Genomic DNA, 110,034 nt, shown 5'->3' with positions numbered 1-110,034 from the left:
CCGCATTTTGTTGGCAAGCAGGTTTAATGATTAATTATGCAGACATCGGCTCAATGCAGAAAATGGAGCACCCACATGGGCGGCCAATTAAAAAGTAAAGTTTACCGCCTGTAAAATATGTTTCGTATCAAGGAGCAGTCAAGGCGATCCTGGACATGAATTTGGTAATTTACGAAAGCGTTAATTGCAAGTGGCTGGGACAAAAGACAAGACCTTCTCATTAACTGCGAAGGGGAACTGCGAAAGGGTGGAAGGACGGAATTAAGGCCCGGGCTTTTCCGTCGCCCACCTCCCTGTCAGCTCACTTCACATACAATTAAAAAGTCAACACCTTGAATTGAACTCGCACACATTTAATGGCCTGGGGCGAGCCGGGGGATGGCCCCACACTTCTTTACAGCTACCTTCGTGTGGAATCCCCGTGAAGAAACAAAAAAGTCGCACGCTGCGAAAATTTTCACAGTAATTAGCAAAGTTTTGCGCCTAAAAACAAAGGGCATCCGGCTTTTTCGCAGGCGCCTGTCAGTGGCCGGGGCGAGGGGTGGCTTCTAATGAAAAGCCCTCGACCCAAGTAAATGATAGCCAGAATATATAGTAGTGCGCCCGACCAACAGCAGGACCACGAGCATAATCCCATTTATTTCAAAGAACTTTGTGTAGCAAGGAAGGCTACGCGGCAGGAGGAGGATGGGTGGCTGGAATTTGCATAACTTTGATATGAGCAGCATGTGTGATAATCACATCCATTTCAGAGTTGAACAATATTTCCAAGAGCCACTCAGTCAAACTGATTGCCTTGGCTGAGGATGGATTCGGTTATTGCTCCGCACTCGAAAAGTATATATTTCCCATTCAGTGAGGCGACACCTCCGGCAATATTTCAATTATATAAGGCCGCCGACGACGACTCACTTTCACCTCGTTACGCTTCGGAGAGCCAACTTTTGGAATGAATAAATTGCTCGGCAACAAAGCGGACACCAAGTCAAAAAAATATATATTATATTATATATGTATGGCAGTTGTCGTTGCCCGCAAATGTATGCAATAAAATTCATTTATTTACGCCTACCAAGCAAACAAAAAATTCCACAATATAACAAATTAGCATTGAAATGGATACAAAAAGCGAAAATAGCAACGAATTTTTCATAAAATCGGCAGGTTTTCATCGTTCGGGCTTGAGTCTGTGGGATACGCATCATGTGGCAGTGGCAGTGGCAGGACCTGCTGCCACGAAGCTGGACCACCATCCGCCGGTAAACATCGCAAATCAGCGCGAATGTTTATGCATGAAGCCAGGAGCAAGGAATTTCATAAAAATTAAATTGTGCATTCGTGCAGATTTGTACGCTGGAATTATGACACAATATGCGACTGTAATAAATGTCGAGGCAGACAAAAAGGACCCTTTCGGGGGGCTAAGCGTTGGCACTGCCAATTGGAGTGCAAACCGGAGTGGGTGTTGGTTTTGGGCTGCGTTACCATGGCGAGCCAAAACCAACTCCGGCAAAACAATTTTCACACGTGCAACCTGCAGCTGCAAAAGGGCCAGACGATCTCATAAATTGCCACACCCATGCTGATGGTGACGACGCTGAAAAAGGACCTGCTTTACAAAAAAATACAGTTAAATTGAAAAAAAATACGATTAGTTAATTGGTATACGACCTTAAGAAAGTTCCCAAAACATATTTATTACCGCCTTGGTATCACCAGAATTATTAAATGGTTCTTCAAGTAAGTCCTGGTACTCACTTCCATAATAAATTTGTAGGGGAGGACTGCCAAAGCCTTTAAGAACTGGAGCCACAACAAAGTCGGTGTCCCTTTCAGAGTCTGCTTTGCGGGTAGACGCTGATGCAAATGATCAAAATAATTACATGAAGCTCTTTTTTTCGACACTGCTTTTTTGCACAAAAGACAAGCGCAGTTGCAACTTCAAAATGATGAAAATGAGTTTTCTTTACAAACAAAATTAAAAGTAAAAGGAATAGAAAGGAGGGAAGCTGCACACCGAATCCAACGATGTGCAAAGTTATTTTTCACAAGTGCTTTCCAGACCCGCCCACGGCCGCCTCTATCCATGGCACCCTGTCGCCTGCATGTGGAAAATGTGGATGTGGAAATGGCCATGTGGTTGTGTGGATTTCCGTTAACTTATGGTTAGCAGTCCGGGCGGGGGATGTGGCTGGAGCCGGAGTCGGTGTCGGAGATGGGGGATTGCATCCCGTTCTATCCGTGGCTCTCCCGGCATATTCCTATTTTTATGCTGTGCAAATGACAGCAATTTTTCATAGAGCAAAGCGCAAAGCTACCAAGGCCCCTTCCACAGAACCTCGCTCTTTGGAGTTGTTGTCTTTGCGAGGTGCCAAGTGACAATAATTTTGTCTTTCCCTGCCGAGTGGAGAGACGAGAGTCAGATCCGGAACCCTCGGTCGGGGCTTTTGTTTCGCTGTCAGTGCCTAATTGCCAAGATTTGGCGCTGCCTGGCAGACCGAAAGAAGAACCCCAGCTCAGAGCGAGAGCCCTCTGCACCGCACACATGACCAACCTTAAATTCTGAGGGCTTCCAAAATCCTTGAGCGCAGCCACCCAAGTTTATTGCACATATGTGCGCCCCGTGGCACAGCCAGCGCAAATATTTAAATGTCACTCTGGAACAAAGTTCAGCCAGCAGTTGAACTTTCTTCGCAACTAATCCATTTATAACCTTTTAAAAATATCATTGAGCCACTCTGGTTTATGGCCCCGATTAATTCGTGGGAAATCCATTATTTCCCATTTTGGAAGGAATCCGATTGCCGCTCTATCAGATCGTTCAACTCCGCCAGACAGGGTCGGAGGGTATTAAATTAAAGCCAAAAATAGTGCGATATTTTTATGGAATCATCAAAATCAGACTCTGAACAAGTCGAACGCTTATATCGGTTCGTCCGTAGCACTACAACTACGACTCATAACTGTTTGGCTTGCTGTGAAAATATCAATAAAGAAAACTAATGAAGTGCGCGCTGCCTTAAGTGGCTTATTGTCACTTTGACACTCGCACATGCAGAGAGTGCTTACGTGTGTGTGCGAGTGGGTGTGAGTGTGCGGCTAATGTCAAAGGGCAGACGCACGTCGAGAGCTCAAGAGGAAGGCAATCGAGCCAGCGTGTGTGCTATAGTGTGTCGCGTCGCATCATAAAATCCGCACTTATTACTCCTTTTATGCAACTAAATATGTACACAAAAGTAAATAGCCTCTGGGGAGTCTGCACTGCGAAAAACGTAATGATAACGAAGAAAAAATAAAAATAATACATTTCGTTGCAAAAATTTGTATCTTGAATAGTATTTAACACACCCTAAAATTAATGACAAAGTATTATTTTTGTTTTAGAAGAATAGTTGAAGTTTTTAATCAAAAATATACAATTAATATCATTTTATTATACCCTTGCAGAGGGTATTATAATTTTGGTCAAAAGTGTGCAACGCAGTGAAGGAGACATCTCCGACCCTATAAAGTATATATATTCTTGATCAGGATCACCTCCTGAGTTGATATGAGCATGTCCGTCTGTCCGTCTGTCCGTCTGTCTGTCTGTTTCTATGCGAACTAGTCTCTCAGTTTTAAAGCTATCGTCTTGAAACTTTGCACACACCCTTCTTTCCTTTGCACGCAGTATATAAGTCGGAACGGCCCGGATCGGCCGAGTATATCCTATAGCTGCCATATAACTGATTGATCGGAAAAGGTATAACTTTGGTGTTTTTAGAGTTAGAGAATTTAAATTTTACATGAGAGCTATTTTTGGCAAAATAAAATAATACTATATGCCAAATTTCGTAAGGATCGGCCGACTATATCCTATAGCTGCCATATAACTGAACGATCGGAAATGACCCAACTTTCGTATTTTTGAAGATAGAAAGCTGGAACTTAATACAGATTATATATTTGGTCAGTTGATCCGACCTACCAAATTTCATTAGGATCGGCTGACTATATCCTATAGCTGCCATATAACTGAACGATCGGAAATGGTATTTGGTAGAAATATCAACTTTCGTATTTTTGAAGATAGAAGTTTGGGACTTTTTTTAGATTTTGTATTGTAATAAATAGGATCGGCCCATAAGGATCGGCCAACTATATCCGATGTTTGCGATATATATCCGGTTTTAACTGCAAGGGTATATAAACTTCGGCTCCGCCCGAAGTTAGCTTTCCTTTCTTGTTCATTGAATACAACTAACAACTAATATCTACTTTAGTTTTACCTAATTCTAAAATTCTTCTTATTTTAAACTTAAATTTAGTATATTTATTGTAAACACAGTTGTAATATTTAACTCATAAATATATATATTATGAGTCATTATATATGAATATATTTATGAGTCAAATTTTGTTCAGAGTGTAATCGTTTACTTGTGTGTACATTTATTTACTTTTAGTTAACGCTTGCCTGAGTGGACACTGTCGTTGCCTTCATTCCTTGGAACTGGCTTGCTGTCTGGCTGCCCTTCTGCTCTTAAGTTTTGGCTATTAGCAGCCAGCAGCCACCCAACGAATATCCTTCGGGGTCAAGTGGCCGTCGTCCTGCGGCTCTTGTCTCCGTCTTGCCACAAAGACTCATATATTGGTTGGTCAAGTGCTGGCAAAATATTTACGCAGCGTCATTGAATGAGTAAATGCAATTCATTGGACTCATAAATTGCAAATCTTTGCGGGAAAATACAGCAAATAATTAAACAAGGCGGCAAAGGATATAAAGAGAAAAAAAATCGAAGGAACGAGTTGCAACGGTCATAGACGAAGTTATTAGGAAATATTTTTTTAAAGTTTATCCCGGTTGGGTTGAACATGCGTGTTTTACCGATCCACTCATAGGCTAAGGTTCAAATCCAATCAAATACATTACCAAATATTTTATTTTTGAATTTTGGGAAAAAAATAAAAAGTACAGCCTCGCAAAAATATATTATACATATATACCATATCAAAAATTGCATGGCTTAAGTTTTTTTAAGACAGAAGAATTTTTGAATTGAATTTCCCAAAGAAGTAGAAATTCTCAAAAGTACTGTTCATTTTTTTTAACACATTCTCAGGACCAAAAGTGAATCAATATTTAAATATCAACTATAAGAGAAAACAAAAGAAAATTGAAAATAAAATATAACTCATTTAACCTACCGAATTTCATAACGATCGGCCGACTATATCTTATAGCTGCCATATAACTGAACGATCGGAAATTGTATTTGGTATTAAAAATCCCAACTTTGGTATTTTTGAAGATAGAAGCCTGGGACTTTTTTTTTTAGATATTTTATTGTAATTAATTGGTTTTATTATGATATTCTCGTAAGGATCTGCCAACTATATCCGATGTTTCCGATATATATCTGGTTTTAGCTGCAAGGGTATATCAATATCGGCTCCGCCCGAAGTTAGCTTTCCTTTCTTGTTTTCCCCTATACAAGGAAGTGGCTAATAAAAATAAAAAAAACTGCCATCGCTCTGAAATAATACATAGCACAGTGGTCCAGCCCGTAGGCCCAAAATAAAAAAACTAAAGTCCAAATTTTGACTTTAAATGTACCAATTCATATTTATAATTGGTCTAGCTATTTGAATATATTCATCTTTTTGTTTTAATCTGTCTGTCCGCTTCAAGAATAGCATCGAAAGTGATAGCATGATATTCATTGTGTATTGCAGCGCAAGCAACGTGCAAGTGAAGCTCTCCGCAAAAAGCTTATTAAACATTTTTAAAACAAGTGTTTGTGCCATGGAAGTTATTAATTTAGTACATTTAGTATTAATTTTAGTACTTGTATTTAGTACATAATTGTGAACGTTCTTAGTTTGTCTTTTCTGTGTTTGGTTAGAGTTTTAGTTGTGATGGCACTCTTTGGCATTCACAAATCTTTTTATATAATATTCTTAAGCATTTTAAGAATATAAGAAAGTTTAGTTCAAGTGCCGTAAGGTGCCGTGCGGCTTACAAATTACAAAAAGGTAACCTAACCTCAATTTAAAAAAACCGCATATATATCGCAAGAATCAGATGTAGTTCGCCGATCCTTATGAAAATATCATAATTGAACCAATCTATTACAATCCAAAATCTAAAAAAAGTCCCAAACTTCTATCTTCAAGAACACCGAAGTTGGTATTTCTACCAAAACCATTTCCGATCATTCAGTTATATGACAGCTATAAGATATAGTCGGCCGATCCTTATGAAATTTGGTAGGTTGGATCAACTGACCAAAAATCTGTACGAAGTTTCAACTATCTATCTTAAAAAGCACAAAAGTTGGGTCATTTCCGATCAAACATTTATATGGCAGCTATAGGATATAGTCGGCTGATCCTTGCGAAATTTGGTAGGTCGTATTATTTTGTCAAATATAGCACTCGTTCAACAACTGAACTTTCTAACTGTAAAAACACCAAAGTTATAGCATTTTCGATCAATCAGTTATATGAATGATTCAGGCTACCATTGAAAGTATCTGAATTGCTTGATGGCGTAAGTTGTACTTCGGATACACATTTAGAGGACATTTCATATTTTAAATTTAATATTTCCTTTCATATGAAAGTACAATCCGTTGAACAAATATGTACAATGACAATAGAAATAAGGTACTCAAACATAATATTTTATTTATTCTACATGAATTTTAAAAAGAAATATGTACTGCTAATAAAGCCTCTTATTAATGCTAATAGATATTTTAAAGAGTACTCCTGACTTTTTTATGTTCAATAAATAAATATGGATAAATACAAGTATATTTTTATGATTTTTTTACAGAATTTTATGGTAAAATTCTTAAATAGGTAAATTTAAAAAAAGGATATACCCATCGCCCATTTTGAAATGTCTCGTTTTGTTTTCGAGATATTAATTTCGGCCAGAAAAAGTGGTCGTTGACCCCATAGTGCGCCGCCAGCAAGATTCTCTTCAATATTTGTTACAAGCGCCAAATAGACGGCCTGGAAATGCTGGTTATCTTAGGCAGTGGATCGGAATTATCCTATGGGTTGCTGGACGCTGAGTACGACTGGGAGATGAAGCACAAGGCGGCCCACGAGCTGGTGTAACAACCCCTGTACTACGCCGCGATGAAGGATGCCTACACAGGAAGCTCAATTTAAAATTTAAAAAATAAGAAGCAAATAAGAACTCATTTCCTAAAATATATAAAAAAAATAAAGAAAGCTGCTTAACTTAGGCAGTGGATCGGAATTAGCCTATGGGTTGCTGGACGCTGAGTACGACTGGGCGATGAAGGATGAGGATGAGGCGGAAGCGGCCCATGATCTGGTGCAACGAGCCCTGTTCTATGCCGCGATGAAGGATGCCTACACAGGAGGCTCGATTTAAAATTTAAAAAATAAGAAGTAAATAAGAACTCATTTCGTAAAAAATATAAAAAATAAAGAAAGCTGTTTAGCTTAGGCAGTGGATCGGAATTAGCCTATGGGTTGCTGGACGCTGAGTACGACTGGGCGATGAAGAAAGAGGATAAGGTTGAGGCGGCCCATGATCTGGTGCAACGAGCCCTGTACTATGCCGAGATGAAGGATGCCAACAAGCAAATAACAACTCATTTGGTAACAAAAAAAAATAATTGAAAATAGGAAAATAATTTAATAAATAAAAAAATCAAAATATAACTCATTTCGTAAAAAAAACAATAAAAAAAATAAGAGCTCATGTTTGAAAGTTGTTATGAGCCGCAGGGCCCTTAACCAACTGCCTTAACATAGTGTAGCCTGGTCTATTTATACACAAATCCCCATACATTTTTGACAGTCACGGTAATGGCAATGTTGTCGCAAAGTTTTTTTTGCGTTTGCCCAAAATTCCACTCAAAATGGACAATTTTTGGCCACAATTTTTTACGAATTGGTCACTTTAGAACCCCCCTAAAGCAACTGGTTTTATAGATTAAAATTTAAATTCCACACACTTTGAATTTCATCCATTTGGCACAACCTTTTTATTATTATCCTCAGAAACAGCTTGATTTGGTAATAAACAACTATCATTTTTGTGTAAGGGCTGATCAAAATGGGGTCAAATACAAATTTTTTAAAATATATTAATTTTTGTAATAACTTGAAAACAAAAAGTTTCATTTAGGAAGCAAAGATGTGACCATATGCCAAAAACAAAAGCTTGGACGGAATTTCATAGGATTTTCATACAAATAGACCAAATGATATATGCATTATACAATTATACAAGGTAGTCAATTCGGCTGACAAATCGTTCGGGTTTTGGTCCCTTAATTTCAAACTGTCAAACTGAAAGGTAATCACCTTTTTTTCATTTTTTTCAAAACTTTAACCTTTAAGTGGCCAAGCAAAAAAATGACTTTTTGCAGTTCTTGTCGAAAGCACTTGCTAGTCGTAAAGTTTGTTTTTGTAGTTTTTTTAATCTAAAAATTTAAAACAGACATTGTTCAACTATGTTAAAATTAAAACAAGAAAGGAAAGCTAACTTCGGGCGGAGCCGAAGTTTATATACCCTTGCAGTTAAAACCGGATATATATCGCAAACATCGGATATAGTTGGCCGATCCTTATGGGAATAGGAATATATAATCCAATTTATTACAATACAAAATCTAAAAAAAGTCCCAAACTTCTATCTTCAAAAATACGAAAGTTGATATTTCTACCAAATACCATTTCCGATCGTTCAGTTATATGGCAGCTATGGGATATAGTCGGCCGATCCTAATGAAATTTGGTAGGTTGGATCAACTGACCAAGAATTAAATCTGTACTAAGTTCCAGCATTCTATCTTCAAAAACACGAAAGTTGGGTCATTTCCGATCGTTCAGTTATATGGCAGCTATAGGATATAGTCGGCCGATCCTTATGAAATTTGGCATGACGTAATGTTTTGCCAAAAATAGCTCACATGTCAAATTTGAACTCTCTAACTCTAAAAACACCAAAGTTATACCATTTCCGATCAATCAGTTATATGGCAGCTATAGGATATAGTCGGCCGATCCGGGCCGTTCCGACTTATATACTGCGTGCAAAGGAAAGAAGGGTGTGTGCAAAGTTTCAAGACGATAGCTTTAAAACTGAGAGACTAGTTCGCGTAGAAACAGACAGACGGACAGACAGACGGACAGACGGACAGACGGACAGACGGACAGACGGACAGACGGACATGCTCATATCAACTCAGGAGGTGATCCTGATCAAGAATATATATACTTTATAGGGTCGGAGATGTCTCCTTCACTGCGTTGCACACTTTTGACCAAAATTATAATACCCTCTGCAAGGGTATAATAAGGGACTATAATTCTACGAATGGACTACCTTGTATAATTGTATCATGGAACTTATGATAGTCAGTTGGTTGGCTCCCAGAAAGAGCTGTTTTTTCTTGTTTTTACACCTTGCAGAGTATTATAATTATGGTCAAAGTGAAGTAGTGAAGGAGTCATCTTTAAACCTATAAAGTACATATATATTCTTATTCAGAGTGACTTCAACAGTTGATCAACACCAGCATGTCCGTCAACTTCAAACTTTGCACACACACTTCTTTCCTTTGCACGCATTATATAATTCGGAAAGGATTATAAAATTCGGAATTGGTTGAATATATCCGTATACATATATAGAATGTCATAACTTTAATGGTTTTAGAGCTTGATAGTTTGGATTTTCTATGAATACGACATATACGACATTTAAATTTTATTTATTTTTTTTCAACTCGATCCGATTTTTATGATATCCGTCCCTAACTGCAAGGGCATATCAACCTCGGCTCCGCCCTAAATGGTTATATAAATTTGATGGGTAAGCATGAACAAACACAGACAGAAAACAAATAAAAGCGAGGTAAAGGGATAAAGGGATATTTCTCTTAGGATTCTCGAGGATTCTTAAAGGGATATTAAAAAAATTGTTTTACTATCAATGGGTTATATGACAGCTATTTGGCACATAAAGTCAACCTATTCGATTAGTCGGCTAATTCTACTATGACAAAAGAAAGATGTGACCAATGTGTAGAGTCGGTACCTTTAAAACAGAGAGACTAGATCGAGTACCATGAATGCAAAGGATACAAATTTAAAAAAATACGAAATTTAAATAAAAGCTCCAGCCATAGGAGAATTTACAAAGTAGCCAAGTTCCATTACCAAGGTCGATGTCTCAGAAAATAATATCCAATAGTTCCAAAAGCCAACTGTAGATGGCGCCTTAACTAACTCAAAGGGGTCTTGGAAGACCTTCACATATATTGAACAAGAAGAATTATGTTCCAAATTACTTCCTCGCTAGCCATCATTAAATTTTCCGCATGACAATGCCACTTCCTGGGTTTAGCCCAAAACAAAATCCCACGCCAAAAAAAAAACTCTGCAGCAGTGATTCCGCTTAATTTGAAAACATTTAATTACCATTAATTATATTTTTGTATAATTACATTTTCTGTTTTATTGTTACATTTATATGCTCGTAGTGCATCATGTATTATGCTTAGTAAAATCACGCAAATGTTTCATTAAAAATTGATGCCTTCATTTTTGTAACTTTGTAAAGAGAACGACGTGATGTCTGGGGAAATTGTTTTTGCATTAACTGATGTTGCCGGCTGTATTTGTTGCTATTATATTGCCATTAAAGCGGGCAGTTGATGGCTCTTTTTTTCCAGCCAACTTCCCCATTATGTTTTTAATTAAAATTATGAACTCGCTTAGTTGGCATTAAATAACAAATTAAATAAGTTCTACATGCGATTTATAAAAAAGTATTTTTTTCTCCTTTTTCTGTTTTGTTTTTTTTTTGTTGTTTTTTCTTTTGGTGGTTACACTTAGCAAAAATATGCATTACAAACTATTAGCAGTGGTGCCCTCAGGCGGACGACGGGCGTGGCACGGGCGCGGGCGCTTGCGATGCCGAGGGGAGGTGGAGTCGGCGTGGTGTACACATTTAAAACCTAAGAATATCATTCGCACTCACATCGCGAGAGAGGGAGTAATTTCAATCGTTCATTGATCTCTTAGTACCTAAACTGGCCCTTCTTCCCCCTCTCGTTGTGGTAAACCCTAAGAGGCGAGTAGCTGCCGTTGCCGTTGCCGTTGAGGGACGCTCCGGCTCCGTTTCCGGCCCCGTTGCCATTGCCAGTTCCGTTTCCGGTTCCGGTATTGCCAAAGTTCTGCGAGGCCGAACCGGAGATGAGCTCCTCCGAGTGCTGCGGCTTGGCAGTGCAGCGGGGAGCCAGAATCAGGTTGTAGATCCCAAAGTAGACCAGAGCCACGATGCACGCCACAATGGCCAGCCATTGGTAGGTGCACTGCCAGGCCTCCAGGTGGGGGTTCTTTTCATCCCGGGCCAGTCCAATCAGAGCTCCAAAGCCTTTGCCTGGAGAAAGTGAACAAATATTAGTCTCGACTTGATTAAATTAATTTAACTTGTTGCACTAACCTAATCCGAAGAAGGCCAAGACAGCGAGGGCCTGTCCAGTGGCTGTCAGTTTGCGTGGCATGGCATGACGCATGTATAGGATGATCGTGATCCAAATCAGACCAATTACAGCCGGCTCGATGGTCTCCATGACGATAGTCAGCCACTGGCACTGGACATCACTCAAAGCCGTAAAGCGAATCACAAAAATGGCCAGACCACCGATGAAGATGTTTGAGTGGCCACAGTACTCAATGAACTTGTCCACGTTGAAGAAGAGCACCAGGATGAGGATGAGACCCGAGTAGCAAACGGCATTTGCATCGGTGAAGGTCCAGTGGAGGAAGCTGTGAATGCTACTCCAGAAGGTGCCAAACAAGATGGACACCAGGGTCAAGACCACGATCTCCGGACTATAGCGACGGATGGCGGACATGGGCACCACCAGCATTCCGGTCTTTGTATGCCACCACCACTCCGGCGGGCTCAGAGGCATCTGGGAGGCGCACAGAAGCACCACAGCGCCCAGAACGAAGCACACAATGAATATGATTAGGGCAGCCACTGCGGCATCTTGATTGGGCTCCTTCTGGAAGAAGAACAGATCCAGTGGCGAGAAGAGCACCACGTAGCCAATGGCGCCCCACACATACTGCCGGCAGACCTCGCCCCTTCCCTCTGAGGTTTCACGCACGGCAATCACAATGGCGGTGTTTAAAAGGGTCAGAGCAGCCATGGGGAAGATGTCGCCCAGCAGCCGGATGATTGTGTAGCTCACCAGAGTGTCCTCCACACTGCCAATGGTCTAGGAGTTGGAGAAAAAACTTTATTATGATTGATTGCTTGAAAAATTAATCGAAGAACAACTAACATTGACACACTCGCTGTCGGAGAGGACGCTTTTGTCATGGTAGGGATTCACCACCTGACACTCGATCATGGGCTTGCAGCTGGTTCCATTTTTCAGAGCCTTCATGTACTTCACCTGGTCATCGGGGATGTTGCACTGGAATCCGGCTGGAATGGAGGGCATTGATTTAAGTAATCTGTTAAATTAAAAAGCGTTAGGAAATTAGGAAGCTAACTTACCCAAAGGATACTGGCACCAGCCATCGTAATCATCATTCAGGTCTTCAGAGCTTATGGCAGCTCCCATCACCGCATCCATTACGACACTGGTTTTTTCCTCGGTGTAGGCGTGACAGTGTTTGACGATGTCCTGGCCCTGAGAATTCTTCTCGGTCAGGCAGACATGGGGTGGCTGGACATAGACCTTCTTGGGTGCGGTCTTCACTTGCCGAGTGGCTCGGTGGGCGGTGGCTTCGGCACTTATGGCCTCCACTCCCGCACTATCCGCTGGATCAGAGATATCCGCAGATCTTTGGGTGCGCAGACTCTCAGTTACCGCACTGGTAGCCTCGTCGTCGTAATCGAACTCTGAACTTTGCTCTGTCGAGGGAGCCAGAGTAGGCACCTCGGCCAGCCAGGCCACGTACAGAGGCTCATAGAGCTTGGGATTCTGGCAACTGTAGGTGCATCGGGTGAGGTTGATGCGGCCCTCCTTCTGCTCCCACCGACTGCAGCTGGCATTGGCGCCACAACGCTCTTGGAACAGGAAGCCGCCACTGTCATCGCATCCAAAACTGACCAGAGGCTCGTGGGCAGGCGCTCGGCTCACATCCGGTACCGCAAACAGGAAGGCGTAGATCAGGGCGGAAATCAGCAGGAAAACGGCTGTCAGCACTCGCAGAGTGCGTCCGAAAGTGTTGGGGTTCCTGGCAGCCAGGCGATCTGCCCAAGGACCAGCAATCAAAGGACCTAGAATGGAAACAAAAGGCGCTAGGATGGTAATGGTGCGATACTCGGAGAAGGTCAGTCCCAGCAGAAGGGGCTTTGTGGCATGCAGGATATGCAAAGCTGTGAGACCTGAAATTCAAAAAAAATGTATTAGTCTCAGGATTAATTGTACATATTTATTGAAAAATTAATACATTAAGACACCAAAAGCCATAGTAGCATTAAATGAGATTCTCACAATTTTTATACTTTTATTTCCTCGTTTTTCTATAGAAATTAAAACAAAACTAAAAAGTTACGCCCAAATAACATTAATTGGCGATTAGAAGACCGTTTAATCGTAAATTGTTTAAAGAGTCTCAAAAACAAAACTCTTATTAAATAAACCTTGTTTTTTGCTTAAATGTCATGGCTTGAATCACATCAACTTTACTCACCACTAATCACGAAAAATACCACAAACTTGAGCGAAATCAACGTCTTGTTGACTCGCGGCTTGCGTTCGGCAATGAAACCCATGTTCGCGGCTGCTGAATGCTACAAACTATCTAGTTTAATCTCTCTAATTAAGCCACCTCGGGGATGGATTCGTTCTTCTTCGTCGAATTCCTCTGCGTTCGTTGGGAATCAGATGCTCATGATAGACTCGATGGGTTCTGAAAAGAAAGAAACTTGATAAAATAGCTATTTCTAACTGGAGAAGACATTGAAACGTGAGCGTCACATGCAACCACAAAAGTCATAGACACTAGCAACCAACAGGCTGTCAACCACAGCAACTGTGCAGGCCCAAAACAATGGGGTGCCGTAGCAGCAGAAATTATTAGAGGCACTGAAAACTATTTGTGCACCCTATGTGTATATGCAGCAATTTGTGTGGACATCAAAAACCAATCAAACCATTTTATGTCACTCGTCAATGGTAATCGGTAGGCAAACAAAATATGCCTGGCATGATTCGAAAGACTGGATGTAAAAGATATAGACAGATATGTGTATATTTGTGACACAATGGGGTGTCAAAAATAAACAAGTGTCAATAGGCAATAGGCCACAGCCGACATTCATAACACACATACGCACCGTTGCCCAGCAGCTGGCACAGGAGCAACAACAACAACATTACACCAACATAACACAATAATTGAACACAATGGCAGACAACAAACAATAGTGAAATACATACTGTGTCTGCCCTAGACATAAATTTAAATTAACTGTCAACGAAATTGTCAATGGCACTCGCACACAAATTTTATGTAGCTTTAATCATCAGAAAACTATTTGCCGGCGATTATGATAAGAGCTGAGATAGGTTGGGGGTGTAATTCAGACTGGATTGCTTAATGCAACCACTAGACAGGTCACTAAACCCAGTCGACAAGTAAATTGCTTGAAAATAACTAAAATGCATTCAGTCCCCTTTCTGCTTTGTCTGAATTGATGATACTTGGAGTGTGCTCTTCTCGGCGTTGACAATGAAACTCAGAAAGGAAAAGGAAAGTGCCAGCCAGACTGTGATCATATTTAACTCGGCTGCGGCATTTTTCCAGCTGCTCAGCTCAGAGAACCCAGACAAGAAACAAGATTTTAAGTAGTTTTGTTGCCTTCGACCGCAGCTAAACCGGTTGTTTGGCTTGTCAGCTAGGCAAATTACATCACCCCGAGCAGAAAGCGAAACATTTGACTGACTCTGCGTGCGATCTACAAGCTACGCCCCCCCCAAACGCTGCCCAACCCAATCCCTTCGAGGCCAGGCAGATGGGCATCCATCAGCCATCTGCAGAACTTCAGAAAAGTCATCAGATAATTGAACGAACCTCTCCTTCCCACATAGCATGCAGCAGGGCAGAGCCAAGGTCCGATTTACATACGATTAACTATATAAAATTTGTAAACTGTTAAGCTTTTAAGCGCAGGGCCTCGGGGCCAATCAATAATCCCAGACGGCCTTGCCAAAGATCAACCTTCCATAAGTAAGCAATCCATAAGTAAACACAACACTTGGGCAGCTCCATGAATCATCTTCAAAATGATTAGAGAGTAATCTTTTAAACAAAACATCTGACCTAAATGGCTCTTCTTGAAATGAAGTGTTCAAGAGATTACATTTAAAATACTATTAGTCATTAGAACGATAAGTCTTACAATCTATTTCAAAGTTGGTTTATCAATTCTCTCCCCAAAATTTTATAATGTTATGAGGCTAATTATACCCGGTACCCTCATGTCATTAACACAAATTTGATTTCCTAATGTTCATAAATCTGTTATCAGATGATCACTACATCTAATTGCTGATACAGCAACAATAGTAATACAAAATATAGTAAACTTTATTGCTGCCGGCTTATCTCAGCATCAGCATTGAATTTAGTCGTAGGTATGGAAAAAGGTCAACCTGGCAAACAAAAGGCAACCATCCAGCAATGCATGACGTAAGCCGGCAACACAACAAATAAATACGAGAGCAACTATAAAAAGTCGCTGTTGGTTTGAGACCAAAAATTCAAATTAGTAAACAGCCAACGACCAGCAGCCAAAAACAACAATATGGAGCTTCAGTTTCAACTTAATGACAAAACGCCTAGCACGCACACACCCAAAAAAAAAACTACAACATCCAAAAAATAAAAGAGGAAAAACTAATCCAACGCTGGGATCCCCACACACCCAACCTGGACTGCCAGTGATTGCCCCACATGGGCACTATGTATGACACAGTGCGCTTATTTATGACCTAAGGTAAACTTTTGGCCGGCGCTAGAGCCCCAGAAAGCAAGCCAAATGGCTTTAGTTTTTCATTGCGTGAGCCCGGGATCGAGATCGGAGGAGGAAGTGGCAGAGGAGCCATCGGAGCCGTCCAACGGAACTAGTACCAGGCAAACATACCCATGGGGGCCACTGGCATTCGGCAATTAACCATCGTAGCCACCGTACGTACGAGTACATGGAAACATACAGGCGACAAAATAAAAAAAAACACGGGTGTTTTTCAAATATTTTGGCTTCCAAATGGCTATTCCATTTCGCCCATTATTCTCATACATGAGAGGAATTTATTAGTTGCATTTCTATACAATTTTTGAAGAATTCGTTAGGGAATAATAAAGCTAATCAAACAAAATTTTTAATGTTTTTTCCGAGTATTTGTTTGCCTTCTGTTTCTACGTAATTTTAGGAAATATAAGAAATAACACTTTAAATGGTGGACATTATTTAAAAACCTTTGTATAAATGTATTCCATTGCAATGGAACAAAAATTTTGAGCTTTAATAAAAACAAATTTTTTTTTAACAGGGTAAGAAAACAGGGTAAAATTACCCCCCAATAAAAAAATAATATGTTCTAGAAAAGTGAATTCAGTTAAAATCGAATATTTAATATTATTTAAAACCCCAGTATTTTAATATTATTATTATTAAAAATACATTTTTCATTGAGTATTTCCTAAACTTAGTTGTATTTTCTTTTGATTATATATTTGTTTATTTATCAAGCAAAATTAAGTTTCATTTTCTGTTCATGTTAACAATTTTAGAAAAAATCGGTGTTTTGGGTTTTAAAAATATATTTCTTAATCGACTTCTTTGCCGCCTGCACCAATATACCAGTGTTTGAATTTTCTTTTCGGTTTTCGCCACTTGCAACTTTTCCGGTTGGGTGGCAGTGGATCTGCCTTTTGTTGCTACTCCGAAAACAAAAAACAAAAAATAGTAAGAGCCAACTGTGAGAACCCTGTTTTTAGGGTAACTTGCCGTGCTGATGGAGGCGGTAATTATGTACGAATGTGTGCGTAAAGTTGGGCCGACCGACCGAAAATAGAAATTTAATTACAAGAAACGACAAATGCCCCGTGAACAGCGTGAGTTGTTTGCTCTGTGACCCCCTGTGTCTAATTATTTTCTGTGCGTCTGTATTTTTTATCAGCTGCACGGTAAATCACATTGTAAATGTCAATTAGTGATAAGGCCAAAGCCAGAGACCAAAACCAAAAAACAATGAGGTAATATATTTGCGCATGCGCAATGCAAATTCTATTTGCTGCCGCTGATTTGGTTTGGCAGTTGCTTGTTCGCATTGTTTGCACAAGATCCGTCAGACCGGTTGCCAAAGACTTTTTCACACCTTTCTTGGTAGCAAACAAGCAAGCCAGTTGAGTGGCTGCACAGGAAAACATTTATTTTTTCGACTGATGTTACAAAATAAATACAAATAATAAACTTGTCAAGATTTTAATTTGTGATTTTAATTTTTTCAAAAATATTTTTGCATAAAAATAGATAGGTGCATTTCTATTAATCTTTTTATTTTCCACTGCAATGTCTAGCTACAAAGTTGCGCTTGTGCATCGGACCCCGTATCCCCATTGTGGGTCAGTGGTGTTTTTGTTGTTGTTTTGCCCCAGATACTTTTTTGGGGGCTTGAGCCCAGACTGTGTGGCGCATGACAGGCCGCCGCTTAATTATGCGTAACACGACGACAGCAACAACAAATACAACAAATGCAATCAATAGGAAAGCCGCAACAAAGGCCCCTTGAATTTACTTAAATTTCTGAATGAACACCGCGCTCTGGCCACACTGTGCCAGTTTGAGCGGCAGTGAGCGGCTTTAATTAACATTTAAAATGCATAAATTGTGGGCCAGTTCGAACTGTGTCAGCAATTTGGCTCCGAACATGGGCGGCGAGAGTCAACGTGGGCCGCCCGCCCCGGCAAGTGCAACGTCATCCGAAGGTCTAGACTCTAGGCTCTCGAATAGATCCAATGAAAGTGAGGGAAATGCCAGGAAAGTGCACATTTTATTTCTACTCTGGATGTCTGCCAGGTTTTCGGCGCTGTTTTTAATCGCGTGTAAAGTCAGTAAACGCAACATTACCATATCCCCCAGCCCCCAAATTCAGATGCGCGCGAGCGTATCAGGAACAAGAAAATGTAAAGTCAAAATACTAAATCGAATGGAAATTTCAGACATTTTAGCACTTGGCGTTTGACATTTGGCTGTCGAATCGGAGGGAATAAATCAGCGGATAAGGCCACAATCAGGGCCGTAGCTTGAGCCTCGGGGGCCCTGGGGCAACAAGTAAATTTGGGGCCCCCTATACGGAAGTCTTTTGCCCCGGCGGGGCCCCTTCCCTTCGGGGGCCCTGGGGCACCGCCCCACCTGCCCCATGCTAGCTACGGCCCTGGCCACAATCCACCAGTAAGCTAATCAAGCTTGACTCATACATAATTATAGTTTGTACGTTTCCCTCGTTATTTTTGTTTGGCATTTTTCTTTGATTTTATCATAAATTTGTACGTTTAATTGGGCTTCTCTTCGCTGTTTACAAATGTAGGCACGTAACGCGGTTCTGCTTTATTTTTGCTTTTTTATTTTTCCTTGCAGTTGCATTGAAACGACCTACACATTGCACCCACATAGGTACGTATATAAAAGAAGATATACGGCTAAAGTTGAACGAACGAGTAAAGTACCGTAACGTTAATCAATGGGGTAACTGAGTTATTGATGATTGTGCCACGAAGTCTATTTTTTCCCCCGATTTTAAGGTGAGGCGACAACGCACACCTTTGCGCCGAGCCTTGGGCGGTAGTTTATAAGGCCCATTTCCGCTAGGGCTGTGTTAATGATACTCGCATTGTGCAATAATTTATTGTTTTCGTGTGAGGTCTCTCCGAATGGGAGATTTGCATTGCCAGTCCCCACTGCCGGTGCATTATGGAAATCAGCCATAAAGATATTTTCCCGACTCAGAATCGTGTACTGTGACAAGTATTGAGGAATGCAGACACTGCAGTCAAGCTTTAACAGAAAGTTTGGCTCAATACGATCTATCTATATTACCCAGTACTCCATTCTGAATATATTTAATTTATTTTTTAGAATAGGGTAACAAGAGATTATTTAAAAGAAAACTAAAGAAAAAAAGTTTAAGTGTTATAGACAATGAACGATAAAATCTATTGCCTAATGATGCACTCAAATGCCTCCATATATAAACATACCTATTTATAGGAAAGCCACCCACTTGTCTTCGGCACCCAAGCGAATTACAAGCTACTTAGTATCTTCCAGATGCACTCAAAAACGCATTCACACTAACAACAGCATGGCACGACTCCCCTGAGGACCTCAGACACGCCCCAAACGGGGTGGCACACGCTACCCCCGCCCCCGGATCTCCTCATACGATGGCTTGTACTGCCGGCTAATTAATTAAGCTGAAGAAATTGGGTCAAAACACATTCCCGCACACACACACGGCAGGCAAGTGCATGAGAATTTGGGTGGGCTAGGAGGGCTAGTTGACCCAGCCCTCCGTGCTCCCAGCCCCAAGCTCTTCATGTTTCCCCAAATCGGAAAATACGTAAAATTTCCGACAAACCAACAAGAATTTATGTGCAAATGTAAAGCCAACCGAGTCCATGATTGAGCAATTTATAGACCATCAGCACGCAAGTCACTATTCCCCCGCGGCCGAGGGGCGCTAGGCTAGTTCCGAATTTCGGCAGGGAGCGGAGGTTAAGTTATGTAGATGAACAAATCCAGTCGAGGAATATTTCTACATAGTTTATGGCGAAAATTCTCTCAATTAGTGCGGGACACAAAAATAGAAAATCTGTCTTCTGCCGCCAGCCAGAGTGCCAGCCTGAAAACAAATTCATAAATATTTCGGCGAGCATGAATTTATTGTTGTTTATATTTGAATAGAAATTTTAGTTTCAATATGGACCGCATAATGCGATTTGGACCTCAGACCCCAATTTAACGCCAAAATTCTAAACAATCGAAATGGAAATGTGTTTTATTTTAATTGAATTCTCAGTTAAACCATATCGAATATCTCTCAGGGTGTTCAATAATACTCCAGAGTTCCATATTCCCTATTAAAGTAATTGATTTTGTTTTTTTAGACAACAAAGAAAAGTGTATCTCCTCCCAATGGAGTCAATTTAATTGTTATTTTTAGGCCGCACATTAAAGGTAAAGAACATCAGGTAGGCCTATGTAGGCATCCAAATTCTGTTTTCTGTTTGGGCTTTTGTGGTGAAAGGTGGAGGCTAGCCAGCACTTGGATGCAAATGGCCCGACCGGCAACTTGTTGCCTTGCTATGCACTTTTGTTTACAACATTTCGGGCTTGTTGGCGGCTGTGTCAGCTGTCTGCCAAAATGGTCAACGGTGGGTGGGCTAATTGCAAAAAATTTTATTTTTGCTCAATTCCCGTTGGTTTTCATTGCCGTCATCGGTGAAGCAAGCGCCATTAAACTGTCCAAAACTTATTTCAGCTTCAATTTGTTGATGTCATGACCCCTGAATTTTAGCGACGATCTCGCGTTCACGTTTCTCTAGAGTCTAGAGTCTAGAGAATGTGGAGCAATGCCTCCACATGACATCATCTGCCTGATTTGACGCAATATTTTTCGGTTGATTCTAAATTTAAACAACTTTTTAGCGCTCGGTAGAAAAGTGGACAAAAATACGGGAGGCTGGAAAGTGATCTTCAAAGGTGCTTTGGTTACAAAACTAGGCAATAACAATAATGAACTCATTCCCCTGACTTGAACAATTTGATTTATTTTCGTTCAAGGATTTCTATGCCACATTGCACTTTTCAATTATTCGTAAATCAATTTTTTCCGAGCAACACCGTTACTATGTCACAATTATGATATCATTCGGTAGATGGAGCACGTTGACTCAGTGGATTCAGAAATTTGCATACGACCTCGAGTATTTCAATGCATGTAGTAGAAAATGCGCTACCGCTTCGTACAAATATTTTTTTCAGGCCAGCAGTAAAAAGTGTTTATAATTAAAAAATTTGTTTATTTGTTTATAATTTCTGCCAAATAAATACACCTACAAAAAGTGACTACATTTTTTTTTCAAATAAATGCTATCTAATTTAAATTTAATGAAATCGCCTTTAAATCTTTCAACTACTTATGGGCCACTTTATAAGCTTTTGCAAGCTTGTATTGCCACACCGAATGTGTCTGGCTCCAATTGAATAGTAATTTTGATGAGTTTGGCTCTCAATTAATTAGCCAGCACAGTAATTGCTGTTATCCGAAAACAGAATTAGACAGGCGAAGCCGCCAATTGAGACATCAGACTCTTCAAGTTGCGCAGGCGCTGTGGGCTGCCACCATAAAAGTGCGACGATAACCTGCGACTCTTCCAAACTTGGAGCCAAAGTCAAGGGAGCCAAATGGCGCTGACACGACCTGAAAAGATGCGATTGAAGTCAAGTCACGCATTGCAGTCGTTTCCTCAAAACTCGAAACTTGATTTCCAATTCGCTGGCTTACTGGCTGGTTGGCCGCAAAAAAAAAGAAGAAAACCTCTGGGTCTGCGTGCGACAAATGCAATTCTTGAAACCGGCCCCCAAGAGCGAGCCCGTAAACATCCCACAAAAGGCGATACATAGATACATTTGTAGCTACAACTTGGCTTTGACGGTGGCTTGTCATTCAAGCGGCAGATACTTGTAAACAGGAAAACGTTTCCTCGAATGCAGCATTAACTTGAGCATGTTCTCGAGTAGTTCACAACATTTCCTTCGTGTCTGCTTTGAAGCCCAAAGTCGAAAAGTCGCTCTGACAGAGCAAATCCCTATTTTTTGGCGTGGGCAGTTCAATGGCAATGGCGCCGCCGTCTCTTTGCGGGCGCCTGACATTGAATTTTCTGCAATTTAACTGCCTTACTTAATGTCAACATAGGCCAATCCCAGCGACAGCAAACAAACTTTCCCACTTGGTCGCCAAAACTCAGAAGTCTGAAATCAGAGCAAAATCAACAAAAGTTTGGCCCAGTTTCGTGGGTCCGCCGAAATAGTCGTGCGTCATAAATAAAAACAAAAACCAGGCACCTACTGTAAATGCTTGGGGTCCATGACAGTTGCTGAAATAGCCAGAAAGTGGCTTGCTCTTGGTATATAAGTGATTTTTTGTATATATTGTATATCTATGTATGTATCGGCAAACCGACGCGTCGGAGACAGCCTGAAGGAGGCATCGTGGCCTCTGAGTCATCGGATTCTTGCCAAAGCTTTGACACACATATAGAAAATTTGTTTAAGAATTTATAGACAATCTAAATACAAATGTATTACAACATAGTTAAACCCCTAAAAAAAAAATACAGATTAGAGGGATTGAAAAGTTGAAGGTCACTTAACCGAAAGTGTCTTTAAGTTCAGTCAAATACAGAGTATACAGATACAGCTACAGAGTATTAAAAAGGTTAATACAACCACTTATGGGACTTCCAAAGATAAAAAATTTCCAGACAATATTAGAACAATGTTGTAATCTTGAAACTTATACCATCGTAATTAATCCCTTAATCAAAAATAAAAGTCTCCAGAAATTTGTATACATCCTTCCTGCCCTTTACCCCTTATATACCAGTATATTAATTTTTGTGTTGCTGATTATTTGGGGGCACTATGGCTTTGTTTATTTGCCCATATGCCTTGTCGTTTGTATAAAAAAATACACAGCACATTGAAAATATCCTCAACAGATGTGCCAACAGATGAGATCAAAATGTGTCGAGAATATAGCCCACAGCATTTATTTATATACATACATTTGTGTGTAATTTGAAATTGTGGAAAAATCAGCATAATAAATTTGAGTTTAGCTAACATAATTCCAATACTGTGGCAATTTTGTGGAGCAAATAAACCGACAGACCGCCAGAGATCGAGATCAGGAGGGATCATGATGAGGTTATCGCCGATGACGCCGAATGATGTCATAAGCGGCGGACACACTCGAATGCTTCATATCCAAAGCTTGTTTCGGGTTTTGTGTTTCGAATTATACCAATACGAATAAATGGAGGTATACCTATATATAAGTTCTTTTATGTGGCCCTATTGATGTGCCTTTATTTTTGCGGGTGTGTGGGTTTAGCTCCATTGTTTGCCATTAGAATGTCTTGTCTGCCGGTTTTAAGCGTCAAAGTTGTTTGTCGGGTTTTGGCGTCTGCACACAAATATCAGCGCAGTACTGCCTTGCTTTCTGCCAAATTCAAGTTCAAGCAACAGACGTTGCGGGTGTATTTTGTATTTGTTTTCCCCTTTCGAGTCTGAGCTGTGTTTCCTCCATGTGTTTGTCGCAAAACATTCTACGGCAGGAGCCAACTCCCAAGGTGGATATCTTGAAATTTACGCACTTTCTTAGATTCAGGGTGGTTGTCTATCGCTTACTAGGGGTGGTTCCCCAGCCGTTCCATCTATTTTTGGGGTGGTTTCATAACGCTTCTTGGCCTTCTTTTGCCTGGATTTCACTTTTGGCTTGATTGATGGCAACGCCTGGCGTGTTTTAATTCCTATTTCCTCGGGAGTATTCCACAGTCAAAAAGGGGTGGCTAACGGTATACTGTTGTGTACCGGCATTTGATGCCACCCCATCGGCATTTTTCAGAAATCCTACACGGAAGCTAAGCTCTACATTGTTATTTCTTTCTTTTGCTTCTTTATGGTATTTGGAGTGACGATAAATTGCTTAATTTATTGATAGATCAAAAAGTTTCTGGGTCAAAGTAGCTAAGAGGGATGTAGAAACGTCCCCTTTATGTAAAAGTTATAAGAAATCCCAAAGGTCGACTCATATTTCAGACTTATTTTTTGTGTTCCTGGCTACTTAAAAATTCCAGATAAAGGCCAAGTTTTTCACTCAGTTTTGGAAACTAAATACTTTCCTTTATATCATTTTAAAGTCAATAAGGCTCTTTTACTTCGCTATTACATTACTTATAAAGTTATTCCCATTTTTGGGAAACCCAGCCATTCATTAAATTTGTCGCTGAACCCATAAACCTATTTTGCAACTATTAGGTCATTCCCATAAAAAGAACTCTCAAAGGGGCTCGTCTGCCTCCCATAAGACTCATAACCAGGCACAAATCGAAGAAGTGCACTGCGAGCTACCAAGATGGAAACGCAACAGTTGCAACATGGTAACGTGGTGAGTGGAAGTTGGCTGGGCCGAACAAAGTCATGGGGCGCAAATAAAAATGTCAATAAAAATTACAGCAAATTGCCGGCTGCCCGCACCCTCCTCCTTGGGCATTAGTGGGCGGCAATGGTCGCACGCAGGGCTCGTGGCTTGTGTGGCCTTTGGTTACCAAGGTTACTATCCCTACTATCCTGGCGACAATTGAGCGCGTTTGGCTGATTAAATTACCCGAGTGCACACTGTGGGTAATGAACAAAGGACTGTCTTTATTCCTTTTATTCTCCTGAACAATAGGGATAGCGGAAAGGGGGTTTGGTTGCATAGTGCATTAAGCAATTGTTCTTTTATGTGCCATGGCCATGTCGCCAGGCTGTCTGAGCGTCAAAGAGTCGCCACCAAATTGCATTTTTCAGCACGTCAACCCAAAACTATGTCCCTACAATTTCATTGATTTTCTCCTCTCGGTTTCCCGCTCGATGATTTCATTTTCAGGACACAGCTACAACTTCTGGGCGCCTGTTGGCTCCTATCCTTTCAAGCAAATGCAACATGTGAACGAGGACTAAACGAGGCCGTGTCGGTGCCGAAGTCGTCCTTCTTCTTGTTTTTTTAATAGTCCTTCCCAGTTCGGCTGTCACATCATTTTCGCTTTTAATTTTACCTCTTGGCTGCCACCGATGACCGCAGAAGCCAACAAACCAGATGACATCACAATTTTTTGAGTGGGTTTGATTGTGTGTCAGTGTGTTTTTAATGTGTGTATAAATACACACAGAGGCGGAAATGTGTGTGATTGATGAGTAAGCTTAAAGCAGAGCTTGCCAAAGGACCTTCACAAGGATACAAAATGAAGGTATACAAAATTGGAAGTAAAATACTGGTCTTTAATCCAGATTTGTGCTTTGCTTGTCTTTCTAAATATATCCTTGAGGTTACACATTTTGAGTTCTTTAGACTAATGACTTTTACTGTGGATAAATTATAAATTCGAATTTCATGTAAATTTTATATTATTTTTGACATCTTTAAAACTTTTTTATGCCGACCCTAATTTGCATTCCCATGTAAATTTTAATATCACTTTACTTCCAAGGCTACATTCAATCTAATAAGGAATATTTATTATGTTGTCCATATTTAACCACAACAATCAGATAATATTATTTCCGTTTTTGCGGCAATTTCTTAAGCTAATTAGTCGGCTAATCACCAATTGAATGCTTCTGTTTATAGTGAATTCATTATTTTCTATTTATTCGTTCTCCATTAGCCAAAAAAGACACACACTCTTTCACCAATCACTGACATCACAAGCACTTGTTCGTTCGTGGCCAACTGTCACCAGAGAATTCGAAATCGTTTTTGATTTTATTTGTATTTCTGTTTCTCTTATTTTCAAATTAAAGGAAAATATTTTAAATTCAACACTGCCTGGCACAAGAATAATAGCGACAGAGCCAAACTAAACGCGCAGCAATTTCTAAAAGCGAGAACTACGAAAATAAGTTTTTCGAAAAAAAAAAATAAAAACTCAAAACCAAAGGAAACACTATTATGTATAGTCTATATATATGTAGGCGGTATGGGAAACACACCGAAAGGCGCGCGTCGCGCGTTTGCTTCAAATAAAAACAGAAATCGTTTTTATTTGTATATATATTTATATTTTGGCGGCAGCTGCCGGCGACGAAGTTAAAGGAGCTTCGGCGTGGGTGACTCCGAGTCACGATATTTTCGGTAGCAGTATTATCCGCGCTATTTTCGAAACGTCCAAACGCCTCGCCGTTCAAAAGAAAACTGAACGACGTCTGGCCAGACGAGAATACTCACTATGCTCCGCACTATGGGGTAAGCAACCACTTTATTTGGCACTTTATATTACCAATAAAGTCGTATCGACTTTTTACTGCAGTCTTTCATTTCAACGCCTTTTGACTAACTGTAAGTAACTTTTATTGAAAAGTGGGCGTGTCGATAACGCTTCCGACATCTAAATAAGAAGAATTTTATTTAAGAACTAGGACTTGAAATTTACAATTGTCATACAATTTTCCATTAATATGCTCTTAATTTTTTGCTAGAGATTTCATTTTTGAATATAATAAGTATCATATTCCCAATTTTTTCATCATATAAGACATAAGAAAAATAGATATATTATAAAAAATGCACATTAAAAAGTTGAAAAGGCAATTATATTTTAGTCATGGGCTTATAGTTGATAATATTATAAACACGCTTGGAATCACTCTTTAATCGCGCCTAAAAAAGGCGCAAAAGAAACTTTGATTTAATTTAAAAACTTTAGAATTCAAATAATTTACATCTGTAATACAGAGTCTGTATCCCATTGTACAGAGGGACGCGACTGTGACTTAAGAGTCGGCTGAAATATAACATAACATACTTTCAGGCGACTCCTAATGCCGGCTATTTATGCTACGAGTTATTATGCTTTTCCCAAGCTACCACACGTATTTACATTGCCAAGATTTTCCGGCAAACGAAATATTTTCTGTTTTTTGGACTGTCTGGAATCCATTTCAACCCTTAGGCGCAGACACACCCCCAACCGAATGGGATATCCACCGGGAACACAATACCGGAATAGACACACGTGCAGTGGAACACATTGTTGCAAGGGTGTTTTGTCTGTCTGGTGGGTTCTACTCCTATGTCTGATATGCATACAGATATGCAATAGACCATTCCTTAATGAACTAGAAAATATTGACCTAATATGCATAACTAAAAGGTCCTTAAAAAGTTGTTTACAAAAGGGGCGATGTTAGATAAACATAAAAACTATTCTCATGAGCATTTTGGTACGATAGATTTTAATTGTCTTAATATCCTTGTAGGTGCTAAGTAAAGGTTCTATTGTATATATTAACCAAATAAATATGTGTGATTTCATGGTTGCTTTTTTATTAAATGTCTTCCATACGTTTATCAGTTACTTCTCGCTTTGGTTACTAAGCCCCCTCTTATGGTAATTAATTAATTCCTATGCCTGGTGTATAAACCGAATAAATAATAGAAATTGTCTCCTACCAACCGCAAACACAGCTGCAGCTCTGCTGACTTGTTGAAGGGTTTTTTTAACCAAAAGGAATCCCTCCAGAAACAGTTGCGCCCATTTAGTTGCTCTCGCCCATCCCCAAAGCGCCAATTAAATTTAATTTAAGGCGACACTTGCTGGCAGCTACTCACAGATGCATTTGTCTTGCCGCCACGACAGGGGCCTCTTAGCCCCAGAAGAATAATGGTGATGAGGCCTTCGGGATCGAGAGAAAATTCCCCCGATCTCAAATGGATACAGATCGGCTATTTTCGATGCCACCGATTAGCCTATTGGCCGAATGAACACTTTTAACTTTAACCCTTTGCAGGGCGCGTGTCTGGGAATGGGATGGCTGCCGATCCTCCTCGATCCGATGCGGCGTCTCCGGCGATGGCTACTCTGCTCCGCGTCTCTCCGGACTTTCTATTTTTGGTCGGTGCTCAACAGCGCCAGCACACTCGCGAAAAGCAGAAGTCACGATTTGAACGGACGATCGCCACTCCGGCGTAGCACAGATTCCGCTCTTTCAGTAGAAATTCGTTTGCCGTGCAAAACGCACGGATGCGCCGGGCCTATACCCAATCGAAGAGATATAGATATAGACATAAAGTCGGACAGATAGAGTCGAGTTGGGAGAAAAGCAGTGAGAGGAAAACAAAAACAAAGGCAAAAAAAGTACAGAAAAAAAAGGAGAAAAGACACACTTCATCTGATCTGATCAGCGGACCGAGAAATACGCAAAAATTGATGGTTTAAATAAATAAATAAATGATTTTTCGGTGCCACACATGGCAAAGTGCAGTGCGCGTTTCACATGCGGATCAAGATTCCTGCTGTATCCATAATAAAAATGCCAAAATACCAAAGACACAAATTCACGAAATTATTTCGAAAATAACCTGCAGAAAACTCATTAATTTTCCAAAAGTCAAAAAACATAAATGTTCGTATCTCACGGCTGCGAAATCGTTGCTTTGTGGTGTAATTTTAAACGCATTTCTTGCGCTTGTTTTGACATTGAAACGAAACAACAATAACAATCGGAAAATTAAATTGGAGGAAACACACGGGTATACACCTGCCATAAGAACATCAGACTATCCTCAGGGCAGCAGAGCACTGCTCGGAGATCAGGAAAAATCGGAAAACTTTGGAATATCGGGTTCGAGTTGATCCAACAATATGACCACGCGTATTCGGCGTAAAAAGTCCACGCTCACGGAGTTGAAGATTGCCGTTGTTGGGGCGCCCAGTGTGGGCAAGAGCGGTAAGACCCCCAAAGATCATAGCAAGTGCCTTCCTTAGATTTTGCAACAAAAAAAATTAAACAATGGGAGCAACTGAAACAACAACAACAACCGAAACAGCAACAACTGTGGCAATAGCAATAGTGGCAGCGGCAGACGTATCCAATAGATACTTGTAGCATGGATGCCGAGCAACAACAGCAAATTAGTTGAGCAATCGCCGATTCGTGTATATTTAGACTTTTGTTTGTTTTGTTTATAAAGTGGCAGCACACACTTTCAGTTAGGAGAATAGTCCTAATCGGATTTTAATCGCATTGGAGTTTTTTAATGTTGAAGAGATCTTTGTACTCGAGACTAGTTATAGTTAAAGACTTTTAGTAGTTAACCAATTCTTTGAAGCAGCTCCTAAATGGATTTTATGGAAAATTATAAGATATTCATTACTTTTTGTATACAAATTTAAATTAATTTTTAGTTCGTTTTTAGATTTGTTAGAGAGTTATAACATTAAATATTTGGTATTTTTTATATTATTGTATTTTTTTTTAAGTTTAGTCCTTTGCTTAATTGTTCCCATTTAAAACCTCCTAAAGAATGTATTTTTTTGGCCACAACTGTGAATATAAAATGCAGATACTCTCAGACACGCACACTAATGCCGCCGAGAGTATCTGAGTGCGGCGGCTGGCTGGCACTTTGGCATTGCCTGCCGCCTTAATCGCTTTCCACCGTTTGATTTGACAAGCGGCTCTGGCCAAAGACCAGGCCATGCTCTAATTTATGACGGCCCATGAGCACATCCCATAGATCGGGCATGTGCAAGAGTATATAGATGGGGGCATGGGGCACGGATCATGGATCATTGGCATCAGTTGCATATTTCTTCGCTGCGAGCGACTTAGCGTAAATTGATGTTCCCTGTCAGGCATCACCTATTCCGGAAAGCCCCGAAATAATTTTAATTTGTAACATTTTGTAGGCCCCATTCGTGTCCCCTGTGGGGATGACGATGATGACGATGGAGGCTTTGGTGGAAAATTTATGCCCGCCATGCAATGCAACTGTCAACTTCGGGTTACACCTGCGTGCTGCATGTCGTCGCTAACAAATAGAGTGCAAAAAGATGAAAATTGTGTGGGGTGAGACCGCAGACAGTGGAGCCGCATTAATTATGACTGAATACGTGCTCTACTAATAAATATAATGAAAAATGTAAGACTTAAACCGAAAGGCTTGCAGCAAATCATTGGTGGGTGGTTTAGTGGGGCAAGAAGTAGGATCTGAGATTTGGATTTAGATAATATCTAGTATTCCAATCAAACAACCCCAAGAAAATGGAAAATGACAAATGCATATATGTTTAATAAATGTATTTATATACATTTAGTGTCATTCAGCCGCAATCTGCGACCAGAGACCACAGCAAATATTTAATTCGCGCGATAGTGTGTGTATGCTGTGTGGCAATTTAATCGCCCACAGCCCGGCGGACTCCGCCGCACACTCTGCCACACTGCCACACTTGTAGACCCGCGATAATACACACACAAGTGTGTGTATCCATGATGTGGACTCGATCAATGCCCAGCGGGCGGAGAAGACGCCACCATCATCCCCATTGCCACTCGGGCGTCGCGTCGTGCATCGAAATATTTAAACGTTGACCTCGTGGAAAATAAAAAAGAAAATTCGGAAAACATACATTTTTTTTTGGGAAAAAAGAGCACTGGCCAAATGTATGCGGTGCTGGGAAAATAAATGATGAAAATGTCGTTAAAAAGTCGCGAGCAAACCAAGGCAACCACGAGCCAAGCGGCTAAAAATCCACATTCGAAATTATAAACAGTCCAACTTATGTAAGGTGGATTTAGCTTAAGGTTTACCCTCATTTTAAAAAATGTTAAATCTAATATTTTAAAGAAACGCCTTTGAATTTTTAAGGTGTTTTGGTTAGAATGACGGGACAAGTTCTTGTATTTTCACTGTACATTGTCATTCCAGTTTCAAGTGGCGCCTGAGGTTTCAGTTCCCACTGCTGTTGTTGTTTTTAGCTGCGAGTTCAAAGCACTTGCATAGGAAATGACCAAAGACCGACCGGCCACAACAACCCTAGCCAGGACTCGCAGGAGGCCTACGAAGGACAGTTTTTGTTGTTTCGAGACACGCAACTTTAGGGCACGGCCCTGTGTTGCCGGGCACCGAGCCGAGTTTATTAACCCCACAAGTCGCGTTTTCCACCTGCCCCGCTTGTGCTCCTGCACTCGTCCAGCAATCCATTTTGGCAGCGCTACTCCAAGTTTCACGCTTGCTTAAGTGCTGACCCAAATCCGTTGCCCCGCACGAGGGTTGCTCGGGATCCGTCAGGAGGGCGTTACCCTGGTTTACACCTGATCCCGTTGATAGCGGTCCGGAGGCCGGACACTAAATTAAATTCATGTTACATAAATGGTTTTGGTATTTAATTTGATTGCAGCTTTAATTGTGCGTTTCTTGACGAAGCGTTACATCGGGGAGTACGATCACCAGACTGAGAATCGGTACAAGCACGAGGCCATGGTGGACGGGGAACCGGTGCTGTTCGAGATCCTCGACACCTGTCCCAAGGTGGGTATCTGTGAAAACAATTCGTTTCCCACTATAATTATGTTAATCGTTTCAGGCCGAAGACGAATACCCAAACGCAGCCGAACTTATTCAGTGGGCCGATGGCCTCCTACTGGTCTACTCCATTACAGATCGAAAGAGCTTCAACTACATACGCCGGGCCAAGTCCGATCTTCAGGCCGACACACCCGTCCAGTTGTGCGCCAACAAGGTGGACATGGTGCACCTGCGCCAGGTGAGCCGCGACGAGGGCGAAATCCTGGCCAAGGACTTTGAGTGCAAGTTCAGCGAGGTCTCCGCCGCAGACCACGTCGACCAGGTGGCCGAGGTCTTCAACGAGCTGTGCAAGGAGGTGCTCGCCTCCAAGCGGAAGTCCAAGCAGAGTCTTCTCGAGCGGATGCTCGGCGGCTCCCGCCCCTACAGCCGAGGGAAGAGCGACAGCAATTTGCCAAAAGACTGATAGCGACGGTGACTCTATATTGTAAATAAATGTACATTTTTCTAAAAAGTTGAACAGGATTGTTTCTTATTGGGTCAATTCCGCCGCCTCTTTAATAATGATTTTTTTTAAAAATATATAGTTATCTGTTATCTGTTCCTAGATAAAAACACAAAGTATAACTATTGGATTTAAAGACTACAAGAATAAAACTAACATTTTTAATTATTATACCCGGTACAGCCACCGCCACAGCCACAGACGGGAATCAAACCAAAAGAGTGCCAGGTATCCAAAAACCAGTCCAGCCCAAATACATTCCACAAACTTAACTATGGCAGTCCTTTTTAGGCATTTTTTTTGTAATATTTTTATTTTTATTCGACAGCCAATACATAACTTCGAAGCATTGCTATACCAATTATAATATTCTCAAAATTTGTTGCAAAAATTATGGCTTTCTTTGTAGAGGAATGAAACATTTTTTCCTCACGGAATTGGAAATGTGAAATGAATTTGAAAAATGACCCACATGAGACACTTCTTCTCTGGTAAAACTCCATTCTCAATTCGTCAATGCTTGTGTTGAAAGTCTGGGACTGAAACCAGATATCATTGTTGTATCGTTCCACGACACACAGACAAGCCCCATGCCACATAGGCATAGAATGTGTCCAGAAGAATGCTATTTTACTTTTTTTGAACAAGCGTTCTTGATCAAATAGAGTTTGTTCATTGTCTGGATTCTGCGTATTAAAAGCAAGATTAGAAATAATTTCGTACTTGTCTCTGTCAGACAAAAGGTTGGATTTGCCAGGCCCACTACAAAATTCCTGTATTGTCATTTTATTAAAATCGATGACTTTTAGTAAATTCTCTGTATGATCTTGGGAATCATTAGTCTGTATCCACTTCTCCATTATATCAAAACGTTGAGTTTCAGGAACAATGTGTGAAATATTTCGTAGAAATTCCTCAAAACAGCTAAACCCAAGTCTGAACAAATTTTGAATATCTACTTGTATGAAGGAACGATGCTCAAAAATCTGAAAAAAAAAATGTTTATGTTTATATGTTACTCATAAAAGATAAAAGTTTTCAAAAATATGTGTTTCAAAAATATAAAGACATTTACAATGCAATCAGTTACTTCATAACTCGAAAACCGTATTACTGGAGAAAGTTTGTGGAACCGGTTAACATTCGATTTAAAATGTACCTTGATAATTTTCAACAAGAACTCCTCATTGTTAAGAAGGTAAAACACCTCAAAAAATTCAATTAACCCAACCGAATCCACGCCGTATACTTTTTTCTTAAGGAGATCAGTGCACAACTCTTCGACTTCTCGAATAAGCCACATGTTCGCGCACATGATAATATCCAATAATTCAGAATAAGTGAGATTTTGGAAAGGCTCATCATTTTCCGTGTATATAAAATTGAGGATGATTTCAAAAACTTGCGGAGTCGTGTCACCCAAAAGCACTTGGCTCGTTTCTGCACCGTCGTTTAAAAACACCTTTTCGAAGAACTCCGAGGCACAAGCTAGGACAAATCTGTGGCATTCAAATTTCGTATCGTCAACTTGGATGCAAATATCCGAAAAAAGCCTTAAACCAAGAAATTCTGTTGAGCGGGTTTTCCTGAAATTAAATTACAAAAAAAATGTTAGGCACTTTTCCTATACATGTCCAAAGGAACTCTCACCAGGATATGATATTCATTTTGTCCCAGAACATAAAAAACAGACTGTTTATTCAACAACAATAGAATCTTAAATGAGGCATACAATTTAAATCTTGATGAAATACAAGTTCATCTTTACAGTTGAGGGGAGTAAAATAGTGTTTATTAAAATAAATTAATGTAATTCAAGCAAAAGTAAGCCTAATTTTTCCTTTTGCAATGTTCTTTCCACTAATATGAATGTGTTAATATTTTGACAAAAGTTATTCGCCAAAAGAAAGTTTTGTTAAAATTTTTACATACAAATGTAACTTCATGAAGGTTATTATTTTTTTTTATCTGTAAACAACGACAATATGACTAATTGGGATTCTCTCGTATTGTACTGAAGTAATTATTCACGAATGAATGTACATCTTTGGTTAGTTCCATCCGTTCAATTAAAGCTACTATAAATAATCTAGAAAAGCTATATTCGAGTAATTCAACTTTATGATACCCGACACTCCTTTAACTACTATCATTATATTCATTAAGGCTTAATTTTTAATCTAACTAACCCGTTAAAAGAGTAACTGTTGAAGTAGCGAATTTATACCATATCATAGATTGTTACTAAATAATTTTGACGCATACTTTTGGGTGTTTCAGAAGAAACATTTGAAAATATCCCTAAGGGCAGCAGAATAAAGTCTATAACTCTTTAATTTGGGTGAATTTTATTTGTTTAGGTATAAATTATACATTGAAGTACATGGTACACACATAGTTTGGACTTCAAAAATCAAAGTCGTAAATTCCCTGAGACCCACGCGCCCATACAAAAAGACGGTCTTAATAAACTTTGAACAAAATGATCAATAAGATATGATATAAAAATTTTAGACACTTACTTTATACATTATTGTCATATTATAATTATATTGACTTATGGTGATTATACGCTTATTTAATTTCGAGCAAAATGAGCAAATGAGTTTACACTTTTAGATTAATTTAATTAAATTATTTTATATATTTTTAGAAACGAAACTTTGATAAAGATATCTCATTTTAGCATCCGAGATTTTTGATTTCTCCCGCTAGCAAATCTAACGCTTTTTTAATATTCGGGCTATTTCCACCAAATATAAAAGTTTTTGGTGTGCATATAAAGTACATAAGTTCATGGCCGATATTGGTCGTAAATAAATGAGAGTTAACTAGCATTCTCGGAGTCTGATTAAACTTGGTCTTCAATTCCTCTTCGCTTATTGTAAAGGTGTCGGACCTGAGCCAAGTAACAAAATCGTTCCTTCCAACAATGCAAATATCATTTTCGTGCCAATGACACATGGAGTGTATCCAAAAGAATGCTAGTTGACGTATTTTAAATAATAGATTTTGGTTATCAAGAACTTCATCGTATTCAGGACTTTTCATGTTTAGTGCTATTTGAGAAATTATATTATACTTGGTAATATCAGTTAAAATTTTGGACTTTCCAGGACCGTTTCGAAAGTCGTTCAATGACATTTTCGTAAAATCTATGGCGTCTAGTAAGGTGGCATTCATATATTCGTCAAAAAGTTTATCTGGAAGACAGTGGCTGATAAACCATTTCTCAACCATTTCAAAACGTTCTCGTTCGGGGAAAATGTGCAAAGTACTTTGAATGAATTTCTTAAAACAGTTAAACTCCAAATCATACAATTTCTCGATGTCCATGCTGTCCGCCCAACGGGTTTGAAGAATCTTAAATTAAAACAAATAAATATCATATACAAAAATGGTAGATTCCACTAAGAAATACTTCCTTACCTTAATAATCTCAGCCAAAAAAATTGTATTCTCAAGTTGGTAAAATATTTCGTAGTATTCTATTAAAGACTTTGATTCCATGTTGACCAGTTCTTTTTTAAGGATATCAGTGCAAATATTCTCCAATTCGCATATCTGCCACATATTTGAGCATTTCAAAATTTTCAAAAGTATACTATAATCGAGTATTTCTATGGGCTTATTATTCTCGGTGTATACAAAATTAAGAATAACTTCAATAACTTCAGGTGTCGTGCCCTCCATACGATATTCCTTCGACTCGAAGTCTTTTTGTAGAAACATGTTTTTGAAGAAATCCGACACACGAGCAAGTGCATATTTATGGCATTTGAATTTGGATTCCCCAACCAGAATGGATATATCCGAAAAAATACCAGATTCAAGTATTTCTAAAGCTCGTTTCTTACTGAGGTAAGAGGGAAACTTTTATTGATTTGCCCACCAGATAGAAAGTGTATATGATACTTACCAAGATAAACAGCTCATTTTATTTTATTAATTTAATTTCCACTGCCTAACTATTGAATTGAGAAGCATCACTGTCTTACTGTATCCCACTGGTCCGAGCTAGTACGATTTTATTATAAACTAAGGAACGGTTACTCATTTTCGGATATAAATTTACACATAAATAAATCCAGAGAAGTGTTTTAAAATGATATATACATATGATTGTGACTTGTACAGCTCATAAAAAACTCAAAATTTTTAATTTACGACTGATTTAACGTTATTTTTATACCCTTGATGAGGGTGTGCACTAAAATCGACACGTCCGACCCTATAAAATATATAAACATTATAATGATTACCTCCCCCGGCTGATTAGATTTTTGTTATCAAGAACTGCATTGTATTCCGAAAAATGACTTTTCATTTTTAGTGCAATTTGAGAAATTATATTATACTTGGAAATATATATGAAATATTTCGTATATATTTCCTGTGTTATAAGAAATAGATTTAAAAATTTATTTCAGGATTAAGGCCGCTCCGGATCGGCCAAATGATGAGCGATATACATATCGATATATATATACATATATACAAATCCGAGTGATCGGAACTTAATACATTGATATGATTTTAATGCCTTAGTATTAATAACGAATATACCGTGTGTGTTCGGAGCTCGAGCAAAGAAATTTCCTATTTCCTATGTTTTTTCGTGCGGAGCGATTCTACTCAAAGTTGACAAATTGCTAAATAACCAAATTAAAATTATTATTTTTTATTTTAAGTTTACATAATTTGATCGTTTCTAATTTTGGCCCCTAAGCTTCGTATTGATAATTTTTACCACACGTTGCGCCTAGTACCAAAACATGAAGTTGGGACAGAAACCGATTCCATTTGAAAGTACTGAAAAAAATATAAGTTAACAGATAACAGATAGAGCTTTATTTTATTACAATATTTCTAATAGCCTTACCTTACCTTAGTTAGCTCCTCCATTTTTGTATTATTTTTCTCCTCCTCCTTTTTGTTGATCAGGTCAATTGCTTCCTTAAATTCTGTTAATAATTACTTCCAGATCCAAATGCATGCAACTGCATGTAATTAGGATTCTTAAAGTGCGTCTTCTTCTCTGGATAAATAAAAGTCACAATCATTGTATTTGAAATACCTCGGGGATAGTGTTCTCCAATCACTCTTCTCCCGAGTGTAGTCCTTCTTGTTGAAACATTTTTTTAAAAAACTCTGAGGCACGGGCTAGCATAAATCGGTGGCGATTTTAAGTCCTCGAAGAGAATGCAAATATCAGAAAAAAGACCCGGGTTACCCGTTATAAGCTTGAAATTAAGAAAAATACTACATGACAAATATTTACCAAGACTTGAAGCCCATTATATTTTCAAAGTTTTAGTGCGGACTTAGAGGCTTGCAAAAGCAAAATGATTATTCATTATTCGTATTATGTGCTGCAAGTTCACATACCATATACCAACTTTCTGTAATCTAAAGTCAGTACAATGAGTGAGTCACACTGGAAATGCTTGGAAGTATACAATAATATCCATATTTTTAGTGCTTTTAAATACATTTAATAAAATTTTTTTTTTTAACTTTATGCATTTTTAATTTTAATTACAAGTTAACAATTAATACTATGAATGTATGATATTTTGTTATACTCAAAGAATTAAATCTATGTGCTTAAAGCTTAATATCTCCAGATTATTATGACTTCAAAAATTTAATATTCAGAGTCAGAACCGCTTGCGACCATGGCATTTAACGCGACCCACACCTGAATCAGGAGTGTCTTAAAACAAAAGAAATCCTGTAAGTTTAGATTGACTATATCCTTTTTTCAATTCAGTTTATCTTATAATTCTATCTTCTAAAAATTAAGGTCCTTCAAATAATTTGAGAACTTTTGAATACGAATTTTGCTTTCGTGGTTATAAGCATTGTTCTGAATATTTGAGAATATAACATTATTGATTTTTTCAATAATATTAGAATTGCTATGTTCAAAAATAATAATAGTATGTAGTGATTTTTCTATGAAAAATTGTCCATGGGAATATGGGATACAACTCATATTCGGTGTTAATATTTTCTTACATAACTTTAATAAATCCGTATCGTTTACAGTACCTACCATTGACGCTATCTGTGGGCTTACTTGTTCACGTCGATATAATACACGTGTAAAGTCTGTTGGAACAATTATGCACGACCAATAACGGGGTCTCAAACCGAAATTCTCGTTTAAAAAGGAATCCGCTTTTTTCACTATTAGCCCCCGGCTCAATGCATCGTAAAATTTATTGGTGCTTTTAAGTGCGATTTCAGAAATTATTTCGTACTTTTCATTATCAGCCAAGAGATTTGATTTTCCTGGTCCGTCCCGAAACTCTTGAATTGTCATTTTCATAAAATCAATGGTACTTAACATGGACTGATGTTCTCTTAAGGAACTATATTGAAAAACCTTGTTTTTTAAAATCCAACTTTCAACCATCGCAAAGCGTTTACTTTCGGGGAAAATGTGCGAAGTGTTCCGAACGAATTCGTTGAAACAATCAAAGCCTAGTTCGAAGACCTTTAATGAAGTTGCGTCAGAAACCGATTGCTTTTCAAGGAGCTAAAAATAAATTTAAAAAAACAATACATTTCAAGACAAAAGTGCTGAGCTAAGTTTCTATTACGAGGCTAAGACGATTTACCTTAATAATCTCATTCAAAAAACTCTTGTTATTTAGTAGGTAAAATATAGCATACATTTCTACCAAGATTTCCGGTTTCATTTTTTGTGCTTCTTTTCTAAGAAGGTCTATGCAAATTTCTTCAACTTCACTTATTAGCCACATATTCGCGTTCTGCAGAACTTTCACTAATGTTGTATAATCAAGGCCCGTCAAGAGCTCTGTCTTCTCTGTGTAAATAAAATTCCGAATAATTTGAAACACTGTAGAGGTCGTGTCCTCCAAACGCACTACTCCCGTGTCTATACCATCTCTTTGAAACATTTTTTCAAAAAATTCTGAAGCACGGGCCAGCATAAATCGGTGACAAGGAAATTTTACGTCCTCAACAAGAATAAAAATATCGCAAAAGAGACCAGTCTTAAGCATTTCAACTCCCCGATTTTTCCTGAAATATGTAAAAGGTTATCCATAATATGCATATATTATTAAAAATTGGAATATACAAATATTTACCAGGAATCGAAATTCATTTTTTATCTCTGGTATATACTCCGAAGTCGTAGACGTTCAAAACCAAACTGAATCATTTTTATTGGAAAAAATAAAATGACTAGGTGTTACAATTAAGGCTAGAAGAATAGTAGTAAGGATTCATTAATAAAAAAAAATGTTTAACCTTTAAGCTACATAAGAATTTATTTAGCTCTTTTGCTATATGAAGTCTTTGGAAAACCGTGAATAGTTAAAAATTAAAACTTACTGCATTTATGTATTTAAGTATACAAAATATTGTTAGTTATAATTACTTTTTGTGTAAACGGTTTATTATTTCCTATTTTGCTGCTTAAGACTGTTTAACTGATAGAACTTCTGGTTATCAGTTTAAACAATTATTATGACCCAATCTAATCGTCAATTTAATCGCAAAATCTTATCATAATTTCAATATCCGGTGACTCACTATTTCTTCTTCGGTTTACAAGACGTATTATTGGTTTTATATATTTATTTGAAACTAATTTTAATGAGGAAAATTTTCAAAATATGTATAAAATAATCATTTTATACTTTGGTAGCAATCAGCATTTAACAGTCTCACTTTGCAAAGCTTTTTTTTAAAGCTTTAGTTCAAATACATACAGTGGCGCCCCCATACATTTTTTGTCCGAACTTAAGTATAAAGCTTAATATTTATATTTAATAAATTTCCACATAAATTTTTATATTATACTTTTTTCACCACCATTATTTCAAAAGAAGAAAATATTTTGTTTTATGAATTATTTTTATGCTATTTTTATGAACAGCCAAAATGTTTAATTAACATTTAAATGTTAAATTTTAAATTTTCTCACTGAAAAGAAATGTTGGAAAAAATTTCTATTGATTGGTGCTGAAAATTGAAATATGAAAGAAAACAAATTTTGGAAAAATATTTTATTATAAATGTATTTTATTATCTTATTATTAATTTATATATTTACAATTATTTACAATTATATATTACAATTACTAAAACTAAATTAAAAACTAATTAAATCTAACCTAAGCCCAGAACAAAGACAAGGACCACATCCTTCAGGTGGGCGGATTGCAAGCGCCTACGAACTGGATGCGCTCCAGGGACACCCAGGCTTGGTCGCTGGCCCGGTAGAAGCCCTTGTGCTCCACAAGCTGTCGCAGGAAGGAGATCACACGCTGTGTGCCGTAGCTGTCCATGTCCGGGAGATTGATTTCATCGCAGAAGAGCACCAGCCACTTGCCGATCTGAACGGGCGAGAGCACCACTCCGTTGGGGGTCTTGCGGTACTCGCAGTAGTGGTCGAAGGTCTTGAGCAGCAGCTCCGGCGTGGTGGCCGACGAGAAGTTCAAGCCCACCACTTCCATGTCCGGCAGGGCGCGAAGAGCCGAGAACAGGGTCATGGTCTTACCGGAGCCAGGCGGTCCGCAGAGCACTGAAACGAAAAGTTATGAAAGGCATCCCACGATTGTACTATGAAGAAGTCTAAGCTCACCCAATGGCTTGTGCTCCGCCAGCCAGGTGTAGAGAAGCGACTCGTGGCGCACGGTGTCCAGCGTGGGCACCACAATGTCCGGCGAGGCCACCTTGTGTGTTTCCACCTCGATGATTGGCACCTTGTTGCTCCAGGGCACCCATTCGCCGTTCATGCTCACCTCGAAGTCAATAATCGGAGCACCTGCCGCTCCTGGTAGGGGAACGGTGGTCACACTCCTCACAAAGTCGCCGAGGTCAGTGCGCACCTTGAGCTTGGCGTCGCCAGCGAACGATCAGAGGACCGAATACACTAGAGCCTTGGGAATGTAGTGCTCGAGCTGGTCGGCGGAGCACGGGAAGTCCGGGTGCTGGGAGTTGAAGTTCAAGACGTTCCTGGCCGACTGGTTCAGCATGGAGAACAGGGAGCTGAGGGCGCGCAGACGGGTGAAGTCCATGATGTGCTCCTGGTCCATGGCGTACTCCAGAGTCCGCACCACGATGCCGTCGGCGGATAAGAAGGGCTGAAGCAATAGGGCAATGTCTCGCTGCACCTGGAGCGAGGGTGAGACCTCCTCCTCCTTGTCCTTCGCGGGCTTGATGACGCCCACAAAGTCCTCGTCGCCGTCTTCCAGCGGAATGCTCCGCAGTCGCGACAAATAGTTTTCGAATATCATCTCCGTGGAGAGGACATCCTCCGAGAACCAGACCATGCCGCAACGGGACACTGTGGCCAGCGTGGCGAACTTCAGATCCTGCACCTCAAACATCACCCGGACATTGGGGGGCAGGGAAAGACGCTCTCCGTTGGGGAGAGTCAGGAGCTTGTTGTCGTCCAGCACGGAGTTGAGGTTCTCCACCCATTCGGGATCCACGTCGCCATCGAATATGATCCACTGCCGCTTGTTGATCTCGCCGCGCACATTGTCGATGATCTTGCGCAGAATGTGGGTGAACAAGCCATCGGTCCATTCGCGGGTGTTCGGATCCAGGACACCGTAAAGGGCCTCCTTCGAAATGGCCTTCGGGTCAATCACATGAGCCACGCCTTCAACGCCCTCGAAGCGCTCCAGGGCTTTGAGAAGGGTTCTCCAGGCGGTGGACTTGCCGGACCCAGATGGACCGACCATCATCAGGCCGTGGTTCAGATTGGAGATCTGGTACAGTTGCAGCACCTGGGGGGAAGGAAGGGGTTGTCAGTAAGTACGAGGAGCTCTCGATGTGGACTAGTTACTTTGTCCACTCAGGTGGAGCCGAGTCCCTGTTTGATTAGTAAGCATGTGTGGATCGAATGGTTATGAAGTGAGTTAAGAGTACTGGCTACAGGCTGGCGCCCATCTTACTTTCTCCATCCAGGCGGCGCCCTGCTCGTCGCCCTCGCCGCAGACCAGATAGTCCTCCTGGCACACCTTGCGAATCTCCTCCTTCAGCCCCTTCATTTCGGCACGGGTGTAGCCCACATTCGGGAACACATCGCTGAGGAGCGAGAAGAGCAGTGGAATGTCCTCGGCCACCAACTTGGGCACCATTGTCTCGCACACCGACTGGATGAGGATCTCCTGCTCCGGCTGGTTCTCGGCCACCGAGGCCTCGTCGATGTTCTCGTCGCCGCGCTGCTTCATCTGCTCCTTGATCTTCATGATGCGGTCGCGCTTCACGTTTCCGGCCGAGATCAGCACGGACTTCAGAGCACGCAACCCAAAGTCGTAGTGGCTCTGGTTGGAGAGCTGCTCGTCGCAGAGCTTGAAGAAGGGCACGATCTTGCAGGCCAGTTTCTCGGCGGAGCGGAAGCCCTGCGAGAAGAGCATCACCTCGGCAATCAGCTGGCGGTCCGGCGTGGTCATGGCCAGCGAGCGGAAGAGCTTCTTCAAGTTGTCCGGCAGATTGGAGCGACCGGCGTATCCAGGGTTCATGGTGATGAAAATTGCCATGTCCGGCGAGACGCGGACCTGCTTGCCCACCAGCTCCACCGAGATGCTCTCCTTGTTGCTGTCCATCTCGTACTTCAACGCCTCCTGGATGGTTTGGATCTGCTGCGAGCAGGCGGAGAGCATGCGCTCCTCCAGTCGATTGAACTCGTCGAAGCATCCCCAGGCGCCCACCTGGCACAAGCCGACAAAGATTCGGCCCATGGCCTGGAAGTCGAACGTCTCATCGCAATTGAAGACCAGAACGAAGCGACCTAGCTGGTTGCCCAAAGCCTTCACGGACTCGGTTTTTCCTGTGCCTGCCGGTCCGAACGGAGAACCTCCCAGCCGAGATTCCAGAGCCTGGGTCATGGTCAGATAGCAGCGATCCGTTAGAGGGGTCTGCACCAATCGATCTTGCACCCCCAAGTACTCGAAGCCGTAGAAGAAGCGAGCGTTCGCCATGTGGATGGTCAGCTGCTGCAGCACCTCCGTCTGGCGGGGATCGAAGTAGAAGCGCATCTCGCACAGCCACTGGAAGGATTTGGGGGAAGTCACGCCATTGGTGATCAGTCGGCGAGTCACCGTGCGCTTGTGCACAAACTCGTTGATCAAGTGCTCCAGCTTGCGGCGGCGCAGGGGAGGCTGCTCCTGCAGAACAGAGTCTGCCAGAACATTCAGAGTGCTCTCCACGTTGCCGAGGACGCGCTGCATGGGCTTGGCGTTGTTGTTCTCGGACGCCTGCTGCAGGGCTGTCTCAACATCCTCAGACCAGAGAATCTGGGCGGCCAGGACCACGATCTGGGCCTGGTACTTGTCGCACCACTCCATGTAAGCCTGCAAAAAACAAAACCATGGAAGAATAACAAAGGATTACATCAGAAACAAACCCACCTGTGGGTCGATCTTTCCGTCGCGGAACTGCTTGATGTCCTGCACGGCCTGGGCCAGAAGAGAGGCCAGCGTGAAGCGCATCTGCTTCTCCACAAGCGACAGCCACTCATTGATCTTGGGGTGCTCCACCGTGGACACTGGGTTAATGAAGTGCACCTCCTCGCCCTCGCGCGACGATATGCCCAGGATCACATTGTTCTCCTCGTTCAGGAGGATGGCGGCCACGCCGGCAAACATCTTCTTGAAGTGCTTCTGCAGCCGGGCGATGTTCTTGCTGTTGCCGATGATTTCCAGCAGATCCTCGTCTCCCACGAAGTAGAATCGCGGGAACGAGGTTCTCTCGCGCTCCAGATACTCTCCCAGGGCCTTCTGGATCTTGCCCAGCAGATCGGCCAGGGACCGCTGGACTGCTGGGATGTTCAAAACGTCCATGACCTTGGGCGACTTGGTCACCTTCTTCATCAGTCCAAGGAACTCGGAGCTGATGCTCTGGAAACGAGAGATCTCCACGGGGAGCAGAGTCTTGATGTCAGCGCTTCCCGAGAATATGCCCTCGAGGTACACCCAGCGCCTCTGCACGTCGATCCAAACATCGAAAAGGGCGTTGATCCTGTTCAGCTTCTCCTCCCAGGTCAGGGCCTCCTCCTCGAAGACCTTGTAGTACGGTGACAGCTTCATGGCGGCGACCGAGTTTATGTGCTCCTTCACCTTGTTGAACAGATCGTCCCACTTTTCAACCGTTCCAGACAAATAGAGCTTTCAATTGATCTCGTTTTAAGCATATTATTTTTAATTCTGGAATAATATGTTTCACATAAATAATTACAACAAAATAGGAAAAATACAACAGCAACAGGGTATAACTAGGAACATTCTCACATCCACATCCCACCAGGGTGGCGGCGTTTCCGGCGGAGGAGAAGGTGGCATGCGAGGATCGTGGGGCATATTTGCAGCAACTGCCACCGCTGATTCCACGATCCCAAAACTATTCAAACGTGAGTCTAAAATTATAAAGATCTATAATTATAAAAGATACTTTGGGTATGTTGGGGAACGAAATGTTTGGAGCCGCGATGTTATGTGAAATTGGGAACAGTACGCGGTTATATAAAATAAAAAATAAACTCGAAAATATAAACTCGCTAAGCAAATTTTGAAATTATCCAAATATAGATGGCCCAGGAGAAGGATAGAGAAAATCGCTTGGAATTGTTTGCTAATGTGTCGGATGCAATTGAGACAGTCTGATTGGGTCCTGGGCTTCCGATTAGGCCGCCGCCTTGGCAACGGGTGATAGATAATCCTTCAGGTGGGTCGAAACAATTTATGCGATTCGCCTACAAAATCTCTTGATATTTCGAACTTCTTCAATACATTTTTATACTCTCGATAATTTAAAGCAGAGGTCGGCACGGCCCTATCTCGGGGGCATAGGAAATTTCTCTGCCCGAGCTCTGCCACACACACACAGTATACATGTGTGAAACGTCATGCACACAGCCTACTTTCTGCTATTCGTTACTAACACTAATGCGGTAAAATCATATCAATGTATTGGGGTGCCGATCCCTGATTTAAAGCAACAAATCAGCTATTAAACAAAACCACACGGCAATTCGAACTAATCGGCGTCGAGCCCTCGACAATTCAAGGTTTAAAAGAAAAATGGGAAAATGATTGTAAGAACCTTTCTCTATGCTCAAGCTACGTGGCTATTTATCACGCAGTTCAGCGCGCAGTGGTCTTGAAAAGGGTCGAGCGACTAAAGTCGATATAAGTCGAGCGACAAAATCCCATAGCTACCATATAACTGAATGATAGGATGTTCCCAACTTCCATGTTTTTATACCCTTGCAGAGGGTATTATAATTTTGTCCAAAAGTGTGCAACGCAGTGAAGGAGACATCTCCGACCCTATAAAGTATATATATTCTTGATCAGGATCACCTCCTGAGTTGATATGAGCATGTCCGTCTGTCCGTCTGTCTGTCCGTCTGTCTGTCTGTCCGTTTCTACGCGAACTAGTCTCTCAGTTTTGAAGCTATCGTCTTGAAACTTTGCACACACCCTTCTTTCCTTTGCACGCAGTATATAAGTCGGAACGGCCGGGATCGCCCGACTATATCCTATAGCTGCCATATAACTGATTGATCGGAAATGACCCAACTTTCGTGTTTTTGAAGATAGAAAGCTGAAACTTAATACAGATTCTATTTTTGGCCAGTTGATCCAACCTACTAAATTTCATTAGGATCGGCCGACTATATCCTATAGCTGCCATATAACTGAACGATCGGAAATGACCCAACTTTCGTGTTTTTGAAGATAGAAAGCTGAAACTTAATACAGATTCTATTTTTGGCCAGTTGATCCAACCTACTAAATTTCATTAGGATCGGCCGACTATATCCTATAGCTGCCATATAACTGAACGATCGGAAATGACCCAACTTTCGTGTTTTTGAAGATAGAAAGCTGAAACTTAATACAGATTCTATTTTTGGCCAGTTGATCCAACCTACTAAATTTCATTAGGATCGGCCGACTATATCCTATAGCTGCCATATAACTGAACGATCGGAAATGGTCGTTGGTAGAAATATCAACTTTCGTATTTTTGAAGATAGAAGTTTGGGACTTTTTTTAGATTTTTTATTTTAGTTAATTAGTTTTATTATGATGTAATCATAAGGATCGGCCAACTATATCCGATGTTTGCGATATATATCCGGTTTTAACTGCAAGGGTATATAAACTTCGGCTCCGCCCGAAGTTAGCTTTCCTTTCTTGTTTTATGATAGAATTTTTACTTTATACAGATTCTACTTTTTGCCAATTGATCCGATCTACCAAATTGCATAGCGATCGGGCGACTATATCTTATAGCTGCAATATAACTGAACGATAGGAAAAGTATTTGGGGAAAATACCAACTTTGGTATTTTTCAAGATAGAAGCTTGAAACTTTTTTTATTGTAATAAATTTGTTATATTATAATATTCTTATAAGGATCGGCCATGCAAATCCAATGTTTGCGATATATATCCGGTATAATCTGCAATTTAATAGGACATTTAATATGAACATTTAATATGAAAAGCGTCCGGGATCCGAAAAGGTTGAGTACTATGTCACTATGTGTTACTAAGGAATGCCCGGAATCATATCCAGGAAAGACTCCATCATCGACGTCCTTACTTCTTTTAATATAAGAGTTTTAAAATGAAAAATTGCGAACTGAATAAAATTTCCCTTCAAAACCATTCTGTTTTGGCATAGAACCTTTTGCTTTAGAAAAGTGTGGAATATGGAAGACGATTGATGATTCCCTATCTAGGCATCGACCTCTGGCACCTTTTTCCTGAACCCCAAGCTCTTGACAAACTTCCGCTTTGGGGGAGCGTGTGCACGACATTTAATTAGCCAAAGTCAACAAGTGCTCGAATGAAGCGTGTAAATCTACTTAAGACTGGGGCTCACGCATACCAGAAAAATGCATCCAATTTAAAGATACTCAAAATATAAAAACATTAAAATGGGATATAACTAGTTGTTAATTAATAAGACCAATTAAGTTGGTTAGAAATGCTCTGTAATGCTAATGAGATAATTTGGTTATTTGTTTTTTTCAGTGCAAAAGGTAAGTAGCGTGAGTTACAAACTTCGGAATCGGCTCACATTGGACATTGTTGACATTGCATCAGCTCTCTTTCTGGCTATTCGATCTGTTTGTCCAGTTAAAACCAAAATATTGACACTGACCGACTCATGAATGGGAACAATGATGCGCAGAATCTGGCCCAAATCGACTTAACTCAACTCAAGTCTATGGATTTCGATACGATCGCGTGCCGCGTGCTCGGTGCCGATCGATGTGCAATCATTATCGCTCATACGCCCCGTCGGACAAGCCGAGCTAACCACATGGCTGAGGGGGAAAAAAGCCAGACATGGCGGCTGTTTGGCAACTGCTAATGGGAAATTATATACACGATTTTCTTGCAATTGTTTAACAACATTGATGGCTTGTGGCATGAAATCTCACAGGTTCTCTCCTCGTACCTATAAGTTTGTTTACCTAATTAGTTTCGCATTTAAAATTCTAATTCTAATTTATGTTCGAAAGTGGTCTTGGTATTTTAGCCCTTGGCTACCGCAGTGCAGCACTTATCTGGACCAGGTGTCGTTCGTTCGTCTCGGATGCCGAGTTGCTTGAACTGTTTAACAAATGTGCAGCTGGCCCCGTGGCCGTAATTGTCTGGGCCAATTGGTGCTGTAATAGTTTTTAATTATGGACTTGTGATAAACGGAAAGTTCTGGAACTTGTCTTGAAACAAGTATTGTGGGTCAAACAAAAAGGATTTTCGGAAAATCTGCAGAAAATAAGGACCATGTCTATGACAATCAAACTATAAATTATAAAATCTATTTATAGATGCAGCTCTCACGCCCCTAAATATTCATAAGACCAGCTGGTGCAACAAACATGCAAAGCATGGTCTGGAGGGACACCGCCTCCCCCGACCACCCCGCCGGACAAAACCTGTACTCAAACTCTAATTAGTACGATAACTATTGCTTTCTTGATTATAAATACTCGATCATTTAAATTAGAATTGGCCAACAGGTGCACTGGTGCTCTGGCCAAGAGCCCGTGTAGTGCTCAGTGGGTTGGCTAACGGTTTGGCTGCAAGATATTCACACCTCCAGCATCGGCGGTTCCAGTCCCAGGTTTTCAGATTTTCAGAATTAGTATCTTTTAAAAGTTCAAGACTCGAGTTTCCATTGCAATTAATTGGCACGAAAATGGCGGAGCCAAAGCCAAAGCCAAAAGCAGAGTTTGGCCATGCTAGCTGTAAGTCATTGACTTTGATTTTCGATTAAGCCAAAGCCAAATATCAAATACCAACTGGTCTCAGACATGTTCTAGTTAATTCCTTTGGCTACTGTCAAAGCCAAGCTCCAGCTAACCTTGGCTTTTATATTTTGTTGTCTTTCGGTTTTTATGCGGCTTTAATTAGCCAAATTTGAAATGTTGCGGCGGCTGTAAATGAAACGTGTTTGCGCTCTCGGCACTGCCACTGCCACTGTTTTTATTGCTTATTGTTTTTATTTTCTTCTTGGCTGTGTAAAACACAAAAAAAAAAAAAAAAAACAAAACCTTAACAATTAATGAAAAGTGTTTAATTGCAAAGTGCATTGGGCTTCCGGCAATTAGACGGACGCCGGACGGTTCAACAAACCCGTGCCCGCCCCTGCTACTTTTCGTCCCAGAGCGTTTCCTGCAACCCTAACCCATTTGCTCAGTGACCTTGACAGAAGACGAAAGAACTTTATGCCAATGGGCCAACTGGCACGTAAGCCACTCCACTTGAATCAAGTGCAAATGTTTGTCCAAGCCAAATACGATACAAAGTGGCTTAAGCCAGGCTTGTAGCCTTTAAAGTCTGACCCAAATCGGTGAGAAAAGTGCCGAATTAAAATTCAAAAATTAGAAAAAGTATGGAAATCTCGATTGTTACGAAGACACCTAAAAATAAAGGCCAGGAATGTCTAGGGTTATTACAACCCTACTTTAAACCTAGTACCTCCTAAATATTCCAGAAATTAAATCTACGAAAGGAAATTCCCAAGGTATAGACAGTCCACTTTGATGATTGGCACACCTGCGAGGGGATATTAAGTTTGATACATCTGTCCCTTATCGTTCCGATTTTATATTAATATCATTATAATTGAGAGGCAATGTGGGCGTTCCCACGAGTCCACTCCATATCGCCTACATCCGATCGGATCGAATGCCGCTAATTGCCGCTGTTGCTGGCCGCTGCTGCTGCTGCTATTCTAAACTATTAGCACATTCAATTTCAATTCACAGAGCCAATTATTATATCACAATAAACCCGTACTCATAGCCGTAGTTGTATTGTAATTGGCATATGATAAATCCGCTCAGGTGTTATTTATTTATCGCATTCGCATTTTTTTCCTTTCCACACTTAATATGCTGAGGTAGGTCATGTTTTCAAACGGCTGTCGCTCTTGATAATCAACGAAAATAAATTGCTAAATATTAATCAAAATCTTGAAGACCGAAAATTGACGAGATTAAGGCGAAGTAGTAAGAAAAGAACAGTTCTAACAAATAGTAATTACAGCTTGCTCATGTGTAATTAAGACTAATTACTGGAGCTCGCTAATTAAAATAAATTGGCAAACGTTGAGAGACTAGAATAGAATAAAATATTTCCATCACAGGCCCCTTTCCAATTGTTAATCATGACTAAAGGATCTCTGGCAAGTCAAGGTGTACTCTGTCTCTCCAACAAAAAGAAAAAAATTCAACAAAAAATCATTGTCAATGGCTGGGGGCGTTTTATTTTTTAAGTGCCACGGCCCCGCCCTCAAGTTTAGTTCCTTTTCGCAGTCGACTTTGAGTTTAAACGATTTCAACTTTATTTATGCAGAAATTGCTTGAATTGCGAATACATATAAATTGATAGATATATATTTAATAAGATACATATATGTATGCACGTTCTATGCACCATTCGTGTTAATAATCTTTTGTATTAATTCATTGTAATTGTCGTGTTCATTTTTGCAGAACCAATAAAGCCTGGCTTGGGGACCAACTGCGCTTATACCTTACATCTATTATATGTATAGTTTCAACTTTAATTTTCGATTAAAGAATGCATATAGTTTGGCTAATTGCTTGCACTAATGTTAACACTTGGTTGGCTTCCGATCAAATGGCAATTACCTCGAACAATAACAATAAAACTTCAAACACTTGATATATTTATAGATTAAGACTTTTGATTTAGGTTACGGTTTAGTTTGTAATACTCTGGTCCATGGGTTTGATTATTTAAAACATCGATATAGATTCTCCTTTATATGTATATCTTTGAATTCAAGATTTATCTCAAATTCTTTATTTATATATATTTTAGTACAAGTATATATTTAAGTTAGTATAGGTTTTAAAATTGTAAACAAGTGTTCCCTTCCGTGTCATAAAATATTCCCTAAACAGATTCAGACTTCATAGTTGCTAAATTGCCAAAGAAATCATATGAAAATAAGAAAACCAAAGAGTAATTATTTTTCAATTGCATTTTTAATTTTATTAATACACAAAACTTAAATAAAATAATAATGTTTAAACTCTACATACCTACAATACAATACGTAATAGTCATAAGCATAATAATAGATAATAATAATAATAATAGTAATATTGTCGTTTACAGTTATTGTACAGCGTAAAAATTCTATTTTGTGTTGAATTTCGATCATTTCCATTGTCTTGTTTGCCTAATGATGTTGTCATTTCGACTTCAAAATACTCTCTTTCGTTAAGTTTTCAATACCGGGCGAACTATATCGCGTGTCTATATAGTCTAGGTAAATATGGTGAGAGGCAGAAAAAAAATGGTTGATAATAATAATACAAAAACATTTTGTGTCTGAGTATACAAGCGGTTTTTTGTGTGGTACTTGTCTATTATGTGTGGTGCGGATGTATCTGAACTTTGCTTTCTCAGCTCTTAACTTCACTTAATTCGCTTTGCTTGGCTTTGTTGTCACATCACTTAAAAGTCTAACGATTTTTTGGTCCAATAATAGTTGCGGTGATAAATGTGCGGGTCGGGGTGGAGGGTGGTAGTGGGCGTGGTGGGTGGTCGGGTGATCAACAAAATAAATATGCTTTTCTTTTATATACCATGTGTGCGTGCAGACAAATAGAACTTCAGATGACAATTAAATAAAATAAAACAAACAAAAACAGTAAACAAAAAAGTTTAAAAAATAATGCGCGATGCCTTAATTTTGGTTTAAGGATTTACGTGTACGAGGGATTGTGCGGTATGTCAATTTAAAATTAATTTGTATAAATGAGACCGTTGCACCTGTATGTGGATTGTGTGGTTTTGGGGTTTTTTTTTTGCTTCATTTTTGGGCGGTGTTTCATAGGCTGGGACTTTCCAGACTCTTCCCCACAATTCCTCGGCTTAGAACGGGCGGCGCAGCTTTTGGATGGCGTTGGTCAGGTGCAAGATCTCGGTGTTCATCTGGTGGACCAGGGTCTCCAGCTTGTCCACGGAGTCGAGGACCTCGACGCGCTCGGTGTGGGGGTTGAAACGCACCTCGAAGGGACGGGACATGGTGCTCACCCAGCGACGGAACTTGTCCTTGGCGTCCTCAAAGCTCTCGGCCACGTAGTAGATGGGCTGGTACTCCTGGTCCTGGTACGGCTGGACGGCAGTGGAAGCGGGCTCGAAGGCGCGGTGCTCGCACTTGTCGCTGATGGCGTGCAGCAGCTCACCGTAGGAGCTCAGGAGTCCGGCGCCGTAGGCCTTGATCTGACCGTGTTCCTTGCAGAGACCGAACTCAACAGTGAACCAGTAGACCTGTAAACACAAAGACAGATAGTTGTTATTAATCTCTAGCTGTGAAACAAGATCATCAAGGTACTTTGCCACCATTTAAGAATCAATTTAGTGTTGTAATGAAAAATCATTGCATTTGACTTTGGCAGTGACTAAACATTGATCTTGGTTGCGAAAAAAACCAGCTGTGTCATAGCCGCACTTGAGGCTAAGGTCACTTGTATATAAATATCGACTATTGCCGTTCAATTAACCAAGCTTGAAACTCACCGTGGACAGCTTCTCGATTTCTTCGTCGGAGGCACCCAGCGAGGCCAGACCAATCTCCTGCGAGAACTGGGCGAAGCTGGGATCGGCCAGCAGGGGCATGTGACCCAGAAGCTCGTGAATGGAGTCACTGTAATGGGAAAAAAAAACAAAAAAAGAATGAAATAATGCTTGTTAAAAGTGTGGAAAATATGCGAACATAAAGCAATTAGCCCGGGGCAAATGAGCTGGGGCAGAAGGCCGCAGTTCCTGCTCCCACTGCCGTTGGCGTTGGCAAATTGGCTCCAGGAAAAGTTAGCTCGGAAGCGCCACCGGAGGAAGAGGTGGTAGTGGCAGGAAACCAACCATCATCTCTCAGGGTAGGCAAATGCAATTAGGGGCGAACAAAGAGCTTTTCCCCCTTTGATGTGATTTTCTTACACCATCACCATCCAATAGAGAATAAAATAAAGTACTTACGGCTCGGGGGTGTGGTACGGCGAGTTGACGTGGCGCACATACTGAGTGCTCTGGAAGATGCGGAAGGCCAGGGAGGCGAGGAAGTCGCGGGCGGTCAGCAGACCGGCGGCCGGGCGGAGGGAGAATCCGGTGTTCTTGCGCAGGAAGTCCGACATCTCCTGCAACTGGGGCAGGCGGTGGTCAACAAAGATCTGCTCGTCCTGCAGCTTCTGGAAGGCGGCACGGTACTCGGCACAGGCGTGCTTAGGGGCGAGGTCCTGGACGGTTTTGAAGACCGAGCGCCAGGTCTTGACCTCCACATCGGTGTAGCTGATGTATGGGATCGGATCACCGTACTTGTAGGCGAAGGCAATCTCAGCGATCTCCTTGCGGCGCTGGCGGTAAACCTTGTCGGCGAATCCGGGATGGTTCATGTCCAAATCGGGCTCGTACTTGGTCATCAGATGGTTGCAGTTGTCCAGCTCGGAGGCGTGCTTGGGGAACCACGGAGCCTTCACGCTGATGTTGTTCTCAGCCAGCAGGTTCATGCTGCTGAAGGACCCCGACTGGCGCAGGGAGCGGATCAGCTGCAGCAGGTTGCCACGGGTCATGTCCAGCTTAATGAGGACATCGTGGTCGACGCCCTGGACACGCGACTGACGGGACTCCACATGTTGGACGGTGCCGTGGAAGGTCTCGATGGCCTTGAGGATGCGGCCCAGCGAGGAAATGCCCTCCTTGAGGCGGACAACCAGAGCGGCGCTCTGCATGGCGGCCTCGGCCTCCGGGGACTCGGAAGCGGAGTTGGCCAGGAGAATCTCGTCCTCGGTGAGGCCATAATCTGCAAAAAAAGAAGACGAATAACGTTATAGAGACGGCAACGGATGCAACAATCATTTTGGGCTTAGGGTCACGTAAACGATAAGCAGGCTACGTGGGTGGAGGTATCCCAGTTGCCGAGTTGCCGGGTTCTTGGGTTGCCTGGCAAGCGCATTTCATATTTTTATTAAGTCGAGCGTAACAAATGAAAAAGGGAAATGCGACATTTCAACGGCGGCTCCCACTCAATTGTCCGTGTGGCTGAGTGCTTTCGCCCGACGACTTCTCCTCCTGCTCCGGCACTTTATCATATTAAGCACTTAAATCAATGTCGCACGCTTTTCAAAAGCCCCTCAGAAGTTAAGTACTACTTATGTAGCCCACTGTTACCCCCGGCTCACCGTTCTTGGTCGGCTGCTGTGGTTCGCCCTCGGGCTCCTGCTCTTGGCCCTGCGACTGCTCAGGCTGGGCGGTCTCGATTTCCACATCCTCCTCCACTAAAGGCAGAAATAATAATACAAAAAAATCATAAAAATCAAATCGAAACAAGGATAAAAAATCAAATCAAAGCTAATAAGCTCATTGGCTTAGGAAATAAAAAAAATCATAAATAATAACCTGCAACATAGTCATTCTCCATGGGCAGGTTCTCCAGGTTGGGCTGCTCATCCTGGAGCTCCACATTCTGCTCGGCCGGAATATGCTCCTGAGCCTGAAGAACGCATTCCTCCAGAGAAGCGTCTTTAAAAATTAAAATAAAAAAAAAAAATAAATAAATAAAATAGGAAAGAAAAAAGGAAAAACTAACAAAATAGAACCCCAATGAAGTAGGACTCGATTTTACACCCCATTTGAAGGCAGATTTTTAAAAAACTTACCATTTGCCTTGTTGCGGGCCTCCTCGAGGACACTTTGTTTGGTCTGCTTGACCACCAGGGTCTCGAACCGGGCATCATCCACCAGGCTGCGGCGGCGAGATGGATAACCATTCTGGAAAGGAAAGAAACGAGCATTTTAGTGACACTCTCTTTGAGGCGGCAGGATATGCATCGGAAATTGGACATTTGCCTTGACCTTCAGGCCTCTGGGGGAGCTATTATTTTTGTTCAGTGAGCTGTTAGGTGGCTGGGTGGCAGACCATTGCGCAATTCGAAACTTATATAAATGGCCTGGGCTGGTGTGCTGCGTGAAAGCGCCAGATCTTTTCTTTGGGTTTCTTGAATAGAGCGGATCTATTCATGGCACCGCATTCAATTCAATTGTGATTCAAAACCCGAATGATAATTTAATGCGAAGTCACCGCTGCGAAGAGGGCAGGTGCGAAGATAAATGATATATTGTATGATGCTCTCTTGACATATCAGAAAGCCGTCGAAATTCCCAATGCGATTCTGGGGGAAAAATGCAACTGGCAACCGTTAAAGGTATGTTTTATTATTTTTTGGGAAAAAGGTTTCCCCCAGTTGCAGTTTTCACTGTCAGCTTGTTTTTGTTTGTTTCGGGGTTTTTTCTTAAAATTTTTTTTGGGCCACCTCTTTGGCTGATGAAAGATGCTCCACTCATTGAATCATTTTTATTGATTTCATATTTTGTTTTGGAAGCTGAGACTGGGAGGCCTCAGCATAAACATAAACAGAGACGAGTCAACAATGAGGCGCGACTGTTTCGGCCAGGCTAAGTGCAGGGGCTGCCCTGGCTGCCACTTTCACTTATTTGTTAAATAATAACTTAACACACGACTCGTTGTGGCCGCCGCCGGATCGATTGCGATTGCCTTTCGATTTGGGCCGCCGTTCTTAGAGGTGTGTTAATTGGATAACGGCTGCCACCTGATTTTGCGAAAAGAAATGCCCCATTATGGGGGCTCTCAACTGGTTTTGATTCAGTTTTTGGACAAAACCTTTGACTAGTCACGTAGACCAAACGTCGCCACTGTCTCTATTTAAGGCTTGTGGCAAATCTCTTGGGATTTCTCATCTGGCTAATGGTTGGATGGGTTGGGGTACTCACCTCAATACTGTAGGATTTCTTGATGGCGAACATCTCGCGGTTCTTTTGGGCAGCTGCAACGGCCATCATTTTGATTTGTGTGTTTTGTGGGTTGTGGTTGTGGTTGTGTTAACAAAAATTTACGCAAAGTGTTGCCAAAAACACTTAGAATACTATTTGCTTGGTTATTTGCTTGGTTACGCTTTTCTTGTTTGATTTGGCAAATAAGCACTCGAAATGTGTTGACACTTTCACTGCTTATTGGCGATCGGCTGGGGAACTGGACAAGAAATTCGCTCCTGGACTGAACTGTTTGCGTCTAGAATTGAGCTGGACAAGAACTCTCGACTCTCTATTCACGATAATATATAACTTTATACAAGATCGGGTATTTGTTATCTTTGTTGGTGGTTGGTCTTCTTCAAATACTGGATCCTTTCGCGAACTCGAAACTGATTGGGTGAATTGGGTATCCTTGTCAACTAATTTATTACAACAAACAGAGTCAGCAAACTACTTGAGGCTGGGCACAAGTCTTTAGAGCGAATGATAGCGAATCAATGCATGCTCCAGGTCGAGATGCCGCCGCTTAAATACCCCCAAAGCCCGAAGCTGTCGGCCAAGTTAACAGGCGAACGAACGGCCAGCCGATTGCCGACGACGATGACTGGTTTTCGCATGACGCGGCTGTGACGTAGTTGCCCAGCTGGAGTGGATTTTTTCTGTTTCTGTTTCAGTTTTTATTTTGGTTTTGGTATTTTTTATTTTCATTTATTTTTGTTGTTTTTGTCGCCAGCGATGCCGATGCCGTGGGGTTTCCTCTCACCAGCCAGCAGTGGGTCGAGAATCGCGGGGCCTGACTCGACCAAGTTCAAGTGCGGCAACAGGCTAGAACGTCGCATTGGCCATGTTGCTTTTGCTTTTTTTGCCTTTGCTTTTGCCTTTGCGGTCGGTGGCTGGTGGCTGGCGGCTGGTAAATCTTTGCTCAAAGCGGGGTTAACCATTAGCGCGTGCGCGTCAGTCGGAAAGGTAGAATACCCGGGCTGTGTGGAATTGTCTCGGCCAGCTGGAGCGTCATTAGAAAATCCTCAACAGGTCACAAAAATACCAAACATTTTCACTTGAAAATTAAGTATACGCAGTGTTGGCGGAGAAATGGAATAAATGTATCAATAAATTATATAAAATTTTAATTATATGAACAAATCATTTTGTGTTAATTATTCAGTCTTTTTTAGTTTAATTTTGTTGCAGAAGTATTTATTTACCTTTCTAAAATTCTAAAGCTAAATTTAATTTAATTTAAACTAAATTTAAAAATTTTATTTAAACTTATTTAATAAATTTAATTTAATTTAATTTAAAAATGTAAATTTAAACTTTATTAAAACTATAAAAATAATAAATTAAAACCAACCAAATAAAAGGGTATTTTTATAAATTATTAAGTATACGCCATGTATACACAATTTTAAGGAGACTTAAATTCAAACCACATTCTTCAATAAACTTAAACTTATTAAAATCGAATTGTTGTTTTAATTTAATATATTAAGTTTACGCCATGTAGACATGTTAATAGAATCTTTGAAATCTCTGCACTCCTAAAGCTTGTATGAATAATACGGCTTTTTCTAGAGCATATACATTCCAAGATATGTCACTTTTAAAGATCACGGGTAGATCCTGAATGACTCAAGCTGAATTCAAGCAAATCTAGAGCGGATGCAAATGCGGATCAGGTATAGGGACAAAGTGAAAGTCCGCTGGTAAACAGAAGCAAACAAATGATAAACAGGAAGTCCCCAGAGCAGCTAGAATCAGTGTGTGCGTGGCAGTGGGTAGGCGGCACAAAGAGTAGGCGGCACCTAGCCATATCAATTAAATTTAAAAGCACATTTAACAACTAATTTGCATGCGTAAATGTAGCACATTAAACTAAGCCCGGGCGATAAGCACGGCCATATTAGTGCCAGTTTTCTATCAAAACATCTGGCGAACGGAATTTGCATATGGCAGCTGACGGATTACGAGATCGGCCATAACATTAACGCCATGGCGGCATTATAAATTCCTGTAAGCTGATAACGACGGCAAGGCTGGCTTTGCAAATAGCTTCTCAAATTGGTCGCAGTCCGCCAAATGCCAAGTGGCAGTAGCCAGCCGTTCGCTGCTTTTAACCAAATTCAGTTAGCGCCGCCTCGCGATCAGCGCCATTTGCCATTGATCTACATATGTGCACTTGTACTTGCCAACAATCCGGTCATCCTTGCAGCCTGCATCGAGCAACTAACTAACTTAATACGAGCGATCAAATTAGTAGATCAAATCGACTGATTGAGCTAACGAGCCGATAATGAGCTAACACATCATATGCCGATCTCCGATCCGGCTCGATCCGCATCGCTTGGATGCGGACGGTAGCATTAAGTTATTAAATCTCCGGACTATTAGAACATCTGGAGAAGGCAAAAACATAATCCAGTCAGTCGATACATTCATTATACAAATTGGATCGATCGAGTGGAATTTACGATTCAATTTATAGACGGTTATGTGACAAGGAAATCGGAGGTGAAAAACTTTTTAATTTATTGGATAAAAGATTCAATTATTAAAGCTTAATTAATTTAAAGGAATTTGTTTTATTTCTTATAGTATAAAGTTATAAAATACGAATGTTACTTAGGCTCTGCTCTAGATATTTTACTTCCCATTAGTCATGTGCCCACTCCAAAGCCCCCATACCGTTCACATTCAGCTAAACACTTACTTCCGATTTTCGTGCACTCTTTTAGGAAGCCAATCAAAGTTTAATTTCTGTTTAAGGTTTCTATGTTTCGCCGTGCTCATACATGGATGTGAGCATATAGCCATCAGTATCTGAATCTCACACACGTTCGAATGCCTTCACGGCTTCGGCGAAACTTTTCTTCCGACATTAGTTTTCTACTATTGTTCTTTGTGCATAATTGAGGCACAGCCTTTATAATTTTCGCTGTTTAAGTCTCTGATTATTTTGTTGCCGCTTTGTTTTTATTAAATATTTAAATTTAATTGTGCACGGCGCATATGTGCCGCTTATTCTAAAGTTATAAGATATTAGCCGGCGCACAATATGCAAACGAATATACGAGTACACGCCCAAGGTTTCAGAAGTCACAAAATTGTTTTAGATACACACTGGAGTTGGGGTCGTGATTCATGGAGCTCCATGCAACTCGGAGCGTAGACGGCGGCCGTTCACTGGGATTTCCTTGTCCTTGGCCGTGAACCTTTTAACGGTTGACTAGCTTCTAAGCCCCCACCCATCGCCAACTCCATCTCCATCCCCATCCCCATAGCCATCACCATCCCAAAAAATAAACCAGTTTGTTTGTTTTATTGAAGTCTCATGATCAAACCATAATAAGTGACTACATACATATTTAGGCGATACCCTCCTCCCGTACGTCCGCCTTCGAGGTACGAGGCAGCTCCCTCCCATTAAACAATGTTTAATTGTTTGCTACAAAAAATTTGAAATGGCTCCTTTGAGAACTCAATTCGGACGGCCGCGAAGGTCGATGATTTGGCTTTTGCAATTTTTGACGTTTGTTACATAAGACGGATTTACTTTTTACTCTTTTCGTTGGTTTATGTTTCTTTTCTTAGACCTAATGATCAATCATCAAGATAAAAGAGCGTTCAAACAAATTAGATTCTATAATTAAAAATTTCACAAACGACCTTTTCGGACTTTATTGGGTTTTTTACTGTGCCACACACCACCTTATTGTTCTATTAAAAAATTTTATGTTTGCCTTGGTCACGTAGTCCACAAGCCCGAGTGGGAATATCAAGAGTACGGATCTTGGTTCCGTCCATCAATCATTCATTATTGTCGGCATAATGTGGCGCAAAAAATATTTCAAAAATCCGGGGAAAGCAGTTCCTGTTGGCCAAACCGTTAGAACAGGATTTCAACCGACCTATTTGGTCAAAATCTATATAAAGAACGATCCAATTATAATTTTGTAAAACCAGAAGTCAGAGCGCGAAATTTCCCAACCTTCCGGCGTGTATAGCTTTAGTACCCCTTCTCCTATTCCAATAGCGATTCCCACAATCTTGCAGCCTTGCTCGGATCCACTTGGAACACAATCTCCCAGCCCTCGTCGGACGCCCTTGTTGGAAAAACTTCCGAGAACACGAATCTGTGCTAGGACCGCACTTCCTAGGCAACCACTAAATATTATTCATAATTCAATTAAGCGCAATTAATAATACAATTACGAATCCATTTCAAAAATTCTCAATTTTTAATTTTTCTGCTTTTTGTATTTATTTTATTTTTTTCCCATTCTATCGAGCCACATTCTACAGCACCAATCTGGCCCAGCAATTATGTGCATTAATTACAAATGGCAATCATTTTTGCTGCTAATTATTGTATAATATTGAAGTTTTGCTTTCCCAAATCGAAGCCCCGGCCAGATCGATGAGCTGGCCAAGGGGCCTGAGCTGTCCGAGATCGAGGGGGAGTCCACCGACTTGCGATGATGTATCAATCACGTGCCACGTGATCTGTGAAGCGGTGGGGAGGCACACCACTCCTCCGCCTGATGCCGCTTTCTAAGATCAACCCGTTTCGCGGCTGATTCACTGGCCAAAGATGACGCCGGCTTTTATTGCCCGCATTTAGCAGTAAAATTGTTCATTTGAATATGCAAAATAGCCGCGCGCCTCGTTCGCATTTCGTTTTGTTTTTCGAGTTTGTTTTGGTTTAGATTGGCTTATTCCACTTATGGTTTTTTGTTTGTTGATTTTACGTCACGTGCGCCAAACCGAAAACATAAGGCCATAAAAAAAAGTCCAGCGTCACTGCAGCATAGCATGTTTGGCTTTGGCCAGGGGGTTTTATATTTTTGAGATCAAAACAAGGACCAAAACAAGGCTTTTGACGTATATTTTGAATAGAAAGCGCTCATAAAAAATAACTAATAATTAAATGGTGAGCTGTCTTGTTGTTAATCATTTTCAGCAATTAATTTGGGAATTGGCAAGCTGTGACTATTCGCAGAAAAATCATCTCAGCGGGGTTTCCTGAAAATAATTAGGGAACTGGATTGTGACTAGGTAGCGAATCCTAAGTAATTTATTTAATTAAGCTTGAAGTTCTTACTATTATAAAACGAATTATAAATGGTTAACACCTTACTAATTAAATATAGTATGAGTTTATATAATTTTCCATCACTGAGGACGATAGTTCTCGAAGGAGACGTACCGCATTTCTTTCATTATTTTATTATATTTTATATTTTTTTAAAATCAAATTTGATTAATTTTAAGAAGTTACCTATCTATAAAATATTTATAGTTCTATATATATTTATATTCACCGCATTTTCTATGTAAGAGTAAGAACTCTTGAAAGAATGTCCCCAAAAGGAATGTACTTATTAACCTCCCGACTGGAGGACTCTTGTTCCCTCTGCCAATCACAATTTTATATTTAGCTTATCGTTGATTTTTTAATGACTTTGCCTTACTTACGGGGGAATGTGTTCCAAACCATTTCCGAGGCGTGTTCACGCACTGGACTGGGCCAAAAATAAACACCAACTTAATCACCAACGCAGTGGCATCGAACGAGCCCCCAAAAATAATCGGTAAAAAGTAGCTTTTCGCAAATATATGTGTGTATATACATATATTGTCATTATTATCACATTGTCGTAAAAATTCGGCTACGGTTGAACAAAGCACGGCTGAACTAAACCAGTTTGATGCACCTCGTCCGCCAACTAACTACACAAAGAAAGTTAAAATTAAAGCACGAAAGAAGTGCGGAAGATTTTAGCTGTTATGCCAGCACTCTACTGGTTCAAGTAATTAAACGATATTAAATGTTATAGCCCACATATACTAAATGGTGCGAGTGACGGGCCCTTTTGGCCACTTGCCATTGTTTTTCTCTCGCCCCAGCAATTGACCCGATTAGCAAAAGGGTTCCCACACGATGATGCATGCATTCGGCCCAAAAATCAATAGATACCTGCCGGTGACAGTCCAGTGAGCTCCATGGGAGGGGGTCCTCCCACAAAAACCGAAAACAGAAAGTCCCCATCCTCACTCATTCTGGCTTTTCATTTCACAAGTGCCTGTCTCTGGTTTTGATTCGAAAGAGATTTGTGCTCGAACAAATGTAAATCACACAAAATTCAGTTTAAAGAGGTGGATTCCCGCGGCACAGGTGCAGCGGCAGGCAATTAAACCAAAGGAGTCACACGCTAATTGATGGCTGTGCCACAAAATCAAGTTAGCTGACTCGGCCTGGTCTTCCCCAACGCACTTGCGTCAAGAAGCAAAACGTTAAAAAACAAATACAGAGACTGCTGCCTGCCTACGACTGGCACACAATCTGAGTCATGGTCAGATGCTGTGATACTTTCAAAAAGTGTATAAAAAAAGGTGGATATTTTTCCCAGTTACATGGGGATTTTTGCATGTGAGCGGAATTCTTATTCTGTTCGGCACTTTTGTGCTAATTTAACAAATCGGAAATGCTGCGGTCGTTCCAGCGTGAAGAAGACGTCTCCGATGGCTCTGGGTTTTCTGGGGGATTTGCATAATTCTGCTGGTTATCTGGTTATTTCCTAGGAAACGTTCTATATATTTTCACAATGGTAAGCAATAGCTAAGCGAATGATTTGACAAATTTTTAATGGGCTTTTGGCTCATGCTTTGGGGTTTTCTCTGCCAAACTGGTTTCTCCAAAACTGATAAAAAACTAAACACACTCAGGTTTGCATAATTATTTTAATATGCTCCACTTAACGCCCAGTTTTTTATCCAAAATCGATAAGCTACTGTTTTCAAGAATGTCTTATGGAAATTTGGCCAAAATAATACTTGGTCTTGTCTTGTCAAGGCGAGCCATACGAAATTCTATGGCAATTGGTCTGGCAATTGGTCAAAATGAAGGCCAAGTACTTTCTAGGCGTTAGTTGGGTGTTAGTTGGCAGTTAGTTGCCTCCTGATTGAGAGACATTTGCATTAATTACGATTCAATCGAGCAGCTGCCCATAAAAACAAGTAACAATTTCATTAGTCCAGCTGGCCGGAGTCTGGATCGATTCTAGCTGGATGATGTTTAGTGGCAGATACTAAGAGACTTTCAATGCTTAACGAGGGTGAAAAGTGGCGACTAATTAGCGTCAAGTGTCGGGAATCGCATGTGTTACCGAGCTCTGCTCTGCTGTGCTTTGCTGAGCTCATTTGTTTGCCTTTTTTGCATTTTATGTAATGCAATATTTAATCAACTGCCATTGCATTCTAAATTTAAAAATCTCGCTTTACTTTGCGGCGCGTGCACGAAAATTCCATTGAACTTGAGGCTTTGAAGCTGGGCTGGTGGTTGGGTTCAGTTGGTTGCTTGGAAGTTGGCTTCCACCACCTGTGCAGGAAGTCAAGTTCGCCGCTTAAGTCTTTTGATTATGTCGGAAACGGTGGCGAGCGGCGCTCAAATATGAAATAATGTGCGACGTTCGCATTAAGATCATGTAAATGTTAATGTAAATTTCAGAGTCTACGTGCCAGAGACCAGCCAGTCAATAACGACATAATCCTCTTCTAATGCTCCATTAATCATCAAAGTGCGGCCAAACATATTATCTGGTCTGGGGATTATCTAATATTTCCCGATGACAGCCCCTAATCCGCAATACATTAGCGAACTACTAACTACCGAGAATGGGCAAATACCTGCCAATTGTATAATCGCTCAATCAAAAAGGCCAAGTTCAAACCACACCCTCTATAAAGCATTGTCTTAATGGCAAACCACAAACATATATTGACAACTAAGGCCGGCAGCTCGGAACCAGAAAAAATCTGAGACAAAGGTTCAATGAACGCCACGACGAGTCCAAGGGAGCGCTATTTTTAAGTTCGATATAATTTGATTTGTTTGCATTAATTGAATCGGGGATATCTTTCACCCAGTTGATTCACAAACGGAAGTCCAACAGGCCACACCAGCACTGACTAAGAATTTCTTGCAAATTAAATGACAATGTAAGTCGGGCAGATCTCAGTTCGAGGAGCAAGGCTTGCAATTTAAATTTAGAAAGTAAAAGGTGTACGGGGTGCTCTGTTTGTATAGTATGTACTGTACTGGATACTGGGTACTGGATACTGGCGGACTGACTAAGCGACTCGCCAAACTGATTGCATGTTATTTGCACATTTTCCTTGATTTACGCCGCCGCTAACTACACACGAAATCAATAAAAGTCAATTTTAACGTGCCCATTACAAGTGTAATGCAATAATTACTCGTAGCCAAGAACCATTTGCGACGGTGATTATATAATGCCCTAAAGAAGCGATCGTGAACTCTTTAATTGTTTTTTGATTAGCAGGATTTCCCAATTAAATAAACTAACTGCAATTTGATAGTTATACAGGTAGTAATTTCTTAAAAATAGCTCTTTCATAATGGTCTTAGAATGCGTAATAGAAAAGGTTCTGTTGCTGATATTGCAGCTGATATATCCAACTAAGTAGCATATACTCTTCGCTTACTGTGCAACAAAACTGTGGCGAGAACTAAATGCACATTACCAGCATTCAATCGAATATAATGCCTTTACGCCATAGCAACAATTACGAGTAGAACTGCATAAATTGTATGACCTTTTTGGTCAGCAACGTAACGACGACGCACAATATTTTTTCAGTCTTTTTTCTTGGCTTCTCGCCCCTGTCCCCCTCGGCTTGTGTGATTATTATGTATTATTTGTTTAGTTTTTATTCCAGCGAGCTCGTAAATTATGCAATATTGCAACACATAAATCTAAAGCCGGAGGCTATATTAGAATGCCGGCATCGACATCGACATCGGCATCGGAATCGGCATCGGCAGGTGAAAATCGCACCGTGACTAAACACAATGTCGACGGACCATGTTCGGAGGATGGATGCCACGCCTATTTGGCCAATTAGAATATCTGAAATTCTCAGCCAACTTTAGTATAATTCGCCAAAAGGTACATAAAGGCAAAGTCAAAGGCTTGCGTGTCAATAACATCGAAGGAATTTCTCGTAAAAATTATAACAATCGTTACGCAACTGCCGGCATTTAATTAACAAATCGCAATTTAAATATTCTGGAATTTATTATGCACCTCCACAAATTTAAATATAATTTAAAATTCTTGGTCCGGTTTGACTTGATTTTTTTTTTGTTAACCAATTTGTTTGGTGGCAGTGTTTGCTTTAATTTTCATACATTTTCGATCGCTGGTGAATAAACCAATTAACATGCACAATAATTGTTATAAATAAAAATCAAACGGCTGGCAGTGGCAGTAACCACCAAGGCAGGTTCTAACCGGATGAAAATTTTATTTACCACTTGCCACCGCAAACAAAGTCGCTCTGATCATTAATCACCATTAATACATATTATTATGTAGGAGCATATATAGAACCATGACTAAAAGGCTCAAAGTCTATCGTATTACCGCATATTAATGGGTGTTGAAAAGCGATGTAATAGCCCCCGCTAATTGCCCCACGGATAAACCCAGAAAAGAACAGGGGGCATCGCGATCCGATCCGATCCGAGCCGAGAATCCGATTACTCACGCACCTTGTTTTGGGTTAACATTTTTATATTTAATTAGCGGCGTGTTCGGGGTAATTGGTTGGTTTTCCTTAACCTGCTTCGCAATACGTCATCGCCCGGGCTTGACCTCTCCCCGGGGAATTTGCCCTCTTCCACAAGTCATGACGGCGGAGATTCCAGGGATAACTCAACGTAGCGAAAGTCTGCCAGCCATCCGCAGCCACATGTCACCACTCGAAGACATTGTTGTAATCGCTTTGCCGATGATAATTAAATCTGATCGATTGCTTCCAGCGATTTGAAAGCTTTCGGGCCAGGTCGGGCAGGTCGGGCGAACCCGGTAAATGGTACTGCACATTAGCAACACGCTTCCCGACTTCGTGTTCTCCTCGAACACCTGTCCAGATGATCGGTGCACAGAAAAACCAAACTGCATTCATTTAAAGCTTTTAGCAGCGATCTGGTTTTATGACAATAGATTAAAAATAATTCTAGTCGAGATAGTATAGATTTTTCGAAAGGCTTCTGAGTATTTTGATTTCTTTATAAATATTTTAAATTTTATTTTATTTTTTGACTTAATAACCAATAAAAATAACAATTGGCTAATTAATTAGAAGCACTCTTGAAATTCCTTACTTTCAAAACGAGCTGACCTCGTCAAGCCGATTTCTGGCCGTGTAGATTCCAGCCCCTAGCTCCAGCCAGCTAGCCAGCTAGGGTGGGAGTCTGCAATCGCCGTCTGGGAACTGGAAACTGGGAACAGGGGCCACCACGAGCTGGTGAAGGGCAATCCCACTTAACTTGGCCCGGTCCGGGCTGCAATTGTATGCAAATGAACGCGTGCCGTGTCGAGTGTCGAGAGAGCGTCAAATTGCATAATAATTGCTCGCTCGGATGCTGGCGAAATTATTACCTTCAATGGAGCAGAGGTAGAGGTTCTTCGGATTCGAATTCGGATTCAAGATTCGTTTTCGTACAATATGCAATAGAATTCTTTATTGTAATTTACTCTGGTTTTTGCTGCCGTAGCCTATACATACACATTTATGTATAATGTGTGCACTCGCTGCACTTACTGCATATAATATATATGTTTCTTTAAATATATATATATAATTTATGTATACATATTAGTTATTAATATAATATTTTAGCTTGTGGTTCTTTAAATATGTTTGTTGCTGCTCTTTATGCTCTAGGTACCGCTTTTTCCACGCACACTTCCTAATTACTCTCCACATCTCATCAGATTTCTTTATCAACTAGGTTATCGTAAAGAAATTTGTAATTTACGTTTGCAAAACGAAAGCTTTAACAACTTAATCGAATACGGGTTCTTTTGTTTATGGTTTTCACTAAATATATATATATAGGGATTTATTTATTTATTATTATGGGATTTCGGTTTTATGCGTTTCTTCTTTTTAACGGCGACTAAGACACTTTTTCATTAATTTGATAATTTTGAATTGTTTTGCTTTCCTCGATCGATTCATACACCGTTTAAAGCTACAATTTCAGATTTGTAAGAACTGCCTGAAGTTCTTACAGTCTGTTTTTATGTACAGCAATTAGTATATTGTTTTGGAGGGGGTGTGGGTGATGTGGCGGAATGTTGCACATAGGTGAGCTCGGTTGAATTGGTTTATTTTACTTGAGGGGTGGAGAGGGAGGCTTTAGATTAAATAGACGTACTTAGAATATTTAACAAAAGTTTATACATCAGCTTGGCGTTCTACAACTAAACTTCGATTTCTTCGATTTATAGTTTAAGTTTAAGTTTAGGTTTGTGTTGCGAATCTCTTCGATCGGTTTGATTAATAAATATTTCAACAAATTGCCCGCAGCACGAATCGATAATAGCTATTTAGTCATAGTACATAATCAATATTAATAAAATTAATAATCGTAGTTCATTTACACGCTCTACAGCTACGAGTTAAATTCTGGAAAAACTAAGGTCTAATTATAGTCTGGGGAGTTAGCTTTAGAGCAATTCTTTGAATTTCTGCATTTCCTTTCCGTTTCGTTCTTTTGTTAAGCATTTAACACAAATTAAGTTCAATTAAATTAAATTAGAGGCCTAATTGACTACATCTATTAAAAGTAATTGTCATTAACAGAAGGCTTACAACCTAAATACTTCTATGAAACATATGTACCAACTAAAGACCAACAAAACTTTCTAATCAGGCGTGGCCAAAGTCCAGGGCGCAACTGCAGTCAAGGGAAAAATTGCACAAAAGAAGTGGTCATAGGATTACGGATAATGAAAATCAGGGACGACGCACCAGGGGTAGGCAGTGGAATTCGAGTCTCGCAAATGAATATATCAGATATCAGTACAAAAAATCGCGCTCCAAGGTGGCTTCTCCATCTCCACCTTGTGTTTTCACTTTGGATTGTTATCCAGGCGGTTTTGGAGTTCATAAAATAATAAATAGGAATTTCAAGTACAAAATCAAAGTTTTTGTCCAAATTTTAACTAAATTAATGAAATTAAATAAAAAATAAAAAAGGCCGCCAAACAAATATTTAAAAAACGAAAATAAAACACGGGTGTGTACTACCCCCTTTGAAACCTTTCTAAGCCCGGAGACCCTACTCTCAATCTCATCGCTGTGTGGCTGCCGCCGAAGACGCTCCTGTTCCCGATGTTCCAACTGATCCAGTGGCCGCCCCCGTCAGGTCGTCTCCTTGGAGATCCACGTTGGCGGCACTGGCGTACTGCTAAAACCATGATTGCCGGTTTATGTCGTACGGCTTGGGCATGCCCAACGTGGCCCGCTGATAGGCCGACGGCGGCGGCGGCGGTTGTCCGTATCCGGCTGCTGCCGCCGCCGCCGCTGCCGGCCCGCCCAGCAGACTCTGGTTGAAGATCATCCGCGAGTGGAAGTCGTCGCGCCGCAAGTACTGCTGGTACAACTGCGAGTTGGGGTCCCCAAATGGATAGGCGGCTGCTGCCGCGGCTGCCCGCGTGGAAGGATGTGCCGCCGCCAGGAAGGGATACGATCCCGCTGCCGTATTCAGTGGGTTTTGACTCGAGTCCTTGGGATTACCACCCGGATTGGTGGCTGCTCCGCTATGGGCTGGTGCCGGCGGCATATAGTAAGGATTGGGTGCGTCCCTAAACTGGTCCAGATAACTACTGGCTGCCGCAGCTGCCGACTGATCTCCATACAAGCCCAGTGCTCCGGGTGTGGGGGCGAAATTAAAGGCACTGCCCGGAACCATTCCCGTGGAAGTCTTCAGCGAAATAGCGGCCGCATCGGCCGCCGTCTGGTTGGCGTTGCTCGAACCTGTCGCCGGGGTGGCTCCTGTGCTGGGCACTGGTGAGGATACTCCGCCGGACTTCAGGCCCGCATACAGTTGGAATCCTTGGTGCAGCGCCTGGGCATGTGTGGCAGAGTTGTACTGCGGCATGGTTTGGTGCTGCTGCTGTTGCTGGGCCTGTTGCTGCTGTTGTTGCTGTGCCTGCTGTTGCTGCTGCTGGGCCGTGGCCACTTGTTGCTGAACCTGCGCCTGTTGTTGCTGCTGCTGCTGCTGCTGTTTTGCGGCTGCAGCCGCTGCCTCGGCTTGGATGGTGGCTGCCTTCTTTTTCCTTCCCCTTTTAGCCGGAGCTTTGACCTCGGCGGGGGCCACTTGCGGTTGCTGCTGTTGCTGCTGCGGCTGTTGCTGCTGCTGGTGCGCGGGATTGTTATTGCCGGGCACGTAGTTACCCGGCAGCTGCTGTGCCGGATTCCCGTATGCCGTGGCCGCTGCGCTCGAGGCACTGTACATGTGGGCCGCCGGCGGCATAGACTTGTCGAAGTAGTTGCCGGCGTAGCCCAGCATTGACTCCGTGAGGCTGTGCATCAGAGGGTTGCTGTAGGTCTGGGGCGGAGGCGGCGTGGGCTTGTTGTAGGCAGCCAGGTGGTGAGTCTGGCTGAGGTGGTGCTGATGCGCGGTGGAAGGCAGGTGCATCATGTTGCTGTTGGCATCGCCTGCCGCTGCAGCCCCAGCCGCCTGAGCAGCTGCTGGCTTCTCACCCGCTGACGGCTGCTGCTGCTGAGTGGCGTTGTAGCTATGGTTCATTTGCGTCTGCTGCTGTTGGTAGTTGTGCTGCTGCGGCGGCTGCTGCTGTTGCAGTGCCAGCTTCTGCGCCTGCGTTTGTTGCTGCTGTTGCTGCTGCTGGTATGTCTGGTTGTGGGCCGTTTGTAACTGGGTGAGATGCGGCTGATTCAGCTGTGCCTGTTGCTGGTTAGCCTGTTGCTTGTTGCTGCTGGCCTGAGGAGCTTGTTGTTGCGGCTGCTGCTGTTGTTGCTGCAACTGGCAGCTGCTGTCCTTGCCAAAGTCCTTGGGGAAGCCCATGGCCGCCGCTCTGTTGTACATCTCGAACGCCTTATCGGGAGCTATGTTGCCCAAGGGCTTGCCAAAGGTCATAGAGCCCAAGAAACTGTTGAACATTTGCTGTTGTTTGTTTATCAGGGACTGGGTCTGGTTATGGCTCTGCTGCTGCTGTTGCTGCGGAAGTTGCTGCTGTTGTTGCTGCTGTTGTTGTTGTTGCTGCTGCTGGGTTGCAGGCTCGTCTAGTTTCGCCAACTTGTTAACCGAATTTCCACTGTAATCCATGCCCATCTCCTCGCCAGGTCTCTTCAGAGGGTTGATCAACGTCTCGGTCTTAGGCGGCTGCTGAATCTGCTGCATAAAGGTGGCCATGTCGCTGCCATAGCTCGGCGGCACAATCTTCTGATGCTGCTGCTGTTGTTGTTGCTGCTGGGTGTCCACTGCATCTGCTGCTGCCGCCGCATTGGCTGCTGCATTGGTCGACTGATACTGCTGGTATGTCGGGTATTTCGGTTTCTGCGCCTGTTGGTGCCCCAACACTTGTTGCTGCTGCTGCTGCTGTGCCTGAATCTTCGGCTGTTGCTGCTGCTGCTGCTGCTGCTGGGGCGTCTGCAATTGCTGCTGAGATTGCTGCGTGGCCTGCAACTGCTGCTGTTGTGAGGGCGTCTGCAGGTGCGTCTGCTGCTGTTGGCCCGCCTGCAGCTGCTGCTGTTGTCCAGTTGCCGGTTGCTGTTGTGGCTGCTGCACCTGATTGGCAGGATTCGTAATGCTGGGAGGCAACAGGCTCCGAGTAAGACTCCAGTCGTTGTTCGGCTTGGTAATGGAGGCCGCTGAAGACGCAGAGCTCGGCAAAGGATTGATGAGAGTGGCTGGATTGTACAGAGAACGCTGCTGCTGTTGCTGCTGCTGCTGGTGTTGCTGGTAGCCCTCGTGCGGGGGGGCGTATCCGTTGTTGCTTAGGGCTGCAGATAGATCGAGAGATGAACGTAAAGCAGGACCCACTTTAGAAAGGGAACACTCACCCGTTGATGGCACAGAACCAGATGCAGGTTGAACGGGAGCTACCACTGGAGGCTGCACTTGCTGCTGCTGCTGCTGAGGCTGTTGGTATGGCGATAGCACCGGCTGCTGGTACGGCGAGTGCTGCTGCTCCGCCGGGGACTGGGCCAGCGGAGTGGGAGGTTGGGTGGCGGCCGAGGACGCCGGAGAGTCCACACTGCTCGGCATTGGGCTGTGGGCCTGTTGGTGAGCTGCCGGACTGTGCGACGACTGCTGCGAGGACTGCTGCTGCTGCTGGGCCGCGGGCGGGTGATATGGTGAGTGCTGCTGCTGGTGGTAGGGCGACTGGCTGTGGAAGGGCGAAGGCTGCGTCGACTGGGACTGCTGCGGGGTGGTGTACGGAGAGGTCTGCGGCTGCTGGTACGGCGAGTGCGGATTCGGGGTGCTCGGACTCATCGAGGAGTTGTAGTCCGACTCCTGGGATCGCGGCTGCTTGTACTGGTCGTAGATGGGCAGAGGCGAAGTGGAGGAGTAGGCGGGTGTCTTTGACGCTTCGGAGCCGGAGGGATTGTAGCTGTTGCCACCTCCGTACGGGGAAGTTCCACTCAAATCGGGAGTGGAGACGTTGGGCGACGAGGCAGAGGAGTAGATGTGCTGCGAGTATTGCGGATATGGGGAGTTCATCTCCCTGGGACTGCAGCTCTTGTCCGGACTGCTTTTGGTCGTGGTGTCCTGGTAGAAGCCCACCTTGATGGCGCCGTTCAAGGGGTAGGGCGAGGCAGGCTTGCCCATGTCATCGTTTGGCTTTGGGGAAACCATAATGGGAGACGCTCCAATGGGCGAGGCCCCAATCGGGGAGGTATACGAGCCCGCTGCGTAGGACCCGTATCGCTCGTCGATGGCGATCCTCGGCGAGTCCGGATCCTGGCTGAAGGAACTTCGTTCCGAGTTTGTGCTTCCAGTGCTCGGCTTCCTCTGGCGCATGACCGTCGGCAGCGAGAAGTTGTCCCCAGCGGGCGAATGGGCCGGAGGGGCAACCTTACCGTCACTCTGCGTGTCCTGCAGACTCGACTGTTGCTTCTCCTCATCCTCGGACTTCTTGCTCACCTTGGGGCCCCCGAAGGCCTTCAGCCAGGCGCTCAGATTGGGCTTCTCCTTTTGACCAGCCTCGGTTTTGGGCGCTTCTGAGGATTTGCTGGCTTTACTCAGTTCCAGCAGAGCTTCGAATGGCTTTGTGGGCTCTTTGTTCGGAGTTGTTGGCGCCGAGGACTCCTCAGGCTTCACCTCCTCACTGGGACTCTCATCTTCGTCTTGGGACTTTTTGCCCGCCAGTTCCTCCAGCGTCTTCCCCAAGGCAAAGTCCTGGGTCTTGATCACAGTTCCCAGACTGAGCTTGGGAGCGCCATCGCTTGTCTCCGTGATCAGGGCGTTCTTTGGTTCTTTGACTGAGTTGGTGCCGACATGCGAGTCGCTACTCTCCTCGGTGGCCTTCCCCGCCACAACGTTCTGGATGAGATTCCCCTTCGCCTTGCCCGGCTGGAGCCTCTCGATGGTTCTCATTATGTTGCCTTTGGCCTTCACCTGCTGAGCCTGCGCCGCTTGGGCCGCCTGCTTTTCCTTGAGGGACTTCCTCTTCGCCTCCTTGGCCATCTGCTGCTTAATGTGCGGCGGAGGGGGCGGGTTCAGCAGCAGCTGCGTGGTCCCATGCTCCTTGGGCTTCGAAACGGGCATCAGAGGTGGCGGCGGTGGCGTTGGCGTCGGAGTATTCGCTATCGGCAGCGGAGTGGCCATCGAATTGATGGAACAACTCGAGCTGGACGCAGCCGTGGCGGACGTACTGCCAATGGAGTTTCCGGAGTGCATCGAATGGGGCGGAGTCCCGCAGCTGCTGCTAACACTGCTGGCCGTAGGAGCCGCCGACTCGGATTCGGACTTCATGGCCGCCTCCTTGGGATCGCTCACCAACTCGTTCAGAGCCTCGGCCAGCTTGGTTGGCACCAGCTCTGCCTTTGGAGCTGCCAGGGGCACGGGCCTTCGGAAGTCCGCTGCATCCAGCTTGTTGCCAATTCCAGAGTCGAAGTCGTCCAGGAGAGTGTAGCGGGAGGGAGAGTTACTAGCCGAGCTGAACTCCGTGAAGCGCGGCGTGTGCTCCAGCCAGCGGTTTATGTCCTTCAGGGTTTGCTCCGTCTCCACGTCGAGGGCCGCCAGGTTGGTGTTGTTGTTCGTCTGCGGCTGGCCCGCCTTTTGAGCGGCCTTCTTGTTGGCCGCTTTCTTGCCAGTGCCCTTCTCCAGGGGCTTGTCCGCCGGCTTCGGGGGCGGAGGCATTTGCTTGTCGGGCCTCTTCTTGGGTGCAGCTTTGCCAGGCGCGTCCTTTGACTTACCCGCTGCGGTGGAAGGTGCCGGCGTGGGAGCTGGCAGATCTTTGTTCGACTCTGAAACGGTAGGAGGCGGAGGTGACTTCTCCCTTGGAGGCTTCTCCTTCACTGGCTTCTCCGCCTTTTCTTCCGCCTTCTCCTTCTTTTTTGATTTTTCGCTCTGCTTCTCGGAATCTGTCTTTGAGGCCTTCTCTGGCTTCTCTGCCTTTTCCGACTGATCCTTGGATCGCTTTTGGTCCTTGCTCTTCCTGCCACGCTTACTGTCCGCAGGCTCCGGGGATCTCTCCCTTTTGTTGGATGTCTTTTTGGTCTCCCTGGAGTTTTTGGTGCTGGCCGGCTTGGTGTCCTCTGCCGGGGGCGCTAGCGAGTTGGAGGCTCGACTTCGTCGGTACTTGATCACGTCGTACTTGTCCATGAAGGGCAGAAGCATCTCCAGTTCCGCTTGCTCGGCGGCGGCCGCCGCAGCTGCTGCCGACAGAGCCGACTCCTCCTTTCCCTTCTTCCGGGACTTGTCCTTCTCCTTCTCCTTGCCTTTGTCTTTATTCTTCTCCTGGCTCTTCTTATCCTTTTCCTTTTCCTTCTTTGAACTTTCTCCCTTCTTTCCCTTTTTGGAGACGGGAGCAGTATGCTCTGGGGAGCTGGCCCTACTATTGCTAAGGGATTTAAAATCGCCATCAGACTCGCGGACTCGGTCCGCATCTTCGTCGTCTTCCTTGTGCCTGGGCACCTTCTTCACGGTAGTCAACAGCTCGGAGAGATCGTCGTTAAGGGCACTTTTTGAGTATTTCTTGTGGAGATCAACCTTGAAGGGCGACATGCTGCGCGACCGCGAGTCATCCTCGTCCCCATCCGCACCGCGCTCATCTTCCTCGTCGTCCTCCAGCTCCGCGGCCGACTCTGCCAACGCCGCAGCCGCAGTTGGCGGCAGTTGCTTCTTCACATCAACGTCGGACAGGTCGCTCTCCATCGAGTCGTCCTTTGCCTTGCGCGCAGCCTTGGACTTTCCCTTCGCCGGCCGCTTTGTCGGCGACGTTTTCACTTTCGACTCCGCCGGCACAGACTTCTTTTTTTGCGCCGCAATCGTCCGCGCAGTGGGCTTCAGGAGAGACTTGGTTTTGGCCAGCGAAAGATGTTCGTCATCGCTGGAATCGTCGCTGGGATCCGATGCAAGATCAGATTCGGGATCCGTATCGTGGACAGGCTTCTTGGCGCCCTTTTTGGTCTTTTGCTGTTGCTTTCCCGGCTTGCTGGAGGACTTTTCACTTTTAAGCTTGCGGCTTCGCTTGGAGGAAGACGAGTCCTTTTCTTTTTCCTTTTCCTTCTCTTTATCCTTGTCTTTGTCCTTGTCTTTATCTTTGTCTTTCTCCTTCTCCTTGTCCTTCTCCCTTTCCTTATCCTTCTCCTTATCCTTCGCCAATTTACCCGCTTTGCTCTTCTTGCTGAGCACAGGCGGAGGCGGTGGAGTCGGTTCCCTGTCCGCCTCCATGTCCTCGTCATCGGTGTCGGGGTCGGGGTCGGCCTTGCTCTTGGTCTTCTTTTTGCGGCGTTTGTCCTTCTCCTTGCGCTTGCGTTTCTGGACCTTTTGGGCGGCTTCCTCCCCGATGTCGCTCTGATCTTCCTCGGCGCTGCTCTCCGGCCGGCCCACCGCATCCTTTTCCGCCTCATCTTTGGATTTCTTGCTGAAGTACTTCTCCCGAAAGACGTTCATCTTGGAGTCGGCGGCGGGGTAGCTGAGGTTCGGATCGTCGTCGTCGTCGTCGGACAGATTATCGAAGTACTTCTTTGTGGCCTTCTCGAAGGCGTCCTGCAGATTATTGACCATCTCCGTGTACTCTGTGGGGATACAAGTAATGCATTATGCGAACTCTTGGGTTAGATGTCTGGTTACCATTATTGTGCCCATTGTACAATCTGCAGTTGTTGACAATCAAGCGAAAGTCGTTCCGAAACTCGCTGAACTTGTGGTACTCCCCACTGTCCAGTTTGTCCTCCATTTTCAGCAGATCCATGGGTCTGTACGGGGGGATAGGGAGATTCGTTAAAAGGTCAACACTGTAACCCAATGACCTACCTTCGGATGATGGAGTAGTAGCGAGGTGCTATGTCCTCGTCAACGGGGTCCATGAACGGCCAGGCATCTCTGTGGTTCTTGACGTAAACGAGCACCTTGTGCATCCCGATCTGCAGGACCTCCTCCGTTTCGGTGAAGCTAAGAATATTCGCATGATTGGAGGAGTTGTACGTTGAGTGGTTGTTTGTTGGTGTGGTTGCTGTGTGTGTGTTGTGGGGTTTGCTTGTTTCTGGTGTGGCTGAGGTTGGGTGGTGGTTGTTGTTGTTGTTGTTGTGGGTTAGGGAGTGGTGCGACTTTGATTTGTGTTTATTACTGTTATGGTTAGTGGAGTGATGATGGTGATGGTGGTGGTGGTGGTGGTTATGATTATTCTGATTATGGTTCGAGTTATTATGATATCCGTGCGACGTTGCTGTTGATGTTGCTGCTGTTGCCGTCGTTAAGTGGCTGTTGTTGTTGTTGTTGTGCTTATGGTTGTTGTTGTTGTTGTTAAGGCTGCTGTTGTTGTTGGTGGTGGTGGTGCTACGGTTGCTACTATTTACATGGCTACATTATCGATATTTTTTGGATTTTTTTTTTGGGAGTTTTGATGAACAACAGTCGGAATGTTTTTGGTGGCAAGGTGGCAGGTGGCAGGTGGGTACAAAAATTTACAATAACAATGATAAATATGTTAATCAATTAATCACATTATTTACAGCTCGATGGGTGAGTAGATGGAAGGAGAAAGTAGCATGCGAAAGCCCAATAACTAAACTAAAATGAGGGAGATAATGGAGAAGGATCCAAGATCACAGCAAAGACCGCCAACCCAATAATCAAAATCAACAACAGTACTAGAGGACTGCACCATGATAGAATCAAGTTAGCCACAACCAATCCACAGTTCACGGATAAAACCATGACTTCTGGTTGTAGCCACATCCCCATCAGGATGCAATCCCCCCCTTTCAGCAAGCAAAAGCTCAAAGAATGTAAGAGAAGACCAATAATCTAGGCTGTGCAGCCGACTTACTCATCGCCGCTCTTGTCCGAGTAGGCTCCACTCTGGCGCTCTGCCTTGCTGGAAGACGAGGAAGCAGAGGACCCAGCCGCGGACTTCTTCGACTTCCCCGCCGCCTCCGCTTTGCTAAGGTTGCGTTCCGCCTTGTCCGCCGACTTGCTGCTGTTCAGGACAGCCTTCTGCTTCTTGGACCGCACTGTGCTGGCGGCACTGTTGCTGCTGCTGCTGCTGCTCTGGGCCTGTTGCTCCTGCGCCTGTTGCTGCTGGGACGGCTGCTGCTGCTGCGGTTGGCTGCTGCCCGCCGGTATGAATATGTTGCCCGTCAGCGAGCTGAGGGAATTGTTTGTCTGCCGGCCCGGCAGCTTCACATTCGCCGCTGGCGCCATGGGGGGAGCTACTTCGGGTGGCTCAGGGGTCTCTGGAGGTTCTGCTGCCGGCCGACCCGCCTGCTGATGCTGCTGCTCCTCGGGCTCCTCGACTTCGCTCTCATGTGCCAACGGCGATGGCAAGTTGAGGTCAGCGATGCTCGTGGCAACGGCAATGGCAGCCGAATTGGTGTCCAGCAGCTGGAGCTGCCTGCAGAAGTTCTCCTTGTCCTCGGGACTTAGAGAGGTTTGCGGTTCCTGGGCCTCTGGCTGCTGCTGGTGGCCACAGCGTCGTCGACTACTGGCGCTGCTGTTGGTGTTGGTGTTGCTATTGCTGTTGCTGTTGCTATTGTGGTTGTTGTTGTCGTCCTCCGGGTCGTCGGCCTCAGAGGCATGCTTGTGTCGCCGGCGATGGTGATGATGATGATCTCGATCGCGATCTCTCTCCCTCTCCCGGTGGTGGCGCTTCTTCTGCTTCTTACCCGACTTTTTCTTCTTGTGGTGGTGGTGATGGTGGTGGTGATGATGGCTCTTGCTCTTCAACTCCGCGGGCGTTTGGGGCGACCGAAAGTCGTTGGCGCCTGCTCCTGAAGCCGCTAGTGATTCCTCCTGCTGCTCCGGCTCCTGCTCCTGTTGCTCTTGCGGCTGCTCGTCGTCGGCAGCTTCCTCGTCGTCGTTTTCGTTTTCTGGCGTGAGGCAGAATGTTTCCCTGTGGCACAAAAATTCGCTCGAATTAGTTGTGGTTGTTCGTCTCAGGGAGCTTGCGTATGTGGAAATACCGCTAGCCGTTGAAGTCGATTGCGATCTGGATTCGGGCGACAAATAGAACAAAGGAACAGCTATTTAATATAGACGCCACATACTAAGGAGCAAGTTATCGTGTGATGGCTAAATGGCAATGTCTGAGCACCTTCTGTCTGTGGGCATGAATGCGAATGCGCTTGAGAACTGAACAGAAAAGGAACTTAAATCATAAGGTGGTCGTATATCGAATATAATTATATCAAAAAGCATGCTTACAGATCTTTTTTGAAAACGAAATCCAACCAATTCTCCCATATAACAAACTAAATGATGGGTAAACTCAAACTAAGTGCCGCTCCTCGCTCCGATCCACCAAACTCGTCGCAGTACTCGAACACGCAGATGCTGATGGTGACGGCGATGACTTGATTTTGGTTTGGCTGACAACTGCTGACGCAACACAAATGGCAAGCGAAAAGTGTCGGGCTCAACAAATTATAAATATATACGGCAACTCAAAAGATCAATTGAAAACGTAACTCAAAGATGCTTTCGGTATGCGAGTGTAGTGGATGTGTCGGTTGGTTTCGGCTGTGTGGATGAGGTATCCGCCAGGCGGTTAGAATTTAGTTCGTTCTAACCGTCTGCGTGTGCGCTGCGACTGCTGCGGCTGTGGCTGCTGCGCCGGCAGGGCCACCCAGTGAGCGTTCTGGCGTTCCTGGTAGAGATTCTCGCGCTCGCGACGCTGGCGCTCCTCCTCCTGGCGGGCCTTTAGCTCGACGAGGTTGCGGATGCGACTGGAGTTGCGCACTTGCAATAGTCTGTAAGGAGAATGTTTATTTAAATGAAAGTCTTCCGTTTTTAGGGAATATTCCAACTTACTTTCGGCGCCTCAAACGCTCGCGCTCCCGGAAAAGCTGCGGCAGCTTGGGCAAAAAGTTCTCATCAAGTATCTGGAATAGTTCGCGCTCTTTGGCGTTGGTGGAGGTCTTAAACTTGGCCGCCAAGTTCTGCCAGTCCTCCTCGGTAAAGCAGATGACCTGCCAGACGGTGCCCTTGCTACCCGCTCCTCCCGCTGAAGCGGATGCTGCTCCGCCCGCAGCCCCAGATCCAGACGACGAGCCCGAACCAGATGCAGCTGCGCCGCTGGCCTTGTCCTCGCGATAGAGGCGCGTGCCGTAGAAATACCAGTAGCCCGAGTTCTTTGCGTCGTAGCCGAGCGGCTCCACGCGCAGACTGTCCGCCTCTAAGTTGCTGAGGATGACCTGCACATCGGCCGAGTCCAGGCGGAAGTGGCACAGGTCGTGCAGGATGTGCAGGCGCTTGCGCACGGGCAGCGACTGGAAGTCAACGTCCGTGTCGAAGTGGTTCTCGGTCTGGTGCAGGCGACACTGTTGGCGCAAGAAGCGACGCAAGAACATCTGATAGTTGCTGTGTGTGATTTCCTTGGCTACCGACTGTAGCGCATCGCAACCCTTCAGCAGGCGCACAATTAACTCGGGCACTAGGGCAACCTGATCCTCATCGCTGGTACCATCGGAGAGCAGCGCCGATTCGAGGTCCTGAACGAGGAGGAAGTTGAGTTAGCGAAGGAATTCATTGGGAAATAGTTTGCTTAGAATTATTACCTCGATATCGATGTCGGGCAGATCAAAGGCGGAACTAAACAATGAACAGAAATGCGAAATACACGGTATCTCCCACCATGATTGAATGTCTGAAACAGAAAATGAGCCTTTTTCATTGAATTGCAATTTCACAACGCCACTCAACTCACCCAATAGGCCAATGAAAGTAGAAACCATTTATGTATGCTTGCTTATTGGAAACGGTGCTCCTCTGCGGGATTGGATTCCGGACTAAAAAGAATTCCTGGTGGTGCCTCTTTGGTTGCTTGCTGTGCGGATTTCGGGCTGTTCGAACAAATCAAAGTTGTGGAGCGTTAACGAATTAGTTTCGAATTACACACAAAAGTCACCGAATGGCGGCAAAAAGTGCGATCCAGCAGAGAAGAATAAAAAAACAAAAATGTGCGCAACATGTGTGTGTGCGTGTGTTGTTGTTGTTCTGGCAGGCCCTTATGTACACAAACATCTGGCTTTATCGGTTATCACACATTGCGATGCACTCGGGAGAGAGGTCGAGCAGGAGGCGAGAGGCGAGAGACCAGTGAGTGGGTGGTAGGTCAAAAGAAAGTACACGAGCACCCCTTTCGCGCGCTTATTTTCACGAAGCGAAAATCAAAACAGACTACCGACAAGCCCGCACTGCGTGCGTGAGAGCAGGACGTCACTAGGAGCGACGACCAATCACTGCACTTTTATTTTGCAATTATAATGTGTGTAAATTACACCGCAGTTGTTGTTTTTTCTTCTTCTCCGGGCACTCCGGCCCAGCCAATCTCACGCGATTAAACATGTCTCTGTTAGTTTTGGGATCGGGTTTTCAGCTAAGGTTTTTTGGGCGCGGATGTGCGGATTTTCCAATTTCTCGATTTCCGAGCATGCGCCTTTTCTGCTTCTTCTGCCTGATGCCTGCTGGGCAGTGTGTATTTATTTTTATTAATACACGTATATATATTTTTCAGTTACGTGCGAAAATGTCATTTAACTCAAGAGACGCCCATTCGTCTTGCCCCTTTAGCTTTCCTTTCCCCCCTTAATTTCTTTTTTCACACAAACACACCAGTACACCACACACGCACACACACGTCCACTTTCGCACCAGAGGGGCTCCATCTGCCCAAAATTATTATTAATTGTTTCACAAAACCACTCTGCTATCAACAAACAGTAGGCGGGGAGGGGATGGAGTACTTTACTAACACTTTGCAATCCCGTTGGTTCCGTTAAACTGTATTTTCCGCTTTTTGCGCTCCTGCGTTAATTTTTATTTTCCTTCTGCGAGGCAGCAAACGCGGCGAAGAGCTATACAAGTATCGATAGGCTTAGCGATGGGACTGGCCGATGAGCGAATGTGGTACGATATTTTTAAAGAATTTGTTGAATAAAATTTTCTTAGATTTTCAGAAGCAGATTGCTTTAACAATTCGGGTCTTTTAACGGCTAAATAGGATTCCCTTTAAAGTTCAGACTATTACACTTGTGTAATGTAAATATGCATTTTATTTCATTATTGCTTTCCAATTCGTTTCTTCATCGTGACATCGTACCATCGATACATCGATGACTATCACCTTGTCGCTTTTCGCTTGCCATTTGGCTCTTCCCCCATCGTCCCATCCCTCACTTCTTCTTCACATTCCTTTCCCCCAAATTCCGCTCGACCAGCTGTGAATCTAACCTTACTTTTTCACCCGCCAACTACATGGCGGCCGTGCATGTGTGTGTTGTTGTTTCGCATGCCCGTGTATGCGTGTGTGCATGTCACCATGTAGGTCGCCATGTACTTTAGAGAAACTACATGGCATATTACGCGGGGAGAAGGGTCATAAATAAGAGATTAACTCAACAGCCCAAAAGCGAACAACCTTTAGAAAAAACTCTTGGGTGGTGCTGAAAGTATAGTTTTTGCAAATCACCTGCTAATTCGATTATATTAAACATTCATTACATTCGTACCGGTTTGCCTCTGGGAGTCCCACCATGTAGGTGCACCTACATGACGATTCTAGCCTACATGGTGAGACACGAGAAACTGGTTTGGGTAGACGGGGCGGACTTTACTCTCGAAAAAAGCAAACTGCGGTGGTGCATTAGAAAAACCGCCCCATGTACGCACATCAAAGTAAAACTATTAGTGCGAAACTTTTTTTATTTCTCCAAAATATTATTTAAAATAATCGAAAGGCCAACCCCTTCCAGAGATACGCATGTTTTAATGGAAATAATGTTTAAAAAATACCTTTTAAGCAGAGGATAAATTATAATGGCATTGGAAACGTGCAGTATCGCAATGCAATCAAACTTCAAAAATATTTTAACTTTTCTAGTAATTATTATAAAAATGTTTATTTGTATTGTATTGCATACAAATGAATGTAGTCTTTTTTATATTTTAGTTTTTTTCCATCTAGTGGCGTCACTCCTGATCTTTTATGAAACAACTGGAATTAATATATATTCATTAAAATAACCGATGAGGCGTGTATTTACAGGGGGCGCCGCAACTGTGGCAGCTGGATGAGCGCAGGCAGGTAGGGCTTATGATCGGGATGCTCTCTCCTGAGGAGAGTCGGTTCATGTTATGGTTCGATCTTTCGGATCTTCAGGCCGCCACTTGGGCCGCGGGGCGCCAGGTGAGTGGCGGTTCCGGGTGTGGAGTTCGTCCCCGTGGCCACCAGCTGGGGCATTATGGTGCTCCCGCCATTACTCGAGTCGCCGTTGCCGTTTCCGTTGCTGGGACTAGACAAAGATCCGTTCTGCAGACGGCGTTTCAGCACAAACCGCTTTCCCGAGGTCGTTGTTACGGCCAGCGGTGTGACCTTGGCCTCCGGCATCGGCTCCTCGTTCACGGGATCCACCTCCATCTCAGTGACGGCGTTATTTTCGTCGTGCTAAGCGAAAAGGATTTGTTAGAACTGAACATTCGGATCATCTTTTGGTTTACTTACCAACTCACTTCCCGGATCCTCATCGTCATGACCCTCCTCCTCCTCGAACTCGGCACTCTCTGTGTCTTCCGGATACTCCACCAGCTGACCATTCAGAGTGGGGAACTCGATGACGGGCAGGATGCGTCGCTGCTGTTGCTGCTTGTCGCCATCGTCCATCAGCTGCTGGATGAGATTGGCAATGTCCTCGCGCTTTTTCGTCACCGTAAGGAAATCGAACCAGTTGGTCAGCTGCTTGATGGGCAGCCTGTAGTCTCTGATGGGGTCACTGAAGAAGTGCTCCACGTACTGCAGGAGATACAGCCCGCAGTCGGTGAAGTTGTTCTGCTGGGGCACCTTGACGCAGTGGCCTGGCATGTTGTCCTTGTTGAAGACGTGCGCCTGCGCATCCGGCTTCTTCACGCGGTACTCGCAGGTGAGATAGTCTCGCAGAGTGGCTACCACCCGGCTCCTGGAGGCGCCGGCCAGCGAATCAAATATCAGGATGAGGGGTTGCTTGACGGCAGGGATTTCATCCTGTTTTCCGACCCGCGCTGGACCGCTGGATGCGGGCTGCGAAGCCGCAGAGGGTGTGCTGGCGGGCGTGCTTGCAGTACTGGCTGCAGGTTCCTTGGCTGAGTTCGAGTTCTCACTGTCGTCCGAGGCCATGTCGCTGTCATCGCCCTCCGCCTCGTCCCTCTCGCTCTCGTCGTCCGCAATCCGGCATATATTGTCTGCCGTGAGGGCGGCCGGCAGCGCAGCTCCGTCCCTCTTCGAAAGCGGGGTTATGGTTGTGTTTCCAATCTGCAGAGAAACCTTCTTCCCGCGTGGCCTCTTCAGCTGCTGGGGTTCTACGGGCTGGTTGGTGTCATACGTAACTGGACCCTTGAGGTTGGGGAAGCATATGATGGCTAGGAACCAATGGGACTGCTCGTTGATGGGCACTATGATAAAGTCCTTGTCGAAGATGTCCACCAGCTTGGTCCACTTTTGCACCCTCGCGTGGCGCTTCTGAGCCGCCGTCTGCTTCATATCGGCCGGGCGCGTTAGCGTCGTCAGTCTCTTGTAGAAGAAGGTGCTGAAGATGTGCGTCCTCTCGCGCTGAGCCTCTGGAATCAAGTTGTTGCGCAGCCAGAGCAGGTAAAAGTCGATGATGATGTCGTTGAGGTAGGACTCCTTGGTGAGGCACACATAGTCCTCCATGCGAATGCACAAGCTGCCGGTTCCCTTCGGTGGGTACATCAGGAGATTGACCTGCTCATCGGCTCTAAGCTGCCGCGAAGACGGCTGTGTGTTCTTGTCCAAGGTCTTGCGGTCCGAATCGGCTATTCGCTCGATTATCTCGGCCGCGTCTGCGGAGGATATCTCATCAAGGCAGTTGAACATGGACTTGATGGTCTCGCGAGCGGAAAGGGATATGCTGTCGAAGAGCAGGATCAAGCGACGGGTGTGCACCGTGCTGGACTTATAGGGGGTGTCTCCTAAGAGGGACGAGGGAACACATTATTAATGTTTTGCTTCAGTAAGCAAAGCACTTACGGTCATCCAGAGGATCGTCGGGCAGTTGCAGCTCGGTTTTGACGTACTGGGCGCAGGTTTTCAGCAAGTAGAGCGTGACTAGGGGCTGCGTCTTGTCCGCATTTCCAAAATGTGCGATTACCTTTATTACCTCGTGCTTGTGAATGTTAAGCGTGAACTTGTCGTCCTTGTCGTTCTCGATGTCCTGCACAATGCCGGAGATTCGGATGCCCTTGGAGGTGAAGTAGATCTGTCCCCGGGAATAAGAGAGGCACGTTATACGCAAAGTAACTGCGGCAGAGGTGGAGAACGCTTACCGGCTCGGTCAGTTCGAAGCGGAAGGGCACCAGACGCACAGAGCTGCAGGTAATAGACGTGGAAAACTTCTCCGCCTCCTGTACATCGGACAGATCAAGAACATCGTCGCGAGTGAAATCTGCATCACAGTTGAAAAAAAACACACAAAACGGATATTAACAAATGGCATTTTTCGTAATTATCTTTTTTCTCTCTTCCTCGTGGCTGTCCGTCACATTTTTTTTCCCCGTCTAGCTGCTATGCCCTTTACCTTCGTTGTTCATGCTGATGCCGGTGTGCAAGCCGGTCCGACGCTAAAATTAACTGTTTACAACTAATTAAATCAATATATTCCGGTCGAAATCCGCGAAAATATTAAAAATATTTTACACAACGATGTGTTTTCACGCATTCGCTTTGTGCTTCTCCTTCTTCTCATTTCTTTTTGCCAGGCACAAAAATGGCGTGGTTTAGGAAGCGCCCTCTGTGGGTAATCCGCGGAATCTTCAGAGCGACGGCATTGCCAGCCAAAACAACATTCCTATGCATTTAGTGTTACCACCTCGACTACATATCAAAAACAAATAATAATCTCAAATAAAAAAACTTATTTGTGTACATATGTATGTATGTATTTGTTTGAAAAAAACAAAATGGTTTACAATATTGAACCGAATTTATAAAATTAAATACCCGTGCCTCTACCTATTGGGAGCACTGAGTCTGCAGTGACTTTAAGGGCATTTTTTCTTTTTTTTATAATTCGGTTTACAATGAAGTTATTAAAGTTGTTTTCTTTTGATAAATCTCTTCTGTCCACTGATAGTCGGGTTACAATGTCTTTGAAGAATAGTCGTTGGCTCGCAGCAGCTGAAGAGCTCGGTGCGACAGTCGAATGATCGTATCGTGAAGTGGCAGTCCTAGGGACACCAAAAAGGCCAAATGGTGGCCGTTGATCTGCTGGTGGTCCCAGCACCTAATATTGGTTGAGTTGTCGAAGGTCACGCCGAACTGCTGAAGAAGATCCTGCACGGTGCACGACTCCCCCGGCAATGTGAAAGTCACTAGGACATTTTGGCCGCTGACCTGGATTATGAACATTTTGGCTCGACCCCCTTCATGGTATCGCACGTGCTGCGGGTGAACTGTATAGTTGTTGGGCGAGATTTGCTCCAGTGGCGAGGGGAGAGGTGGTCCATGACCAGCGGCAGCCCATTGGGTGAGCAGTCTGCTCAAATAGAATCCTACTCGCACCACAATGTCGATACAATTTCTCCCGAGCTCCTCGCATTGGATGATGGTGTTGCGCTCGAAGTGCACGCCGCATTGGCGAAGAAGATCCTGCACGGTGATATTCTGCCTTGGTAGGGGAAATATAATCTCTCGATGTACGCCGGTAGAGAAGACGAGCATCATGGTAGCCATGTTCCTGTCTCGTACAGGCAGAGCAGGTCGGTGGTCGACCAAGAGCTGTGTGTCAATCATATAGTTGTTGACCGAAATTCGCTGCACAGCCGAGCCTGGATCTGGTTGAATGGGATCACGTGCTGGATCAAAAATTACAGGCAGCCCGCTCCTTCGTCTGCGCAGCATTGGGGAATGTTCGCGAAGGAGTCTCGGTGCCATCTCAATCTTTGGTGCTACAGAGGTTTTAATTGTAGAATGAACGCACACTTTGACTAATTTTTACCTCCTGAGACTGGTTGATCTTCTTCAAGGAACGCCGCTGTCAGGACACTTTTCAGCTACTGTGCTTCCCGGTCCAACTTTAATGAGTTGCAACTTTTTTTGCTTCTAAGAAGCGCTTTTTCCGATAGTTATCGTTAGACGTCGATTAATAACGTTAATTCGCATTAGAGTTACCAGCCGGTTGCAATGCAGTTTTTTTTTTGTAAATCACCGAATATGGTCATTTACAGTTGTTTTCAACAGTGTGTTGAGTGGTTTGTTAGGGCTGGGATAAGCTCGATTTCAAAATCGAATTTATCGATTATTTTGCTCAATAGAAATGATCGATTCCGTTTTTGAGAGAATCTTTGATACCGCCATTTTTTTCGCCAATTAAATGACTTTGAACAAATGCAACTAAATATTTAATTAGTCTGAGATTAATGAATCTATTTATGTTGCTCATCTCTATGCTCCTTTTAAGGGCTCTGCAAATTGCAATCGTGGGTAGGTTCTTCCGAATGACCTTAGGCTTTATTAGTTTTATCTAATTGGTTTAAATACCTCTAACTCTTTAATTATATTCAAACTAGTGGTACCTGATACCCATTCTACTCTATAACTAAACATCCCCGGTCTTAAAATATCCACCATTGAAGGTATTTTATATGAAAATAAAGTTCCTACCTTTGTACAGCGGTTCCTCATCGATATCCGGGAGTGTTGGTTCACAGGAGAAAGAAGCAGAAAATTGGTGCAGAGTGCCGTTGGAATTTATTTTAGAGTTGTTTGATGGCACCTGGGGAGTATATTGAAACGCATGGTTAGACTTTTGATAAACACAAAGAACATATAAAACATATATCAAATTATATATAAAATAACAATATTTACATTTCCAGCCTCTGTCCTTCCGTCGTCGGCATCGGCCTCATCTTCGCTGCTCAGTAGCACGACGGGATCTACTTCGGCAACTCGTCTGCCACCCCGGGATCTGCCTCCACGCAGGGCCAGTGACCCTCTTCCGCGTGGACCAACGCCTACTCCCGTGCCGTAGGCAACTCCGGCCAATTGTTTATTGAATCGGGCCGCCGCCACCATTTCTCTCTTCTTTTCCACCACCACAGCTGATACCGTGGAGACTGGTTCGCTCGAGGTTGACGAGGCTGGCGAGGACGCGGCACTGGACTTCAGGATGTACGACTTTCGTTTCGGGGGCTCCGAGAAGACGCGCTTGCAGCGATCACAGCGGGCATGATCCATTCCAGTAAAGCCGCACTGCTGGCAGACTGCCAGAAATCCGTCGATCAGCTTCCGGCTTGCTGTGGGACCAGATGCATTGGTGGCAGCCGCAGCGGCTGCTGGGGTATTTGGTTGGCTGCCAGCAGAGGTACTGGCTGCCTCGCGCTTCGCCTGCTCCGCTGCTGCAGTTGCCTGGGCGAAGGCAGGCGAGACACTCGTCGACGAATTGTTGGAAGCTCCAGCGGACTGGGAGGTGTTTTCGGGTTGGCGGTTCATCTGGAGACTCTCCTCAGCCCGGGATATCAGTTCGCTGGCCGATTCGTTCACAGAGAATCCCACTGTGACCACAAAGTCCACATTGGCACCCCGGTGCTCCACACACTGAATGGTGGTGGTGTTGTCGAAGGACACTCCGACTTGCTCGAGGAGATCCTGCACGGTGCAGGACTCCCGTGGTAAAGTAAAGGTTATCAGTCGTTGTTCGCCGCTGGCCAGGATGACCAACATTTTCGCACTGTTCTTGTCCCGGTCAGCTATAGGCTGGCCAGCTCGGTTGTTGAGCACGTGCTGCGAGTGTATTTCGTAGTTGTTGTGCGAGGTTTGCTGCACAGAAGAGCCTTGTTGGCTGGATGGCGGTGGAGCAGGGGCGGGAACGGGGGCTACGACAGCTCGTTGAGGTTGCATGATCCTCGTTCCGAGCGACAGAGGCGATTGCGGCAGTTTGGACGCCGGACGTATCAGAGTTCCAGCCGCAGATGGCCTCAAAGGCGTAAGTCCTGGGCTGGCTCCAGCCACCGGTGCCGTGGAGGCTGCTCGCTTCTTATACTCTGCCAAGGACATACTGGAGCCGCTGGCGGAGCGCACCACTTGACTAGTGTTCTGCACCACCTGCTGTTGCTGCTGCGGCTGATCGTCTTCCTGGGTGGCATTGTTTCCAGGATAAAACGTGGTTAGGGTGGTTCCCGAACCAATCTGCATGGGCTGCATTTGGAGGGGGGCGACTGGTTGAATAGGAGGAGGGGGCTTTTGCTGTTGCTTCTTCAGCACAGCCGCTTGAATCGTCTCCTCCACGTCCATCCCAATAGTGCCGGATGGCTGGGTCGGAGCATTGGTGGTGGCTGCAGGACTTGCAACTGGGGCTGGCACTGCTGAGCTCAAGGAGACCGGAGCTCTATACCGGATCGGGGACTGTCGCATCATTAACATGTGTTGTTGCTGCTGCTGCTGCTGACCTCCATCGGTGACCATATGCGTGCGGTAGATGTGACGAGGCTGCTGCTGCAGCTGCTGTTGCTGGCCCTGACCGACGTTCGTGCTAATGGTGATTTGCTTCATTGGCGCCTGGGTCACAATCTGCATAGTTTGACCCTCGGCCCCGCTGGCCTGCGCCACCACAAACTGGGCCCGGGGTCTCACGCCTGTGGGCCGCATTCCACGGACGATTCCCCCAGCCACTCCTCCCGCTGCTCCTCCTCTGGGTCGCACTTGTCTCACGATAGCTGTGGGGGTCAGAGTCGGCCTGGTAGTAATTAACGTTCCTGGTCTGGTCAGAACCGCTCCACCTCGCGGGGACTTCGCCCTGAACGAGGCGCGAACTAGCTGAGTTCCACCTCCAGCGACGGAAGTGGCCACGAGCTGAGGTTGCTGGGCTACCAGCTGCTGCTGCTGCTGTTGCGGCCCCTGAGTCTGCTGCTGTGGTTGCTGCTGCGGCACTTTCTGAACTTGCAACTGCTGGTAGACGACGTTTTGGGTCTGCTGCGGCACCACACGGGTCTGAACTAGGTGAGCCGTCTGCGCCGTGGCCTGCAGTTGCATCTGCTGCTGTTGCTGGACATGCTGCTGTTGCACTTGCTGCTGCTGGACGTGCTGCTGGAGGACGTGCTGTTGCTGCTGCTGTTGCGGGGACGTGGCGTAAACGACACGGTTGTTATACGGGTGAATGGCGGTGGCCTGACGCATAATAAGTTCCTGATGCTGCGGAGTTTGTATCAGAACTGGCTGCTGTTGAACAATGACGTGTGTGTTGTTTAACATCTAAGGGTTGGAAAAAATTTCGGTGTTAATACTAGAAAAGCATGGCCTACTTGACTTCAAAGCTTACGCTGATGGGCCTCTGTTGCTGGGGCGTTGTTGTCATGCGATAGACAATCTGTTGATGCTGCTGCGGCTGCTGTTGAGGCTGGCTGGGAGATGTCTGGAGCTGCAAGGTTTGCGTCGGCTGCGCTTGCTGATGCTGCTGCGGGGGGGTCTGCAGCAACTGGGGGGGCTGTGGGCTGGCCTGAACCTGGTAGGAGGGCGCGTGCTGCTGGTACTGCTGCTGCTGTTGCTGCTGGAGCACCTGCTGCTGCTTCTTCTGCTGCTGCTGCTGCATGTGCTGGACAATCGCATTCGACTGCAGGACTTGCTCGGAGGTGTAATAAATCTGTTGCGTGTGCTGGAGGGCGGGCGGCTGCGGCTGATGCTGAACGTACTGCTGTTGCTGCTGCTCCAAGTGAAGTTGTTGCTGCTGCTGCTGTTGCTGTTGCGCATCCTGCTGTTGCTGGTAGTGGACCTGCTGCACTTGGTGCTGCTGATGGTGCATTACAACTTGCTGTTGTTGCTGCTGCTGCTGTTGCTGTTGTTGCTGCTGCTGCTGTTGTTGGTGTTGCTGCTGCTGTTGGGCAACATCGTCGCCCCCTATGATATGGTATGTCGGTGCAGGAGGGGGCTGGGCCTGTTGATATTGGGCCGGGGCTGCTGTTTGGTACACTACTTGCTGTTGATCGTTAAAAACCAGTTGCTGGTCATCCTGTAGAACCAGCGACTACAATTTAAACAGAAATTAAACAAGAATTAATTAAAAATTGTTTCTGACATGAAGGTAGACTGATACTACTCACCCCCACCTCGTCTTGGGGCACTTGCACTACCTGCAGATCCGAGTAAACGGGCTCTTCGATGGGAACAATATACTGCTCCATTTCTCGCTGGCTAAAAACAAACAGAAATAGTTATAATTTATCATACATCTGAAGTTAGATTTAATTATTTTTAACTTTAAAATTTGATATTTTCTCTGAGTCTTTTTTCCAGACACCCAAATGCATCGGAATTATTAAAGTAATTATAAACAAAGTCTGGTAAAATTATTTAAAATAAAGCATCATGCGTTAACAAGTGGAATTTCAATTCTAGTACACGTATATCTTCATGATATATTTTTAACACAAATTTAAAGAAATTTCTTCACAATATATACGGACACCATTGTTAGGCCACCCTCGCCACACATTCGCGTCCTTTAAAAATTATCTTATAACTAAAAACCCAACTAGGTTTAACCACATGAGATGCATTTATCGTACGATCTCAATTTCTCACATAGTTGCCTAATTTAAGGTGCATTTTATTATACAATTACGAGGCATTTCTTGTGCCTCATTTTTTGGCTATTTGTGGACACACACACACACCTCCGGACTTTCCAAAAACGCAACTGCGTGGGAGCCGCTCGTTTCCTCTATCGTTTTGTATTCCTTCGGGAGTTAAAACATTCTAAGACAGTTCTTTTAAATACACTTTCAAAAGCATTTAAGCATAGTTTTGCGTGAAAATTCCGACTTTCTTCGCGTTTTATTAAAACAGGCAGAATTAAATATGGCGTTTGCAGGGCAGCATTTCCAACACTCGCGACTGGCAATGCCAACAAAGAAGCGCGAGCGCCCTCTACCGGCAGACATCCACGACAGCTGTTTACAAACACTTTGCTGCGTTGTGTTTTGTGGCGCTAGTTTATCGAAGTGTGCCTTGCACCCTCTTCTTCGTCTAATGTTTAGTGGTCCCTCTGTTTGGCATGTAGCCTGAATAAAGGGACCTCTATTCGAGCAGACCACTGGAGTTGCACTAAATTCCATTAATTTTCGCGAACAACTCTGCATTTTGCCGTTTGACTTGATTTTTGGCGACTTCGTGAAGTTTTGAAGTAAAAGTTTGGGAATAGCGAATTTTTTTTTGATAATTGATATCGCGGGTATGGTCACTGGGTGTTTTGTTGTTAGCATCGCGCTCTTCCGAATTGGGGGAAGAAGAAGATCCAACAACAACAACAGTGGGATAAGGGGTGGAAGAAAATCGATAGACTAAAACGATAGATAGTTGACATTTAAATATTTAATCAAAGGGTTTTTATAATATTTAACATGTCAACAGGATGCTTCTGTTTCTAAAAATGTATGATTTCAAAATACAATTTATTTGCTTTTTTTTGGTAATCGAAATCTCATATTGGATTTGTCCACCTCTAATTCCGTAGTTGTTATTTTCACAACAATGTCCAAAATATTTACGCCTACAAATCAAATTCGCCTCACAAACGTCGCAATAGTGCGACTGAAAAAAGGAGGTAAGCGGTTTGAGATAGCCTGCTACAAAAACAAGGTCCTTTCCTGGCGAAACAACAGGTAAACCTCTGATTCCTAGCACGTGTTCCCTTAAAACTCAAAAACATTAAAATTCTTATTGTCTAGTGAAAAGGACATCGATGAGGTTCTGCAGACGCACACCGTGTTTACAAATGTCTCCAAAGGACAGGCAGCCAAGAAGGATGAGTTGCAGAAGGCCTTTAATAAAACGGATGAAACTGAGATTTGCAAAGAAATCCTGAGCAAGGGGGAGCTGCAGGTTTCGGAGAAAGAACGCCAGAGTGTCCTAGATACGCAACTAAACAGCATCGTGAACAGCGTGGCTGCCTTGTGTGTCAATCCTGAAACCAGGCGTCCTTACCCGGCTTCCATCATTGAAAAATCCCTGAAGGATGCACACTTCTCCGTGAAGATGAACAAGAACACAAAACAAAACACACTGGAAGCCATAAAAATGCTCCGAGAGCATCTGCCCATCGAAAGATCCCGAATGAAGCTCCGAGTTAGCTTTGCTGGTAAAGAGGGTGGAGGCAAATTAAAAGAGTCAGTGGTGAAGCTTGCCAACGCGGTGGAGCACGAGGAATGGGAGGAGTCCACACTTCACCTGACCCTGCTGATAGACCCTGGCCAATACCGCGTCATAGATGAGCTGGTCAGGAACGAAACCAAGGGCAAGGGCCTGCTAGAGCTACTCGAACTCAAGGAGGTCGTGGAGAGCGAAGAACTCTTTTAGAAATACTTGGATTTCGAATGCAATTGTTTTCTGTGTACATTTGTTTATATTTATGTGAAACATAAAGAATATAATTTAAACAAGAGGTTTAAATTCAAGGGCTGAACAAAATGATTACTTATTCTACCAGATTACAAGACACGCCAAACAATCAGGTCAGAGTTTCAGTGTGATTATTTAAATAGAACAGGACCGAGATTATAACAATATATACTGCAAAATTTTAAAAAAATAGTCAGCTGTCCAGCTTCACTTCCGCTTCTTCAGGTTCTCAAAGCGACGCGATAGCTCGTCGAAATCGATCTCGTCGTCATCGTCCTTTTTGGCTGGTCCTGCGGGCGGTATGTCCGGCAAATCGGGCAAGTCATTGGGAACGTTGGGCAGCGATGGAAAGTCTAGCGCTGGCGGGGCACTGGGCGGAGTCGGATTACCCGGTGGCAGCTTGAATCGTGGTTGAGGTTTCGGTTTGTTGGCATTCTAAATTGGGAAACAACATAAATTAGTTATATGCAGATATGTCCTACTTATTGAACCAATTTTTTTCTGATTAGAAATAATTTTAAGTAAAAAGTGTATGGTCAAATCAACGAAATATCAGAAAAAGCGATTGGCATTAGGGTTTCGGGTTCTTTAGATGCTGGATAGGGTTAATATCCCGGAGCCTGACCTGCAGATTTACGGGATTAATCGAGGTGTAACGCGGCGGCGGATCATTTTCGGGTTTGGGGCGCTGTCAAGCAAAATTAAAAGAATAAAATGAAAATAAAAATAATAAAATTGCCATCAATAAACAAATAGCTACATCAACCAATTCACAATGATAACAGGAGTGCGGAGGGTGGTCAGCTAACTATGAATCACTTGGATGACTGGACTTACACGCACAGTGGGCCATTGACGTCACACAGATTGAAAGAACAACATACATAGGCGAAGAATAGAACCCAAGAGCCGTATTCGTTTGTTTAGTGGATGTTGCAGAACGATAAGCGAGTTAGTTTCGTATTAGAAGAGTTCTACACAGAGATAACCTACCAAAATGTTCTCATCCGGGCTGCCGGAGCCATCCGAAATGTTCACTTCGTGCTGTAATCGCCCAAGAATCATGCACAAAATACATGCGAAAACTTAAAAATACATCGATATAGGAAACGGGCTTTATAAAGCTGCAGTCAGAGTCTTGATATGAAAAAGACTACAAATTATGACTATTATCTTAGAAGCTACTTGACTTTCTGACTGCATCTGTAAAAGCCACTTATGGTCGCTAGCATAAGCCTATAGTGTTTCGGATATTTACATTGATGAAGTTGGTGTTCAGATCCTTCTCCTCGGCACACTTCGCCGGTAGCACGTGTGGTTGCGGCGGCTGGTTGGGCGGAATATTGTAGGCAAATGGTGGAGGCGGTTGTGCCGGTGCAGCGCAAGCAGCCCCACCTCCGCCTCCTGCACCGCCACCGAATGGTGGGTAGTTGAAAGGCTTATTGGTTGGTGGCACTGGCATGCTGGGAAGTGGTGGCACCGTCGGATAACCGATAAAGCCCATTTGAGGCGGCGGTGCGCCACCTCCTCCTCCACTGAGGTTGTTCCTATCCGATAGATCAATCAGGTACGGCGGATTGGGATCTTCTTCCTGCATCACCTGTGGATCGGGCTCGTACTCGATGTTGTAGTTTTTGGCAATGGCAATTAGGTAGTTCTCCACCAGCAACTTAGGGGGCGCCTGCAGCGTTAGCTTGTGCATCAGCTTCTCGGAAACCTGGTGGTCTCCAGTAGCGTTGCGATTGTTTTCTCCGAACTGCTGTCCGTACTTGGCCACAAATATGTCCGAGATGATCTTGAGCTCCGAAATGTCGCTCTGCAGACGAGGACAAACCCACACTAGACTGGCAACGGGCTCGGCTATGCCCACGTCCAGTTCCTTCATTTGGGTGATGAGCCCGAATCTGGCCAGCAACAAGTCGCAGTACATCTCCACCATCTCCATGGCCTCCACCAAGTAGTCCTCCCTGCACAAGGCTGTTTAGCAAAATGATATTTCTAAAGGACATTGGTTCACATACCTGATAATGTGTTCTACCCGAATCCTAGCTCTTTCGATTTTTCCAGCAGACAGATAATCTGCGATTTCTTTCCGGGACTTTTGCGTCAGCTCCGCCTTCTTCTTTTCGAGCAATTTTAGGCGATTTAGAGACAACCGAAGGTTTGTCTTCAGTTTGTTGTAGTTGGGGCCGCTGGAGAACATCTTGGCGAGTTAATTAACCTAGCTAGGCAGCCGATTCTCTAATGAAAACAATGAAATTCTGTCTGGTGATTCATTTATTGGGGAAAAACAATTGTTTTGTGACGTCACAGACCAATCGACGATAAATGGTCATCGAGAGTCAGTGTTGTGTTATACACAATTTTTTTAAAAGAAATAGTTTTTATTTTTTTAACTTTAATATATAGTTTTTTTTTCAATTAAATTAATAGTTTATCCAAAGAAATGAATAAAATCATTTACTTTGATGTTTCACAAATTTAAAAACTTAAAAACGAAGCAGTAAAATTAGAAACAAATTCAGAAACAAAATAAATATATTTTTAAAAATTAAATTTTTTTACATCAATCTTTAACAAGAATTTTTCATCTTTAAAAAATTTCAAATTGGACAACCGAACGATGTTGTATTCCCGAATGCGTTTACCCACACTGCCAATTAAGCGATGTTATTTCAAATCTGGTTTCTCGAGCTTTATTCGTTGAATTTTCGGTAACACAAAAACCTTTAACAATATCCAGTTTACAATTTGCCTTTTCATTCCAATCCTTTATGCCAATCCGCCGCCGTGCAGTTGTGTTTGGCGCTCGCCGGCCGATAAACTCGAGGCTCTCTGCAAATCGCCAAACACAAAAACAAAGTAGCGGGCGCATTATCCTCGATCCCGCGATTGTATAGCGGTATTACGCGCAATAAATTATGTATGTGTTTGGGTGTTCAGGGAGGGATGTGTGGGAATGTGTTTACGTGTAGGGGAGAGCCTCTGAGAGTGGCCTCAAACTAAACTTGAACATAATCATCGATTCGGGTGGCTGCCTACAGGTGGGGAGGCGCAGGCGGCGATTCGGGGCACTCCTCCGTCTCTGTTTCACAAGGACACGCCTCAAGCTCGTCGATCATGCAGCCTTCCTCCTCGCAAATATCCTTGGACCTAGCCGATGGCTCCGACTCAGCATCCCGGTAGCCGGCGTAGACCTCTGCGCGCTGCTTGATGATCTCCTGGATGATGGCCGTAAGGATCTCTCTCGAATCGACAATGTGTCCCACTTCCTCGGCCACTTCGGCAGACAGCCAAGGACAGATGCTCTTCATCAGCTGCTCCTTCTTGACGGCGTCGCTGGCTGGTTCTATGTTTTCGAGGACCTCCGGCACCAAGCTGGCAATGTGGCCCTGGAGCAACTTGGCCGCCGTCACGCTCTTCTGCATCTCCTCGTCCAGCTCCTTGGCAATGGCATCTTGGCGCAGGCGCCGCTCCTTCTCGGCCTGCAGGCGCATTTCCTCGGCCTCCAAGCGGCGTAGTTCAGCCAACTCGGCCTCCCGTTGGGCCAGGAATCTGGAGGATAATTCGATAAATTAATCACCAGCATTTGGTTTTGGGTAACAGGATTTGCACCACCGATTTAAAACTGTCTATCTTTGCAGGACGGAAACTACTTACTCTTCCTGTTTGCGCCTCAGACTGGCCAGCTCCATCTCGTGCGCCACCTCCAGCATGCTCTGCTCGATGCAAGCATCAACCAGGACATCAATGATGGGCTGTGCCTCGGCATCGAAGTGGAAGAGCTCGCCGTCGCCGATTTCGGTGCTCGCATCCACGCCAACCTTGGCGGGAACGAACGGAGGCGTCGGCGGCTTCTCCAGGAACAAATCTGTCTGCGTGTCCACGTTGAACTCGGGCGGACGCTGCACTAGCTTTTCGAGGTACTTCTCTGTCTGAATGTTCTCGTGTTTGCGGCCCTTGACTGGCGGAGGTGTGCCCAGGACGTTTCTCTGGTTGCGGCACTGCACTGTCCGTTTGCGCAGCATATTGCGGCGCCTCAACTCGGCGGCCTTGTCGAAGGGATCCACATCCGTCTGGCGGCAGAGTGGAAAGTGGATTAGTTCATGCCGGGTCAGGGCTGGCAGTGGATCCAGCTGGGAGTATACTTACCACCAAGGAGGAGTTGCCAAAGTTGCTGCCCTTTATGACGCGACGGTCGTACATAACGTTTTTGTATGGCTCCGGCGGCGGCACGATGGGTCTGCGGAGGAGAAAAGGAGCACAGGGATGGCAGGTGAGACCCATCAATTAGTGAACCTCGACCCAGTTCAAAAAAATCCACACAAAGAGAAATATTTTAACTAATAATGTTAAGTAGTTGCTTATAACTCTTTGTTAAGATTTTCTTAAAAAAATAAATTTATAACCAGACTGTTTAGTTGAATTTTAATTAAATTGTTAATAGATAATAGAAAAATAGTTGAATTAAGGTTGAGTTTTAGTTTTCTTAAATTTTCCATTTCTTTGTTGATAAAAGTATTACTATTATTCATTAATATTAGAACCTCTTGAATAAAAACAAATTCTTAGTGTTCTTCAGTTTTAGAGTCTAAAATTCAGTCTAAAATCTTTTTGTTAAAAAAATCACTCTTTTTGAATACTGTATAGATCAAATTTGTTAAAAAAAAGTTTTAAAAAATGAGAAGAAAACATGTTTTTAACATTTTTTTACTGATTAGTTTAAGGTTATTTTTTCTGATAATACAAGATGAGAAAACCTGATGAAACATGTTTTTTTATAATTTTAAATTTAAGGTTATGTTGTAGTTCTCTTAAATATCACTTCTCGTTTGGTTTTTATTGTTAACTTTTGAACCTTTTGAAGATGTCTAATTTCTCAGTGCTCTTTTCTTTCCATTCTAGACCCAAATCTGTTGCACTTGCTCAGCGATAAACATCAAATTTGTGCATTTCTCAACGCCCTCGCAGTCCGCTTGTCAAGTCATCTCCGATTCGAATCAATTTCCCCAAAGTTCACTACACTTTTGGGTCAAATGCGAGCTCCGAGTTAAAGCTTTAAAGTTACGCGAGTCCACTCCGCCGCGGCTGGGTAATTTATGACTTGCTAATTTGTACATAGAGGGAAGCTAACATTTTTCCCGCATATATGTGTGTATGTACATATGTAGTACATATGTGGAGGAGCTAACATTGCCAGACATTGCACTAGAAGAACTTGGCACCTGAACTCGTGACCTATGCAAATTTTCAGCTACTTTTGGCCTCAAACAGGAAGTCACATTGAAGTTGTTCGCGAATGTCTAACAGCGGTTCTCTGGGTCTGGGTCTGAAGTCCAAAGCAATCACTTGGAACGAGGAGCCTCTGGTCAGGCCTGCCAACTCGTATTACTCACAGGACACGCGGAGTTCCCTCCGCGACTGGCGAAATCTAGGGAAATGGCTTCTTTACGGCCCTCTAATTTCGCCTTTGAATGATATTTCATATTATTCTTCAATAGTAAAAAGGAGGTCCCTTTTTGGGAGGGTGCCCATTTAGCAGAATAGCTTCCATTTATGGGATCCATCATAGGTGTCCTGATGGCCCCTTTGGTGTGGTAATTGAACTTAATTTCTCTCAATTTGTGGCACTATTTTTCGCCGTTTTCCCCCCATTGTTGTTGTTTACGAAATCTTGATTTAAATTATTTAAGCCCGCTCTGGGAATATGGGATATTCTCCGCTGGCACGACATGTTTGGGGTCCTTTTTGTCCTCGCGGCTCGCATGTCCCCTTATGCAAGCCAAACGAGTCTTCCATTCGAGAATGCGCTAAATAAATTAATCAAGCCGTTCAGGGAATTTAAAATCGAATGTCCGAATGTCTGAATGGGTGAATGGATGAATGGTATTGGAAAAGGTATTCCTTTCTAATTGATTTGTTGGACTGTCAATCAATAATTGACGGGGCAGGAATGTGGGGCTTGAAAGGGTGGAGCTATTTAATTTAGATCTTGGATAGAACCTAGAGAGATATTACCTCATTTTGCCTTACAGATTATAGAATGTTTTTTGAACTAAATAATTTTTGAAATATATTTTAAATAAACCCCTTTATTTTAGCTTTAAAATCCCTGATAATTAAGGACATTTCGCATTTTCTAATTGAATTGTAAAGTGTCAATCGATAAAGGTTGTCAGGTTGTCCGGCGTGAGGGGCCCGTGGAACTGGTTTCATTTCCACTCCTGGCCGGCTATATATTTCTCATTTGAATTTATGGTAATATATTTTGGCCCACTTTGGCGTGGTCAGTCGGGTGGCCCTGTCACCCCTATTTCGCACTGCCCCCTTTTGGGGGGTTGGCCTTTTTATTACCTTTTCTCGCCACTACCGATGTTGTTGGCCCGACGCTGCTGCAATTGTTGTTGGAACTGCGCCTTGGTGATGTGTAGCCCGCCGGCGAGGGATTGGGAGTCGTTGGAGGACTTGGAGGCCGCTGCCGCTGCTGCGCCGGCTGCTAAGGCCGCCGTGGCACGCACTCCGTTCAGGCGGGTGGCGGCCACCTTGTGCTCCTTGGCGTCGCCCGCCGGCTGGTCCTTGCTGTAGTAGCTCTGCAGGATCATGGGATACGAGGAGTAGGCGTAGACATGCCTCCTCAACATCGTGGCGGGAATCATTTGGAGCTCGTGCGGTGGTGGCAGGAAGATGCCCTGCGGCACCGTCGTCTCGAATCGCGGGCGTTGCGCCATTGCAGAGTCCATCCAGGCACCGGAACTGGAGCTGTAGCTTCCTCCCCCTCCGCCGAAGTTCTCCTCCGGCGCCAAAAAGCGCAACTTCTGGCTCAGCTCATCGGCGAAGCTGCGCACCTCCTGGGTGCTGCGGGAGAAGTGCAGTCGAGCCGGATCCCGGCTGGGCTCTACATGATCATCCCCGCTGTCCTTGGCGACTTCCTGCCGACGTATGGGACGCACGATGGCCTGCTGGGGTCGATTGGGAAACGAGTCGAGTTCCTGCTCCTCCGAAGGATGATGACGCAGCACCGAGAAGGCGTTCGTCACCACGTGCTGGAAATTGTAGGGGCTCTGATAGCGCTGGACGTTGTAGGAGTTGGAGTTCGAGTTCGAATAAGAGTTGCTTATAGAGTTGGAGATCCTTCCTGGTGCGTAGGGATAGCTGCTGGCAAAGGAGAAGTTCTGCGAGCGCTCCGGTCTATTGTCGATAGAGTGGACAGGATCTTGTTCAGGATGTGAAAGTGCTGGGTGCTGTGGCTGTTGCTGTTGCTGCTCCTGCTGCGTCTCTGGCATGGTCTCCGCTTCGTCCTCGGTTATCCCTGCTCCGCCCGGCCACCGGTCACCTCGTTCATTATAAATAGCCACCACACGCTCTCTCACCCACCGCACACCGAAAAAGTTAATCAATAATTTTTTCTAGTTTTGTTTTTCCCTTCCACCGGCGTGGAGGAGGTGTTGCTTCTATTTTGATTTTCACCGCGGAACACGTACCGCACCGTTCGAGTGGCGCACGCCAAATGACCAAAGGACTAGCAGGACTCGCCTTCGGACCTGGCTTCGACTTTGCGTCGGCCCGTGGTCATCACTCGGTTTATGTACTACGAGAAACCCCCGATTCTTCGAATTACAGTTTTATGACCTAAACTCCTTTCAAAATAGTGTTTCTTTTTGAATAAAAACATTTTGAGACATGTTTTGTTTTAGAGTGACCAGCTACTCTACATTTTTATGATTTATTCTACTAACCTAAAACACAATTTAACTAAAGAAAAACTTATACCCAGTACCCCTTTTCAAATCCTTTTTAAATAAATTTTGTTCAGTGTTTCTTTTGTATTTTTAGTTCCTGTGTTTGGGGGCAAGTAATGGTGTTGCAATAATAATGCGGACTGTTAACAGGCGGGCAGCGCTGGCATGCCAAATCCAAGTTGCCTGGAATTGTACTTTGCATAAGAACTTGCCACCCAGGTGGGGGCCGGGGCATTTCCAATTAAAGTTCCTGCCTCCTACTACCTACGAAGGACCTTGAATTTCCCACGATGGTGTCCACATTTCCTGTCACTTTGTTGGAGATGACTTCACGCATTTCGCTGGCTGACATTGAAATCGGAGGTGGGCGGCGGGTGGTCCTATTACTTAGAATGCCTCCGGGCTAATGTCAATGGCCAAGGTCAATCGCTCGGCCTGGCTGATAAGTGGAATTCAACAGCATAATTAAGTGGATTTCGCGGCACTGGACAAGCTTCTCGAAGAAAAGGCAGTGGAAGAAAGGTCAGGGATCAGATGGAGATGCATGATTGTGCCTTAATGGCGCTTTTTGGGTGGTGGAGTACCTCCGAAGTTCAACACCTCCTTTACATGATTAAGGAGTGGATTTATGGGTTTCCTACTCATCAGAAGGTTATCGGGAAAATGTTGGTAAATTTGGTATTATTAGTTTATATGGCGTTACCATTCCGTTAATCCCTAATAACATATGTGGTTAATGTCTAATAATCCAACTAACTAGTCCTAATACACATTCTTTAAGTGACCTGAATTTGAAGTACACATTATCGGTATAGGTATTATAGTTCTTATCACTTCTTAGATCATCTATATATCCCCAATTCGACCTTAATCCGACCCAAGTGCTATCCCCGTCATTATCTGTAGAGGGATATGTATATTTTTACGACAGTGCGTCAGTTTCTAGTTTTAAGCGACTGAGCGACTTACTCCCTCCTCATAATTGTGGTCCCTGTCCCTCAGACCATTGTTGCCGGTCGGGCACGAAGGTTTCCATTCAATGTGGTAGCGAGTTCGCGTGTCCTTTGGCTGGGCCATTGTATTGACCATCGGCCGAGCACGAGCAGCGTTTAATAATTTATTTACGCAATTTATGACTTTCGTTTTTTTTTGTCTTGGATTCCAATGACCCCAAAAGGGGGAGGCATGCAGGAAACCCCCAGCCCAAAGTGTGAAATCAAATCAAATTATTGCAATTTGAAAATTAAAGGTAAACAAATTATTGGGCATTAACATGAACATATAGAGATCTTAATAAAGTTGAAGGTATTTTATAGAAGTAGTATCATAGTTTGGAAACTACTAGCTTAGAATTAAAAGTAACGTATATAAGTTAATATAAGTTACAGATTATATTATACATTCCACGATTTTCCAGACTAATAGGTCCTCAAAATTAAAAACCACATTCCTTATTATATATTACCTATAATTCCTTAGTATATAATAATACCTAGTACCCAAACAATGTCTTTCATACCCCTCGTCAAGACCTTTACAGGGTATCCCTTAAATCCCCTGGGTGTGGACTGTTTGCTACTCACTTGGGGCAACCTTTGATTTTGATCGGCTTGGGCTGGCTGGCCCACCAGAAGGCCTGCTTGCATGGCGGTGCTGGGCAGGGGGTCTCCTGCCACTTGAGCTGCATCTCGGTGACCTCGGTGCCTTTGATTCCGGTGCTGAGGAAGTCCATGCCGGAGCCCTTGCTGCCGCCGTTGGGCTTGTGGTCGCGCTTCGGGATCGTCGGCATTGCTCACTGTTGTACGGATTTGTTTCGTTTTTGCGTATCAATAAAATATATTCTATATATCTCGTATGGGTCTTGCCGCTGGCCGAATTTATGTGTAAAAAAATGACTTAACAAACTGACACATTTTCACAAGGCTGTTGTTCCAATTTGGCTTGCTTTTCAGCACACTTTTTGTAAATTTTATTTAAAGTTTTTGTTGTCGTTGGCTGACTTTGGCTGCAATTTGTATCCAAAATAAACAACAACGGCGGAATTCGCTCAGTTGCCATGGGAATTCAATGTCGGCATTGTTAAACTGTTGCTGTGTGGGGATGGGGTTTTCGGGATCTGATGGGATAATACGAACCATTCGATTATGCACTCGATTTAAATCTCTTTTGTTATTTGCAACTATCGTTTTGTTTTTAAATTTCTAAAAACACTTATTTTCTCATAAATATCTACTTTCATTTGGCTTCACCCAGCCTATTACTCGTATTCCCATATTGACTTAACTCCAATGACTATCCTTCGATTGTGGTATTCTATTTATATATCTCCTATTCAAACATAAGAAATCATAACTCCTTGAGAAGCTTTTTGGCCAAAAGCTAAGGAAAGCGAAAGTAGTAACTTCTTTTCAAATTTAAACGTCTATGTTTTATAGTTTGACTTAAGTGCGATGTTTTTTGAACAGTGTGGCATCCTCGTGGCGAAGCAGTTTTTCCAATTAGCATTTCTGAAGCAAGCAGTTCACATGAAAGCAGTGTAAAAATACGTTAAATTATTTATTTAAGCACTTTGTAAGAGTTATTAATTAAAAATAAAATTATTAATGTATTTTCAATCATTTTTGTACTTATTTTTGCAATAAAGACATAAAGTAACAATAATAATCAGAAAAAGGTAATTGTTTCACTTTTAATTAAGTGATTTCGCTTTCGTGTGTTTTTTAAAAAAATTTTAATAAAAATCGAACTGATTTTTAAAGAGTAAACTGAAAAGAGTAAACTAAAGCCAAACATTAAGCCAAGATTTAAATAATTTGATTTTAAATTGTATAAAATCCAAAGGAAATCCCGATTCTGAAATATCTTCTATAAATCCTCTTAATTCTTTGAAATGACAATGCCAGACTGAGATTTCCAGGGATATGCTCCTTGATTGAAGTCGAATCGTTTACCAAGTCCTAATCCATTTAACCCATAGGCCCTGCCCGAATTAAATTTCATAAGAACGTGTCATTTAATTACTTTTTTCCGATTGATCCCAATCGGTATCAATATCTGGCATTATCCTACGGCTGTCATTTGTAACAACCCCGCTTATTCGTCCGTTTTGCTTGGAATCCTTTGGTCTGTTTGGCCTATTCATTAACAAATGCCTTGGAGGACAATTACGGGGCTGTCAGCGATGACGTTTCGCTTTATGCGGGGGTGATAATTGCCGGGAGAGTGTCCGCTTTTGTGGCCGGACGGCTCGAAGGGGTCGTCCTAAGATCACAGGGGCAACGGGCATTGAGTCAACATCGATAAGTGGCCATGACTCTCGACATTTGCCCTCCGAAGGCCTGCCCCGACCCCCGAAAAAGGTTAATGATAGGCCACACAGGCGGGCCTGGGCCACTGGCGACAAGGATGATCTTGTCCAGCAGTTTCCCGATCATTTGCACAGATACCTTTCTGCGAAGGAGACCCACTTTGTTGTTGTCAAACAAATCACTTACTCGGATGCTACCTCCTGCCTCGGATTCTACCTCCAGAAACTCACACGTGTGCCTGGTTGTTGGCTTCTAGGTGTGAGCTGCAGTTTTCCCAGGAAAAATTGCGTCCAGTTCGGATTTGATTAATTTATTACCCGATGCCAAAGGGAAAGTGATCTTCGGTTGCCTAACGGTAGAAAAGGCCCCTAAAAAACTCCATTCGGTAGACAATTGTACAGCGATCTGCGGGCTGCTGTTGTGGGCATGTTTTAATGATTTTATGAGTTATTTATGTGCCCCACTGGCGCCACTAGGATATAAAATAATTATTGAGTAAGTCGGTGAAAAAGAGTGTAGGTGAAGTGCATTTTCACTTTTAGATTGTGTTTTATCAATTAAAAAAGTAGGTTATAGATATTATATTACCGTCTTTATTTAGAGATTTGTACAAAAGTTTTTTTATTTAGACAGTTTTTACCTTAATTGTAAATAAAAATATTTGTAATAAAGCGAAGGAATAATCACCCACCCTATAAATTTAATAAAATCTTAGTCATGAAAGAAAAGGATTTTTTTCACTCCATCCGTTTCTGTGTCCGTTCGTCTATGTGTTTCTATTCATTACACAATCCATTCAAAAAAGATAAAGCGTTAAAATTGAGTATTATTATAAAATAAACTACTATACGATTTTTTTTTTATATTTGAATTAGAAAGAATATACCAGTAATACTTAAATAATAATAAAAAGATATACATACATATGTAGGAATAAAGAACTATTTCTTTTTTAATATTTTATGAATTCAAATCTAATCTCCCTAACCTTATTTACGCATATGGACCATTCTTAAATGTTGCTCTGGACAAGTACTATAATTGGGTATAACATTAATATTGGAGTAATATTGCAATAATAGTTTCTTTTCAAGATCTTTTACAAAAATCTAAAGTTTTCTGTCTCGACAAAAATAGAAATAAATTTGTCATAAAGCAGCTAAAATAATGATTTCAGCAAAACGTGTTGAAAGATTTATCTGCAATAAATTTAAAAATGCTATGTTAATTTTAAATGTAATAATTGTTCCCTTGAATTATTTTTGTTAATTCACTTAGAATCAGTCATTTTTGGGACATTTTCATACATCATAAAGTTGATGTATGTTTTTGTCACTATTGAAGTAATTAAAAGTGAATACCTTTAATTGTTTTTGTTTCTGTTTGTCAAATTTTATAAGGTGCGTTTAAAAATGTGTAAAGAAAGAATACTTTCATAGACAAATTTTTTTTTGAGTAGTGTACTTAATACTCACTATCGCTGTTATAATAAGTAAAGTTTGGCAAAACCTCAAACACTCTGAAGAGTATATTAAAAGACTAATTAAAATGGTTAAATACTGAACTAAACATAAAAAACATATCTAGAAACAAGCTCAAACAAACTCATAACTATTCTTTGTAAGCCACAAAACAAAGGCTAATTGACAGATAAAATTTATTGTAAATGAGCTTTATTTTTTTGGGCATTCTGCCGTTTTGGCCGATAAACAAACTCACCCAAATTAAAATAAATATAACAATTTTTCTCCTAATGACAAGCCCCATATATAAGAAATGCAAAACACGCAAACATTTTGTGGCTTTCTGGGGCTACAAGTTGGCATGACTGAAATATTTCGGAGTATTATTGATGGCCGACATTCAGAGCATAAATGGCTCTTTAACTTTGGCCGAGGAGGGCTGCCACTGACAAATGTGCGAGGTAAGTGAAAATGTCGGTCTTTAGTCGGTTAGTCAGGCATTAGACATTGCCTGCCCCAGACCCTGCCCCCAGCGACTGCCCCACCACCCCACCACCTTTTGGCGACTTTTGTGCGTCTCATTTGCATTGGGTCGGGACTTGATAACAGCAAAATCCGTTTGTCGATCGCTTCCAAACTACACGGTGGAATAACTTAAAACATGAACGTTGTGTTGCCTTACACACACACACTCGTACACTGTGAAAATAGAAAATGAAATAAAAATAAAAACGCGATCGTCTGATCGTCAACAACAATGAGACTGAACAATATAAATGGTCGCATCGGAATTGCTAATTTGCTTTTCAGTTGCTCGGGGTTCGGGGTTTCGTTTTAGGTTTGCCTTTGGGTTTTTATTTTATTTTTATTTTTTTTCGCTTTTTTTTGTAACAGGCCTGGGTTCCTGGTACGTTTGACCCTCCCTTTTGGACCCCAGTGGACCCCAATCGGCGGTCGGATTGATTTTTGTGCGACATTTTTGACATGCGGATGTGCCATGTTAACGAGAAGACGACAACTGTTCGAGTGCAGCTGCGCTTGGGTTCGATTCCTCGGCCCGAAACAAATCCTTTTGCACATTTACAATAAATTGAATTTGACCAATGCTGTTGCGGTTGCAGAGTGTCCTTTGCAGTCCTTACCCATCCGTCCGAACTCCGAGTTCCGAATCAAAGTTGCACAGCAAGTGAAATGCTTGAAAACCGCAGCAAATTCGTCGAATTTGCCATGCGGTGAGGCTGAACTCAAGGCAGCAAGGATTTCAGGCAATCCTTTGTCTCAGTGGGTGGCTTGGGGTGTGTGTGCGCCTCGGCGTATGCATAATTGATGCGAATGCTTGCGGCAGTACTCGGGCTTAGGACCCGAAACCGAAAACCATTCCTCATAATTGAGTCGCCCCCTCAACTCGAAATGCCAATGCAGCTCCTCCCCAAAAAATAAACTAAAAATCTTTGAAAAAATGGTAAAGTTCATTTGCTGCAGCAGGGATTTTTTGTCCGGTTTTGAGCTGTCTGTGAGCTGGAAAATGAAATGCAGTTGGAAAAGCCGCAATTTTTCAATTACCAGAATCCCTCTCTAAGAAATTAATATTCAGGCTACTCTGATTTGTTAAAAAGTTCTTAAAAATGCAAAGTTTTATAAATATTCTTTAAGGAAAATCTCTCTGTTAAAATCATAAGACCTTTCTCTTTTCTTTTTATGACAATCCTTATCTTTTTCACACACCCACACACAATAAATCATTATTTTGACTCGAAACCCCGTTAGGCGCCACTTGTTCCAGACACATACCGTTGCAAGGATAACAAAAAGGTCCTGGATAAAGATCTTCCTGCTGGACACACTTTCACTCTCAACATGCCAGACAAAATTCCAAGGAACCTACCTGTTACACGTGCAATTCGCTGTCCAGTTTCCCTGGAAAAACTGGTAAGTAATATGGTTTGTTGGGACTCGATCGTAATCGATCTTATAGGTGCTGCCTTGTTTTGGCTCATAACTCAATTAGCCGGAAAATGTCCCAGCTCTGCTACGTGGGGTGTTCAAAACTGAAGATCTTTATTAGGCAAGGTCTGTCTGTTGTGGCCACACCGCAGGACAATGGGAAGATGACTTCCGTTTTCCCAGGAAGAGTTCAGGAAAGGTGTGGAAAATGTCTCTCTTCCTGTTGGGACCTTATCGAGAACAAGTGTTAAGGATGCGCGTGACCGGGACCCACAAATCGAGTCACTTAGCAGTAGCGGGTTACGAATTATCCATAGTGTGATGATGAGGTCTCTATTTTACAGTTAGAGGATAAGGTATGATTCTTAAGGAAGTGATTAATATAGATGGAATTATTGATTGAGACACCTTTTGTGAACAAAAGGGCAAATATTAAAGCCACTAATATGATATTACGTCACAGATCTTTCTCCTTTCCATTCTTTTATTTTTTTACAACCCGAATCAGCGGAAGTTTCTCGACAAATCATCATCAAATCACATATTCATAGAACAATTTCATGGGTTTGGCGAACGGTCTAGCCCCACCCCTGATTTATCCTCTGCGACTTAACGATTGCCTACAAATTGGTATTTAATAGCTAACCCCTCCGTTTGTGGAGTATAGTTACTGGGGTATCGGGCGAAACGATCTCACTTCATCAACTTTCCACCGTCATCCACTTCACTCGCCATCTTTTGTTTATTGTCAACATATTGAAGGAGCATATTCCACAAAACAGACCTTGTTGGATCGTAAAATCGTAAAATCGGAGGGGAACTATGAAAGAAATTAACCAATCAATGAATTTTTACGGACTTTGTTATTTTTGGATGGTTTATTTCTTTGATTTTTGGGTGGCGCTGCGTGGGGCTCTCATCGCATCATCATCTTTTACAACTTTTGACTTTCCTTGTGGGGTTTTTATTGGCCTTGTTTATTATTTGTTGGGAACAGGGACTTTCTGGCTCAGCTGCGATAAAAAACAACTCGTTTTTAATTATTGAAAATACTTCTTATACATGTTTATGGCTGGTAGCCGGGGACGCTCGAAATGGCTGGACAAGTTCATAAAACCAACCACCCCACACAAACGAAAGAATACTATAATTCGAGAATATTTATTACACTTTTTTCGGTGGTCGGTTGCTGGCAAGCAAAAGGTCGCAGACAGGAAGTATGGATGGGTCTAAAAAAAGGAGGAAAAACAAACAATATATCAATGAAGTTGTCCTCGAACGTGTGTCCAGGATGCGCTTAAAAAAGGAATCCCATCCGTTACGGCCGCCAAATGAGCTGGACTTCCGTTGAAGCGCGTGCGCCAATGCCACGCCTCCTGCCGCCTTCCAAGCCATCCATCCTTTCTATCCCTAATGCAGTTGTCATCATTAGATATATACATCGTATACATATATAGGAGGCGATCGTATCGCTGGCAGCAACTATGCTAATCGCCGGGATGCCAAATCGAGTCAAGAACTCGTCTAACCAAGGCGACGCCATTTGCAGTTTCACACTTTTTTATTCGAACCAATTTTTATGGCCAGGCGTGCCAAATTTGTAAAAATGCGCCAGAGACAAGTGTAAAGCTTGGATGGTTGGATGGCTGGCTGGTTGGCTGCTTGGATGGCTGGCTGGCTCCTCTCATCGACAACCGTAAGTTGTTACCATTGTTGCTTGTTGCCACCGCTTCAGGTTGTTGGCTTGCATAATCGTCAGGCAGCAAGGCATTCAGGCAGCCAGGCACTCAGGCAGTTGCTGTCTCCATAATTTGTGCAATAAATCAAATGAATTTCACTCTGAAAAACAATCGAGAAACTATACACGGGGACGAGGCAGTGGAGAGGGAGTGACTTCAAGGCAAGTCAGGCAATAATTATTAACCAAAATGCCTTGGCAACAATCAAAACCAAAGCCAAAACCAAAATCAAAAGCTGAATATCCAAGCTCCAAAGACCAAAAAGCATATCAATAAAAGTCGCACACGCAAACAAGCGATTGACACGCAAAAACACATTTAAAATTGATTAGCCCGGTCAAGTTGAAACCGAAATCCGAATTCCGAAATCCAACATACTTATAGGGCCCCAAACTATAGTCTCTAGAAGATGTCTAGACACAGCCCGATGGAAAAATGGAACCCTCTTCTGCCTATCGTGTGGTGTGACATTTGCCCTGCGGCCCGGGGCTTGAAAACATCTTCCAAAAGCCAACCACTCTTTTGGGGCTAATCTGACTGTGTCGCGTGCTATATGGCCGGCAATCACAAAATTATATTTTAGCCAATCATTTTGTACATTAGCTAAAAGGAAAGTATTAGGAGGGATATGATCGATAGCTAACTTTTTAATACCCTGTAATGGGGCTATATAAATAAGTAGAAGTAGATACATATTTTTAACTGCAAATGAAAAATTCTGTTCATTGTATTATATAATTTGGTGCATTTTTATAAAAATGCTATACAATTAAAACTTTTTAATACGGTCTTATAAAACGTATGACAATTTGAATGCTATAAGGAAACCTTCACAATTTAAAAAATAATTTCAGATAGTTTTTTGTGTAACCTTAAGTAGTGTTTAAAAAAAATAATAATAAATAAGTTGTTTATTTTATTATATAATTTGAAAAAAAGATTTAAAAAGAATTTGACTAAAATACTAAAAAAAAATACTCACAAGAATGGTATATTTGAATAAACCTTTCGTTTTTCAATGATATAAAATTATAATAACATAGCCTTTAAGTATCCCCATTTATAAAATTGTATAAAATATCTCCTGCAAATAAGTGTAATTTAAGTAATATAATTATATTTAATAAGTAATAATTTAATTTAAAATTCAATATATATTTAATGTCTTTTTTGGAGAATTTTTGCAAAAACAACACAAACCATACCAGAAAACCATTACCAGATATAAAATATTTCTTTAAAAACATTATTATATTTTCATATACCCCTCATATAATTTATAGAGTATTTCTAACACGAAAAGTCTTTATAGCCTCTATCTAACTGATAAGCAAAAATGCCTAGACCGCCGCGGGCATTCCAAAAATAACAAAATAAATGTATCTTATAGAATGTCTGCGCTTGCGTTTCACTCTCAATTTCTCGTGAGGATGGGATGGATGGATGGATCTTTGGACGGATGGATGGCTGATGGTTAGGTGTGGATTGGGGAAGGGGTAGGCATAATTATTGGGTCAGCGTGCGTCGTCATAACGGACGCATCGGGCCAAAAAGCAAAAGCCAAAGCCAAAGCGCGGTCCGGGCAAGGGCAAAACTAATTTCGGCCAGCCAGGCCCTCTTGCCGGCAATTTCCAGTAAAAGTCAAGCGCTCCAAAGCGAGTCAGAAAACTTTATAACATTCTGTGGCATCCACATATATGATTTATGAGCATTGATCAATTTGATGGATATTTTTGGCAAAAGTCTGGCGATCGATCGGGCGATCGAGAACGATCGATCCGATCGGATCGATGTACCACCTTAAGGGCTTTCCGAAAAATGCTTAAACCAATTTTTACTTAAAAACCAAACTGGGCGAGCTTAATTAAACGGAATCTCTTCCTGTCCAGGCCCCCAACTCTTCCGATCGCCAGCGATCTCAGTTCGCTCCTGGTCCTGGTGCCCTTTCTGCTCCACACTGTTCCACTCTGTGTTTGCCCTGGGTCCCCCGGATGGAGCTTCAATGGTGGTCGTCGCCCCAGAGACACGATAAACGCGTACAATTGTTTGCACTTAAGATTTTTACACATGATTCAGTAGCCAGAAGACCCCGAGTCTCGATCCTGGCAGTCATGTCTGCATATGTTGCACTGCCACTCGAAATCGAAATGAGAAGCCCGGGTTCAGAGTTTTGCCTTTACGGTTGCTGGAGAGGGTATAGCGAAATACTGATTGAGTTTGTAAAATATTTTATTAATAAATGTGCTCTTCTGTTAGATAAATGGTTTCAAACTAAGTTAAGGAAGCTTCTAATATTTTTTATTAATTCATTAATAGTTAAAACTGTCATCTCATGGGATTTCCCTTCCCTTCTTGTTGTTCTATCAGATGCAATATTTGCTAACGAATAAATTGGCATTTCACAAGTTGCCCCTGACAGACAGACGACTGCCTGGCTGGCTGGCTGGCCGTTTGGCTGGCAGATTTCCAGGCTGCCACTGCCACCAAACTGGTTGCCAGCCCGTCTCCTTCAAGTCCAGCTCAATTCATCCTGGCCAGCTCCTCAAGCCTGCCAGCCCGGACCCAACATGCATTGCAATCATTTTTGTTGAATCTAAAATTGACGCATCTCGGCTATGACTTCGTCATTCTTCTTCTCGGTTCTTCAGCTCTTCAGCTGCTGGTGGAGTGGCATGCCACTGGAATCGCAGAGGCAGCCCAACTACCGTGTTACGCGATGCTGGCTAAAATGGCCAGCGCGTCGCGCATTTTTCGACGACATCTGAATCTGATTAGAGGCAGAAGGCAACTCGTCGTCCTCAGCCTGATCCCCAACCCTCGTCCGTCTGTCGCTGCAACTTGACGTTGGCTGATGGGCAGCCTCCACACAACCACCGAACCACTGCAGCCACCGATCGATCCACTGAGCCACCGGAG

The 110,034-nt window shown here is 43.3% G+C and overlaps 10 protein-coding genes and 2 long non-coding RNA genes across 21 annotated transcripts; 2 read left to right on the top strand and 10 right to left on the bottom strand.

Annotated features, from left to right (window-relative positions):
- Window positions 1-10,426: 10,426 nt before the first annotated feature.
- SP1173 (major facilitator superfamily domain-containing protein SP1173) lies at window positions 10,427-26,019 on the bottom strand. 2 transcript variants are annotated; one of them, XM_017239845.3, is made up of 6 exons: window positions 25,832-26,019; window positions 13,696-13,914; window positions 12,551-13,387; window positions 12,333-12,478; window positions 11,483-12,266; window positions 10,427-11,419 (listed from the first exon to the last, which is right to left on the bottom strand). In XM_017239845.3, the coding sequence occupies exons 2-6, from the start codon at window positions 13,775-13,777 to the stop codon at window positions 11,058-11,060; spliced, it is 2,211 nt and encodes a 736-aa protein (XP_017095334.2). In that variant the 5' UTR covers window positions 13,778-13,914; window positions 25,832-26,019; the 3' UTR covers window positions 10,427-11,057. The 2 variants fall into 2 exon arrangements, with proteins under 2 accessions (XP_017095334.2, XP_017095335.2); XM_017239846.3 differs by lacking the exon at window positions 25,832-26,019 and adding an exon at window positions 25,520-25,746.
- A 1,611-nt stretch (window positions 26,020-27,630) lies between these two features.
- Window positions 27,631-31,668, top strand: LOC108124211 (ras-related and estrogen-regulated growth inhibitor). Its single transcript, XM_017239797.3, has 3 exons — window positions 27,631-28,567; window positions 31,024-31,154; window positions 31,210-31,668. The coding sequence occupies exons 1-3, from the start codon at window positions 28,483-28,485 to the stop codon at window positions 31,612-31,614; spliced, it is 621 nt and encodes a 206-aa protein (XP_017095286.1). The 5' UTR covers window positions 27,631-28,482; the 3' UTR covers window positions 31,615-31,668.
- A 2,493-nt stretch (window positions 31,669-34,161) lies between these two features.
- LOC138926367 (uncharacterized) lies at window positions 34,162-35,760 on the bottom strand. Its single transcript, XR_011442854.1, has 3 exons — window positions 35,573-35,760; window positions 35,083-35,509; window positions 34,162-35,016 (listed from the first exon to the last, which is right to left on the bottom strand). It is a non-coding gene; the product is annotated as an uncharacterized lncRNA (long non-coding RNA).
- Window positions 35,761-37,138: 1,378 nt separating this feature from the next.
- LOC138926344 (uncharacterized) lies at window positions 37,139-38,830 on the bottom strand. Its single transcript, XR_011442822.1, has 3 exons — window positions 38,775-38,830; window positions 38,280-38,706; window positions 37,139-38,197 (listed from the first exon to the last, which is right to left on the bottom strand). It is a non-coding gene; the product is annotated as an uncharacterized lncRNA (long non-coding RNA).
- A 1,006-nt stretch (window positions 38,831-39,836) lies between these two features.
- On the bottom strand, window positions 39,837-44,003 carry LOC122322267 (dynein heavy chain, cytoplasmic-like). Its single transcript, XM_043213974.2, is given in 5 exon segments — window positions 39,837-40,216; window positions 40,277-41,429; window positions 41,598-42,998; window positions 43,056-43,784; window positions 43,935-44,003. Coding segments are annotated over 5 exon segments (3,729 nt in total). The 3' UTR covers window positions 39,837-39,839.
- Window positions 44,004-50,703: 6,700 nt separating this feature from the next.
- On the bottom strand, window positions 50,704-55,543 carry ple (tyrosine hydroxylase ple). 2 transcript variants are annotated; one of them, XM_017239857.3, is made up of 7 exons: window positions 54,993-55,542; window positions 53,861-53,972; window positions 53,601-53,723; window positions 53,384-53,479; window positions 52,185-53,004; window positions 51,729-51,855; window positions 50,704-51,479 (listed from the first exon to the last, which is right to left on the bottom strand). In XM_017239857.3, the coding sequence occupies exons 1-7, from the start codon at window positions 55,059-55,061 to the stop codon at window positions 51,081-51,083; spliced, it is 1,746 nt and encodes a 581-aa protein (XP_017095346.1). In that variant the 5' UTR covers window positions 55,062-55,542; the 3' UTR covers window positions 50,704-51,080. The 2 variants fall into 2 exon arrangements, with proteins under 2 accessions (XP_017095346.1, XP_017095347.1); XM_017239858.3 differs by lacking the exons at window positions 53,384-53,479; window positions 53,601-53,723 and having other exon boundaries at window positions 54,993-55,543.
- Window positions 55,544-65,570: 10,027 nt separating this feature from the next.
- Window positions 65,571-79,415, bottom strand: dikar (CECR2 histone acetyl-lysine reader dikar). 2 transcript variants are annotated; one of them, XM_070280632.1, is made up of 10 exons: window positions 79,299-79,415; window positions 78,251-78,386; window positions 78,102-78,190; window positions 77,356-78,035; window positions 77,115-77,294; window positions 75,377-76,534; window positions 74,362-74,499; window positions 74,179-74,303; window positions 69,939-74,123; window positions 65,573-69,878 (listed from the first exon to the last, which is right to left on the bottom strand). In XM_070280632.1, the coding sequence occupies exons 2-10, from the start codon at window positions 78,276-78,278 to the stop codon at window positions 67,321-67,323; spliced, it is 9,141 nt and encodes a 3,046-aa protein (XP_070136733.1). In that variant the 5' UTR covers window positions 78,279-78,386; window positions 79,299-79,415; the 3' UTR covers window positions 65,573-67,320. The 2 variants fall into 2 exon arrangements, with proteins under 2 accessions (XP_070136732.1, XP_070136733.1); XM_070280631.1 differs by lacking the exons at window positions 75,377-76,534; window positions 77,115-77,294; window positions 77,356-78,035; ... (1 more) ...; window positions 78,251-78,386; window positions 79,299-79,415 and having other exon boundaries at window positions 65,571-69,878; window positions 69,939-74,121; window positions 74,362-74,497.
- A 1,013-nt stretch (window positions 79,416-80,428) lies between these two features.
- velo (sentrin-specific protease 6 veloren) lies at window positions 80,429-89,808 on the bottom strand. 3 transcript variants are annotated; one of them, XM_017239815.3, is made up of 9 exons: window positions 89,203-89,808; window positions 88,630-88,720; window positions 87,852-88,553; window positions 85,403-87,784; window positions 85,196-85,307; window positions 82,861-82,979; window positions 82,565-82,793; window positions 81,047-82,506; window positions 80,429-80,989 (listed from the first exon to the last, which is right to left on the bottom strand). In XM_017239815.3, the coding sequence occupies exons 2-9, from the start codon at window positions 88,708-88,710 to the stop codon at window positions 80,678-80,680; spliced, it is 5,397 nt and encodes a 1,798-aa protein (XP_017095304.2). In that variant the 5' UTR covers window positions 88,711-88,720; window positions 89,203-89,808; the 3' UTR covers window positions 80,429-80,677. The 3 variants fall into 3 exon arrangements, with proteins under 3 accessions (XP_017095304.2, XP_017095306.2, XP_017095307.2); XM_017239817.3 differs by having other exon boundaries at window positions 88,660-88,720; XM_017239818.3 differs by lacking the exons at window positions 85,196-85,307; window positions 85,403-87,784; window positions 87,852-88,553; window positions 88,630-88,720; window positions 89,203-89,808 and adding an exon at window positions 83,112-83,265.
- Window positions 83,479-84,694, bottom strand: LOC108124230 (uncharacterized). The gene is made up of 2 exons (XM_017239824.3): window positions 84,531-84,694; window positions 83,479-84,480 (listed from the first exon to the last, which is right to left on the bottom strand). Exon 2 carries the CDS (start codon window positions 84,464-84,466, stop codon window positions 83,672-83,674), a length of 795 nt encoding a protein of 264 aa, XP_017095313.2. The 5' UTR covers window positions 84,467-84,480; window positions 84,531-84,694; the 3' UTR covers window positions 83,479-83,671.
- A 125-nt stretch (window positions 89,809-89,933) lies between the features above and the next one.
- Window positions 89,934-90,994, top strand: Sbds (SBDS ribosome maturation factor). Its single transcript, XM_017239826.3, has 2 exons — window positions 89,934-90,189; window positions 90,256-90,994. The coding sequence occupies exons 1-2, from the start codon at window positions 90,059-90,061 to the stop codon at window positions 90,881-90,883; spliced, it is 759 nt and encodes a 252-aa protein (XP_017095315.1). The 5' UTR covers window positions 89,934-90,058; the 3' UTR covers window positions 90,884-90,994.
- Window positions 90,995-91,034: 40 nt separating this feature from the next.
- Window positions 91,035-93,243, bottom strand: Ist1 (IST1-like protein). 5 transcript variants are annotated; one of them, XR_001773232.3, is made up of 6 exons: window positions 92,947-93,241; window positions 92,184-92,892; window positions 91,919-91,969; window positions 91,686-91,752; window positions 91,551-91,613; window positions 91,282-91,360 (listed from the first exon to the last, which is right to left on the bottom strand). XR_001773232.3 is itself a non-coding variant. In XM_017239819.3 (5 exons), the coding sequence occupies exons 1-5, from the start codon at window positions 93,126-93,128 to the stop codon at window positions 91,133-91,135; spliced, it is 1,233 nt and encodes a 410-aa protein (XP_017095308.2). In that variant the 5' UTR covers window positions 93,129-93,243; the 3' UTR covers window positions 91,035-91,132. The 5 variants fall into 5 exon arrangements, 4 of the variants coding, with proteins under 4 accessions (XP_017095308.2, XP_017095310.2, XP_017095309.2 ...); XM_017239819.3 differs by lacking the exon at window positions 91,686-91,752 and having other exon boundaries at window positions 91,035-91,360; window positions 92,947-93,243; XM_017239821.3 differs by lacking the exons at window positions 91,551-91,613; window positions 91,686-91,752 and having other exon boundaries at window positions 91,035-91,360; window positions 92,947-93,243.
- A 362-nt stretch (window positions 93,244-93,605) lies between these two features.
- On the bottom strand, window positions 93,606-100,588 carry Rsph3 (Radial spoke head protein 3). Its single transcript, XM_017239866.3, has 4 exons — window positions 100,248-100,588; window positions 95,078-95,168; window positions 94,586-95,001; window positions 93,606-94,480 (listed from the first exon to the last, which is right to left on the bottom strand). Exons 1-4 carry the CDS (start codon window positions 100,451-100,453, stop codon window positions 93,964-93,966), a joined length of 1,230 nt encoding a protein of 409 aa, XP_017095355.1. The 5' UTR covers window positions 100,454-100,588; the 3' UTR covers window positions 93,606-93,963.
- Window positions 100,589-110,034: the final 9,446 nt, after the last annotated feature.

This window comes from Drosophila bipectinata, chromosome 3L (assembly GCF_030179905.1).
Source record: "Drosophila bipectinata strain 14024-0381.07 chromosome 3L, DbipHiC1v2, whole genome shotgun sequence".
Lineage (NCBI taxonomy): Eukaryota > Metazoa > Arthropoda > Insecta > Diptera > Drosophilidae > Drosophila > Drosophila bipectinata.
Note: the sequence above shows the minus strand (reverse complement) of the source record. Positions and strands in the feature narration are given on the sequence as shown.

What these genes read in the sequence shown, in the direction of transcription:
- SP1173 (XM_017239845.3), bottom strand. Translation starts at nt 13,777, where the DNA reads ATGGGTTTCATTGCCGAACGCAAGCCGCGAGTCAACAAGACGTTGATT. An exon ending in GGTATTTTTCGTGATTAGTG is followed by an intron (nt 13,388 to 13,695) that starts GTGAGTAAAGTT and finishes TTTGAATTTCAG; the next exon opens with GTCTCACAGCTTTGCATATC. An exon ending in CTGGTGCCAGTATCCTTTGG is followed by an intron (nt 12,479 to 12,550) that starts GTAAGTTAGCTT and finishes CCTCCATTCCAG; the next exon opens with CCGGATTCCAGTGCAACATC.
- velo (XM_017239815.3), bottom strand. Translation starts at nt 88,710, where the DNA reads ATGGAGCAGTATATTGTTCCCATCGAAGAGCCCGTTTACTCGGATCTG. An exon ending in TGCCCCAAGACGAGGTGGGG is followed by an intron (nt 88,554 to 88,629) that starts GTGAGTAGTATC and finishes TTTAAATTGTAG; the next exon opens with TCGCTGGTTCTACAGGATGA. An exon ending in AGGATCCGGGAAGTGAGTTG is followed by an intron (nt 80,990 to 81,046) that starts GTAAGTAAACCA and finishes CTTTTCGCTTAG; the next exon opens with CACGACGAAAATAACGCCGT.
- LOC108124211 (XM_017239797.3), top strand. Translation starts at nt 28,483, where the DNA reads ATGACCACGCGTATTCGGCGTAAAAAGTCCACGCTCACGGAGTTGAAG. An exon ending in GCCCAGTGTGGGCAAGAGCG is followed by an intron (nt 28,568 to 31,023) that starts GTAAGACCCCCA and finishes ATTTGATTGCAG; the next exon opens with CTTTAATTGTGCGTTTCTTG. An exon ending in TCCTCGACACCTGTCCCAAG is followed by an intron (nt 31,155 to 31,209) that starts GTGGGTATCTGT and finishes TAATCGTTTCAG; the next exon opens with GCCGAAGACGAATACCCAAA.
- ple (XM_017239857.3), bottom strand. Translation starts at nt 55,061, where the DNA reads ATGATGGCCGTTGCAGCTGCCCAAAAGAACCGCGAGATGTTCGCCATC. An exon ending in AGAAATCCTACAGTATTGAG is followed by an intron (nt 53,973 to 54,992) that starts GTGAGTACCCCA and finishes TTTCCTTTCCAG; the next exon opens with AATGGTTATCCATCTCGCCG. An exon ending in AAATCGAGAAGCTGTCCACG is followed by an intron (nt 51,480 to 51,728) that starts GTGAGTTTCAAG and finishes TTGTGTTTACAG; the next exon opens with GTCTACTGGTTCACTGTTGA.
- Sbds (XM_017239826.3), top strand. Translation starts at nt 90,059, where the DNA reads ATGTCCAAAATATTTACGCCTACAAATCAAATTCGCCTCACAAACGTC. An exon ending in CTTTCCTGGCGAAACAACAG is followed by an intron (nt 90,190 to 90,255) that starts GTAAACCTCTGA and finishes CTTATTGTCTAG; the next exon opens with TGAAAAGGACATCGATGAGG.
- Ist1 (XM_017239819.3), bottom strand. Translation starts at nt 93,128, where the DNA reads ATGTTCTCCAGCGGCCCCAACTACAACAAACTGAAGACAAACCTTCGG. An exon ending in TGAACACCAACTTCATCAAT is followed by an intron (nt 91,970 to 92,183) that starts GTAAATATCCGA and finishes GGGCGATTACAG; the next exon opens with CACGAAGTGAACATTTCGGA. An exon ending in TTAATCCCGTAAATCTGCAG is followed by an intron (nt 91,361 to 91,550) that starts GTCAGGCTCCGG and finishes TTCCCAATTTAG; the next exon opens with AATGCCAACAAACCGAAACC.
- dikar (XM_070280632.1), bottom strand. Translation starts at nt 78,278, where the DNA reads ATGGTTTCTACTTTCATTGGCCTATTGG. An exon ending in TGCCCGACATCGATATCGAG is followed by an intron (nt 78,036 to 78,101) that starts GTAATAATTCTA and finishes CTCCTCGTTCAG; the next exon opens with GACCTCGAATCGGCGCTGCT. An exon ending in TCGGACAAGAGCGGCGATGA is followed by an intron (nt 74,500 to 75,376) that starts GTAAGTCGGCTG and finishes GAATATTCTTAG; the next exon opens with CTTCACCGAAACGGAGGAGG.
- LOC108124230 (XM_017239824.3), bottom strand. Translation starts at nt 84,466, where the DNA reads ATGGCACCGAGACTCCTTCGCGAACATTCCCCAATGCTGCGCAGACGA.
- Rsph3 (XM_017239866.3), bottom strand. Translation starts at nt 100,453, where the DNA reads ATGCCGACGATCCCGAAGCGCGACCACAAGCCCAACGGCGGCAGCAAG. An exon ending in AAAATCAAAGGTTGCCCCAA is followed by an intron (nt 95,169 to 100,247) that starts GTGAGTAGCAAA and finishes TCTCCTCCGCAG; the next exon opens with ACCCATCGTGCCGCCGCCGG. An exon ending in CTGAGGCGCAAACAGGAAGA is followed by an intron (nt 94,481 to 94,585) that starts GTAAGTAGTTTC and finishes ATTATCCTCCAG; the next exon opens with ATTCCTGGCCCAACGGGAGG.